Source organism: Ictalurus furcatus, chromosome 15 (genome assembly GCF_023375685.1).
Source record: "Ictalurus furcatus strain D&B chromosome 15, Billie_1.0, whole genome shotgun sequence".
NCBI classification, from domain to species: domain Eukaryota; kingdom Metazoa; phylum Chordata; class Actinopteri; order Siluriformes; family Ictaluridae; genus Ictalurus; species Ictalurus furcatus.
Window position 1 is genome coordinate 558,547 of NC_071269.1, and position 144,179 is coordinate 702,725.

Here is a 144,179-nt window from a genome sequence, read left to right on the forward strand (position 1 = left end):
GGGAAAGTAAATGTTACTAAAAAGTAACAGCTGGAGGAACATTTTGCAACTAATTAAAAAGAGTATTTTAGAGAGGCAGACTCTCTCAGAAGTAAAGATGGATGGAATCTGGATGGAAGCAGATGTTTCTCTAAAACCTGTATAAACCTTTCAGCATTGATGGTGCCTTTCCAGATGTGCAAGTGCATGTCCATAGGCACTAATGCACCCCATACCATCAGAGATGCAGGCTTTTGAACTGAGAGCTGATAAAAAGCCGGATGGTCCCTCTCCTCTTTAGTCCTCTTTAGTTTAGAGGACACAGCGTTCATGGTTTCCAAAAAGAATTTAAATTTGGATTCGTCTGACCACAGAACAGTTTTCCACTTTGCCTCAGTCCATTTTAAATGAGCTTTGGTCCAGAGAAGATGGTGATGCTTCTGGATCATGTTCACATATGGCTTCTTCTTTGCATGATAGAGCTTTAACCAGCGTTTGTGGATGGCACGACGAATTGTGTTCACAGACAATGAGTTCTGGAGGTGTTTCTGAGCCCATGCAGTGATTTCCATTACAGAATCAGGCCTGTTTTTAATGCAGTGCCGCCTGAGGGCCCAAAGATCACGGGCATGCATTGTTGATTTTCACCCTTACGCACAGAGATTTCTCCAGATTCTCAGAAACTTTTGATGATATTATGTCCTGTAGATGATGAGATATTCATAGTCTTTGTAATTTTACGTTAAAGAACATTATTCTGAAATTGTACCACAAATTGTAGACACAGTTTTTTGCAGATTGGTGAAGCTCCGCCCACCTTTACTTCTGAAAGACTCTGCCTCTCTAAGATACTCTTTATATACCCAGTCATGTAACTCACCTGTTCCCAATCAACCTCCAGCTGTTTCTTTTTACTAACACTTACTTTTCCAGCCTTTTGTTGCCCCGTCCCAACTTTTTTGAGACGTGTTGTGGCCATCAAATTAAAAATTACATTATTTTTTTTCTTAAAATGGTATGTTTACTCAGATTAAACATGTGATATGTTTTCTATGTTCTATTGTGAATAACAAATGGGTTTATGAAATTTGCAAATCATTGCATTCTGTTTTTATTTACATTTTACACAGCATCCCAACATTTTGTAGTTGGGGTGGTGTGTGTGTGTGTGTGTATACACACATACACACACACACACACACACACACACACACATACATGCTCACGCTGTAAACTCTCTACAACATTAAATATGTGCTGAAAAAGGAAAAGGAGGATGTTGCAGCAGAGCTGGCTACATACAGAAGTCTCAACATTACACTGCAGCAGAACATAAATGAAATGCTACAAAGTGCATTTCATTTATGTACAAAGCTTTCTCAAAAACAAGTATTATTTCAGATCGTTTACAGTGCATTCAGAAAGTATTCAGACCCCTTCATTTTTTGACATTTTGTTATGTTGCAGTCTTATGCTAAAATGCTTTTTTTCATGATAAATATGCACACGCACACACACACACACACACAGATATACAGTTGGGGAAATAAGTATTGAAGGCGTCAACAGTTCTTTCAGTAAATGTATTTCCAATGAGGTTATTCACATGACATTTCCACCAGACATCAGTATTAACTCAAGAAATCTGGAAATATGAATAATTCACAACATTAAAGTCCATAAATAAAGTTATGTGTAATAAAGTGGAATGTCACAGGAAAAAAGTATTGAACACGCTAAGAAAAAGCAGTTCTTCAAGGCAAGGTAAGACAATGGAACCAGCTGAAAGCCGTAAGTAATTATACCTCCTATCTGTGCAAATTAATATCAGCTGGGTTAGTAAATTGATGGTCTATAAAAAGGCTTTTCATTACCAAGGTGTCACACAAGAAACATCTCATGATGGGTAAAAGCAGAGAGCTCTCCCAAGACCTTCACAACCTTATTGTTGTGAAACATATTGATGGAATCGGATACAGATGTATTTCAAAACTTATGAATCTTCCAGTAAGCACCATCGGGGCCGTTATCCGCAAGTGGAAGCAACATCACTCCGTCTTCAACCGGCCACGCACAGGAGCTCCTCACAAGATTTCTGACCAGGGAGTCAGAAGAATAGTCAGAAGAGCAGCGCAAGAGCCAAGGACCACTCGGAAAGAGTTCCAGAAACACTTGGAGGCAGCAGGTGCCATCGTCACAGAGAAAACAATAGGCAATGCGCTCCACTGCTCACGCTCACCCCGCAAGACTCCATTACTAAAGAAAAGGCATGTCGAAGCTCGTTTAAAGTTTGCTACAACTCATCTGGACAAGCCTATGAAATACTGGGAGAGTGTAGTCTGGTCAGACGAGAGCAAAATTTAACTTTTTGGCTGTCATACTAAACACCATGTTTGGAGAAGAAATGTCACTGCACATCACCCTAAAAACACTTTACCAACAGTGAAGTTTGGAGGTGGAAGCATCATGGTGTGGAGCTGTTTTTCATCACATGGTACTGGCAGACTTCATATAATTGAAGGAACGATGAATGGAGCCCTTTACCGGGAGATTCTTGAGAAGAATCTGCTGCCATCCACCAGGATGATGAAGATGAGACGTGGATGGACTTCCAGCAGGACAACGATCCAAAGCATACAGCAAAGGAAACTCTCAATTGCTTTCAGAGAAAAAAAATCAAGGTGTTAGAATGGCCCAGCCAATCACCTGACTCGATTCCAACTGAACAAGATTTAAGACAATATGTTTAGAAGAACGGGCCAAAATCACACCTGAATACTGCGGAACATTAATTTCTTCATACAGGAAGTGTCTTGAAGCGTCATTACAAACAAAGGCTTCTCCACTAAGTATTAAATACATTTCAGTTAGCGTGTTCAATACTTTTTTCCTGTGTCATTCCTTTTTATTACACATAACTTCATTTATGGACTTTAATGTGTGGATTTCATGAGTTAATACCAAAGTGGTGAAAATTTCATGTGGATAACCTCGTTGAAAATATGTTTACTGAGAAGATTTTCGACCCGTTCAATACTTATTTCCCCCACTGTATGTGTGTGTGTGTATATATATATATATATATATATATATATATATATGTGTGTGTGTGTGTGTGTGTGTGTGTGTGTGTGTGTGATCATTGTCGTCTGTTTGGTTGCAGGTCCATGTTTTCTTAAAGTCAATGGAACCGCCACACCTGATGAGATGCCCAATACTAGTTCAGAGGGCAACAACCCACCTCTGAATAAAGAATCAAAAAACCTTCATGAAATAAAGGATGACAAGGTATATTAGTGTAACTGTCACACCTTTTTACACAACTTCTAGACTTCCCAGTCCATTTATTACAATACATGCATACATCAAAAAAGTTATTTTCCCCCTAATAAGATTAATATTAGTCCCTTATTAAAATCTACATAATGTCATATGTTTTACATGACCATTTCCCACTCTCTCTCTCTCGCTCACTCTCTCTGACCTTCAGAATTAAACAGACATTTTTGCTACTGCTCATTTAAAGAGATTTTGTCATCATTTACTCCCATGTGTAATCCAAGTAATGTAATATTTTGACTAATTGACTACTTTTTTTGAAAAAAAAAGTAATTAGATCACATTAACTAATTGATTTGAAACCATGTTGCACCTAACACTAGCTGTAAGAGACAAACATACAGGTTGTTGAATGTACTATTAAGCTGATGAAACATTAAAAACATTTCATGGCAAAAATTATTCCAGTAAAAAAAACAGAAAAAATGGGTTGTGACCATAGACCGACAAGATCTAGGACATTTAGATGGTAGAACCTTTTGAACTGACTGTACGCCTATTCCTCACAGCCTCGTTTTCAGTTGCAGTTGCAGTTGAAAGTGTGAAATGTAGTAATTCTAGGAGCCCACAGGTCCAGTGGGCCCACAACTACTTCCCCCACCCCTGGTCGACGGAGATCGTCATATCCTTTTACATTTTAGCTAATTTGTGGAACACAAAAGAATATATTTTGAAAAAATGTCTGAGCTGTTTTATTTTCATACAATCAACGAGGATCAGAAAAAACACTAAAATTATTAACATTTAAATGGCCCTTAATTTAAGATGTGCCTAAGGCAAGTCCTCATTTAACTTTTTCTGTCTTGAAGATCCACATAGGAGACAACATCTGGCTCAGAGAAGAGGTGTGGAAAAAAATTAATTCAGCTTCCAAACATTCTCTGTTTGTTAAAGAGAAAGGCTGTGACATTGTGGGGAACAACCACTTTAAAAAGTGTGTCAGGAAAGGCGTGTCCTACAAATAAAAATTATGAAAATCTCCCTTGACACCCTCCAAGCTGCACGTTTTGAGAGGTAATCGAATTTTTCTATGCATTCATGCATGTATGTAAACATAATCAATTTAGTTAAAGAGATTTACATTAGTTTAATGTTTGTAAAATCTTTTATGTTCAGAAATCCTTACTCACATTCATATTCATCCATTTATACTCACCTAATCACTTATTGATCAATAAAATATCTAGATATTTATATGAACAATAAATATGTTTATTTAAAAAAGGACAAATATACAAAAAAAAAAAAGACTACATCTGACACTATGGTTTGCCTTTCTAACTAGTTTTACTAACAAAAGAGACACATTAATAATATAAATTATTTGTCTTTTTATTTTCAAGTCTGCTTCAGTAACTGGCGCAAACCCAAGGAACCTGAAAAGAGCGAGAGAGAGAAGAGGGAGAAGCTAGTGGGGTATGACATATCCACAAAATACATGTTGATACAACGTGAACATTATAAAAAAGAAAGGAAACATGAAAACGAGTAATGTGTCTGTAAGTCTGTCTATTGTCATTGTTCATTGTTACAATTTAAATACAATTACAATTGTTGAAATAGTTTTAATTATGCTAATTAATTATTTTGTACATAGTTTTTAGAGCAAAGATCAGGGTTGCATGTTTTTGTTCTTTTTGAAGGGGCTGCAAGAACAAATAAAGAACAAATTGTTTGAATGGTTGCTTGTGTTCATGAAGATTATTTAAAGTATATTTCGCAACACCCAGTGACAGGAAAAATAGAATACGTCATGTGATCAGTTAATCAAACAGACTGTCAATCAGATCAATCAGTGATTCTTTAGCATTTTTTTTTTTTTTTTTTATAAAATGAACTAGTCAACATGTTACCCAGCCAACATCAGCAGTTAAGTCTAGTTAGCTATGACCAGCCTGACCAACAGTGACCAGCTAAGACCAGCCTGACCACCAACACTGTCTAGCTAAGACCAGCCTGACCAACACTGCCCAGCTAAGACCAGCCTCACCAACAGTGACCAGCTAAGACCAGCCTGACTACCAACACTGACCAGCTAAGACCAGCCTGACCACCAACACTGACCAGCTAAGACCAGCCTGACCAACAGTGACCAGCTAAGACCAGCCTGACCAGCTACAAAAAAAGTGGCCAAAACATCTCTAAAACCAGCCTGCTCTACCAGCTATGACCAAGCTGGGAGGCCAGCCAAGACCAGCCAACCAGCCTAGGCTGGTTTTAGCTGTTTTTTTTTCAGCAGGATGGGGCTGAGGTCAGGGCTCTGTGCAGCCCCCTCGCGTTTTCCCCACACCAACCTTGTCTTCATGGATCTCACTTTATGCACAGGGACACTGCTGGAACAGGTTTGGGTTAGGCCCCATAATTTCAGTGAAGCTAGACTATTGTGTGCTTCCACCTTTGTAGCAACAGTCTGGGGAAAGCCCAAATATGGTGTGCTGTTCAGGTGTCCACATACTTTTGGCCATATTGTGTAGATGCTTTCAGAGCATCTAGCAGCTTTTGAATGGAGTATTTAACAGTAATCTGCCAAAAACTCACCATTTGAGTCTAACATTATTTTTTTTTCTTTTTATTTGTTGGTGTGATTGACCACTCTTCCCACATTTCTCTGGAGATCCCGGATGCTCCACCTTTGACCTAATACACAATAAAATCTGTTGTTGTTTTTTTTTTTTTTTTGTGTGCTGCTACTGTTCTTTTTTTAGGTTTGCATTTAGGGTTAAAATTTCGAAATCAAAAGCAACAAATTCAAATCAAAGAAAAACCACTGAGTATATTAAGTATATTTATTAAGTACACTAAAGAAAAGACTGTTATTTAATGTGACGTGTATATAACTAAAATACACGAATGCTTCCGCCAGGCTTCCTCCATCAGCACATCCTACCCACTTGTAGCTCCGCCCACACGCAGCACATCACCACGCCCCCAATATGATCACAATTAAGAGAGAAAGGACCGGAGGAAGCAGACGGTAGAGAACCACAGTGGACCGAAAGTACGAGAAACTCAGATTCTACTTTAAGGGTCGCGTTGAACAACGTGTGAAAGGATATGAGATTTGTATAGGTTCTTGTAGTTGTACCAGCTGAGTAGGACGCCATTTGACCCGCCACCTTTGTTGAGAAGAAACGGACGAGTTTTCTTCGTTAGGTGGACTGACACCTCGAGTATCATGGGTTCCACAGAGCACCGCTCAACCCCGGAGGAAACTTTACTCCATATGTGCTGCTCACTCTTCATCGCGTACCTTCTCCCCTGGACCGGCGCGTTCAACTTAGACATAGAGAACCCGTCGGTATACACCGGACCCGCGGGCAGCTATTTTGGTTATTCTGTGGACTTTTATATGGCACAGTCGACCCGGTAAGTTTACTTTTCAGTTCAGTTTCTTCAGGTCACTTTTGTTTTAGTTTAATGCTTGTTAATGAGAACTTCATATTGATAACGTTTAGTATATAAGCTATACATCCATTAAAGCATGTATGTGTGTGTGTGTGTGTGTGTGTGTGTGTGTGTGTGTGTATGTATGTATGTATGTATGTATGTATATATATATATATATATATATATATATATGTGTGTGTGTATAATGTATAATTGTAAATTCAGTTTTGTAAATTCAATAATGTAAATTCAGTTCTCACCGTCCTAATCTTTGAAACGTCTGCAAAAATAAAATAGTTTACAAATGCCAGAACTTGACTAAACTGTGTGTGGGAGCCTCAGTGATCAGACCTCAGAGAGGGTATATATATCCTACACCACAGAAGAGTCCCCAATTGTTGTTTTGAATCCAAACTCAATATGTGAAAAGCCATATAGATGAAAGCCTGCCTTCACAGCTGGAGACGAGCAGTCTCTTAAAACTTTCCTGCACTGTTTGTTCAGGATGATACACAACACTGAATTGTGCATAGGCAGACCTTTTAAAAAACAACCCCGTTATTTCTGCCTGCCTAATAACGGCATATGTCAGTGTTTCAAGCCATATTTAGTACATGGAAAGGGGGAAGGTTTGACGTCAACGGCAGGAAAAATGATTCAGCTCTTGAGAAGGGAATTCGGAGTGCTTTGGTAATTGCCCCTGATTGTACTTACTTATTCATACTGAAGGAGAATATTGCCCACATTTCCACAAAAAGGCCTTGGATAAAGGATGGAGACACACATATTACTTGGAACTTCTTGTGTGTAAATGATAACTCGCACACGTCTCATTTCGATGTGGAATCTGATTTTTTAGAAGTGTTCTATCATACAGCTCAGTCACTGTCCTCCCTTGCAGGACAGACTGGGATGCCTTGGCGCCAGTGTGACTCATTGTTATAATGAGTAAGACCCCAAGCTCAGATCAGATTTTAATACGTCATGTTTTCTTTGGGTTTTTCCTATGAGACTCGGTGACACATTGCCTAGACATTTGCAATAACCGTTTGTCCTGTGAACTGGCTGTCGGTTTAGAATACAAAGTGAAGGTTATATGATGTAAATCTCCTTTTTTTTATTTTTTTTGTGGACCTCTGCTAATGTCATTTTACATGGGTTTTAAAACCCCTCACCCAACTCCTATATTTCAGGCCATGCAACCCCCACCCACACTCTCTCACTCTCATGAGCTATGAAATCACAGAAAGTAGCAGCTGCTCTCACTACCATTACTTCATCCCAACTATAAATTTTCAAAGGGCATTGTGCGCAAAAACAAACGTTTTCACCGGGGTTCACAAGAATATTCCATGTAACAGTTTTTTTTTTTTTTGTACATATGTTTGAAGCCTGTTTTCCAGACAGAAAGAATGATTGAATCTAGTCCACCGTATTCTATTCAATCACATCTTTGTCATATTTCTCATACATTTTTACACCGATGACAAACATTTCAGTGAAGTTGAGTGGATTAAACACTTTTTAGTTTTAAAATTTATTTTATTTTCATGTGTGAATCTGCTTCTGTGTGAACGGAGTTGTTTTTTTTTTGTGCCCGTGGCTTTTGGGACTCTTCTGTGTTGTGGTTGTTGGGAGTTTTCAAAAATACAGAAAGTTGGAATTGTTCCAATCATCCCTTAGCCAGCTGTTTGAAACCTCTGCCATGCAGAATCAGCTCTAGAATTTCCTAGTACTTTCTATTGCACTCTTTCACAACACTCCTTGCATACAAAGATAGTCCAAAGATACTCCTTTGTGATACAAAGGTACTCCAAAGATACTCCAGATACGCCATACGATACTCCATTTTAGCTGTATGATGCTACCTAACTAATTTTTAATTAAGCAGTGTGGTGACCGCTTAAGAAGACCGCTTGAGGGCAGGGTTCACACATTTGTAAACTTTGCAAACTGCACATTTCGACTCTTTTGTCATAGCAGAGCCTGTCTGTAAGGGTTCTTATGTTTCTGAAGAGTATACTGAATTGCAATGTATCTGCTTATTCTCTAGAGCTAAACATGTTTAGCTGTCTGTGTTGTCAAATATCTATGCTTTAAGGAAGAAATATTGGCTTGTTTAGAAAAAAACACTGGATTCTGAGTACAAATTCGTATCCCTAGTTAAAGGATTAGGGAAAAGTCATTCATTATGTGTAGGAGTAGCACATTCCACTCTGTCTACATAGCATGTAGATAAGGAGGGAGAGCTCTTTAGCAGGAGTAGGTCAGAGATCAGGGTCTAAACATCGTATTAAATTCTCACTGGGGTGGGAAAAGAATATTTTGCAATTGAAATATTTTTCATTTACATTTATTCCTTTAGAAGAAGCCCATTTGTTTGGCAGTAGCAACTTACAAAATGGGCATTGTATCAGAAGGCGCAGAGATAGAAAGTGCTGAGAGTCTTTATTATATCTTTTACATTTAAATAACAAGTGCTCTTTTGTAGCTTGAATCAAGACCATTTGGATCATGCCTAATGAAATGCTTTTTTCATTTGTAACCATGCATTCCTTCCCACTTTCTCCCTATTTATCATTAATTTAGGAGGGGTGTATTTTCCTGCTAATGTACTTGTCAGTCGAAGCAGGATTTCGAGTTTTTTTTTTGTGTGATAATTGCGGTCAAAATACTTGATTTTGCTGCAGCTTTTCAAAAAAAAAAAAAAAAACATTGCGATGCAGCATGCAGTTATTTGTTCTTTTTTTTTGTGGAAAATTATTTGAATTGGCAAAATTGTTCTGCACGGTCTTTTGCAGTGATGTTGGAAAATGAGACCTTTTAGCTGTACTCGTGTGTTGCATGTGAATCAAAGAGGGCGTTGGCTAAATCCACGTTGCGATGATATCACATGATGTGTCTTGGCCCAAATCTGCAGAGGTCATTTTGAAAAATTGTGAAATCCTGGAGGGGTTGACTTCGTTAAATGTGAACGTCACATGTGCGTATTTCATCGTGGATGATTTGGCCCTGACCCATGATACATTATGTAATCTGGTCATTGTCACACTCCTAGATTAAATGAGGAATCAATATTTCTTTAGGGTTCATGGTCAATATGTCCTCACTATACAGAGATGTGTCCCTTTTGTTTGTGTCTATCCTCTTCTACTAGTCTTGCCCAGGTTTGATTTTTAATATTCTGTTTAATATTATTGTTCATGTGTGTATTAAGCTGTTTATTTTCTGAAATTGAAGATCCTTTTGGATAAGGGTGTATGGGCTGCCAAGCTCTTAGCGTTTTAGTGTCTGTAAGTGTTACCTGTTTTAGGAAGCTCAAATTTTCCTTGTGATATTTTTATTTTGTGCACGATTGTACATTAGCATCCTGTGTCCAGTTGGAAGCTGGCTATACTCTGAAGGGAAGTTTTGTGAAAACACAAGAATTTGTTGTTTCAAGGGTTAATAGGGATAAGACTGTTCAGTGGCTGAAGCAATAGAGAGTAGGTTTCCCTGTACTATTGAGAGACTGTTTCACTGTCTGGAACAGCAGGTTTGAATAATGGGCCCCTGTCCTTATGAGTGTACACTCTCTTGTGGTAAAGGACACATGTGCTGAGTCACAGCAGGTCAAATTGGCCTTGTACAGTGCTCAGTCATATTCTTGGGCACAAACCTTGCCTGGTGCTCAGTTGTTCTGAAGCACACTTAGATACATGTTTGTTTGGAATACGTTTTTTTTTTTTTAACCCATTTATTGGAAAAAACAATGATCGTTTTCATTTGAACAGAGTTAAATTGGTTGTAAATGACATTCTAAGGAAACAAACATTTTCTGTATAACCTTGCCTCCTACTTTGCTCCTCAGGAATGTGCCTGGGATTTTTGACATCATGTTTCTACCTAATCACTTATTTGTTTTGATGATTAATAGGTGACCTGAGGTACACTGATCAAATGAAAAAAGCGTCGTAATTAAGCTTCACACGGCACTGAAATCTCGATTTGTAGGTGTCGTGCTGAGGTGCATATATCCTTTGGCAGGAAATGCTTTTGTGATTACATTAAATTCTGAAAGTGACGTGTTTCAGATCAACAGAAACGGCTCCACAATGTAGTATGTGATATAAATTGTTCTGACAAGGTTAAAATGGGGTAATTGTAATGTTTTAATTATTTTAAAAGCATTTTTTTCATACCCTATGTTGGAACCTGAACATGCTTAACCTGGTCATGGTTTCAGGAATCCCTTTAGCTTTAATGTCATTTTCTTCTGTTCTGCAATAATCCATGACTGTATATAGGGCTGGGCGATAAAACGGTATCGGTATTTACAGACGGTACACCTTTATCGGTAACGATAGGAAAAATGTTCGGTATAACGCTCGATAAAATGTAAACAGACATGAAGTTTGGTTGCATGAACAACCCTCAAGCGTGCGCCGTCCCTGGATCATAAACAGCCTATCATCTGCCTTGATAAAGGAGTGTGCTACGTGTGACAAGTAAACAGCCAATAATAAGTTGCGTATCTGTGGGGTTCGTTGCGTCATCACCATGTAACATCAGAACACACGCGAAAATGAGTGCAGTGCCTGTCGAGGAGATATTGAAAAAGGTCACCTCAGCTCGCCGGTGTGGCAGTTTTTCTGGTTTCTTTTCGTCTGACCAACATCAGAACACCTTTTTGTGTGTGTGTGTGTGTGTGTGTGTGTGTGTGTGTGTGTGAGAGAGCTTTGCAAAAAAAAAAAACGTCCCAGCCAAGTACGGAGTAACAAGCTGCGAGAGACTTGTAGTGCACACGCGCTCCACACATGTGCGACTCTGAACAGCGGGCAAGGAAGAAATGTGACATTTTGCCGCTTTTTGTGTTTTCTGTTTAAAATGTTGGCTCTGGGGAGGACAGCGAGTGTCCTCAGAGTAGGAGCTTGAGTCGTCAGATGCGGCCCTCAGCACAGCGTTATCCGGAAGTAAGCGTTAAAGTGGAAGTTTTATACGAAGCTAGGCTAACTGTGCTAACAGGCTGAGCACAAACCAGAGCACCAGGAGTCACATTCTGCGTTATAATGCAGCGATGATCTCCCTTAAAGTTTGCCTTTTACATTGCACACATTTTGTAACATTTTATTTATTAAGTTCAAGAGTTTCTTTAACACTTATTTGTTTAATCTTCATATAAGATATAAGAGAAGATATTTGTTTAAATTCTGTTTTGTTTTTGACTGCTAAAATTATTTGTTGTTTGCCTTAAAGCGTCATGAAACACTAAACTATATTTTCTGAGATTTTAACAGAGGTGTTCGTGTCACACATCATAAAAGACAATCTTAGCATCCGTTAATTATAATTGTAGTAGAAAGCTGGTTAATTTGAAACTTTTCCCCGCTATTTTCATCTTCCGGGTTTAAAATCTTGTCACATGTCACAGGCGGTGACGTGGCAATGTACTACAGTACGTCGAGGACGTGTCGGTGTCTCATAATTATTCATGAGACTGCGTGTTCTTACCCTATGAGAAGATGCTGTCTCTTAATTATTCATGACAGCACGTGGTGCTCTCCTACTCATGTAGTAGATGAGCGAGGCGTTCAAATGAGTTTGTTTCAGTGGTGTAAGAGTTCGTGTGTGTTTTCTCGGGAGAGAGAATTGGAGAAAGGTGGACTTCAGACTTGCTCATGAAAGCAGTTTGCGTCTACATAATGATGTGGTACTCAGTCCCGAGGACTTTTCCATCCCTTCAAATGAGGTATGTGTCACATTTTTAAACAAGATGGTTTTACTTGCATTTTGAGCTAATTAAACTGCTTAAAGCTCAACGGGGACCGACGGGCCATTGATTGCAAAACTATGCAACAAGAGTCCATGTAGAAGGGAAGAGCCTTCGCCTTTTTATTCGTGAAAAGCACGAGCATATTGGCTATCTACCATTCCGACACTTCCATCCGTGCTGCCTCCGGTTTTTTGTTTTCCTCCATAGTCACGCCAGTGGTTCAAATAGACAGGGCAGAGGACTTCATTTAGCCCTGTGGATTCAGGAGAGAAGACCTCTACCTCATCAAAGCTCTGCATACTGCTGGCACTGCAAACTTTGTCCCAATCCATCTTTATTGGGAGTGTTCTGAAGGTTCGCCCCCTCTTCCTCCCCTGCCTTTTCCTTCCCCCTCCCTTCTTCACACAGCCATCCACGCCCATTTAAGTTGCATTTTCCCAAAACATTTAGTAAAATGGGTAAATTAAAATACAGTTGTTAAAATCAAACTTTTTTTTTCCTAGTGGTCTTTGTTTAAAAAAAAAAAAAAAATCAATAATTATCGATACTGAATGATATGAAACATTATATCGTGATACATTTTGTAGCTGTAGCGCCCAGCCCTAACTGTATATATATATCTTTTCACAGTGGAAACAAAGCCAGCTGTTTAAGCAAGCTATGCAGTTCTCCAGTGCCAGTTTCCCAGTAGTAACTGCTTTCATCATCTTTTGGCCAGTGATTTCTGGACAGCAGCGTAGCTGCTCGGGATAGCAAATGGGGTTCTGGTAGGCCATTCAGACAGGGCTTAAAAAGTGGCTAGAGCAGCATCTGATATTTTTTTTTTTTTTAGCTGAATCTATTGTAATTGCATGGCTGTTGTCTGAATAAAGCATTGGGTAATATTGAGATGCACTGCCATCTTATTGTACTTTTGGGATTCAGAATTCAGGATCCACACTTAAATAACTGGATGAATGACTTGGGATGTGTCTTCTGCCTTATTTTAAATATCCATAAGAGTTAACGAAGGGAAATGTATTCACTAGAGGGGGAAAATTAAGCTTTCGTTATGCGGCATAGTTAAGTATCATTTCCCGCTGGAATTAAATGTCTGTCGCGGCACTCATGCTTGTGCTTGATAGACATTATATAGAGAAATAATGAACGTAAATACTGAATGGAAAAGCTTTATTGAATATCGGAATGTCAGCTCAGTATTTCAGCCTGTAGCCCTGCTGTAGCAGAGTAGGCTGTGGTGCCAGTTAAAATTCAAACCTTGTGAATGTTGTATCTAACAAATTTAGAAGTAAAACATCTCATTGGATTAACAGATGTTATGTGATCACAGCGGTAATGCATGTTTATAATAATCAGATGGTCAGTAGAGATATTTCTGCCAGTGAATTAAAATATATAAAATGTAATGCTCTGTGTGAGAGCTCATACTGTTATACAGTAAGTAACATGGAACCATAGCTAATGGAGCCAAGCTGGTAACTGCTTTGTCCCGGTCATGGTGAATCCCTGTCCTGGAAACTCTGGGCATGAGTAGGGGTTACAGCTTGAAAGAGATCCCAGTCCCTTGCAGGGTACCATGCATGCACACATTCACACCTAAGGGCAATTTACTTAGCCAGTGGGGATGAATGAAGAGGAACATGAAAACGTGTGAAACCCACTTAATTTTCCCCCTCTAGTGAATTCAATTTCCTTTCGTTAACTCTTATGGATATTTAAAATAAGGCAGAAGACACATCCCAAGTCATCCATACAGTTATTTAAGTGTGGCTTCTGAATCCAAAAAGTACAATAAGATGGCAGTGCACCTTAATATTACCCAATGCTTTATTCAGACTCCAGCCAGGCAATTACAGTAGAGATTCAGCAAAAAATCAGAGGATTCTTTGGCCAGTTTTTAAGCCCTGTCTGCTCAGTGGACCTGAACACCGTTTGCTCTATGCTGCTGCCCAGAAACATGTGAAACTCAGACCTGAACTGGGGACTCTGGAGTTGGTAACAGTGCTTTGCCACAGTGCTGCCCATTCCATAATTAGCTGCAGATGAGATCATTTTCTTAGGATGCTATGACCTCAACAATATCTGTTTGGTGTTAGATAACATATAACAAATCAGAATTTGCTGTCTTTTTTTCTTCTTCTCCATTTCATAGACTTGTATCATATACATCGTTAATAATTATAATTATTGTGATTTTAAAGCATATGACCAAAATGTTTAGTTAAAAATTCATAGTCGTGCCATAAGAAGCCTGTTTGTGTACATTTCAGGAATGACTGAGAGACGACTGCCTAAATGATAGCAAGAAATGGCTACAGGCTCAGAAATCAAATTACGTTCAAATTAACGTATCATCATAATGCTATCGTTTGGGCATTCATGTGTGTTTTGCGTGCACGTTTCTAGAAATAGCTTTTTCTATTCACTGCTGTTTCCCCATGAATTTACTTTGAGTATCATTTACACTTTATGGTGTATGTGGAGGCTGGTAACCTTTTTCTAAACATTATATAGTGACTGCTTTTTGCCAGCAGGTTTTGAGTAGTTTATGTGAAAAGTGCTCAAGTGACATAAGGTTCACACCTGGGCAGATGGTGATTGGGTATGGGTTGGGGAGTGTTTCTGGCTGGTTAATTTGGGGGTAAGAACCATTTGGCACTGGGTTTTCTTCCCAGTCTTTAAAAAGGAATGCTAGTGTCATGTCAGCAACTTTTTACCCAGCTTTTAATATGGCAATACCACACTATCATTTCATTTTGGTCTTATTAGCAAAGCCACACATGTGGATGTTTAGTGTTTTAGCTATAAACACTTTTCCGCCCGACTCTTGCTGCTGGCAGTTTTTAAAGCGTTCTGCTTGTGTTCGGGTGACTGGTGTTGAGACGTTTGTTTTCTGCGAAAGCGCTGGTGGTGTTTTCCTCACTTGTCGTCGAATTGTTCATGTTTTTCAACTAGTGTTGTCACGATACTGGAATTTCTAACTTGAATACAATACCTTGAACAATATAAATATTTGATCCCCATTATTGATAGCAGAGGGAAAAATTGGCACAACGTTTTGTTGAAAAGAGATCGTCACACATTCAAAAGGCAAATGTGCAACTAAAAAAAACAGTGCAATCATATGTATTTTCAAGTAAAAATGAGTGTCTTTCATCTTGCCATCTTACTAACAACATAACAAAACGTTATTCAACCAGCGTGAATGAGACGAGTGACGAGAAGACAGCACTGTGAGTGAGAGGAGGCGGGGCTATGTGGGCGTTGTTGACGGAGATGAGAGAGAGCAAGAAAGCGCAGCTGGTATCAGTGTATCGATACTGCGGAAAATGAATATCGAAACCGTTTAAAATATTCAGAATCGTTGTTTATTGAAAAAATCTATATTTTTGACAGTAGTCTCAACATTATTCAACAAGTGTCTCATTTATACTATATGGTTAAAGGTTTGTGGACACCTAGCCAAATCACACCCATGTGTTTTAAAAAAAAAAATATTTTTATTTGAAAAATTTTTTTTTTTTTTAAACATTTCCCGACACATTTTATAATTTTTAAAATCTTATCTAAACAGAGATGAGCATAATCTCTGATTGGCACTCCAAAATGGTCTGCAGTCAAAGTTTAAAAGTTGGTTATGATATTACTGTCGTGATTAAGTCCTCGAAGAGTGGACCACGGAGTTTGCATGTTCTCCCCGTGCTGCGGGGGTTTCCTCCGGGTATTCCGGTTTCCTCCCCCAGTCCAAAGACATGCATGGTAGGCTGATTGGTGCGTCTAAAGTGTCTGTAGTGTATGAATGGGTGTGTGAGTGTGTATGTGATTGTGCCCTGTGATGGATTGACACCCTGTCCAGGGTGGACCCCGCCTTGTCCCCGATGCTCCCTGGGATAGGCTCCAGGTTCCCCGTGACCCTGAAAAGGATAAAGCGGTAGAAGATGGATGGATGGATGGAAGAGTGGACCACTTAAGTAGGCTGCCAAAGTATTTAGAAGTCATTATTTTAATATATTAAGCCATTACCTTTCTGTATTTACTATACCTTATAGCTTCAATGCTTACACAAAGCTGTACTCTAAATATAAAGCAACTTAAATCAACAGTCATTGGTTCAGCCATGCAAACAAATCCATTTGTATGTTATTGTGTTTTTTTGCAACTTCTGTGAAGCATTTTTTTGCTCTAAAAGGACTGGCATTCCTTGACCCTAAACAATCAAGCTGTTATTACTATGCTAACATTAGCCTGGTGTTTAAGTTTAACTGGTAGAGAATGCAGTTTAGGCTAGACTGATTCTCAAGCTGATAAAAAGCCATTACATGCTAATTGGTGCTTGTTTGCACTTCTTTGAGATTGCTATCAACTTGTGTGTGTGTGTGTGTGTGTGTGTGTGTGTGTGTGTGTGGGGGAGAGAGATATGCAACACACAACAACTATTTTTGTTGCATTTCCTGTTTTGTTTCTTTAAAAGTGCCTCTAAAAGAGAGCCTCTGTTTCTACAATTTTCCATATACATTATTATGCCTGCTACATGTAGAGGGACATCAGTGTGCAATGGTAGCCAGGGGTCTGTTTCAGAATGAATATTTATGAGTAAGCCAAATAATAAAACTTGAGACAAACATCTGTATTTTTCTTTATTTAAATTCAAGATCAGTAACTTATATTGAACAGCTAAGGAAAAATAGTGTGGACATAAATTCCACTGTGTAATATCATTAAATTAGTATAATTCTGGTATGATTGATGGGCATGGAAGCATGCAAGTAACACGAAATATAAGAAGTTTTGTTGCAATTGCATCTACAGAAGTATAGATGGGTGTTCTTTATACAGTTATCAGCTTTCCTCTGGCAACTTTGTAGCATATTTTACAGGATTTTTTCCCCGTTGTATATTTGAAAGCTTTTTGTATTTTGTTGTTTTCCCCAGACCATTATTCAGTTATAATTAGACATTATTTAGAAAATAAAATACATGGTATTTGTCCAGGCATTTTATAAATACATTTTTGGAATTTCCGTTTGAATTTGATAAGTGAGGAATAATGCATGACAGACTGTGTGGAGATTAGGGTTGCCAGTTTCAAAGTCTGAAAATTTATGGTTATCATACCATGTACATTTGCTTATTTATGGTATGGGGGGTGGAGCAAACGCACAGAGAATCTCACCTGTGCTTCTCTTTTAGTCCTCGACTGCCTGTCAGATTAGTCAGTTTGCTCCACACACACACACACACACACAGTGTGGTGAAAATGTCAGAAAGAAGCAAGGCTGGTATCACCAATCTCCATCCCCCGCCGAAAAAGAAATTAAAATCGGCAACATGGAGATCCCAAAAACAAAAGGGTGGGTTGTCCTCGGGGATGGATATCCAGTTTGTTAAAACAATAAAACCGATCAAGGGATATGTTCCGTTAATAACTTTAATCCCTTAAGGGGAAAAAAAAGTGAATATTTAAACCTCAATCATAAAATGCACCATCGAAATAATTTCTCATATCCCAGTTCCCAGCTACATCTGCGTCGTCTGTCTGTTCGGTAACCTCTGACTTACAAACACACATACCAGCCATGTTTCCATCCAAGCTGTTCCAGTTTGGAATCTCGGAAAATTGGAATTTGGGAATAAAGCACCGTTTCATGTGTTCAAGAGAACAAAATAGTCACTTCGGGTGAAACTGGCTCAAAGTATCAATACAAATGGAAGTTGTTGAAACTGGTGAAGCCACTGTGGCTCTTTGTTCCAATACAATAAATAACTTGTGCTTCAGAGCACGCAGACGAAATGCTGTCACAAACCTCATGTTATCTTGCGATCGGAGGCGGATATTTGGGAAGGGAATCGTGTGAGATAGTTCTGGGAGGTTATTATACCAAATCATTTCGATGATGGACTTTAGCTCAACATTTCAGAATGACAAAAACAACATTTCAGATGCTATGCAACGGGATTGGTCCGCTGGTTAGTGCAGTTATGAGACCCAGCGCACCCCAGTTCCGACAGAAAAACGCATTGCCGTCGCACTGTATAAGTGGGGCACGTGCATTGACTGTCCAATCACATCAGCCAATTATCCAATCACATGATTTGTTGAGGCGCATTGAGAAATTAGGTGTGTTTGACTTCATGTGGCTGACCTTGAAGCAGTGCATGCTGGTTAGAATTTTTGTTCAACTTGAGACTGTGCCAACGCCTTGTCACTGTGGCGAATAGCATCAAAGTACCGCGATGGCGATACGAGAGCAGCCGGCTCCCTCAGCCAGCACAGCTTCTCCAGAGTGGCTGCACGAGCGCTGATCACCGCTATTTCATGATTGGCCAGACTCATCGATGACCAAGACATGGTTTTCATGTTTATTCTGACACCTTCAGTTCCGCTAAGGCTCACAAATCCGTATTTTTATAACAGTAAAAACTTTTTGTGTAATATTATATTGGGTCATGTTTATCAAAATGAAAAAGTCCCCACTTTATTGGTTTTTAAAAAATTCAGGCTTATGTTGAACTTTCTTCTTGTACATACAGGCACTGTATTAACCTAACCTATTCAGTGAAAAGTGTTTCGGGTTGCTACACGTAAAATTCAGACGTCTGTTTATCTGGGAAATATTATATCTTTAATCCACTTCATCTGTGATGAAGAAAGTAAACACCGCGTGAGCGTCATTCCGGGAAGCAGAAAGTGTCTGACTTGACTGCTCTGTTTTCAACTCCTCCCCCGACTGCAAGCAGCAACTCTCGCCGATCGGTTACATCCAGCCACAGCCGAAGTCGAGCACACCTATCCATCCATCTTCTATACCGCTTATCCTTTCCAGGGTCACAGGGAAACCAGGAGCTTATCCCAGGGATCATGGGGCGCAAGGCGGGGTACACCCTGGACAGGGTGCCAGTCGAACACGCCTATTTATTCTGTAAATGTGTTTCCAAAGTTTATGTGCATCTCCTCTTGTCGAGTAAAGAAATTATCCACGTCAATTGAGCACATATGTTTTTATGCGCATTTTGGAGATTTTATTTACATCTGGCATTTCCATCCAGCATTTTTATTTATTTATTTTTTTAAATGCGATATCCCAAAATTCTCACACAAATATGTGGATGAAACATGGTTACTCACCCCAATCTCTCTCTCTCTCTGTGTGTGTGTGTGTGTGCGTGTTAAAGGTACAGACAGTAGAAGTCTGACTGTGACGCACCTACAGTATATGTTCATAATCATAGGACATCATTTTAAAAGCTCACACAGCTGATGTTATATTTCATTTAGTAGTTAATTTTACATGCTATGCTAACACTCAGTATTGTCTGTTTTTGTTTTTTACCAACAAAAATTGTTGCACACAAATCCACAGCAGGTCTTGCTCCTTTTTTTTTCCTCCTAATTTCTTTTGTTCTAATGGGAGATTACTTATTTATTTTATTTATTGCATTTATTTTCGAAAGGGAGAAATATTTTACACACATTTCTGTTAAAAATATTTCAAGTTTCAATTATAAAAATGCATTTGTTCAACCAAAAAAAAATGCCTTCTGTTTTAATTCCTATAAGAGTCATTTTTGATGATGATGATGATGATGATGATGATGATAATAATGGCGTATACTATGAAACCATGGTTATTTTCTAAGATTATCATACCATGAAAATCTCATACCGTTGCAACCGTAGCTGCAATATAAAAAATCATGCACACCAGGGGGGTGTGTTGAGGTTTTGAAATGCTATCTGTACTGGTTGCATTTTGCAGCAGAAATTGAGATTCGTTCGACCAGGTGACATACTTTCCAACCATCAACAGTTCAGTTTCGGTGAACCAGTGCTCAGTGTAGTTTCGGATTCCTGTTCTTGGCTGACGGGCGTTGAACCTGATATGGTCTTCCACAAGGTTGTGCGTTCTGAGATGCTTTTTGCTGAACACGGTTGTCAACAGTGTTTATTTGGCTTACCATAAACTAGTAAGCCAAGTTACGTATGTGTATGAGGTCATGTGCCACTGACTGGGAAACAGCTCATACTTCAGATGATAAACAGACGATATTACCTTTCTAAAATTCACACACTAGACGGTAGAATACATAGTGCATCATGTAAGTGTATACTACGTCATTTGGGACACAACTTTAGTATTTACTCTCTGATGCGTGTTTTCCAGAACAGAAGTAACATAATGAGTAAATGTGCCGCATGCAGACCAACGAATCCATAATGAGATTCGCAGACAACGATTTTCATAATCGATGATTAGTTGTTGCAGCTCTACCATAGACTTCCTGTCAGCTTGAAGTAGGCTGGCCATTCTCCTCATCAGCAAGGCGTTTCCACCCACAGGACTGCTAAGTGGATTTTTTTTCTTTTTCTTTCTAACAACCATGCCACGGTCACCAAGATCATTGTTCTCCATTCTAGTGTCTACTGAAGGACTTATATCCACATGATTATATTTATTTAGTTTTTTTTGCATTTAACTTCATTGTACCATGTTATTGGCTGATTGGGGAATTGCATGAATGAGCAGAGGTACAGACATTCCTAATAAAGTGGCCAGTGAGTATATATTTCGGTGTATGAGGCAAACAATTTCTTTAGTCAAAAAGATATGACTGGTTAGATTTAGTTAATTTCTTCTCCAAATGACAATTATCCAGAGTTTCTAGAGATTAGGTACCTCTGGGATGTTTCATCCCCTAGCCGGAAGAAAGCAGTGTTTTGTTTCCCACTTTAGGAAGATAAAAGTAGTGTTCTGTCTGTCTTTTTTCCACAACTTTGTGTCTAACCATGGAGACCATCCTCTGTAGTAGTTTTAAACCCCTGGACACTAGATTCTCTTTTTCAGGACTTGCTTACCTTTTTTCTTACTTTCTTTTCTTTCTCTCTCTTTTTTTTTTCTCTCTTTCCATCTTTCTATCTCTCATGTAACCTGTTTTTCTTTCATAAAACCTCCATTGAGATCTGTTGCTATATTACTTGGTCAGTATAAGGTTTTTGAGGTTACCCCAGTCACGCCTCACTGAGACCAGCCCAGAGGGCAGGAAAGGGCGTTCTCTTCCTGTAGGCTTACCCCATCCCCCCTGAAGCCCACAGTACTCCAGACCCCTTTCCCATGCCTAAATGGACTGGACTTAATGATGTTTAAAAACAAGAGTAAGCTTGCAGACTGTGAGGACTTCTGTTCTCTAACTACCCATGATCTTTTGCAGAAAAGACTTTCAAGTTTCAAGGCATGGCATGCAGGTTTCCTCATTTTGTAGCTTTCTCTCTTAAAAGTGCATTTTAGCCACCACCATTTCCTTTGTCTTGTTGAAATTGTGTTTTTTTTTTTTTTTTTTTCTTTTTTTTTTTATATCGTTACATAGAGATGCATTTCCTATATTGAACTTTATCTACATTAATTACATTAGCTTCCTGTGTACAGTTATTATTTTAAAAAAATCTTTTTTTTTATTGTTACCGTTTATATTCCTTGATCTACTTAACTGTGAATCAAGCATGGTCATTTTAGGTTGTTAAAATTACGATCCAATTAACATGCATACTGACAGGGCTGCCCCCTAATAATCAACTAATCCTTAGTCGACTAGAAGAGGCTTGGTCGACTAAATGTTCATTGGTCAGTTAGTTCCAGGAAAAAAAAAAAAAAGTGGTGAATGTTTAACTTAACGTGCATTTCTCTCTAGGCTCATCCGCTATACTGCGGAGATGTCTCCGCACTATCAACTTCGCAGCCAACACTGTAATTAAATTAATGTTATAAATGTTTGATTAGTCAACTAATGGCCTTTATGAATGACTACTAGTCTAAGAAAATCTTTAGTCGGTGTTAGCCCTACATTCTGACTAGATATGATTGGTCATAGAGATATGCCAAAGATGAATTTGTTGGTAGAATTGGTTTAAGGTTGAATGTAATACATTCAACCTTAGGATCACGTGTAGCTAGAAATAATCTTTCTGATCACATGGTTACTCTGGATGGACTTTCTGTTTCAACATGTACAGCAGTTAAAGACCTTGGAGTGATTATTGACTCCAGCTCCAACTCCATTTGATGCTCATGTAGATAATATTACTAGGATAGTCTTCTTTCATCTCAGAAATATTTCTAAGATAAGAAATATATTGTCACTACATGATGCAGAAATAGTAGTTCATGCTTTCGTCACCTCTAGATTAGATTACTGTAATGCCTTACTGTCTGGATGTTCCAGTAGGAATATAAACAAACTCCAGTTAGTCCAGAATGCAGCTGCTAGAGTCCTAACTAGAACCAGAAGATACGACCATATCACACCAATATTATCAATACTGCATTGGCTCCCAGTAAAATCTCGCATTAACTATAAAATACTGTTATTAACTTATAAAGCACTAAACGGTCTCACGCCACAATATCTAAGCGACCTTTTGGTTTTCTATGATCCGCCATGCCTACTTGGATCAAAAGATGCAGGCTATTTGACGGTACCTCGAATAGTGAAGGCTACAGCAGGGGGAGAGTTTTCTCTTATAGAGCCCCACAGTTATGGAACAGTCTTCCGATTAGTGTTCGGGACTCAGACACAGTCTCAGTGTTTAAGTCTAGGCTGAAAACATATTTGTTTACTCAAGCCTAACCTGACTAGATTCTATTTTACTACTTCCCAGTCCTAATAATCTTTTCTCTCCCTCTCTCCTTCTCTCGAGCCACACATGATTTTATGGAGATACTAGAGATCCTGATCCTTTCTGCCTCTGGATGGAGCTCAAATCTTCTCCAATTCCAGACTGCTTAGACTATGGCTGCTCCTAAGGCCATACAGACTTCATATAAATCCATAATGAACTTTTTCACACTATCTGTTGTTACCCAGATGAGGATGGGTTCCCTTCTGAGTCGGGTTCCTCTCAAGGTTTCTTCCTCTTAAAACATCTCAGGGAGTTTTTCCTTGCCACCGTCGCCACTCAGTGGCTTGCTCAGTTGGGATAAATTCACACCTTTAATATCTGTATACCGTGTTGATATTTCTGTAAAGCTGCTTTGAGACAATGTCTATTGTAAAAAGCGCTATACAAATCAAATTGAATTGAATACATTCTATGTAATATATTTAGCTCTAGGTAACTCTGATAAATAAGGGTCTTTTAGGCTTTCCATTATTTTCCTAATACATGAAAGTGTGAAAAGCCTTAGCAATAACACATACGTTTACAAATGTGATGGATAAAGAGCACTCTTATTATTCTTAGTATTCATTCAAGAGTAGGTGTTTGTGTGTACATATTCATATGTATATTTTCTAGTGAAAAGCTGTTGTGTAATGCCAGCTAATTTAACAGCACTTGCACATGCTATGTTGTGTAGTCTATAAAGTACATTAGTAACTATACATTTTCCAGAATACTAGAAAATATTTACTCTTTTTTTTTTTTTTTTTTTTTTTTTTCTTGTTGTACTTAGTAAATGTAAAAGTTGAAGACAATTCTGAAATCGTCAAATATCTTCTTCTTATTGTTTTATTACCATATAAATTAAGCTTCTTAATTCTTTTTCAGAGATGCAAGTATCATAGTTGGAGCACCAAAAGCCAACACCAGCCAGCCGGACATCAAAGTTGGAGGCTCTGTGTTCTACTGCCCATGGGGCCGTAACCTGTTTGAGTGCCACAGCATAGAGTTTGACCGGCAGGGTAAGGCTCACATACCTCCACATTTCTTTAGAAATTTCTAATAGATGTATAATTGTGTGAATCTTGTACATCTAAGGCGATCAGTTATATCATAAATGCCCCAACCCTGCAGTCATCAGGGCATTCATTGATGAAGAATGTACCTTTTGTTCAGCCTCGGCTCTGCCTCAGGTGGTAGAGCGGGTTGTCCAGTAATCTCAGGGTTGGTGTTCGATCCCTGACCCACATGCCTCCATATGCCGAAGTGTCCTTGGGCAAGACACTGAACCTCAAGTTGCCCTCATTGGCAGGCTAGTACCTTGCATGAGTGTGTGTATGGATGGGTGAATGAGAAGCCGTGTAAAGTGCTTTGTAGAGCCGTTAAAATTATAAGGCGCTATATAAGTGCACACCATTTACCATTACTAATTGTTTACCAGGACTCTAGTTCAAGTGAATTTAGTATTTAGGAATCAGGTTCCACATCCTTTCCTTAACAATTCCTGTGTTGACAGATACTCACTCTTTACTTTAAGCGGTGAGCCTGTGGGGACCCAGGGTAGAATAGGTTGCTAGCACACCCTTGCTGATTGTAAGAGGCGACAGATGGGGTGACTTGTTAAGCCATGAGTTGTGACCTGGGTCAGAGGAGATCCTGGTATTTGATGAATGAGGCACGCTGCGGCTGCCCCTGCTCCAGCACAATACTTTGGCTTGTATTTCACTTAGATGGGAGGTTGGAAGGGGCCGCTCCAACCAATTGGCTAGTCAAGACTTGCCCTGGAAATACTATAACCGCATAGAACAACTGGCAGATTTCCAGTAGGTGTTGGCTGAGGGTCAGCTGGATAATGCATATCTCTGACGTTCTTACCCGAATATACAACTATTATATCTTTGGCGCATACCCGGTGGATGTCTGCGGCCCTATGCGTCCCCTTGTTGGGGTAAGAGGAAGAGTAGGTATGGCGAAACAAAGTATACATAACATGGCAAAGATACAAACTACAAAAAAACGATTGCTAGACCAAAACATAGACTGACTCGGGACAAAACTACAGTATTTTCTCTAAAAGTCATAACTGGCATTTATCCAGATTTATCCTACTAGAGTCCTTACTCCCTGATATGCCACTATCTAAGCTGTCTCCGTTTGCTATACAGAAAGGTATCTCAAGAGTAGCAGGGATGGTGAAAGATGTCAAGAAACTGAGGTCTGGCCAGATACTAGTAGAATGCTCCAAAAAAAGTACAAGCAGAAAACCTGCTACGAGCAATTACACTTGCTGGTGTAGATTTTCCATCATCCATCTCTAAATAATAGCAAAGGAATCATTCGTACTAGAGAACATGGAAGAAATGGAAATAACTGCTGAGTTGATGTCACAAGATGTAAGCGGATTACAGTCAAGAAGGAAGGCCACATTATTAAAACAGGAACCTACGTCGTAACTTTTAACAGACCCTACCATCCAGAAAAAATCCCAATACGATACCCACGTGTACCTGTCGGTATGTATATACCAATCCTGCTCAGATGTTTCAAACGTCAGAAGTTCGGACATGGATCTGCAAACTGCAAAAACAAGCCAACCTGTCATAACTGCGGAGAAGAAAGACATGGAGAAGACTTCAAAAGACCGTTGAGATGCAGTAACTGAGCAGGGGATCACCCAGCCTCCTCAACAACCTGCTCCCTTTGGCTTAAAGAGAAAGAAATACGAAAGATAAAGTGCACAAAAAAAAAGTGAATTACATGGAGGCCCGTAAACTAGTGGAAGGTCTTTGCACCTTTAACTTGGGGTAATTCTTTGTAGCGGTCATAAAACCCCACCTGCTAACTGTTGAGGTCCAAACTGACTTGATGTGGATTAGAAATGAACCTCAAATTATTGAAGACTCCAAACCTATAACTCCAAATAAGAGCAAGACCATAAATAATCAAAGCCAGACAACGCTACAACAGATCCAAGTAAACCAGAGCGAAAACCCGACAACCAAGCAGCAAGATCCATAAGAAGCCAACCCCACAAAAAGTGAAAAAATATGTCAAGAAAATAAAGAGAAGAAGACTGACTCCCCAAAAGATATAAAAATGACAGAGGATAAGCGCTTAAGTAGCAGGAGCCGTAGCCGAAGTCCCTCCCTAAAAGATAAAAACAAAGGGCTCCCCTTTGTTCTCTCCACTTAAAATGGATAAACACATAATACAGTGGAACTGTCGAGGTCTTAAAGCTAACTTCACGGAACTACAATGCTTAACTGTTGCTCTCAACCCGCTGGTCTTTGAAACAGTACACTTTCTTAAATACCTACGGACCAAATAAGATAAGATAATACTTTATTAATCCCCAGGTGGAGAAATGAGGGTGCTTATTTCTCAATGCCTCTCAGCTAGTGCCTCTATATTAATAAGACACGACATTTTCCACAGTCACATTACAATAAACACGAATCTCCAAGCAGTAGCAGCTCGACTCACTCTGCACAAAAACCCAAGGTTTGTCAATAAATGTAAAAGCCTCATCAGAGCATGGAAAAAAGCAGGAAGAGTGTTTGATAAACAACCAACAATCAAATCTTACCAAAGTAAAAATCTGTCAAGCACAGGTATGAAGGTACATAAATGAAGCCAAAAAACAGAGCTGGAGGAAGTTTGTATCCAGTATGACAGTTAAAACATCAACAAAGAAAGTATAGAATGTGAGCCAGAGAATGGAAGGCAAAGGAGATGGAACACAAAGTACATTAAGAATCAAGATGCCCTACTAACCCCAAAACACAAAATGGCAAACATACTGTTACCTGTTCATTATCAAAATAAATAGCATCAGCAATGTTATAGGACCAAAAATACTGTGTCTCTATGATGATGATTGCATATGTTACAGGGGGGGAAAAATGAATACAATCAAAAGACAAATGCAATTATGCATAAATAAAATAAACAAGTGGGCAATGGAAAATGGCGTCAAATTCTCCAAAACCAAGACAGTAATGATAATAATGATCGTTTTTATTGATCACATACATATGCACAGTTAAATTCTTTTATTCTCATACCCCAGCATGTCAGAAAGCAGGGGTCAGAGTGCAGGGTCAGCTGTAATGTCAGCCAGTATGCATCCATTTCTGTATATACACAGATGGATCAAAAACAGAAAACAAAGTGTCTGCAGTTGCAGTAACCAACTGCCATCACTATGGCATTTGTGTCCCGGACCAAAGTTCCACATTTACAGCTGAAGCCCGTGCCCTACTCCTTGCTTTGGAACATCTAGGAGATACATAGGGACAGAAATTCATAGTGTATACTGACTCACAATCATGCCTACAAGCATAGGAATTCCTGAAGTGCTTAATAGTGGACATCTAATCAAAAACGATCTAATCTAATCAAAACAAACCAGCTATGAAGACACAATTACAACATAGTCTTCTGCTGGATCCCAGGACACAGTAGTATCTTTGGTAATGACCGAGCGGGCATGGCGGGCATGGCTGCCAAAAAAGACCTTACAGAAATAATCAGAGACTGCCGAAACACACCTTCAGACATCAAACCTCTGATCAACCAGTACATAAGCCAATTGGCAAGTGGAATAGGAAAAATACCCAAATAACAAATTATATTAAATAAACCCTACAGTTGGGGAAATATGCACTTACTTTAAATCTAGACACGACCAAGTGATGTACACCAGATGCCACATGGGCCACACCAGACCTACGCATGGATACTTTTTGAAAGGTGAAGAACATCCAAAATGCCAATATTGCAACTCTCCCTTGACTATAAAGCATTTTATTTTAGCTTGCCTTATCTTTAATGTTATGAGAAAACATCTTTTAACTGGACAAACTTTAAAAGAACAGACGTGTTGCACAAACATTTAACCCCTTAAACCAGATTTGACCGTTTCCCTTCCCTTTTAATGTTTGACTAATAGTTTATTTATATATATATATATAATATATATATATATATATATATATATATATATATATATATATATATATATATATATATATATATATATAATACACACACACACACACACACACACACACACACACACACACACCATATGATAGCCACTGAAGCTGATCTGACAATAAATCAAAATACTATTACTTTAAATAGTCTAATGTTGTGCTTCCTCTAAAGCTAGTGCATATCATTCTCAGCACACCTTGCACCTCCATGCTGGAGGCATGCATTTCAAGAGATCTATAGAAAAAAATGTTTTAAAGACGTGGAGAAGAACAAGTGCTCGAACAGAGTTACTGGAAATGCACATACAGAAATACAGTAAGCGCTGGGGCATTTGAATATGGCCTAGAATGTGATACTCTTCTGCTCTGTTGCAGACTAGAAATAAGTAAAAACATTATTATTCACATTTTGGAAGTTGGTTACTAGTGGAACATAAACCACATAAAGATGCAGACAGTACATGTACACTTCTTTCACATGTCTGAAACAGCAGATCAGTTGAGGCCTTGAGTCTTGATGTCGCTTCTGAGGTAATTTGTCAGAGATGCACTGTAGTGGTCATGTCTGCAGTGTATTCGTAGGTACTGGAGATGTCTCTGTATCACTCTAAGCCTGATAATGGGTTCCATGGCATTAAAAAAAAAACAAAAGACTATTCTAGGTCTGCTAATAAAATGCACAACCTTTAAATTTGCGGCAGGAGTTGAACGAAAGGAAATTGATTTTAATTAATTACACATTCTAGGATTAAATTATAGACATTACAGTGAACATGTGCTTCATGGCTTGTATCAGTGTAGGCAGGAGACACAGGGTTGTACTGGGCCAAACTGTTGAGTTCATCTAACATGTGTAAGAGAACAGTGAAATGTGTGCTGTGCCAAGTGAGGCCTTCTGGCTTGTTTCCTGGGGTATTGGATATATTGTCTGTAACTCGGACCCAAGAGCCTGTGCTCAAAGAAATGGGGGGGATTTGGGGGGGAAGTGGGTAGGGGGGTTCTTAATGGGGTTTGGCCAGACATACATAACGCATGTTACGTTATGACGGCAGAAAAATATTGGAAGATGGTTCTGCGTTGGCTGTAGCTGCAATCACTAGCATTAGCATTTAGTCATTTTTTAATTTTTTATTTATTTTTTGGGGGCTAATCCCCTTTTAACAAGGCCAGGAATGCTTGCAAAACTGAGGTCGGAACTGTAAATAAATGTAACAAGCTAATGAGCTTGGGCTCATTATAAATTTGAAGGAACATTTTATAAAACTATACGTTCACGTGCTTTGTGGTGAATAGCAGCAGATACTTCTTGAATTCTTGTTTATCAGGCTGACCTCACTATACAATACGGTTTCATTTCACTTTATTTTTGTCAATTCTTAAAGTAGGAGACGCCACATTTTCCCACAGACATTTAAATCATCTGACTTGACAGCTATGGCAATAATTGGAATCCATAGCTGATTGTCAGTCGTTTCAAGCTTATTGGAGAAGATAAGGTATTGAGAGATTATCTTCAACTTGAATTTTGTATTAAATTTGGCAGTGACCTAGTGGTCATTAACCTAACTCATTTCTATCTGAGACTGCTCTTAAAATCCTCAAATCCTACATCTTTCATGATGTCATTAAAGATCATTAACCTAACTCATTTCTATCTGAGACTGCTCTTAAAATCCTCAAATCCTACATCTTTCAAATGAAAGGTGGTTTCACAAGCCATTTAATCGACATTGCAAATGACCAACTACAGACCTTTTGGTTTATTCATGTTGAATCTAATTTACCCACCACTAACTCTTTCAAACACAATTCTCTAAAACCTTTAAATAACACAGTTCTATGAAGAAGTTTTTTTTTTTTCTCCAATCTTATGACTGTCTTGCGGTGAAAGGCTACTTTAGTTTTCTGAAATCTGCATAAATTTGCAAATCTGCATAAGGAAATGCACTTAGTCCTGTCCGAAGCTATTGGAACAGCAAGGCAAATTCATTCGTTTGTTCTATACACGAAAGATATTTGGGCTTTCAATAACTGCATTAAGCCTGCAACTCATTAACATCACCAATTTGTTGGTTTCTTCTTTTGTGATGCTTTTCAAGGCTTTTACTGCAGCCTCTTTCAGTTGTTTGTTTCGGGGGTTTCTCTGTTCAGTTTCCTCTTCAGGAGGTGAAATGCATTCTCAACTGGGTTAAGGTCTGGTGGCCAGTCTAAAACCTTCCACTTTTTCTCCCTCAACATACTGTTGAGTTGGCAGTATGTTTTGGATCATTGTGTTGCTGCATCCTCTCAATTAATTTGGATGCGTTTCTCTGTAAATTGGAAGAAAAATGTTCCTGTGAACTTCTGATTTCATTCTGCTGCCTCCATCGTGAGTTACATCATCAGTATAAATTAGTGGGCCTATTTAAGATCCATTCTTTCTCATCCTTTCACCACACTTTAGCCTTTCCCTCACTTTGGATTCTCATATCTGTATTGAATCATGTTGCTCATGAGTGGTTTGCATCATGTGGTATGGCCTATATTTCTGCACTTGAAGTCTACTTCGAATGGTGTATTGGGACACTTTCACCCCTGCCCTGTGAAGGTTGTTGATGAAAGCTGAACTGATCTCACTCTGCTCTCCATCTCATCTCTTCTGTGCTCACTGTGCTTCAACATTTCAAATAGTTTTTGTCCAAAAACTGCCGTCGTGTTCTCCGGGCCAAAAAGGAAAAGGACCATCCAAGCTGTTATCAGAGTCGGGTCCAAAAGCCAGCATCTGTAGTGGTATAGGGGCGTGTCAGTGCCCATGGCATGGGTAACCTGCGCATGTGTGAGGGCATCATTAATGTAGAAAGATATGTACACATTTTGGAGCAACATATGCTGCCATTCAGTGCAGGACAATGCCAAACCACATTCTGCCCGGATTACAAGTGCATGGTTGTATAAGCAGAGAGTGCGAGTGCTAGCATGACTTGCCCTCAGTCCTGACCTGTCTCCCATTGAGAATGTATGGTGCATTATGAACTGCAAAATAAGGCAACAGAGGCGCAGTGCAGTTGTGCAGCTGAAGAAATGCGTAATGGATGAACGGGGGAAAATTCTGCTTGCTAAACTTAACCAACTAGTGTCTTCAATTCCCAAATGCCTAATAAGTGTTATAAAAAGAAAGGGCTTTGTTACACAGTGGTAAACATTTGACTGTCCCAACTTTTTTGGAGTGTGTTGCAACGAGTGCATATTTTCAAAAATAAATTAAATTCACAAAGTAAAACCTCAAAGTGTTAATAATGTGTTTTCAGTATATAGTACAATTGAATTTTCAAATGACACGTTTTGGTCATGATGGAATGATGGTGGAGGACTTAAAACATGTGGGAACAAGAAGTTGGTTGAGGGAGAGTTTTTAAAAATGGTGGTGAAGACTGGTGCTAGTGGGTTAACGCAGACTTTTAGCACATGGCCGGGGATGTTGTCCAGGCCGCATGCTTTTCTGGTATTAACTTTGTATAGCACCTTCCTCACATTTAGTTATGAAATGAACAGTCCTTCCTCTTCCCCAGCTAGATCTAATGGTTCATTTATCTGGTCTGTGCTGGTAGCCTCAAACCGTGAATAGAAGTCGTTGTTGGTTAAAGAGGCACTGCCATTGTTTATGGTGGAGGTCTTGGTTCTTTAACTATTCTTTGGTAGAACAAATTGTGTGCTTAGGGTTGTTGTCTTGCTGCATGACCCATCAATAATGGCAAACTGTCCAGGCTCAGATGTAGCAAAACAGGCCCAAACCATGGTACTACCACTACCATGGTTCACAGATGGGATAAGGCTCTTCTGCTGGAATGAAGCATTTTCCTTCCTCCATACTTGATGATTCTAATTTAAACCAAAAAGGTCTATTTTGTGCTCCTCCATCCACAAAACATTTTTCTATCAGCCTTCTGGACTATCCCCCTAACATACACAACTAATAACCCCCTCCAGAAAACAAGCTCAAACCCCCCCCCCCCCCAGCTTCCTGGCTAATGTGGGTTTCATGTACTATAGACAAATGTATCAAATGTATATTTATTTTGTTTTCCCAGAAGGCGTTGGCTAAGGGTCAGTCAAGCAATGTAATGACTTTACAGGGTTGCTTGAGTATACCACCCCTATATCCCTGATGCATATCTGCAGGACGTCCACAGCTCTGTGCATCCCCTTGTTGGGCTCTGAGGTGGATGGAGAGTAGGGATGATGAAACAAAATACACGTAGACATGGCTATTAAGCAAACCCACAAAAAAGGATGCTGGATCAGTATTTAGATCTTGATTCAATAAATAGGGATTCTGTTTATTTGTAATTTGATAACTGGCAGAGAGTCTAGGATTACAAACCTCTATCACCAGACTTGCCCTTTACCAAGCTATATCCTTTTGCTATACAAAAAGCATCTCAGGAATAGCAGGGACAGTCAAAGATGCAAAAAAGATGTCTGGCCAGATTTTGGTGGAGTGCTTGAAGAAGGTGGAAGCAGAGAATCTTTTATGTTCCACTGAATTGACTGGTACTTGTATGGCCTTTCCTCATCCATCTCTGAACCAGGGTTTCTGTTGACATCAAACAAATAATCAAAAAACAAGATTGAATTATTAAAACCAGCACCTATATCATGACTTTCGATAGGCCACAACCACCAGAAAAGATTCTAAAAGGCTACCAAAGAGTACACACTATGGTGCTTCAACTGCCAGAAATTTGGTCATGGACTAGAAATCTGTAAAAACAAAGCTATCTGCTGCCAAAAACCAACAAAATGTTGCAACTGTGTGGGTGAACATAGTGCCTCATCAAAATACTACCCTGTCTTGGTCAAAGAAAAAGAAATCCAGAGAATGAAATGTTTACCCTGATTTTACCCCAAATTGACCTTCCTTCCTTTAAAATACAGAGATCATTTGCATCCATAGTAAAATCTACATGAACAGTTGAAAGCCATACAGACTTGACCTAGATGAACAAAGGCAAACCATAACCATGTCGTCCCCCCCCCCCCCATCTGCAAAAAACAAGATAATAAGCACTCAGAATTCAACCATACACAACATGATCCAGACCAGCTAGAATGAAACCTCATCAAGAGAACTATCTATCTAATAGTAAGAGTACAATTAAATGAACCCTACAGCAACCCCATGGAAGCCAAGAAAATGGCCTGAGCAAAACTGAACACCCAAAAGATCTTGAAATGGCAGAGACTGTGGCCTCTTGCATACAAAGCCTCTCACCTAAAGGCGGGAATAAATTGCGAGTACGTGTACCGCCTACCTGATGCAGAGTAATATTATTCAGCAGAACTGTTGTGGTCTTAGAGCCATCTTCACAGAATTGCAGTGATTAGCTGCTGTTTTTTAACTCTCTTGCCTTTTGTCTTCAGGAGACCCATCTGGTACCAAATTGCTGCATTGCCTTGAAAATTTTTGCAACGTTCTGTGCTTTTGGCCCAAAAACACAACATCCCTCTGGTGGTACAGCCATCCCTATAAGATATAGTCCCATTGCAGTGGACACCAAACTACAGGCAATAGCAGAACAATTAACACTCCATAAACCCATCACACAGTGCTCCATGTATGTACCACCTGATGACTCTGTCAAGAACCTGAATTATTTCTCGATATCTCATGGCAAGTATGGGGCAACCTGTGTGGGAGGGATCACTTCACCCTGATTATTACCTTGTCTGATTATAACCAGACATGCAAAAAAAAGAATGCAATGATGGTAGCTTAAAAGAGTTTTAAGACAGATCCTCAATATATCCAGGACTCAATGATGTGAATCACAGACACTCTAATATCAGTTACAGATGAAGTTATCCCAAAGACACCAGGAAAACCAAATGAAGATGTGATCCATGGTTTGATTTAAAAACTGTAAATACGCTATTGAGGCCTGTGTGTGTGTGTGTGTGTATGTGTGTGTGTGTGTGTATGTATGTATATATATGTATATATGTATATGTATATATGTGTATGTATGTGTATATATATATATATATATATATATATAAAAAGCAGAAATGTTCTTTTAACTGACACCCAACAACAGAGAATCTAACTAAAGTTTAAAATATGTGGAGCACAGGGCCAAAGAGTTACCAATGCAACAGAGAAACCAAGTTGGATGCAATTTATATCAAGCCTATCACTAGGCTGTGGTTCAGATGGTAGAGCGGGTTGTCCACTAATCGTAGGGTTGGCGGTTCGATTCCCGGCCCACGTGACTGCACATACCGATGTGTCCTTGGGCAAGACACTGAACCCCAGGTTGCTCCCCCAAGTTAGCACCTTGCATGGCAGTTCTGCTACCATTGGTGTGTGGGTGAATGAGACACCGTGTAAAGCGCTTTGGATAAATGCGCTATATAAGTGCCGACCATTTACCAAATAGACCAGCAAAGAAGGTTTGGGGTATTTGAGTAAATTAGATGAAGAAAGCGTACCACAAATACAACATATCAAACATCTTACTTACCACAAAACATAAAATGGCACACCTAGCTTGCAGAGACAGCCAAAAAGAGATCCTCAATACAAAGTGCCTCCCTGAATTCAAAGCAATACATGTACAGGAAGAAAACGTACGACTTGAGTTCTACTCAGGCAATACAGAACAATATAACCAGCCCTTCTCAATGGAAGAACTCCTGAACTCTATAAAGGAGTCCCGTGATACTGCTGTTGGGCCGGACAAGAGTCACTGTCAGTTTATGAAACACCTCTAGCACTTCAAGCACAGACAGTACACCTAGGGTGGGTAATAATTGTCTTGTCTGAAAGTTAGAATCAGACAATAAAATAAGTAGAATCAAGTGTGGCTTTAGACAGTGCAGGAGTGCACTAGATCACCTTGTTACACTAGGATCTTATGTATGCGATGCCTTTATTAAAACAGAACATACTGCAGCTGTCTTTTTTGATCTAGAGAAAGCATATGACACAACATGGAAGTATTTCATTTTAAAAGACTTTTATCAAATGGGTTCTAATTTTTTATTTTATTTTTATCCAGTAGGCGTTTTAAAGTCGGTGGGCTCTACCCTCTCAATCTTGCACACACACGAACTGGGAGTACCTCAGGGAACCATTCTTTCTGCTACCCTTTTTATTATTAACCGTGTTGTAAAATCAACAGTATTGTTAATGTGATTGGGTCTAATATATTGTACAGTCTTTATGTTGATGATCTCTCTCTGTATTTGCTACAAGGGGAAAAATGTGAATACCATCGAGCAACAACTACAGTTATGCAGAAATAGAATCCATGTTTGGTCGGTCAATAATGGGTTAAAATATTTTTGAAAACAGAAACTCTGTACACACTTCTGTCTAATATGAGCACACGAGCCAGAGCTGTACAAACATGGAGATCACATTATGGCAGTAATGGAGGGTTTTAGGATGTCTTTTAAACAACAGACGGTCTTTTAACTCACATGTGAAATGCCTAAAGGACAGATGCCTTAAGGTTTTAGATATTATAGAGGTGCTGAAAAAAACAAAATGGGGTGCAGACTGTACATTTAATACTTTGCCTATACAGCCTATCATACATACAATTGCTGGACAATGTGCATGGTACTGTGACTTGCCTTGGGAGAATTTAGGACCTCTCCTGTTCAGAGCCTATATATTGAAGCCAAAGCACACTTGCTGAGTTACAGATGCTTGAAACTGGCTCTTCAGTATACAACCCAGCTTAAAACAAATCAGTAAAATCCAGTGTACCCTCCAGTTTTTCATCCCGAACAACTACGTTTGTATGAGGCCAGACGAAGTGCATTCTTCCGTTTGGGCTACGTGTAAGACCCTATTTAGAAAACCTGGACCTTAACGTAAATCTTAACCTGAACGCATTTCTGCTCTATATCTATCTTTTGATATGTCTTAATAAAAAGGCAATAACTCACCCAGTTATGTACCAGCAGCAGTTCCTCAACAGAAGAAGCAGATGTCTTCATCACATACCTATATACACTAACTGGTTCAAAGTAGACCATCGTGTATCTGTTGTACTAGTAGTTGGACAGCACCACCATGGCGTCCACATTTCAGGACAAAGTTCTGTCTTTACAGCTGAGGCCTGCACTTTGCTTTTATCCCTGGAATATGTTGAAAATGCACAACATAATGTTTTGTACCGATTCTAATCCTGCCTACAAGCCCTTGAATCCATGAAAACAGATCACCCCACAATAGTCTGTATCTTAACCAAAGTGTACCTTTTACAGAAACTGAACTCCAGCATTGTTTATTTATGGGCTCTCTGGCAATGAGCAGGTGTACTTATCCCACCATCAGACCTCAGACTGATCTTGAACTCCTATATTGTAAGAAATTGGCAGTTGAAATAGGATGAAAATGAGGATAACAAACTGTATGAAATCAGTCCTGTTATTGGCAGAAGACTTTCTTCCTTTAGACTGACTCTTGCACTCAGACTGTATACACAAAATGTTGCATAGGTCACTCAAGACTAACACGTTTTTATTAATGGGTGAAGCGGCACCATCCTGTCAGTCATGTAGAACTCTTCTGACTCGAAAGCACATTTTATTGTACTTTATTGAGACAAAGGTATTACTCAGTAAGGTCTTTTAAGATTTTTCACAAGGGAACACCAGAAAGGGTTTTCGAATTTTTATCCCAAATTAATTTGAAATGTTACATATAGATGCTTACCTTGCTCAGTGTGAAGTATTTTATATTTAAAATTTTTACTTTCTAAAATGTCTTCTATTTAATTGTTAATTTATTTGATTGCCTATTCATTTTGTGTACCTGTTCCTATGTATATCTACCCATATATTAATTTGTACATTTTTAGTCATTTAATATTTATAAACTTGCTCCTGCCATGAATATAGCACTTGATGCTGAGGTTTTCACTGGTGCATCAGAGCCCAAACACTTCTCTGTTTACACATGGTCTTCCTTAGGGCTTCTGTCCACAAAGTGAAAAGAGCAAACATACAGTCGCCTTGGTGGTTTCATTAGATTCAAAGCTTTTAACCAAAGCTGGAGTGCTTCTTCATATTTAGGAGGGGGCTGGAGGTCCTATGGCGTCTCATACCACATTCAGCTGTGGTGCACTGCTCTAGTTTGTGGTTAAAACATACCTGCCTAAGACTCATGAGCATCAACAAATCCTCAGAAATCTCCTTTGCTCATACCATGATACATTTCCACAAACATGTTGTTAAGATCAGACATTGCTCACTCACACCTGATTGCAGTCTCATTTATTGAAAATGCCTGATTCTAATTTCACCTTCAAATGAACTGCTAATTGTAGAGGTTCACATACTTTTGCCACTGATGGATATGTAATATTGGATCATTTTCCTCAATAAACAAATGACCAAGTGTAATAAGTCATTTGTTTAATTGGGTTCTATTTGTCTACTTTTAAGACTTCGAGTGAAAAGCTTGTTATACACTAAAGACATTTGTGTTTGAGATCAAAAGATGAAGATCAGAATTTCAGCATACATTTCCTGATATTTACATCTTGATGTGTTAAACAACTCAGAACATAGCAGCTTTTGTTTGAATACACCCATTTTTTCAAATGATCAGAAATATTGGAACACATTGTGGAGAGGTTCTTGTTAAACAGCAAGGGTGTCCTGGTAGGTTGATTGTTTAAACAATTAGTAGCTCCTAATGTTTACTTTTGGTTTAAGCCCTGGATTTTGCCTGTGAAGTCTGCATTTGTTGGGAAACAGGGTAACCCAATATAAAGACCAGAGAGCTGTCTATGGGAGAAAAGTAAGACAGTTTGAAGCTGCAAAAAGAGGGAAAATCATTCAGAGCCATTGCTCAAGCATTGGGCATAGCCAATACAACAATTTGGAATGTCCTGAAAAAGAACGAAACCAAGGGGAAAACAAAATAGGTCAGCCAAGATAAACAGCAGTTGATAACAGAAACCTTGAGAGCTGTGAAGAAAAACCCAAAAACAGTCAGTGATCTCAACAACCACCACCACAGGGCAGGGGTGCAAGTATCACAACCCACCATTCGAGAACGACTTCAAGAGCAGAAATATAGAGAAACTTTTGTGGATCATCTCTGTATTTCTTGTTTGGCCAAACACGATGCAAACCTCTCATCAGTGGTAAGAATCTGAAGGCCAGATTGGAATTCACAAAGAAATACAGAGATGATCTACAAAAGTACTTTGACCCAAGATTAACCTCTACCAAAGTTATGGAAAGGCCAAAGTGTGGAGACAGAAAGTACCTACTCATAATTCAAAACATATAAGCTCATCTGTCATGACGGAGGTAGAGTCATGGCTTTCGCTTGCATGGCTGCTTCTGGAACAGGCTCACTAACCTTTATTGATGCACCTCATGATGGTAGCAGCAGAATGAATTCAGAAGTCAAAGATGCATTCTGTCTACTAATTTAGAGAGAAATGCATCTAATTAGGAGGAATTTCATTATGCATCAAGACAGTGACCAAAAATACACTCCCAACATAGAAAAGGACTTCATCAGGGGAAAAAAGTGGAAGGTTCTAGACTGGCCTAGTTAATAACCAGATCAACCCAACTGAGCATGCATTTCACCTCCTGAAGAAGAGACTGAAGGGAGAATTGGTCATGTAGTTCTGATGCTTTTAGAGGGGAGTGTGTGTGTGTGTGTGGGGGGGGGGGGGGGTGTGTGTGTGTGTGTGTGTGTGTGTGTCCTATTAATCAGTCCCTGAGACTTTAACAGAGGCAGGCCCTTTTCCTTTCTACTTGGCAGTGAGAGAGACCTAATAAGTGACTATATATGGCCAACATATCCTGTGATGGCATTAAAAAGTGATCTAGATGGTTTAATAGAGTGGTAGAGGTTTTGATGGATGTAGAAGAAGAGGAATGTTTTAGAGAGATATAATAGGGGATTGAGAGAACGAGAGGGACAGAGACTAAGACAAGTTAAGGAGTGCAGAAGCATGTGATGAATACCATATTTTACTTGGACCAAGGTTCTTTTTTGTTCCGTTAGGTTGGGTCCAGGCCCCCATCACTTGAAGAGATGAAAATGGATGATATTGCTGCCGTATGCTCTTTCCCCTGTTCCCCTCTTTCTCACACTCATCTTTTCACAATACCACTGGTCCTGTTGCATCATGCTTGTCAAGTTATGGTGTAACTGGAGAAATATTTGTGGCAAATTGCAATATGAAAAGCTACAAAAAGGCAATTGTGTCTTTTGGCCAGTTATTTGCCATTGTATTTGCAACAAGCCTTTGGAAGTTTAATAGAATCTGTCTACTAAGCCCTTGTCAAATTCTCACACTGTGGTCAGGATAAATTTTATTATGGTTATCTCAGTTACAAGGTCATGCTCTTTGGCTTGTCAACACAATTTGGTCTTTTCCTTGAATAACATTTTGGGTAAATACATGCCCATATGTCTTCCTGTTCCTGTTCAGTCTATTTCTGCAGCATTAATCTCATATGGTCATCCATCAGGTGTCAAAAGAGTTTAAACCTGAACTGAATATACATGTACTTGTAATGTGAGGCAGAGTTTTAAATTGTGCTCCTTTCTCCCTCACAACCTTTATAGGTGATCTTAATGTGAGCATCAATAATGTTGAAACTCAAGCTGAGTTCAAGTCCCACCAGTGGTTTGGAGCAACTGTACGTGCACATGAAGACTCTGTCTTGGTAAGAAATTCTGTTGAATTTTGGCTCTTTTTTTCTCCTGCCATAATTTTAAAGTAACCGTTTCCTTGCTGATGAAATTATGCTGTTTAGAGTATTCTGGTATGCACAACAAGAAACTAATGCATTTTTTATGCTTCAATACTGTGTATTGTAACTTTCAGTCTGTTCAGTTCCTCATTTCTGTTCATCAAAATACAAAATTATTTTTTTAATAAGCTTCATTGATTTAAGATTTTATATATATATATATATATATATATATATATATATATATATATATATATATATATATATAAATATAAATAATATGCATGTATGGTCATTTTGTTATGGATTAAACAAACCTTGTGTTTTTTTTTTTTTTTTTTTTTTTTTTTGAAGCTTGTGAATAATGGTTCAGTTTGTTTATGACCATGAGAGACTTATGTGAACCATGACTTGGTTCCTATGTCATGGTTATTTTGCATCATTTGTCTGTTGCAATGACCTTTTTCAGGATTGTTCCCGGGCTCAGCTGTGTGTGGTTTTATGTAACGAAGCTCTAATCTCCATCCTTGTAACTTAGGCTTGTGCCCCTCTCTACTCTTGGAGAACCCAACAAGACATGCCTGAGTCAGATGTCACCGGCTCCTGCTACCTGTCCATTAAAAACTTCACCAAATTTGTGGAGTATGCTCCCTGCCGCACAGGTATATCACTTACTACATCTAAATATTACTACATTTATAGTTATGAGATTTTTTGCTTTTTAATTTTTTTTTTTGTTTTGTTTTGGCATATAGTTAGATGTAATGTTGTGTAATGTCTGAGAGACAAGCTAGTTCCTTTTAAATAAACTTTTAAATAGATGCTACAATATATTAACATCTGAGACGACTTCCATATATTACTCCTAAAAATAACTTCACCACATCAACTATTATTATTCTTGTTTCAAAAACACATTTTTAAAAATTCGCTTATTAGTCATGAATTATGTGCCGCATCCACCATAATCTGAGCCTTGCTGTTATATAAAACGAATCCACCACTTCTGACCAAGCAGGGAATTAAATCACTCTGTATTGTGATCTTAGTTTCAAACTTATATAATTGATGTGTTCCAGAATTCCATGGAATGAAGGGCCAGGGTTACTGTCAAGGTGGATTCAGTGCTGATTTCACCAAGGTCAGTAGTTTGAATCCATTTAACTGTTTGTGCTTTCAATACATCTTTGTTCAACTATTTTTTAACTACTGTTGAAATACAGGATGGGAAGGTAGTACTTGGAGGACCAGGCAGCTATTTTTGGCAAGGTAAGGCTAGCAGATACACAGATGTTAAGTGATAGTATCACCAAACTACTGATGCTTTTCTGAATAAAGCAACTTTTGAGAATTGAATGTGAAAGTCTGTTTCCTTCTCAGGACAACTTATCTCTGCTGTGAAGGAGGAAATCATCAAGGCCTACTACCCAGGCTATTTCCTCACATCAGTGGCAGGCCAGATTCAGACCAAGCAGAAAAAAGAGATCAACTTTGATGACAGCTACATGGGTAAGGTTTTCCAGACCTTCCCCCATACATGTATAATACACAAAAATGTCATGTGCATTTGTTAGTGTAGTAAAACAAAATGATCAATGAACACCTTGATCTACTTCTACTTGATCTACATGCTCTATAATGCTTTTAATGTGATGTGATTTTTAGGTTACTCTGTTGCAGTAGGAGAATTTAATGGAGATGATGATGAAGGTAAGGAATGTAACCATTCAGCTGATTTTCTAATGTGGCCGTTCATTGCCAAGGGCATGTGATTTTGTTTTCCATCACATATCACCACCCGTGAAAGTAGGAGGAGCTCTCTGGAGGTTATTAGGTGATGACTAGCCAAATCAAAGTCTTTTATCATTGTTGTGCCATGACTTCAATATGAAGATAAGAGAAGCAAAGTGTTGTAGAGTGAAGTAAAAAGAAGAATAAACTGGAATGAGGTAAAGCTTTGCCAGCAGCTAATATTAACATACCCTATGTTATCAAAATAGTTATACTTGGCATATATTGCAACTATTTATAAGCATCAAGTGATTAGAATCACTGCAGACAGCTATTCAATTCAATTTTATTTTATTTTATTTTATTTGTATAGCGCTTTTTTACAATAGACATTGTCTCAAAACAGCTTTACAGAAATATATATGAACACTTATTTTTATTTATATATATATATATATATATATATATATATATATATATATATATATATATATATATATATATATATATATATATATATATATATATATATATTACAGATATTAAAAGTGCGAATTTATCCCAATTATGTGAGACGGTGGTGACGGGGGCAAGGAAAGCTAGCTATTTGAGAACACAAAACGTTAGATGCACTTACCTCATTCTGGTTCTTTTACTCCACAGCTCTTCTCTGACTGTGATTAGCTAAGTGCTGAGTTCACCCTCAAAGCATCTACCTTCCTCTGGGAATCCCAGAGGATTCACCGTTCACATATATTACATTAAATCTGTATTTTTGGAATTTGAATTTTTGGGATTTGCATGAAGCGTTCTGAAAATTTTTTAATCTGAACTCTTACCCCTAGAAAGTTCAAAGAAAGAATAGATAAACATGAAGTGAGGAAGTGATTCAAGCTATAACAATTTTGTAGTGAGTTTTTAGGACCAGTGTATCCCAGTACAGGGGAAAGAAGGGTAACCAAATTCTGCACAGGTACCTGGGTAACGCCGTGACATGCAGGATCAAAGTTACTTTGCTAATCTATACACTGCTGTCTAGTGTACAAGTGTAAATTTCAAAGCTGTAATTTCAGAAATCTGGGTACTTTTCTTTTTAATGGTTGATGCTATTGAGCAAAACACTTTCAGAACAACTGCACAAGTTGTGCCATCAACATGCTGTCCTCTCATCTCAACTCCCCAAATTACAAAAGAATCACAATAAAAGCTCACAGTATTGAAATAACCAAAGGATAGCATACCAGGAACATATTTTTAGCTTTATAGTCTGCCCCAAAACCTCAATTTATGCTTATAAAATTGTGCATAAATGTAAAACATATCTGATTATGCAAGTCTCTTTGTCTCTTTATCTCAAGTCTCTTTGTCTTCATGATTAAATTTTTCCTTGTCCTCTTCTGTCTGCTCTCTGTTTCTCAGACTTTGTGACAGGGGTTCCCAGAGGTGTACTTCTGCATGGCCAGGTAACATGTCAGGATTGCTTTTTGATGGCTTGAATTTTTTACATGATGCCTTTTTGGTGAAAGTAACCCTGATTGTAGAACATAATCTCTGGACTAATTTAGGTCTTGTCAGTTATATAAAAAGTGCATATCATACTAAAATGAAGTGTTTTAAACGTTTGTTTTCTGCTCAGGTGTCTATCCTTAATGGCTCTTTGGAGACCATGAAAACCTTTATTGGTGAACAGGTAGGTCATAACTTGGTCACATCTTGACAGCTTTTACTATATGCTGACTATGACCAACTTTAATATATGTTTGTAATCATTAGATAATGACGTCTTGATGTTTGGGTTGTATTGGACTCAATACCTTTAGTAGTTCATTACTGTCATTTTCAGAAAATTGGGAATTTAAATAATCTTAAATTATTCTGGGTTGTTATTCTAGATTGTGAATAAAGTGTTGAAATTTTGGTAGGTGAACAGTTTGTGTGTGCATTAGTAATGTGCTCAAATCTCCTACAGATGGGCTCCTACTTTGGCTATGCTGTGGCTGCTACAGACATCAACAATGATGGGTTAGTGATTTTAACACTACACATGCCATATATGTTTGCTTGTATTTGCATTTTACTGTATGTGTATTAATGTGTGTATTGATTGCTCTTTATTTCCACTTTATCTTCTCACTTCCAGACTTACAGACTTGTTGGTTGGTGCTCCCATGTTCATGGTGCGTGACTCAGATGGGAGGTTGGAGGAATTAGGGCGAGTATACGTGTATCTACAGACGGGTCCACTGGAGCTTGCACCACGTCTACCTCACCTCACCGGAACGCAAATTTTTAGTCGGTTCGGCAGCTCGATCACACCGCTGGGAGATCTCAACCAGGATGGCTTTAATGGTAAGTAGCTTTGTTCTTTGTTCCTGTCGGTCGCCTGTCTTTTCTCCAACAATTCTTATAAATATGGAATGTCCTTCAACATTCCTACATTTCATTTGTAATATGTTCTCTACCTCTGATCCACTAGACATTGCTATCAGTAGTCCATTTGGTGGGAAAGATGAACAAGGATTGGTCTTCATCTATAACGGTTATGCTAAGGGACTCAGGGAAAAGCCCTCTCAAGTGATTGCTGGTCAGTGGTCATCAGCTGCCCCTCCTGCTCCTCCTGTCAGTTTTGGCTATACCATGAAAGGAGGAAAAGACTTGGATCACAATGGCTACCCAGGTGAGAGCTGGATTAATTACCATGTTTCACCTTGATGGTGATCTAAACTCAAACGATGCAAGTACATTCTGGAGTCTTGTCTTTTCAATATAGATCTCATTGTGGGAGCTTTTGGAGCTGACAAGGCCGTTCTTTACAGGTGAGCCAGGTATCATGTTTTGTTCAGTCATATTAAAGTCTGTGCACATTATAGACAAATAAAATGACGTTTTCCATTCTGCAGATCTCGCCCAATCGTTAACACGAGTGCCACCTTAATTGTGTACCCAACAATGATTAATCCTGAGGAGAAGACCTGCACCATCAGCAGTGGAAACCAAACCACACATGTTTCTTGGTATGTGTTACTTTTCTAATTGAACTTTTTACTACTATAAGAGTCATGTGAAATAATAAGTACACCCCATGGAAATTGTTGGCTTTTTTGACATGTTTGGACAAGCAAACATTTGATCGTCTTTGAAACAGTACCTATTAATAAAGTTCATATACATGAACAAACCCAGAAGGAAAATTTGCTTGATCAGTCATTTATTCAAAAATAACTTCTTGAAGGCGTTTTGCATAGTTGTCCATCAGGCTTACTGGAATTTTTGACCACTCTTCCATGCAATGTTCTTTCAGTTGCAAGAGGGTTTTCTTGCATGTACTGCCCTTTTCAAATCCCCCCCACAACATTTCAATGGAATTCCAATCCGGGCTTTGACTAGGCCATTCCATAACCCTCCATTTATTCTTTTTGAGCCATTCCTTGGTGTATTCCTTGCTAGTGTGCTTAGGATCATTATCCTGTTGAAAGGTCCACATTTTGTTCATTGTAGAAGCATGCACTTTGACACGAACAGTTACAAGATGCTGTCATTAAATTTTGGGGTTCTTGGAGACTTCTTTTTGCATCAGACGGTCTGCACTTGGACTGTATTTGCTGGGATGGCCAGCACTGGACAAATTGGCAGTCATTTGAAATCTGCACCATTTGTAGATTATTTTCCTTACAGTGGAATGATGTATTTCAAATAGTTTGGAGATTTTTTTAAATCCCTTGACAGACTCATAGACATCCACAACTTTTTTTTTTCTGAAGGCCTTACAGAGCTCTTTAGATCTTGGCATGATGACACCACACACCTCAATGACAAAGGGAAAACCAGACAGTAGATATGAGAGGGGTATAAATAAGACCGGTGCCACCTGCACCCCCTAACCAGGTTCTGATAACTGGCACCCAATCTTGAACACCTGACTCTAATTTTATGGATTTAAAGGTGTGATAAATGTAGGGGTGTACTTACTTGTTCCATGTGACTGATCTGTTTGTTTTTTGTTAATTTAAATTGTGAAAATTACTACAAAATGTAAATTTTGTCATTTGATAGTCACCTTTGTTAATAGGCACTGTTTCAAAGAGGATTAAATGTTTGCTTGTCCAAATATGTAAAATAAATAAATAAATTTCCATGGGGTGTACTTATTTTTTCACATGACTGGTATATGTGGTAAAAGGATTGGAACAGTGAGGCCAATTCTTTTGTTTTTGCTATACACTGTGAGATGATAGACCAGAATTTCAGCCTGCATTCCCTGATATTTACATCTAGATGTGTTAAACAACTTGGCACATGGCACCTTTGGTAGCAGACCACCCAGTCTTTAGGTGAGCAAAATTATTGGAACAGATAGTCTTAAATAACACTTAATATTTGGTTGAATATCTGTTGCTTGCAATACCTGCATCAAGTCGGTGTCCCACAAACATCACCAAACTGTTGCATTTTTCTTTTGTGATGCGTTTACAGGCTTCACTGCAGCTTCTTTCAGCTGTTGGTTTTGGGAGGGGGGGTTTCTCCCTTCAGTCTCCTCTTCAGGAGGTGAAATGCATGCTCAATTGGGTCTGGTGATTGACTTGGCCAGTCTAAAACCGTGTACCTTTTTCCCCTGATGAAGTCCTTTTTTGTGTGGCAGTGTGCTTGGGTCATTGTCTTGCTGCACAAAGAAGTTTCTCTAAATTAGATTGGATGCATTTCTCTGTAAATTGGCAGACCAAATATTTCCGTAGAGTTCTGTATTCGTCCTGCTGTTACGATCATGAGTTACATCATCAGATAAAGATTAATGAGACCATTTCGGAAGCAGCCATGCAAGCCCAAGCCATGACACTACCTCCACGCTGGACTGATGCGCTTGTATGTTTTTGATCATGTTCAGATCCTTTCTTTCTCTGCACTTTAGAAATTTGATCACTTTGGAAGAAGTTAGTCTTGATTCTAGGACCTTTGTGTCTCATCTCTCTATTTCTTTGCAAATTCCACTCTCACCTTCCAGTTCTTACTGCTGATGAGTGGTTTGCATCGTGTGGTATGGCCTCTATATTTCTGCTCTTGAAGTCTTCTTCGAATGGTGGCTTGTGATACCTTCACCCCTGCCCTGTGGAGGTTGTTGATGTCACTGACTTATTTATGTTTTTTCTTTAGTCAGTCTTGTGCAATGGCTCAGATAATTTTTTCCCTCTTTTCTCAATTTCAAAATGACTTGTTTTTCTCCCATAGACGGCTCTCTGTTCTTCATGTTGGTTTATCCTTTTAACAACAAATGCAGTCTTCACAGGTGAAACCTAGGGTTCAAACCAAGAGTAGACTTATCAATTAAGCAGCTTTTAGATTTAAAAAAAAATTTGAGGACGCTTAAGTACATTGTTTAATTTAATTTTTTGTAGAGAGTCGCTTCAAAAGGAGCAGGAAAAATCCCATTCTAATATACTTAACTTTTGCAGTACAGCAAAAAGAGAAATACTGCGGGAGTGACTGCTTTCTGGCGGCACTGTGCATCTCCTTCAGTCTTCTATGCTTTTATTTTTATTTTATTCATTCTCATATGTCACATACATGCCTTTTTACATTCATTTGCCTTAAGGTGCTCCGCAAAAACACTTACGCTCTGCACCTAAGCCTTTCTATGGTAGGGGAAATCCCCGTGTTGTGTTTTTATTGTTGTCACCTGAGGTTAGTTTTTTGTTTTGTTCGTAGATGTTGGTGAGGACCCCCCCAATTGTTACTTGGGCCCTGATAAATTAAATCATAGAAGATTGAAGGAGGGTGTACTTTCTTTTTCCCCATTACTGTACATATAGAGATATACACTTGAAGAACTACAGGCTTTCCTGAATGAAAATGTGTTTCTGTTTTGTATGAATCACAGACATTTTAACAGATTTTGTTATAGGCCGTTTTTTTTTTCTTTTCTCCATCGTAAAAACAAAGGTTTCTCATTGTGCCACACATAACTTATGTAAATTTAAAGTTTTCAAAAAGTATATATTCTGGTATGTATGTCTAGAAACTAAACCTGACACAGTATCAGTATTAATCCAGGCCAAAGAACAATAATGTTACTGTGGAGAACCATGAAGGTGGTGTATTTAAAGGCATTTAGAGGAACAGTCTGCCTTTGTAAGTGAGGGTGGACACGTTGTGGAATCATGGAAGCAGGATTGTTAAGCTGACACCATTAGCATTCGGCATAGATTTGACTTAAAGCAATGCCTCACGAGGCAGATGACGAGCAGGATGGTGTCGAAATGCACCAACCCCCCTTTTTCCATTTCCTGTGTCAGTATTTAGAAATGTGCATCCTGAATTTCCTTCATCAGCTGAAGGAGAGGAAACTGCTCTGGGGTACAAAGTTGCGTCTGTGCTCAGGTTTCTGCCCTTCCACTTGTCTGATTCATACAGGAAAAAGTGTGTATACACATGTCTTGATTACAGCTTGTTGCCTGGTAATGGTGAGGCTGTGGTGGGGGAGGAGTGGGGAACTGAAAGAGAGAGAGAGAGAGAGAGGAGAACTGACAGTGACTTTGAATGAAATATTGTTTAGTGGTGGAACACAGCTGGAAAACATCAGGGCACGCCAAGCTGCATATGGGTGTAAGAGCGCACATACGTACACACGTGATGCAAAGCGCAAACATGCTTAGGAGTACACATGGGAATGCACTCCTATTTATTGCAGCCCAGGTCAGGAGAGGTCTGGACTTTGCTGGGCATTTCTTACTGTTCTCTCACGTTTTAGCTCTCATTTATGGATTTGTCCTTTTTGGCCTCACTTTTTGCTCTCCTATGTTCAGTTCTTCAGACTTCTTTATAATTCCCTTTTTCTCTGTTTTTGTATTATTACCTTTTTTTTTTTTTTTTTTTTTTTTTTAAACTCATTCATGCCAAAGTTGATGTGGAAGTTACCTTATAATGCCCTTATAATATCATGCTAAAATACTCTCTCGGTCAAGAGACTCTCTTGTCTCTTGGCCTTCTGGAATTATTCACTGAAGAAAGAGATGTTTTTCTAGAAGAGAATTGTCTTGGCCCACTCCTACTTAATCACTCAGCAGCAGTGTTCTCTTTGCCAGATGTTGATTTATGAAACATTAAAACCTTAAGAACAGTCTCTGTACGATGAGAAAGTAAATGGGCAACACATTATACAATGTGACTTGATTAGTGCACGTAAATGTAAGGGTGTGTTGCCATCTACATGGCTCTCATGTCTTCATCTGCTTTTCTTCCTGCAGTGTCAACTTGAGCTTCTGCCTTTCAGCCAATGGGAAGCACCTTCCAGAAAATCTAGGTGAGCCAGCAGACCACATCTGCATCCTATTATTCACATGTAGCAGTGCTTTGCAAACGTAGCTATATATAAAATCTCTCTAGTTAGCACTTTGAAGGGATTTTTCCCTTTATTTTTCCACATCACACTTGACGGCAACTGACAGCCACGTTGCATCCTCACTTAATGTGTCCTGATTACCTGCTTATATTATTGCTTAACCCTGTTTCATAGTTTTCATTACATGATTTTATATTTGGTCATATTTGGTATATTTCACAGGTGGACAAATAATACTTTTATTAACTAGCCCACTGGGAAAGTGAGACCTCCAGTGTGCTGCCCAGACCCATGTTTTGGTTTCCCTGCAACCTAATTGATGAGGATGTAAAGTGGTAGATAACATAATATAACATATGGCCAACTCTAGTTAGTAAGGTAATTACATTAATACAGAGTAAGGGGAAGGAATGAGTATAGGATCATGTAAGACATGTTTACACGCGTAACAGAAAGTCCGTAAGATGTCCAACGTTTTGCCTACGAGATATGGTGTGCTGTCCTGATGTTCCTAGTAAAAGGTTATTCAGTCTGGCTAGCCTCTTTATTTTCTTTTGATATGTTTCATCGTGAGTTTAGTGCATGTACTAAGCAGGAGAGTTATAAGACGGCGTTGTACTCTATTTTATTTTGCCCAGTTTCATCAGTATTTCTATATAACTGCATTTTTCATCCATCTAGTAAATACAATACATAAATCATTCTACCATCAAACAGATTGCTCCTCGGCCATGTGTAGTGTAGTGTAGTGTCCCACCACCATGAAGCTCATTACGTTTAAGTAGGCACAACAAATGGAAAATTAGTTTTGAAAAAGTCAATGTCAATTTCCAATTGTTTTTTTGTCTGTCCACTCCTGCCTTTAAATGTCATTAACCTGTACTTCACTTCCACTTGTAATAGACAAGAAAAGGTTAATATCATGTGTAGAAATATCTCGCATACCATTGTGCTTCAGTACAAGTGTATGATATGACTTTAAAACTACTGAAAGCACTGGAAGTGTCGGTGAGACTTTGTCTCTCTGCATTTTTGGATGGAAACACTTTTTCCAAATGACCATGATTAATGTTTTACTGTGAAGCATCATTGTGTGTGTGTGTGTTGTAGTGTTTAATGTAGAAGTGCAGCTGGACCAGCAGAAGCAGAAGGGAGCTGTTCATAGGGCTTTGTTTTTGGACACCCAGCAGGCCAGCCTGCAGAGGAAACTAAAGGTGCCAAATGAAGCCAAGGTCTGCCACGAGACGAAAATCTACCTGAGGGTGAGTAAAAATATCAACAGAATTCTGTAAAAAAAAAAAAAAAAAAAAAAAAAAATTCAGATAAAGTGAAGTAAAGCCACTAGCTCATCATATATAATCTGGCTAAGCTTAAGAAATGCAGTCATTATCTTTCTTAGATCGGTTCTCATTTTTGAGATTATATCTACACCTGTTTGTTTTCCTCTGATTGGGCTCAGGATGAAAAGGAATTTCGGGATAAGCTCTCCTCCATCTTTATCGCTCTCAACTTCAGTCTGGATGCACAGGCTCCTGCAGACAGACACGGCCTCTGGCCGATCCTGAATTACCAGACGACTGAGCTAATTGAGCAGAAGGTATAAACATTAATTCAAACATTGTATGTTTGAAGAAGGGGTTTTTGCATTTGCTTGAAATGTTATACCATTAATTTTGTATTGTATAGATAATTTTAAAGATAATGGTGTCAAAGAAAGTGTGATGGTGCTACTGAAGGTGAAAAGCAATTCTCTTATGTTTATAGAAGTATTCCTAACCAAATAATCTAGTACTATCACTGCAGTTTTTCATATCACTGCTCCTCTAGTTTAAATATGGGTCTATACTGAATGAGTGGGCAGATCTTGCTTTTGGGTCTGCCCAGTTCTCCCCTTTTCCCTCTTTTACTCCATTTTTCCTATCGTCCAAATTTTCAAAACATACATCTGGGAAGTGCTCCAAAGAATCTGGAAAGAAAATGTAATGCATATTCACCAGGGAGAGATTTTCGTTATCCCAGCAGGAGTAGTTCACGGGAATGATGTGGACTGGTCCGTTAGTCATAGGTTTTTGGGTGTGGATATCGTAGCCCATTTGGCATCTGGTTGGATTTTGTATTTGTCCCTAGTCAGAACTATACCACTGTAAGCCCAAGCTTTCAGCTGTCTTGTACACCACTTGGACACCAGTCAGAGAAACATACTTACAGTTTCAAGAGCAAATTTCCTTTCTTGCTTTTCTTCCTTGCTGAAACTGGCTTTCATTAAAAGTGAAATGTGTTGTGTGCATTCTGTACTTGGCATTGAACTGGAAATTATATTCCCAGTATCTATTCCCAGTAAGATCATAAACCTTCTTTTACAAGTTGTTGCGTTCCATATGTGAATTTAGTGTTAAATAAATAGAAAGAGAATGAAGGCAATGTTAACAGGACTAGAGTGACTTTAGTGGGACCTGTGTGCAGGTGTAGCTATGTATTTAGGTCCATTCTGACCATATGCTTTAAGAGTGAGAGTGTTAGTGTGTCTCAAAACTCTCTTCCTGATAATTTGCTCCACATGGACCATAGTGGAGTAATGAATTCATGAAACTCTGCTCTCTACACAGGCAGTCCCCAGAGCCCATGAAGTATTCCTCTACTACAGTCACACGATGGCTCAAAATCTTATTTGCTTTGTTTGTTTAGAAAATCAGTTTGAGTCCTAGTAGATTATTCATCCCATGTTCCTGGTTATCCCTTGTGTGAATATATTGAAAATATTATAGCAGAGAGTTGTTTTCTTTTTCTTCTCAGTGTAAGCTGTGACCTTTGCATTCGCTCCTGCTTAATGTGTGAGTCTTTCTATTTCCACCTTATTACTTGTACATAGTTGAAATAGCTGAAACAGGAGAACCAAACGCTTGCTTTAATTGTGCCATTTGCTGTACATTGTAAAACTCATGCAAGGTTTTTGTTTGTTTGTTTGTTTTTGTTTTGGGCTGTAGGACTGTCATTTACACCCAACAGTAGTGTTGCTTATTGGTTAATTTGTTCCCATTGAATGTTGATCAGCTTTTTGTTGATTATATATTTTATAATGTTTGTTTGCCTTTTATTTGGTTGCATGTCATTGCAATCATTGTTTAGTGGCTGGATTAATGTTGTAACATTTTCCTTTTCCCCTTCCTTGAGAGGTTGAGCTCAGGCCAGCATACAGCTTTGAGTTGTGCAGCAAGCAGCCTCCCTCCATGGCTTTAATTAGAGCTCAGTGAGGTCTGATTACAGGGAGGGTGCTGCACTCTTTCTAATCTCCCTCTTCTATTTCTTATCCATATCGTCATCCACATACATGCAGGACTTGCAGCATCATGCTGAAGCAATTAGCCATCATAGGGCTCTCTCTCTCTTTACACACGTAGAGTCGATACAAAAGGTTAATTAATTACAAACCCCCACCCCCCCACCCCCTTTCTGCATATGAATAAGGCATGTATGTATGTGTGTGTGTGTCTGTGGTGCTTTTTATAGCAGCAGGCTCTGATGTGTTTTGTGTTGCTTGTATGATGGTGATTCTCTGTATGGTCCTGCAGGTGCTTGCCTCTTAAATCACACACTAGGCAGGAATACATGTGTCCTTTATATGCGGTAATGCACATCAGGTCCATAAGTATTTGGACAGTGAAACAATTTTCATAATTTTGCCTTTGTACACAACTACAAGGGATTTAAAGCGATCAAGATGTGATTGAATTTAGTCTTTCAGCTTTAATTCAAAGGGCTTACCAAAAATATTAACCATTTAGGAATTACAGCTGTTTGTTTAAAAAAAAAAAAAAAAAACCCATTTCCTATGCTCAAAAGTAATCGGACAAACTAACAATCATAAATATTACGATTATTTTTAATAATTGGATGCATATGCTTTGCAGTCAATGACTGCCTGAAATCTCGAACCCATGGACATCACTTGAGATGCTATCAGTTTTGCAGTATTTGACTGAATCTGAGTAGAAAGTACAGCTCTACACACTACAGAAGTCATCCTGCTACTTCAGCAGTCACATCATCAATAAACACCAGTGACTCAGTTCCATTGGCAGTCATATATGCCCAATGCCATAAATACTGCTTCACCATGTTTGACAGACGATGTGGTATGTATTGGAACATGAGCTGTTCCTTTCCTTCTCCATATTCTTCTCTTCCCATCATTCTGGTACAAGTTCTTCTTGCATCAGATCTGGTGAGGCATTTTGTAAGAGGTTCTTTTTTTATATACACACACACACACACACACACATATATTTCAAAAAAGTCTACTCTGGCCTTTCTGTTCTTAAGTGTTACTAGTGGTTTGAATCTTGAGGTAAACTGTCTGTATTTACATTCATGTAGGCGTCTTGTTGATTGTAGATTGCATACCTCTTCCAGCGTGTTCTTGACTTGGCTAGATGTTGCGAAGAGGTTTTTCTTCAACATCTTGATATTCCAGGCCTTTTGGTGTTGCTGAGCTCGCTAGTGCATTCCTTCTTTTTAAGAATATACCAAATTGTTGATTTGGCCACTCCTAAAGTTTGTCTGTTTTGTTTTTTCAGCCTAATGATGGCCTCCTTCGCTTACATTGACGCTTCTTTTGACAGCATATTGAGAGTTCTCATGAACACTACCAAATACAAATTCAACACTTGGAATCAACTTCAGACTTTTTATCTCCTTAATTTGTCATTTGTCAATAACGAGGAAATGGACAACACCTGACCATGAAACTGCTTCAGTCAATTGTGCAATTACTTTTGAGCCTGTGAAAATGGATGGACTCCATTTATTATTATTTCTTTTTAAATAAACAAAGATTGTAATTCCTAAATGGTTAATGCAATATTTTTGTTAAACCCCTTGAATTAAAGCTGAAAGTCACATCTTGATTGCTTCATTTCAGCTCCATTGTGGTGGTGTACATAGGCAAAATTACGAAAAGTGACATTGTGTCACTGTCCAAATACTTATGGACTTGACTGTATGTCTCCTCTCCATTTAAAACCTTCTGATTCCTACCATTATGAGTGCACACATGCCACATGGTTGCATACATACCAAATTTTCCTTTTGGTGATCAATAAAGCTCGCTCGCTCTCTCTCTCTCTCTCTCTCTCTCTCTATCTCTCTCTATGTATATATAATATACATTTATTCTTCATCTTTCTCTGTGTGATTTGTTGTGGTTAGGTATTAAGAATGCATAAGACTGTCATTGATATTATAACAGAACAGTTATAATGTTTTGATTTGAATATTCACACCTTATTATGCTAGAGTGCTGTAGCTTTCTTTAGCTCAGGACAAAAAGTTTATTACCAGTTTAAAGGTAATTAAAATTCTCCTGTCATATCTGCTTTAAAGACATTTTCCTCCAGAGGCAGTACTGCATCAGAATTATAATTTTTATTTTGTTATTTACACTTTTTGTTTGTCATTTTGATTTTCCAGGCCCAAATTTTACTGGACTGTGGAGAAGACAACGTCTGTGTCCCAGACCTGAAACTTTCTGTAAATGGGTAGGTCATTTAGCAAAGGAAGCACACATTCTGCATGCACTGTTGAATACTTGATTCAGTGCATGATTCAGACCTTGTATTTATGTAGTTGGTAAACAACTGTTAGCAGTATCTGGAAAACAATACCTTATTAAGCCTGCAAATGAGAAAATAAACATTTTGTTTGTAAGTACATTTGATGAATTTCAGAAAATTGGTTAATTGTTAATGGTTATACACACACACACACACACACACACACACACACACACACACACACACAAACATGCATGCGTGTGTGTGTGTGTGTGTGTGTGCACGCGTGTGTGTGTTCATTGTGAAAACAGGAAGGCGAGCTGTGCGTCACATTCCGGGATTGGCTGCCAGTAGCTTGTGAAAAAGAAAAAAACAGTTGGGTCTGGAAAATTCAGAGCTAGTTTTGACTCCCTCTGCTTCTATACTTTCAGTTCTATTTTGATTTTGTAGATATGTGGCGTTATTCTTTATAATATTTACTTTTATGTAAACAAGCTGTTTAATTTACTTGGAGTTTGTGATGATTATTATTTGTTTGATTGCTATTCCTGAACAGCTAATGCTATGATAAGGCATGGATTTGTCATATGATATTGCTTAAATTTGTACAGGTGACATTCTGAAAGCAGAGAAATTGAGCTATGAGTGGATCAACTCAAGATTATTTTAATTTTGGAACAGGAGACAATGTGTGTAGTGGGTTTCCTTTCAAGAACAAAGCCGATTTTTTGCCATGTCTGTAATCTTTGCCAAGGTACTTAACCTACACCAGTGCTGGCTCTCAGCACCAGGTTTAGGATATTCAGCCAAGCTTTATTTACTCATTTCATATGAAACTGTTTCCAGGTGTCTGTTTGCGAGTTATTTCCTGTCATTATCTTACAAAGGCCACATTAGCACAATAGGACACTATGATATATGGAAATTTATAATAACTGCCACTGTTAAATCAGTTGCCCTAAAGCATGACACTGAGCTGCCATGTATAGTCTTAAAGGTGATATTTTGAACCTGGTTATTGGAGCTCTCAACACTTACAGTCCCTCACATGTAAGGCACTTAAGTTTGAATTTTGCTCCAGCTTTACAAGGACAAGCAGTAATTGAAATCATCTGTGTGGCCCTTGTATGGAATTTCTCAGTTGTGTTTGGTGCTGTGGAGAAAAAGCAGGGGAATGGGCAGTGACAGAAGGAGGGGACTTGGGGGGGGGGGGGGATGAGGAGGTGGTGTGTTACAACCACAGCCTGTGTTCTGATGCTTGTATGGCTTTATTGCTACATAGGAAAATATTTTTCCCTTGTGGAAGCAGGACTTCCTTGAAGTTTGCGACTCAGCTGGGAATCTTTTTGACGAGAATTCAGGACATAGCAGTCTAGAAGCATTAGCTACTGTCTGGCTCAACCTTAGACCATCATTGTGGTCATCTTAATTTGTAATTAATATGCAGCATCCTGTGTTTTGCTGACAGTTGCATACCAACCAAGTCAACAGGTCACCTTTACGTTTTTCTTTTTGACATGGGCAGTACTGTAATGTTTTTTTTGTGTGTGCATTTTTTGTCTTTCTATAGTGACAGGAAAGAAGTGTACATGGGGGATGATAATGCACTAACCCTGACTTTCAATGCACGGAATGATGGAGGTGGCGCCTATGAAGCCGAGCTCTACGTCGTGCTTCCTTCGGAGGCGGACTACAGTGGAATTGCCCGCAATAATGAGGTAACTTAGGGACATGAGCGTGCGGGTGGGCGGCCGTGTGGGCGTGCATGTGTGCTTGGCTTACTTCTACTGTGTTTTGAATACGTGTGACACATGAATTATTTGTAGATATAGAAGTGTGAACGCTGTGATACATTATATGGCCAAAGGTTTTTGGACACCTGACATGTACACCCATATGTGGACCTTCCCTAAACTGTTGCCACAAACTTTGAAGCATAAAATTGTATAGGATGTCTTTGTATGCTGTATCATTATAGTTTCCCTTCCCTGGAACTTAGTGGCCTAGCCCAAACCTAGGCCAGGGGTGCTGCATGACAGCACCCCTGTGCGCAAAGAAAGTTCCTTGAAGACATGGCTTGCCAAGGTTCGAGTGGAAGAACTCATGTGGCCTGCACAGAGTCCTGAACTCAACCCTAGTGATCACCTTTGGGAGGACCTGGACCCTGGCCTCCTCGACCAACATCAATGTCTGACCTCACTAATGCTCTAATGCTATGGCTCTTTTTGCCATATAGTGTATTAATTGCAATACTGACTCTGTTTAATTTACAAAAGTCTAACAATTTGCAAAATATTTAGGAAAAAGTGTAATGTTTGCAGGGAAGATGACACTTCATAGTTAGTCACGGTTTCTCACTAGTTGTTACTTGTCCTTGTCTAGAGTCTAACTCAGCTGACGTGTAGCTACGAGACAGAGAACAAGACACGGTACCTCATCTGTGACCTTGGAAATCCCATGAAGTCTGGCACCAATGTAAGTTTTTCAGTCACAGATTGTATAGGCTACACACACACACACACACACACACACACACACAGAGACAGGGTTGGGAGGATTACTTTAAAATGTATTCCGTTACAGTTACAAATTACTTAAAATAAAAAAAAAATAAATAAAAATTAAGCAGTAACGTAATCAAAGTGTCACAATTTAAAAATAATAATAATAATAATAATAATAATAATAATAAAATATATATAAAATTGGTTTCACTCTGTCCACGTTTTAATTGTTCCCTACATTCTTTTGAATGTCCATAGAATAAAAATAAAATAGTGTACCTTGTGCCATCATTTACACATTTGAATGGCCATGTAATGCGAAGCAATGTGATGACAACATGAAATTGAAAATGATGTTCTTATATGTCCATGTGCATTGTTTATCTAAACAATGCACATGGACATATAAGAACATCATTTTCAATTTCATGTTGTCATCACATTGCTTCGCATTACATGGCCATTCAAATGTGTAAATGATGGCACAAGGTACACTATTTTATTTTTATTCTATGGACAACAGTCATTTGCTACTAATGTCAAGCAACTGTTTGATGCCATTCACAACAGCGCTTCACCTTCACTCTTTTGCTGAGAGTACGCTAATGGTGGAGAGGCAGGAATTTGGCCAATAGTTGCTGCAAACCTTTTATAACTGACCAAATGGTATGCAAGAAGGTGAGAATTACAGAAAGGGGTTAAAGCAATGCCAACATGCGCAAACATTGCAATATTAGAACATAAGCACCTCCATAATGAAACTAAAGCCAAATCACGGATATTTTCTCAAATTTAGAAGGTCGGAAAAAGAGGGGAAGAGGATGTATGCTAACAAAAGCATTTCAGAGAACAATTTGTGTTAATTTTTACCAAATTAACTTTGAGAACAATTTATTTGCGCATGTATCAGGAGGTTGTTCATGTGAGTTATGACTGGCAAGCGAGAACCAGAACTATAATCAAGCAGCTGTCTATATTGTGTTACGTCAAAAGATTAATTTCTTTTCTGTAATCCTAATAGTATTCCCCTTTTTTTTTTTTTTTTACAACATGTACCTGTAATGTGATTACTTTGTTTTTTGACGTAACTGTAACTGATTGCAATTGCAATCAAAATTATACTACCCCCATTGCAAATCAGGTTTATTGTCAAAATTTACTGACTTTCAGCTGTTTACCATGAACAGATCAAACACAATGAAATACAATGAATGCTTCAAGTGGTTTCCCCAAATTCAACTGAAAGCATCTTTAGTACTTTAGTAGAGCACCTTTTTGCTGTTATGAACTGCTGCAAATGAGATGCATATCTTTTGGCAGTGTTCCTGAGGAATCTTCTCCCGTTCCTCAAGAGCAATGGCCTCCAGTTCAGTAATATTCTTGGGTTTGCGTGCTGCAACCGCCTTCTTCAAATCCCACCAGAGATTTTCTGTGGGGTTCAAGACAGGTGACTGTGATGGCCCTGTAGAATCTTCTAGGATTTCTTCTGTAACCAAGCCTTGGTGGAATTTGAGGTATGCTTGGGATCATTGTCCTGTTGGAAGGTCCAATGATGTCCAAGCTTCAGCTTCCTCACAGACGGCGTGATGTTTAATTCTAGGATTTCCTGAAACTTCACTGAATCCATCTCGCCTTCCACACGCTGCAGGTTTCCAGTGCCAGAGGATGCAAAGCAGCCCCAGAGCATCACCGAGCCACCACCTTTGGACAGTGTTATTTCTCCATTCTTCTTCCTCCAGACATACCGCTGATCCATCGTGTCAAAAAAGTTCCAGTTTTGTTTCATCGCTCCACAGAACAGAGTCCCAAACCTTCTGTGGATTATTTATGATTTTGAGAGATTTTCTTGTGTTTTTGGGTCAGTAGTGGTGAACGTCTTGGAGTTCTGGCATGGAAACCTTCTGCATTTAGTATGTGCCTTACTGTGCTCACTGAAACCTCAGTGCCTGTTTCACCAAGTCTCGCTGCAGGTCTTTTACAGTCACTCGAGGGTTTTTCACAACCTGACTTCTCAGAGATATGGTTGCGGCCGTTGAGAGCTTCCTTTTTCTGCCCCGTCCAGGTATTTCATACATTTCTGTCCCTAGCCGGTTCAGGTATCTCATGTGTTCCAGGTAAAGCACACCTGGTGCAACTAATGAAGCTTGATTAGTTTAGTATCAGGTGTGCTTGAGACAACACCTGTTTTGCATATTTGTGCTGTTGTGAGGGATTCTGTTCACGGGGAGAATAATTTTGGTGAAATTACTGGAGAAATCATTATAAGTTGCATTTTCAGTTGACTTTTGGGAAATCACTTGAAGCATTCCTTGTGTTGAACTTTTTTAATTGCTTTTGTTTGATTTGTTCATTCCAAACAGCTGAAAGTCTGTAAATTTTGACAATAAACCTGATTTGCACGGGGGGTTGAATAATCTTGATCGCATCTGTATGGTTACGTTTTTTTGTATCCTTATTACGTAACGCCGTTACATGTATTCCGTTACTCCCCAAGCCTGTGTGCACGTGCACGAACGTGCTCACACACACGCATGCACGCACACACCCTCAACCACTTGAAAGGAGAACAGTACACAGTGGGGACAGGCAATGTATGAATCTACAGTCCCCTCTGAAACTATTGGAACAGCAAGGCCAGTTCATTTGTTTTTGCTGTGGACTGAAGACATTTGGGTTTGAGATCTAAAGATGAATGTAAGAAGAGGGTTTCGAATCAGACCACTCAATTTGTAGGCAAGCAAAAATATTGGAACATGTGACTGACAGGTGTTTCTTGTTACCCAGGTGTGTCCTGTTAGATTAATTGTTTAAACAATAAATAGCTCTGAACATCTACTCTTGGTTTTAGCCCTCAGTTTCACCTTTGAAGACTGCATTTGTTGTTAAAAAGGATAAGCTAACATGAAGATCAGATAGCAGTCTGTGGCAGAAGAGCAAGCTATTTTGAAGCTGAGAAAAGATGGAAAATCTGAGGCATTGCAAAACATTGGGCATTGCCAATACAACAATTTGGAATGTCCTGAAAAGGAAAGAAACCACTAGTGTACTGGGCAACAGACACCGAATAGGTTGGCCAAGGAAAACAGCAGCAGCTGATGACAAACATTTGAGAGAGTTGTGAAAAAATACACAAAAACAGTCAGTGACATCACCAACAACATTCACAGGGCAGGGTGAAGGTCTCACAATCCACCATTTGAAGAAGACTTTGAGAGCAGAAATATAGAGGCCATACCACAAGAAGCAAACCACTCATCAGCAGTAAGAACCAGAAAGTCAGATTGGAATTCGCAAAAAAAAAAGAGAGATGAGCCACAAAAGATCTGGAACCAAGATTAACCTCTACCAAAGTGTTGGAAAGGCCAAAGTGTGGAGAAAGAATTAATCTGCTTATGATCCAAAACATAAAAGCGAAACATAGTGGAGGTAGTGTCATGGCTTGGGCTTGCATGGCTGGAACAGGGTCACTAATTTTTATTGATTATGTAACTTATGAAGGTAGCAGCTGAATGAATTCAGAAGTTTACAGGAACATTTTTTTTCTGCCAATTTACAGAGAAATGCTTCCAAACTAATTGGGAGGAACGTTAGCATTCAGTAAGGCAATGATCCAAAACACACAGCCAACTCAACAAAGGACTTTATCAGGGTAAAGGTTTTGGACTGGCCAAGTCAATCACCAGACCTCAACCCAATTGACCATACATTTCACCTCCTACAGAGGAGACTGAAGGGAGAACCCATTCACAAGATTCATAGGATTTTATATATACAGTACTGTGCAAAAGTCTTGGGCACTTGTAAAGAAAACAAACCTTCAAAAATAATTAAATTAAATGTCTCTATATTTAAAAAATACTATAAAAAGCAGTAAACAGTAATAAATTAAAAGTAAATATTTGTTGTGACAATCCTTTGCTTAAAAAAAAAAAGTTGTCTCTGGTACAATGTGTGCAGTTTTATAAGGAAATGAGCTGTAGGTTTTACTGAGCATCTTTCAGTACCAGACACAGATTGGAGACTTTGACTGTCGCACACTTTTCTTATTTTTGCAGCAAAACCCAGCAACCTTCATTATGTTTTTTTCTGAAAAGTAGTCTCATACCTAATATGCGGCTTTCTTTACTGACATACAAAAATTTTTCTGTAACGTTTTATTTTGGGCTGGAAAACTAATGTTGAGAAACCTAAAACGTTTTTGTACTGAGTTGATAATGTAGAAGTCATAAAACAAAAAAAGTTGTAACTATACGTTTGTGCTGAAAAAAAATATGGTGCCTAAGACTTTACACACAGAAAGATGCCTAGGGTTCCTGCTCACCTGCGTGAACATACCATAAGCCTGCTGCACGGAGGCATGAGGACTGCAGATGTGTTCAGAGCAATAAACTGCAATGTCTGTAATGTAAGACACCTGAGGCAGTGCTACAGAGAGACAGGAAGGACAGCTGATCGTCCTCGCAGTGGAAAATTACATGTAACCATGTGTCCTCCTGAGATGTGTTCAAGAACTTGCAAATGCCTTGGTGGAAGAGTGGGGTAACATCTCACAGCAAGAACTGACCAATCTGGTGCAGTCCATGAGGATGAGATGTCCTGTAGGCCACCAGATACTGACTGTTACTTTTAATATTGACACCCCCCCCCCCCCCCTCCCGTTCAGGGACTCATTCCGTTTAAATGTCTGTCTCAATTAAAATTGTTCAGTTTTTGTCTCAGTTGTTAAATGTTTTTTTGTTAATACAAATGTATCAAACAACTGCCAACAAAACACCGGTTTATCAAAAAAAAATCTTTTGTGTGTAACAATAATTGGCACCCTTTTAGTCAACACTTCGTGCTACCTCACTTTGCCAAGATAACAGCCGAGTCTTCTCCTATAATGCCTGATGAGGTTGGAGAATACATGGTGCAGGATCTGAGACCGTTCCTCCATACAGAATCTCTCCAGATCCTTCACATTTCGAGGTCCACGCTGGTGGACTCTCCTCTTCAGTTCACCCCACAGGTTTTCTGTGGGTTCCAAATCAGGGGACTGGGATGGTCATGGCAGGACCTTGATTTTGTGGTCAGTAAACAATTTCTGTGTTGATGTCGATGTATGTTTTGGATCATCGTCCTGCTGGAAGATCCAACCACGGTCCATTTGAAGCTTTCTGGCAGAGGCAGTCAGGTTTTCATTTAATATCTGTTGATATTTGATTGAGTCCATGATGCCATGTATCCTAACAAAATGTCCAGGTCCTCTGGCAGAAAAACAGCCCCAAAACATTAAAGATCCACCGCCATGTTTAACCGTGGGCATGAGGTACTTTTCTATATGGCTACCTCTCTGTGTGCGCTCTGTGTGTCTGGCAAACTGAAGACGCTTGAGTTTGTTTTTGGATGAGAGTAGAGGAACAGCTTGTGGTGATGTAGGTGACTTCGGATTGTAGTTTTGGAGATTTTCTGACCCCAAGACACAACTATCTTCTGCAGTTCTCCAGCTGTGATCCTTGGAGATTTTTTGGCCACTCGTACAGTGTGTTGAGACAATACAGACACACTTCCAATTCCAGGTCGATTCATAACATTTCCAGTTGACTGGAACTTCTTAATTATTGTCCTGATGGTGGAAATGGGCATTTTCAATGCTTGTGCTATTTTCTTATAGCCATTTCTCATTTTGTGAAGCTCAACAACCTTTTGCCACACACCACAGCTGTATTCCTTGGTCTAACCCATTGTTGTGAATAACTAAGGGAATTTGGCCTATGTGTTACCTCCATATTTATACCCCTGTGAAACAGGAAGTCATGGTTGAACAATTTCCTGTTCCTAGACACTCGGGTGTACTAAAATAAAATGTAAATATCAATGGGAATATACTTCAAATATATTTTTCTCATATGAATTCATAGGGGTGCCAATAATTGTTACACACCTATATTTAACAAAGATTTTTTTTTATATAAACCTGTGTTGTGTTTGATATTCATGAGAGCAAAGTATTTTTGTGAATTTTTTTAAACAAAAGATCAAAAGGTTAAACAATAAAGACCATTTTTCACAGCTTTCTTTGCTCATATTTACCAAGGGTGCAAATATTAGTGGAGGGCACTGCATATATAAAACTTTAAGTGTGAAGAGAGTCTGTAGATGGCAAGGTGTACTGTGTCTTTACAAAAAGCAGTGAAATGGTGAAAAATAATTTCAGATTCTTATAGAATATAGCGATTTATTACGGTGACCTGAATTTTTCATTTGGATTATAGGATGAAGTAAGGAGACATTGCAAAGATACTTACATCAGGCTGTGCAGCTGTTTTAATTCCTGTAGAGGAGTAGAAAAATGTCCGCATTAAACGTAATCTTTTCCGTGTAGCTGTGGGCAGGTCTGCGTTTCACAGTTCCTCGGCTGCAGGATTCACAGAAGGTGGTACAGTTTGACCTGCAGATTCGCAGGTATGCAAGAAGAGACACACACACACACACACACACACACACACACACACACACCCCTTTAATGTTTTTATTGCCAACATGCTGAATGACCTATGTAGAGGCATTTAAATACTCTCCTTTCCCCCCCTCTTGTTCTCTCTCTTTTTGCAGTAAAAATGAGAATAACTCTCAGAGTGAGGTTGTCCCCTACAGGCTGGAGGTAGTGGTCAAGGCTGACGTTATTTTACAGGGGTGAGTTCAGAAATGGTGTGTAACTGGGTCTTTTTGACTGGAACTCACTGCACAGTTATTTCTGTTCCCTCCTCACTCGTTCACTCTCTCTTTCTCGTCCTCTTAAAGTGTGTCCCGACCAGATAAGGTCTTCTTCCCACCTCCAAACTGGAAAGTGACCAAGAACGTTGCAGTGGAGCAAGAAATTGGGCCTCCTGTGGAGCACATCTATGAGGTAAGGACTCTTGCTGTGTCTTATACCCAGGAAGCCGGTCATTATTCTTTATAAAGCAGATTCGTACAGTGCTGTGAAAAAGTATTTGCCTGATATTTCCTGATTTCTTCCGTTTTTGTGTATAAATAGTTTTAGATCTTCAAACAAAATACAACATAAAACAAAGGCAACCTGATTAAACACACAATACTGTTTTTATTTATTTATACATTTAAATGCATTAATAAATAAATTAAGCAAAAAAAAAAAAGTTATCCAACACCGATCACCAATGTGAAAAACTAATCGCCCCTTTCAACTTAAAATCTGGTTGTGCCACCTTTAGCAGCAATAACTGCAACCAAACACTCCCGATAACTGGAGATCAGTCTTTCACTTACTTCTAGGACTAGGACTTACTCCTATGCTTTGGATCGTTGTCTTGCGGCATAATCCAGTTGAGCTTGAGTTTCATTTTATGGACTGAAAACCAGACATTCTCCTTTAAGATTTTCTTAAAGAGAGCAGAATTCATGTTTCCCAGGCCCTGAAGCAGTAAAACATCCCCACTCTTTTGATATTTTTTCCTTAAAATGGTACATTTCCTCAGTTTAAACATTCGATATGTTTTCTGTGTTCTTTTGTGAATATGGGTTTATGAGATTTGCAAACAATTGCGTTCTGTTTTTATTTACGTTTTACACAACTTTTTTGAAATTGGGGTTGTACATTAAATATAATTTGGACTACATTTATGCCCATGTCAAGAGCAGCTTTTAGTGTAAACAGTACCAAAACATAAATAAGAATTTATTTATCCAGGGTTGGACAAATCTGTGGCTAGTGTTTCATTCACATTTGTAGATTCAGGAAGCTGTTCAAATAATGGTCACCAGTGGGGTGTTTATTTATTTATCTATTTACTTATTTATTTTTCTTCACTCGTCTATTAGCCAGAGATCTATTCCCTATTGACAAAAAAATTTATACAATTTTTTGTTATATAACGCTAATGCTACTACAAAATGGAGCAGCCATTTAAGCACTTAATTGAGTGAAAATAAACACACTAGCCAGACTCAAATAATATTTCTGTATGTGACGAGAGAACACCACAGCTTCTAACCAAAACATCAGGCAAAGACTTTCTGCTTTTTTTTTTGTGGAGGGAGCGAGCACAATATGCTTCATCACAAGAGACATTATCAGCAGAGGATAAAGTATTTGACTACATAAAGTTATCACTCCCAGGGATTCAAATACTTGCTTGTTTTTCTATATTAATACACATGAATTTAGTCTGTATTAATACACGATTAGCTCGTCACACGTGATTGAAATTATGTTGCCAGCTGTACATGCACAGTATATATGCAGATACAGTATTACAGTTGTGAAAGTAATTGTATTTAAAAGTGTTAAATGTTTTTTTTAATTTTATTTTATATAGATAATGTTTTTACTTGAACATTAGTCATTCTGGTTGATTTATCAGTAACTTATTATGTTGAATATAATGCTGTATTATGCTGTGTCACACCACTCACATGTTCTGGTTGGTATACAGGCATGTACTATTATGAGTGTCACTATTATTTTGTCTTTCATTATGCTTATGTCAAATATTGCAAAAATATTAACTCTCTTACGTTCTCTCTCTACTCTCCCCCTTCCAGTTGGTAAATAATGGTCCAAGCCATATTAGCCACACACTGCTTCAACTGAAATGTCCCATGAAGCTGCATGCCCAGAGGTTTATGTACCCTTTGGAGATCATCACTGAGGGGCCTGTAAACTGCACAACATACAATGTTGTGAACCCCATGAACATAAAGGTAAGGAATTTTGAGGAAAAATTCTTTTGTTTGACTAAATCACTGTGATAGAAATGACTGGGCTGTGCTGATGTGATGTATTATACTTTTGGAGAAGTGAGGTTGTTGCTTACATGGATGAAAAGGTCATCACAGATGCACACAGGAAACCACCCACTTTAGACTGAACATCATTCTACATCAACCACTTCTGTTTCTTTATGCTATTTCACTATTATGCCGTCCCCTCTGAAAGTATTGGAACAGCAAGGCCAATTCTGTTGTTTTGCTATACGTTGAAGTCATTTGGGTTTGAAATCAAAAGATGAATATGCAATGATGGGTCAGAATTTCAGATTTAATTTCCTGATGTTACATTTAGATGTGTTAAACAACTTAAAACATGGCACCTTTGTTGTCAGACCACCCAACTGTTAGGTGAGCAAAAGTAAAGCAATAGTTAGTGTTAAAGTAAATAACACTTAATATTGGTTGCATATCCCTTGCTTGCAATAACTGCATCAAGCTGGTGACCCACGGACATCACCAAACATTTTCTTCTGTGTTGCTTTTCCAGCCTTGTACTGCAGACTCTTCAGTCTCCTCTTCAGGAGGTGAACTGCATGCTCAACTGGGTTAAAGCTGCAATACTGAACTTTTTGTGGTTAAAAATGAACAAAAATCAGTTATTGAGCTAGTACATAAAAAAATTGTTCAAAGCCGTCTCCTTACCTTACCCCGAGTCACAACGGTAAATTTATAATATTTATAAATTATAAGATTAAAGATCTTTTATAAATTTTTATAAATTGAGCTATTCAGATTTCACAGGAAATGTGTGTTGAAGTCATTCAGTTTGCATGGTTACATCATCTCTGTAAACGAAAAGAAGTAGAGCTGGCTACTACATCACGTGTGGGGGCTGAATATGGTGGAGTGTTTGTAGCTTGCTTTTAAAACAGTTGCTTAGAATTTAAACTTATCATCTAGATTTAATCTTTAGTCAACCATTTTAATCTGGATAGTTTTAACGCAATCATTGTTGAGATCTGGGGAATAACTCGTTGTCAAAACCAAGAACCGTCAAACCACAGAGAGCCTGCAGTCAAAAAGGAAAGAATACATATTGGCATTGCTTGTGAGAGGTGGTGAAACTCGGAGATCTGAAGGGATTGAATACTGATGGAGAGTTGTTTTTTTGTTGTTTGTTTGTTTTTTTACTCCCCCCTGCTGAACAGGTAAGATATTTCAGTGGCTCAATCAGTGGCTAGCTAACATTAGCGTAATTGTTCACTTGATTCAGTTAGAAATAGAGTGTCCTGGTTTTTTTTGGTTTAGTTTGATTTTGTTTTGCTATGGTCAGTATGGTAAATTGCACTTATTTTCTGCTTGCTATGAGAGAGAGCAGCTCACCTTTACTCCAAGAAAACCGTATCCGCTGCCAAATATACGTTGTACAACACATACCAATACCTCAGTGTTGCCAACTCTCACGAAACAAATACACAACTGCAGCTTTAAAAACAAGTCTAAAATTATTATAGCCTGTTACGGACTCAACGAATGAGCTTGCAACATATTAAACTGAAACCACTCGCAGTTTGAAAATCAAAAATAGAATTTATTTCATATAAAAAAAAATCCGACAGCAACAAAGCTTATAGGCAGGACAGGCACTATCCACTCATCTCTGATCACCTGTGAGCAGAATATAATTGTAGAGATGGAAAAGATTACATTAGAACCATAACTACTATTAGTATGTATGTGTATGTTATGCTATATAATCTGTAATAATTGTGGGAGGGAAAAATACACTACAGCACTGAGATTGTGAGGCTCTGAGCAGACAGTGTCAATGCATTGGGGAAAATAGCAACCATGAATTTAACAAAAAAAAAAAAAAGTCACTTATCAGAGTTTCCTAACAAGTAACCATATTTTTTAAAACAAACCCCAAAAAATCACGACCTGTTATTTTTTTAAAAAAAATTTTTTTTCAGACAACTTTAGAAAAAAAGAAGCCCAGTGTTGCATATTATAAGCAGACCTGGCAACTTTGACAAGTATACCTCAAACCAATTCATCCACACAGAGAGGAGCACAACCCACAAAAAAAAAAAACTAACAATTAACAATTCAATGTTTCGAACAGAGATGGCGATAGAGAGGCAAAAGTTCAGGTCTGCTGATTGATTTTGTCCAATCTAAAACCTTCCACTTCTCCCCCTGATAAAGTCGTTTGTTGTGTTGGCAGTGTTTTTTGGGTCATTATCTTGCTGCATGATGAAGTTCCTCACAATTATAGTGTACGCATTTCTCTGTAAATTAGAAGACTGGTTTCTGACTTGTGAATTCATTATTCTGCTACCATCATGTGTTCTAGTACTGTGCAAAAGTTTTAGGCACATGCAAAGAAATACTGTAGAGCAAAGATGCCTTCAAAATAATGAAATTAAATGTTTCTACATGGGAAAAAATTGTAAAGAGTAGTAAACAGTAGTAAATGAAACAAAGTCAATATTTCGTGTGATAAAAATAAAAATAGTATTCTCCGGTACAACTTGTGCAGTTGTATAAGGAAATTAGCTGTAAGTTTTACCAGCCATAGTTCTTCTGAAGACTTTGACTGTTGCACTTGCTTTTATTCTTGCAGCAAATCCCAGTAGCATTCATTGTTTTGTTTTGTTTTTTTTCCTTTCTGAAAAGTGGTCTCTTGGGTCATTATGCAGTGATAATGTAAAAGTCATCAAATAAAAAATTTTAACAAAGTTTGTACTAAATAGGGTGACTAAAATTTTTGCACAGTACTGTACGTCATCAATAAAGATTAATGAACCCATTCCAGAAGCAGCCCTGCAAGCCCAAGCCATGTCATTACCTCCACCATACTTGACTGAGCTTCTATGTTTTGGATCCATTCTTTCTCTACACTTTGGCCTTTCCATCACTTTGGTAGAGATTAATCTTGGTTCCAGAACTTTTGTGGCTCCTCTCTGTATTTATTTGCAAATGCAATCTTGCCTTCTGATTCTTACTGTTGATGAGTGGTTGCGTCTTGTGGTATGGCCTCTATATTTCTGCTTTTTCAAATGGTGGATTGTGATACCTTTACTTCACCCCTGTGAAGGTTGTTGTTGATGTCACTAACTGTTGTTTTTGGGGTTTTTTTTCACAGCTCTCACAATATTTCTGTCGTCAACTTCTGTTATTTTCCTTGGCCGACCTGTTCCATGTCTGGTTGTACACCGGTGGCTTCTTTCTTTTTCAAGACATTCCAAAATGTTGTATCGGCTATGCCCAGTGCTTTGACTGATATGACTGGCTCTGACTGATTTTTCACCTTTTCTCAGCTTCAAAATGGCTTGCTTTTCTCCCATAGACAGCTCTCTGGTCTTCATGTTGGTTTATCCTTTTTAACAACAAATGCAGTCTACACAGGTGAAACCTAGGGCTCAAACCAAGAGTAGATATTCAGAGTTATTAATTGTTTGGAACAATCAATTTAACGGGGCATGCCTGGGCAGCAAGAAACACCTATCAGTCACATGTTCCAATATTTTTTGATCACTTGAAAAATGGGTGGGTTCAAACAAAAGGTGCCATGTTCGAAGTTGTTTAACACATGTTGATGCAAATATGAGGTAATGAAAGCTGAAATTCTGTTCTGTCGTCTTATATTCATCTTTTGATCTCAAACCCAAATGTCTTGTTTTCAATGTATAGAAAACAATAGCCTTGCTGTTCCAATACTTTTAGAGGTGTGTACACACACACACACACACACACATATGGTGCACAGGAACACACCATTATCAACACTCCTCTCTTACAGATACTCTCCCACAAGGCATACCCCTCAGAACCACCCAAGGACAATAACTTTGACTTTGATCATCCTGTGGAAGCTTCAATAGTATAACTTAGCCCATGGCCATATGTCGATTAGCTTAAGCCGCTTTTCCATCGAATTTATCCGGAACAATTAATCCCAGGAACTTTTTGGTTCCTCCAGATCTTTGTTGTCTGTGCTTCCATCGCAGTCTAAAGTACCGTGAACATTAGGCAAATTAGTCTGGTGACGTATGACTGCGTGCTACAAGCCCTTGGCGAGGATATGAAGCCTCAAAGTATGCTTCAATCAAACTGATTATTGACACAAAGTAAGCTGTTTTTTTAATAATGTAAAATGTTTGCTCAGCTCATGTGTTTTAAAAACGTGTTTGCTCGTGTTTTAAAAACGGACAGTCTATTTTCTGAAATCTGATGATAAGGGCACTGCACAGCAACAAGCATGGAGGAGATTCAAACTGTGCTGCTGTTGATTTATTGCTTTGCTACAGAGGTAATTAAGAAAACGCTGGAAAAGAGACGAGCCGTGGTAGTAAAGCGGATTCAGAATGCTCGTAATGATAGACTTAAAGTAAGCAAATGAATTTTATCAGCTATGGCTGAGATGACGGAGACGAACACGTGCGCACAAGTTTCTCTACGTGCGCACAAGTTTCTATGCTCAGCTCGGCATAAGCACTTAATAAGACCTGAACCTCGCCGTCTGTCCATCGGTCGTATTTAAGAAACTCCATTGTGCTGATTTGAATTTCAGTAAACAACTCTAACAATAGGCACCGCAATAGAATTTTAAAAATGGTGGTTGAAAAAAAATGCTGCATGCATTCAACCAATCAGCATGTTCAGTGCCCAAGTCCCACCCCCAAAGTTCCTGGTTTTTTAAAAAGTACCACCTCCTGTGTAGGGACTTTGCGAGGGCTAAATACTTTACCCTGGACTTAATTTAGACCCTGGTCTCTGAGGTGGGGAAACACCTAGTACTTGCTTCATGTATCACTTCTATACAGATAATAACACCCTCATCTTTTCAGTCCCTCTTTCATAAACCTCTTGAATTTGTTATTTCTCAGTGGCTCTGTTCACTTTCACTGGATGCAACTGTTGACTCCACAGTCATCACGTCCCTTGAAAGCCATCTGGAAACAAGTTTTCTTTCATGTAATGGAATTAATCTGTGGTGTAGTTTTTGTGCTTGTGTATTTGCTTGTGAGGAGTGCATTATGTGATTTCCCAGTGGTTTCCCATTGGACAAAACGACAGAGGTTTGGATATGTTTGGTAATGCAGCCACATGCAAAATTCTGAGTGGTGTCCATGTGAGTCAGTGGGTGGTTCAGATTCAGCAGTGAGCTCAGCATCTGGATTACACAAATGGGCGTCAAATTTCCACTAAATGTTTCTCTCCCTCTCTCCCTCCCTCTCTTCCTCTCACTCACTCTCTAGCTTCAGCAGTCCACAAAGCAGCCTCCATTATTGAACCACCACATTGAGAAGCGTGAAACACACAGGGGAGAGCTGGCTGAGTTGACAAACCTGGTAAGAGCACTGAAATCATACCAAATATTTGCTGAAACTGCATTTTCTCCCTCTGCCAATTCCTCATTTTCTCTATTGGGTATCTTAGCAGATGAGAATCTTGCCCTATTCATGAGGGGCCACCTCTCTTGGAACTCATAAAACCAGGCCATTAAGTCATATAATGAAGTGAATCAGGTTTGGTGAGGTTAAAGATAAGCCGGCTGGTCAGCCAGAGACTGAAAGGGTGTGTGTGTGAGCACACGCCACCTCTTATTGACGTGTACATTCACCTAGCACTTTATTAGGAACACTATACTAATACTGGGTAGGGCCTCGCTTTGCGCTCCAAAAAAACTAAATTCTTCATGGCATGGATTCCACAAGATGTTGGAAAAATTCTGAAACAAGATTCTGGTCCATGTTGACATGATTGCATCACACAGTTCTTGCTGATTTTTCAGGTGTACTTTCATTCTGTGAATCTCCGTTCTGCCAAAGGATTCAGATCCGGTGACTGGGAAGAACATTGTACTCAGTGTCATGTTCATGAAACCAGTTTGAGACGACTTTTGCTTTGTGACATGGTGTATTATCTTGCTGGAAGTAACCATTAGAATATGGATAATTTGTGGCCATGAAGGGATGCACATAGTCACACAAAATGTGCCAAGAAAATGTTCCCCACACCAGTTCATCACCTTCACCAGCCTGGACTGTTGACAGGCAGGTTGGGTTCATGGATTCATGCTGTTGTCACCAAATTCTGAACCTACCATCTGTGTACCTCAGCTGAAATCGAGATTCATCAGACCAGGCTACGTTTTTCCAGTCTTCAACTGTCCAGTTTTGGTCAGACTGTGCCCACTGCAACCTCAGCTTTCTGTTCTTGGCTGACAGTAGTAGAATCTGACGTGGTCTTCTGCTCTTGCAGCCCATCTACCTCAAGGAAAGCATCTCATCCATACCTGTCTGAGTTACTGTAGCCTCTTTGTTAGTTCAAACCAGTCTGGCCATTCTATGTTGACCTCTCATCAATAAGGCCTTTCTGACAATAGAACTGCTGCTCAGTAGAGTTTACTCAGAATGGTGCAACAAAGAAAAAACATCCAGAGACTGTTGTGCATGAAAAATCCCAGGGGGTCATCAATTTCAGAAATACTCAAATCAGCCAGGCTTGCACCAACAATGATGCCACATTCTGGCATCTGATGGTTGATGTGAACATTACTTGAAGCTGTTGGCCTGTATCTGCATTGCACTGCTGCCACACGATTGGCTGATTAAATAATTGCATGAATGAGTGGGTGTACGTGTGTTCCTAATAAAGTGCCAAGTGAGGTTAAAGTAGTCACTATGGGTATGATATATGACTTTTACCATCACTTGCTATACGCCACATTCTTCTTTTATTCTGTTTCTAACCAATTTAAACTGTCCGTTTTTCTTAGTTACATTCAACTCTGTGCCTCTGAGATGCACAATGGAAGTCATTAAGATGTCATCTAATGAAATAGTCTAGCATTTTCCTCCTGCCCTTTACTATTTAATATTTACTCTGCCTGACAGCGGCTAGGGCCACCAGCTCCCTACAGTCATTCAAATACAACTACACTAATTTCTTCCTCTTTTCAAGCTAACTTTGATTCTCAATTTTACATTATGGGGATCTAATGAAATGATTGTAAAACCAGGGAAATGGATTTCACAGATTGGTTCTTAATTTGGCTGGCTGCAGTCAGCATTTTAGTCTTGTGACATAGAATTAAAAAAAGCCTAACATTAGGCCTTTTGTTATATCTCTTGGCCTGTAATTCTGTGCCATTGCTATCTTGCACTAACTTTCCAACTGACTCCTCCTTGACCTATTTACTCTTTTATTTAATGGTTTTCAATGAATTTGGTTCACTGGAAAGTAGTATGATCTTTGTTATGCAACAAGCACCAATATTATGAACTTTACATATTACACTTTTTTTTTTCTTTCAAATAATCATGCAAATTGAATAACTATAATAGATATAAAATGATTTATCTTAATTTCTGTCTATCCCCGTGTTTTTTTTTGTCTGGGCTACATGTTCAGTCCTGTTCCAGCGTTGAGTGCTGGACCCTGCAGTGTAATGTGGGTGTATTGGAGAAAGGAACCAGTGCCATACTCCAGGTGCGTTCACGCATCTGGGGCGAGACGTTCAACATGGTAAGTTTCAGTAAGGACCTGGAAAAAAGTGTGTTCACATTACTATACATACTGCTGTACAAAGACATTCATCTGTCATACCTATAATTCAGGCTCTGTAACCTCAAATGAAAGGTTTTTCAAAACAGCTGACTGCTCAACATCAGCCTCATTATTACATCAACTAAATGTCAGTGTTAATCATGATCTGTTATGTTCCATTGGTAGCTTGTAGTCATTTGGCAAGTATGGAGGGAAAAAGCATATCACTAGGTAGCCACAGTAGCTTTACAATTTGCCAGTGTATGTGCATGTGCTCTTGAGAAAGTCACATGGTACCTCTAAATAGGGGCTCTGTTGAGAAAGACCTTACATGCTCAACACACAGGGTACTGAGCACAATGAAAATGCATTATCTGCAAACCCCAAGTTCTCATATGATTGGAATGTTGCAGGGATTCTTTGAGAGCAACTCAAATGAATGAATACTGCCACCTGCTGCCTACTAAACAAACTGCATATTTTAAAAAAGTAGCTTTTTTTCAATAGCGTTATTACATTTAATGCAGTGTATGGACAAAAGACAATGATCTATTATGATAAATGCATGTTTCTAATACTGTTTTTACATTTGCTTGCAGAAAAAGTATAAGAATTTTATTCTGGAGTGTGTAGCAAGTTACAGCGTGGAAAAGATGCCCTATGCCATTTTGCCCAAGGAGATTCCACGTGGCTCTAAAATTGTAATTAATAATGCAATTATTATACCCTTATGCATCTGCTATATTTATTATTTCAGTAATAAATTTAAACATTAATTTTAAGGTTTAAGGGTATTTTACATGAGTGATTGTTCTTTCAGATGACCACACCTGTGGTGTGGAATAAACCAGACAGTCCTTATGATGTGCCTTTGTGGATCATCATTCTGGCAGTACTGGCTGGTCTTTTGTTGCTGGCTCTCCTTATCTATGTTCTGTATAAAGTGAGTATGGCATGAATAGTGAATGTTTGTTTGTTTGTTTTAAATAATTTAATCATAATGATGGTTTTGTGTTATGGATGGAAGTTGGGTTAGAATGGGTTTAAAAGTAGGGTTTATATATTTAATATGTGGTAGGTGCACATAAAATATACTAAAACACTTATCATACTGAATCAATCATGCTGCTCAGAGCTGTATATTAATAGCAACAACTTAGCAAACAACTTAGAACATAGCACCTTTTGTTTGAACCCATGCATTTTTCAAGTGAAAAATATTGGAACATGTAACTGACAGGTGTTTCTTGTTGCCCAGGTGTGCATTGTTAAATAAATTGATTAAACAATGAATAGCTCTGAATGTCTGCCCTTGGTTTGAGCCCTGGGTTACCAGCTTCATGCAGTTATTGTAAGCAAGGGATATGCATCCAAATATTAAGTGTTATTTACATTAATTTACTATCTTGACTATCTGTCCCAATAATTTTGCTCACCAAAAATTGGGTGGTCTGCTGCCAAAGGTGCCATGTTCTAAGTTGTTTAACACCTCTAGATGTACATATTAGGAAGTAAAAGCTGAAATTCTGATCTTGCCGTTCCAATACTTTTGGAGGGGACTGCATAAATAATATTACAAATTGTGCTTTTCCTTTAGCTTGGTTTCTTTAAGAGAACTCCCTACGGCACTGCCATGGAAAAAGCACAGCTGAAACCTCAGGTTGCATCTGAAGCTTAAAGCAGGCCTGGAACTCTTCAGTAAGGATGAAAGACCACTGGATATCCATTGCACTGCACTGCACTGGACGGAAAGACTCCAAGGACTCAAAGCCAAATGAATGTTTTTTTTTGTTTGTTTTTTTAATGTTTAAATGCTTTTTGTTGCCTTGTTTTGCTGTGGGTTTGGATTACATTCACCAGTATTAGCCTCACACTCAGCTGAAGGATCTTCACTATGAAATCTTATTTTCCCTGCACTCATCTATGCAGTGTTCACCGTTTCCTTTTCAATTTAAAAAAAAAAAATGTTTAACATATTTTGGTGCTAGAAACGATGTGTTCACATTTTGCTCACTACTTTTTTTAAATGTCAACAGTAATTAGAAGATCCTCTGTTTTAGAATTTGATTTTTAGTGCTATATTTTAAATACAACCAGTGATTTTAAAATTTTTTTATATACATTTTTTTTTCAGAGAATAAGATCAGAAGATAAGACTATCAGTCTTCATCATTACAATCTTTACTTTCTGCTGTGTCCTTTTAATATCCAATTTAAAAATAATTGTCAGTCATCTTAGAAGGTAGGCTTGAAAAATATTAATGGGTTTCAGAGGAAAGTCTCTCTCCCCCCCCTTCCTTCTCTGTCGTCCACCTCTGTACCTCTACGAACTGGGGTTAGTGTATGTCTCAGGTGATAGTCGTACAGCAGTGCTCAGATCAGGTGTGCCACACTCAAATGGGCTTGGAAATCCATTGAGGATTATATTCCAAGTGCATCTCTTCCCTCCTGCTGACATAATTAACAAGAGTGTTGCCTTATAAAGTCATCTGGGACATGACTGGATGCACATCAAGCCTGTGAAACCTCATGAAATGCCTTGAAGCAGAGCTGTGCTTTGCCGATGTATAGGACAGAATTATAGCAGGAAGTAGCAAACAGTCAGTGAGGGCTCACTGTGTACATGGAGTCCTTCCTATCTGTGCAAAGTACAGAAAACCCACTGTATACAGTTGGAATGGGGTTGTCTCTAAGTGTGTAATATTCAATGCACCCATCAAATGAGTACTGTTAAGTGTCTATAGATGTTAAGGGATATGGTGAGAAAGCAAAAGACAATCCCAGTCCAAATCAGCAGTCTTAGCCAGGGACAGAATGTGGAAGAAACACCTTTTTCGTTTGTTTGTCTGTCTGGTGTGAGTATGTGGATGTGTGCATACATGTGTGTCTGTTATTGTTGTGAGAGAAAGAGGGGTTTCCCTAGTTGCAAAGTTTCTCGTTGTACTTCCATTTTTGGCCATCTTGATACTTAATAGCATATTAATGCTAATGCCGAGCCTGGTGGCAAAGTGGTCACTCATGGACAGAGATGCTGTATTCAACTGCATTAGACACTTATTAACTGCAAGAAGGAAAGAGAATAGGCATAGGGAAGTTTTAGGATCTGTATGTAAAGTGCAATACTGTTTTCTCCTTTTCATCTTATTGTATTTTTTGCCTTTTGTTACTACACCTATGTTTTGATACAGACTACAACCTGTTGAGTTGGAGTGGTTATGCAGAAGATTAATATTATTATTATTATTATTATTATTTTAATAATGAAGTGTATGAAAATGCCCCATGCATTTTTTTTTTTAAATCACAAAATAGATTAGTTTGAGCTATCAAGGATTTTCGTTTGATGATAACCTTTAACTATGAACACCACTCTTTCATCCTTTAACAATTTGTGCTATCCAAGAGAGAAAAATGGAAAACTGAGTTAAAATGATCTTTTTATTATGGTGTTTGTTGTTCCAATGTTATACTACGACAGCAAAAATGTACTGCGTGTTTTTAATTACACATTGTTTAGAAATGTAACGATCCCCGTTACAAATTGAAGCTCAAAAATGACATCATTTGCTTGTTCTCGATGTTTTGCTCAGTTTCAGAAATTTATTTATACTGCCAAAATGTAGATTTTGTTTAGATCCCCCCCACACACCCCCTCCATTTCTGCAGCAGGAAGCACTGGTTATATTTTGTCCCATCCCAACCTTTTGTTCTATCCACATAATTTCTTTTTGGTTTTATTACATTGTAAATATGATTCGGCAAGGAGATTTTGTAACTAAAACTCTTATCTGACATAAAATTACATCACCCCATATTGGGGATAATTGGAGGGATGTTAAAGTAATTATTTGTATGGTGTTTTACAATTTGCATTTTAAATAAATCTTTCAATTTTTATGACTTGGTTTCTTGTGGTTTGTTGATGTGTGTTGTTAACATTAAATGACCATTGATATAAACAATATTCCAATAATTTAGCAAAAATTTTATTTGCATATTTTACTTGAAATACATCTGAATAGTAATTGATAAATCCTGTACAAGCTATTGACCTCTAATGTCTTCTTCAATGAAGTTACTAAGGTTAACCTGTATGGCATTTCAGTATAATATTCCAACCTTACTGGTACAAAAGGTTTAAGAGTGCAGATATATAACTCATACACAATGAGTACAGCTGTCCAAAGAGGGCACTACTTGTAAGGCACAAGAGGACAGCTCTGCAGTGATGCCTTTATAAAGAGTCACTTCCAATCATCAATCCTTATTCAGGTCATCATGGATTCCTCTACAGGCCAAAAACTGAAAGTGATTTCCTCCTCCAGTATGGAGAATTTTGAAAAGAACAGCACATTGTGAGTGTTTTAATGCTCTATGGCTCTGGAAAGCTGTGTCAGTTTCTTCTGATTATCAATGACATTAAGGTTCTGGATGTAGTGTCTTGGGCTGGTGACACTACAGAAAGTCAGCGACTGCTCGGAATCTGAATGAGGGCAAAGACATAAAAGATAAAAAGGATAAACATAAAACATTGATGTATGCTCATATATATATAACCTCAGCACAGGATTTTACTGTAGATTAGCTTACATGTAGATACTCGTACAGCAGGAGACTCGAAGAACATTCTTTCTGTGAAGCCCTTCTGGGGGGATGAAGGCACTGTACAAACGTGACAAAAGTTTCTTATACATGTAAACTTCTACAGAATTTTTGTGCTCTGCAGTACCACAGAGGATTAATATTACCGTAAGGTTGGCTTCTACAATCCTGAACTATCTTCACTGTCTTGGCAATCATCCGCTGTGGATTTGAGGCAGACATATGAAAGTGTTTGGAAACAATAAATGCAATATATGTGTAAATTATGTGAAAATCCTGAGAAATCCCAGGAAGGCCTAGGGTCTCACCATTTTCTCAAAGTTAACCAGATTATCAGTGTAATTTCTGTTGCCCTCATGGATAAATGTCATGTCTGAAAGAGATGAATACAGTTGGATCAATGGTGTAATTCAGAGGTGTCAAATTTATTTTAGGTAATTGGCCACATTATATTTAGACTTATGGCAGTTGGGCCAGAAATATGTTCTGCATATTGCCAAAAGTTTGTGGGCGCTTGACCGTCATACTCCCGTTTGTTTTTTGAATAACCAGTCCAGATTTAGTCCCTCTTTGCTGTATAACAACTGGCACACTCTTTTGGGAAGGCTTTCCACTAGAATTTGGAACATGGTTGTGGGGATTTGTTCCCATTCAACCACAAGAGCATTAGTGAGGTCATGCACTGATATCAGGTGAGAAGGCCTTGGTTGTAGTTGGCATTCCAGTTCATCCCAAAAATTTTCAAATGGGGTTGAAGTCAGGGCTCTGTGCAGTCCACGCATCTTCTCCTACGCCAAAATTGGCCAATCATGTCTTCATGGAACTCACTTTGTGCACAGTGGCATTGTCATGCTCATTGTTTGGGCCCCTTAGTTCCAGTGAAGGGAAATGTTAATGCTGCAGCATATAAAGACATCCGTTACAATTGTGTGTTATCAAATTTGTGGCAACAGTTTGGGGACGGCCCATATATGGATGTGACGGTCAGGTGTCCAGAAACCTTTGGCTGAAATGGACTTGACTTGAAGTGAGTGGAAAATCAATATACAGTGAGGGAAAAAAGTATTTGATCCCCTGCTGATTTTGTATGTTTACCCACTGACAAAGAAATGATCAGTCTATAACTTTAATGGTAGATTTATTTGAACAGTGAGAGACAGAATAACAACAAAAAAATCCAGAAAAACGCACATAAAAAATGTTATAAATTGATTTGCATTTTAATGAGGGAAATAAGTATTTGACCCCTCTGCGAAACATGACTTAGTACTTGGTTTAAAAACCCTTGTTGGCAATCACAGAGGTCAGACGTTTCTTGTAGTTGGCCACCAGGTTTGCACACATCTCAGGAGGGATTTTTTCCCACTCCTCTTTGCAGATCTTCTCCAAGTCATTAAGGTTTCGAGGCTGACGTTTGGCAACTCGAACCTTCAGCTCTCTCCACAGATTTTCTATGGGATTAAGGTCTGGAGACTGCCTAGGTCACTCCAGGACCTTAATGTGCTTCTTCTTGAGCCACTCCTTTGTTGCCTTGGCCATGTGTTTTGGGTCATTGTCATGCTGGAATATCCATCCACGACCCATTTTCAATGCCCTGGCTGAGGGAAGGAGGTTTTCACCCAAGATTTGACGGTACATGGCCCCGTCCATCGTCCCTTTGATGCGGTGAAGTTGTCCTGTCCCCTTAGCAGAAAAAAAACCCCAAAACCATAATGTTTCCACCTCCATGTTTGACGGTGGGGATGGTCTTCCAGGGGTCATAGGTAGCATTCCTCCTCCTCCAAACACGGCGAGTTGAGTTGATGCCAAAGAGCTCCATTTTGGTATCATCTGACCTCAACGCTTTCACCCAGTTGTCCTCAGAATCATTCAAATGTTCATTGGCAAACTTCAGACGGGCATGTATATGTGTTTTCTTGAGCAGCGGACCTTGCGCGCGCTGCAGGATTTCAGTCCTTCACGGTGTAGTGTGTTACCAATTGTTTTCTTGGTGACTATGGTCCCAGCTGCCTTGAGATCATTGACAAGATCCTCCCGTGTAGTTCTGGGCCGATTCCTCACTGTTCTCATGATCAATGCAACTCCACGAGGTGAGATCTTGCATGGAGCCCCAGGCCGAGGGAGATTGACAGTTCTTTTGTGCTTCTTCCATTTGCGAATAATCGCACCAACTGTTGTCCCCTTCTAACCAAGCTGCTTGGCAATGGTCTTGTAGCCCATTCCAGACTTGTGTAGGTCTACAGTCTTGTCCCTGACATCCTTGGAGAGCTCTTTGGTCTTGGCCATGGTGGAGAGTTTGGAATATGACTGATTGATTGCTTCTGTGGACAGGTGTCTTTTATACAGGTAACAAACTGATATTAGGAGCACTCCCTTTAAGAGTGTGCTCCTAATCTCAGCTCGTTACCTGTATAAAAGACACCTGGGAGCCAGAAATCTTTCTGATTGAGAGGGGGTCAAATACTTTTTTCCCTCATTAAAATGCAAATTAATTTATAAAATTTTTGACATGCGTTTTTCTGGATTTTTTTGTTGTTATTCTGTCTCTCACTGTTCAAATACAACTACCATTAAAATTATAGACTGATCATTTCTTTGTCAGTGGGCAAACATACAAAATCAGCAGGGGATCAAATACTTTTTTCCCTCACTGTAGTCTGCAAAATTATTTACAAACAAAAAAATCGTAAAGGTTGCGATTCCATAAATATTCACCTCTGTTGCTGTGAAACCCCTAAATTAGTTGTTTTGCAAGAGATATGGTTATAGCATTACTTTTTTTAGCTTGCTGATGAAGAATTACATATCATTTGAAAATCTTGTTAGTAGATGTGTTTACCGTTTCATTTGGCCCCTAGTTCGAATAACAGATTACTTCAGTACAGAACACAGATTCTAAATAACTTGGTGAGCCAGAGTAGGCTGTATGTTTGATGCCCTTGGTGTAATTACTCTTTCATTAGCAATGAAATTATTAGGTGCCATTACCTTTCAGTAGCAGAGGCATGAAGGGAATGTATGGTGGGTTGAGTTTGGCCACAGCTAATCTGTATGCTCGGTGATTGTGGGATGGATCCTGCACACAGGAACAGCAGGAGTCAGAAAGAACCACTCAGCTCTCTACAGAGTATGATTTCTTCATACAGCGTTCTAGTGTTACACTTACCAATAACCTCTCATAAGCACAGTAGATCCTTTTGGTTTTGCTTGGCAATCTCTGTAAAAAAAAAAAATAAAAAAAAAATCAAGAATTAGTCTGTACTTCCTCAGAACATCTAATTCATCTGAATTCCACATAAACATTTTAATCACACTCATGTGGGAGAATGACTTGCATTATAATGAATTTCCTGGACCTAGGATGTTGGTAATCAACTAGGTGGTGTGATGACACTAAGCAGAGTTACTGTTACCATGCCAAAGTTTATTATTTTCCAATAATCGCACAGCCAATAATTTTACCCTTTTATACCACAGCACTTTGCCGCTAGAATTTTTAATTTATTAATGAAAAACAAAGTAGAGTTTTTAACTTTTGGTAGTTACATTTAATGTTGTGGAAAGATCCATGAGATAGGTTTATTCCTGTTATCACTTACACATATATAAACGGTCATCCGAAAGCAGATTGTAATGTTTCTGAGAAACTGCAAAAGTGCAAAGTCCTCTATCTTGAAGACTCTCGCATGGTGGAAAGCTTACTGACCATAATAAGGCTGACACCTGATACTTGCATAAAAGTTAAATAAACATCTCCATACAGTAGTCTTTACCATGATACAATGATTTGTTAATATTATGGAGTGTACATCATGTAAGTCTCAGTGAATGAGTTGTGACTATAGAAATGATAACATTAGAACAGGTGCATAAAGACCTGTGATTTGAATTACAGTATGCACTTAATCAATACCTACTGTCACGTAATGGAGGTGAGCATGGATGCAGATGCAGGTAAGACAGTTTATTAAAACACAGGCAAACAAATCCAAGCAAATGGGCAGGTTTAGAAGCAGCAAGCAGGCAACGGTCAAGCGATGTGCAAACAGACTGAATTAAAACGAGAAATGATAAACAATCAAGGTCAAACCAGAATAGCAAACGCAGAAAAACAGGATTGGTAACGTCAGGTGTACAGGGATTTCACAAACTGTGAGTGAATGAAAGTCTCTTTTTAACGGGTGAGAGTCTGTGATTTGCAACAGGTGAGTCTTCTTAGAAGTCTGGTGTTTGAATGCAGAAAAAATGCAGAAGTGTGTTTTGGGCTGACCGAGCCCTCCTCCAAAACGCTCACTCTGGGAGCACTAACTTTCCTGAGTCTCCCCCTTGGCCGCTGGCCTGGGCATTCAGAGTGCCTGTTGTAAAAGTCCTGACATAGGTTGGGTTCGAGGATGTCGTGCACTGGCACCCAGCAGTGCTCCTCTGGGCCATACCCCTACCATTCCATGAGATACTCAAGTTTACCATTTCTACGACGGGAGTTCAAGATGGAACATACCAGGTAAGCTGGTTAGCTTTCGATGTCAAGAGAAGCAGGTGGAGTTGATGGTGGAAATTCCATGGCTAGAGGACCATGGAAAACTGCTTTATTTGAGAGACATGGAAGGACAGAGCAATGTGGTTGTGATGAGGTAAATCCAATTTATAGGTAACTTCAGTGATTTGTTTCAGAATTTTGGGGATGTCTCAGGTCTCTTGTGGTGAGCCAGACCTGATCTCCTGGCTGATATTCAGGATTCTCCCCTCTCCATCTGTTAGCACCGGCTTTGTAGACTCAGGTGCGTGCTTTCCCAAATCTATTCACTTTTTCGAAACCAGTCATCCATTGCACACATTCCAGGGGAATAGTCTAGTTTAGTATCAAAGAATACACTGGAACGGGTTAGTCTTGTAGCTAAGAGCTGGAGGGATTTTTGGGCATGTTCTGCCCATGGCAGAAACTGGGCCCAGTCCTCTGGATTGGCAGCACAGAATGTTCGAAGGAACCACCCCACCTCTTGCTTAGCTCTTTCTACCTGGGCGTTGGCTTGCAGACAATATCCGGAAGTTAAGTTCACAGTTACCCCCAGCTACTCCATAAAACTAGCCCACACATGGGATGTAAATTGGGGGCCCCAGGCACTCAATATTTCCTCTGGGATTCCAAAATATCTAATCACATGACGTAACAGATTTGCAAATACAGAAGGTATGCTGGGGAGTGGGATTAACCATAGTGACTTTAAAATCGATTGATTACCACTAGGATGGCAGTGTTTGCCTGTGAATCTGGCAGGTCAGTGAGGAAGTCGATTGCTAAGTGGGACCAAGGCTGCTGTGGTGTGGGTAGGGGGAGGAATTTCCCAGCTGGCAGGGAGTTGGGCACTTTGGCTGTTGCACACACAGAGCAGGAGGACACCACCTGGTGTATGTCAGCAAACATACGTGGCCACCAATTTTTCTCTCTATGGAGATGATATCTATGATGAGTGCCTGGGTGACCAGTTGCCAGGGAGGTGTGGGCCCTGCCTCCTTGCCCTCTAAAGTCTGGTCAAACACATGGCAAAACTGCTCTGTGAAGCGTTGATACAAGGAGATGAATTCGCCGCCTTGTTCCCAAACTGCCGTTGTCCACTTCAACGCCTTGCCGGTGAGTAATCCCATGAAATGGCCGATTTTCTTCTGCTGTGACATCCCCTCATGGCTGACAAAATACAGGGAGAATTGAATCAGAAAGCCTTTACATTGGCTAACGTCACCCAATGTCACCAAGGCGGTGTGTAGGCTTGTGTCGTGGCAGCGAGGGCTTGGGAGAGAGAAGGTTAACTTTGGAGTCGAGATCTGCTAGTTGTCACTGATGTGCTCCTACCAGCTGCTTGTGAGCCGTGATGGCTTGTCACCAATCTGGCTCTCCTGCTGCATCCATATTGTGGTTAAGTATTCTGTCACATAATGGAGGAGAGCCATTTTCTTATAGACAGTTTATTAAAACACAGGCAAACAAATCCAAGAAGACGGACAGGTTCAGAATCAGAAAGCAGACAGTGGTCAGATGATGTGCAAACAGACTGAATTAGGCAAGGCAGAAAACAAGAAATTATAAACAACATTCAAGGTCAAACGAGAATAGGAAACAGAAAAACAGGCTTGGTATCGTCAGGTGTACAGGGAGAATACTGAGCGTATACTTTGTAAACTGTGAGTGAGTGAAACTCTCTTTTTAAAGAGTGTGTGTGTGATTAGCAACAGGTAAGTCTTATTAGAATTCTGGTGATTGAGGACACCAAAGTGTGTGCATGTTTTGGAAAGTGGAGTCTGTGAAGGCCATGTTTGTGGGCCACGGTGTCTGTTGGGAAATGGAGGGTATGGTTTGGGAATACCGGACACCAATAGGATTCAAAATTTAAAACAGTGCTGTGGTATAATTACTGTTAAATGATATGCATCTTTTAGTGTATGTGTAGGAGCTGAATAATCGCATGTTTTTGTAAAAGCAAATATATTCATGTTTTATTTGCTTTTCCAAAAACATGGTAAACAAGTTAAGAATAGTAAGGTATGGGTAAATTACACACACTCACTTCCCATGTTTTATAGAGCCTCTGCACTGCACTGTTACTCAGGCCAAACATCACTGCAAAGAATGAGTTCAGGTTTTTCTGCTCCTTCAACCTAGAAATAAAAATCACATGGCTTTTCACATGCACAAATAACAATCCTCCAGATTTGGCATGCTAATGATTATTAACCCCTTAATGTCTCTGCTTCATATTCAAGGAGTACTACAGTAACTATCATGAATTATGAATGAATGGTCATGTATTTTATTAATTACTGTATAACTAGTACATGTAAATAGTTGAATGTTAAGAGCGAGAATGAAAGCCTTGATCAGTATGATGGGTATGATGAGACTTTAATATGAGTCCCAGTTGTAGAATGTTCTTTGTGATTCGTCATTGCACACATACTGTACATCACATCAAAAGTATTGTGTAAACATTCTACTGAGTGTAAATGACTTCTTATCTGGGGACAGCTCTAACTTCCACCGCTCTAAAGTTTGTGTTTGGCCTTAAGTGTTTCAGGGTGAGACTGGATGATATTCAATGCTGTCAGACAGCAAAACTGGAAGGAAGGGATCAATTCTATATGCAAAATTGAGTATTTTATTTAATTGATAGGTATTTTCAGATCATCTTGGAAGAATGTCAGTACAAAAGAACAGAGGTGGGCAGTAACATACTATATTTACTTCGTTACATGTACTTGAGTACCTTTTTTTTTTTTAAATTACTTTTAAGAGTAGGTTTAACTGGCCATACTTATACTCTTACTCAAGTTAATTTTTGATCATAGAAATGTACTTTTACTTTGCTACATTCAGTGGCGTTCCTCCGTTACTGTTAAATGTCAGTGAGTATATGTAGTTTTAATAATTAGTTTATATCACGTATAATGAGTTTGTGAGTCTCGTGATACGCTGCAGTGGTCTTAATGTGGACGGAACAACTGCTCACTGTTTTAGCGGCTCAGACATGGAAGATAATGGCCGAAGAGAAAGCGAGCATGTCGACAGAGGCAGCACCCACACACACCCAAACCCACAACCACAAACACTCACTTTCTCTACACACACCTTCTCTTCTGTTCCATAGTCTGTTATTTTGTTTTCTGTTGTCTTATTTAAATGCAGATGCTGGCAAGTTTGTGTCGTTTACATGTTGTGAAAATAAAGACAGTCAACTGTTGGGAAAATGTGGGTTTTTTTGGGGGGAAGGGAGGGGAGATTTTGTGTTGAAAATGACAGGTTCTGTGTTACTGTACTCATCACAGGACTGGGATTTGCTGTTTCATCTTGAACCCAAGTTTAATAGCATACAAACAGAACAGACAGACTTTCAAAGAGAGGTGTGACTTACTGTTCTCCATGTAGTCTGAGAGTCAGGATTTTCCCTTCATTTTAATCAGATCCGAAGTAATTATTCACTTGTTACTCGAGTAGTCTTCTCATTGGATACTTTATTACTCGTACTCAAGTAATTATTAACATTGTTACTTTTACTGTTACTTGAGTAATTATTTTTATAAAGTAGTTTTACTTGAGTAAAATTTTTGGCTACTCTACCCACCTCTGTATGATACAATAATATACTTAGTGTAATAGTAAGGAATAAAAGACAATAAAGCAAGTTGTTATATTGAATAATCATTGATGTAATGCTACCACCAATAATTAATATAAATCTGTGATTTGAATGATAGTCGACACTAGTGTTGATTACTATATGATTACCATAATCCCTTATCACCAGATAGTGACTCTTGCAAATGTGCACTAAACGCAAACTTCTGTTACAGCAACACTCACACAATTGCTATTTTAATGAACTTCTTGAGCAGCATGGATCTTTTCATTAGGTCCTCACACAAGCAGAGTTCAGTCACTACCCAGTACTGCACTTCGTTGAAATGTCGCAGAAATCGCTCCAGATTAGCTGTGGTGGCTCCTGGGAATTTTTGCCGTCCAAAAATGTAGTAGATAAGCTCTGTCTATAGCACAACAGTGACAAGAAATTTATATCATTCAAATTGATAATACATGATATTGATAATTATGCACATAATTGATACTGTATGCCAGAAAAAAAAAAGTTTATTTTGCATGTCACACTTTAAGAAGAGCGAACTTGTTTTTTGTCCTTTTGTGCTGCTGAAAGACAAATTGCATATGTATAGCCTAAGACTTGTGCACCCATCAGATAAGCCTGAGTTGTTTTTCCATGAATGATGAAATCATACTCCAGTCACAGAAATGTGAACCACATAAATAATTTGAACAGCCATACAGAAACTGTATTGTTCTCTCTGATTCAGAAAGCTTGTGTCTTTAGACACTCTCTACCTTTTTGCTAGGGCTTCTTCTTTCTTCAAGCTAATCAAAGTCAAGCTGACCCTGTGATATAAAAGGGTTTGAATGCTCATGATTCAGGTAACATGCCAATATACAGTGAATGCTGAGAAGCCTTTACCTCATGCATGGACATGAAGAGTTCCCAGTCGTAGTTGCTGAGGTGGCTAGCAATGTCCTTAGAGCACATCTGTTCCAGGAAGTCAATAGTGCTCTGCTCTGGGCCAAGCTGCTCTTTCAGAGGGGTCTGTCAAAACACACATATGACAGAGAGCTTTTCTTACCATGGTGCTTCATAGCAAGAGCTATTAGAACATTAATTTACAATGACATGGCTCTGTATCTAGCACCACTAATAGACAAACTAATCAACACAGTACAACTTCTATGTAATATATATATATATATATATATATATAAAGAGAGAACTTCTGATTTCTACATCTGATGTATGACCACCAAACAAACAAAACTAAATACACCTACACTGACTAATGCTAATTAAGTTGAACATAGGGGCACATAAAGTTGAAAAAAAATATATTTAAGCATGTTCCTAAATACTGAACTCTGGTCGCCAAGTGTAGATTTTTGTACTTTTTATTCAGTCTCACTTTTGCTCAATTTGTCAAAATTTTGCCAGCCACCAGCTGCAAACATGTTGATTAATGTGTTGATATATACTGGCCAATGTGGGCTTAATTTGACTTAATTGTCTTATTGATGTTATGCTATTTGGTTAATTCAGATGTTTATTATTTGGCTTAAAAATAAATAAATAAATAAACCATCAGTTAATAGATGTTAGTTACCGATGGCATATTAATACTGAATTACATGTTTTGTTAATGTTAACTAATGCACTGTGTCAGTTAAGGATACCGTATTTATTTATTTATTTATTTATTGTTTTGTAATGCTTTATTATATAAAGCATTACAAAAATATTTATAGCAGCAATTTTCTTGGATGGAGTCAGTAGTTTTTCTTAAGTTAAGTTTTTCATTTAAGTGTTTCATAGGTGAGAGGCACTCACCAGCTGCTCCACCTGAGAGGCGGTGCACAAGAAGAGCCTCTCGTTCAACCCCAGTGATGTGAAAACGGCTGTAGCATCCAGCTTGAGCTGAACTCTCTCTAAGAGACATATAGCCAAGAAAGTTTATATTTCTCATCAAGAAAACCCTTCAGCTCATCTTCACAACTTATATTATACTTATTAGTCATATATATCCTTGTGTGGATGGTATTGCATCTGATAAAACAAGTTCTAGATCTTAATTAAATATTTCTGCAATCCTATGTCTTCACTGCACTCTTGTTTTATAGAGCTCTTCTGTGTAAAATCAAACTGTACATCAAAGTTTGGTCTAGAAATCTTGCAGTACAGAGTCTCATTTCATACCTCCTGAAGAGTTCATTTTGACCACCACATAGTCTTCACCTGGGTCCACCAAAACATCTATAATGTCCTGCACTGAGCAGTTCACAGGCAGCATCAGGGTCAGAGCATTGTGATCGGGTTTGAAAATCTCATACAATACTGTAAGCATGTTAAATAGATCAATTACTGAGACGTCCCAATAATTATACAATTTTATATAATGTTTACTATTTTATAATATGACTATTTTGGTGTTCTGACAAATTACATATGCAAAAATGTACTACAGAGATTGCTAAGAGAAAGCATGACAAATCATACAATAATCATCAACGAAATGCAGAGAAGTTTGACCTTTATCTTGAGCTCTGATTGGATGGCATTTCCCAAAAGGATCCTCAGAAGTGGCAAACCAATCAAATTTTTGATTCGACTGAAAAAAAGGAAAATCAAATCAAAGCAAAATATAAATATAAATAAATAAATAAATAAAAAGTTAACCACTTGTAATTATTAAATTCTCTAATATTCAAATTGTTATCCCTAAAGACATTTGACACCATGAATTATCACATCTGCCAATATTTTTCTTTTCTGCTGTTTGTGATTACAGTATAACCACAAGAAAAATAGGTTGCAAGAGGTTCAGAAGTGAGTGTATAGTGTTTTATGTAGCTGCTGTCCTTCTCATGCCTGGAATGTGATGAGTAAGAACTAGAACTTAAGAGTCAGGAACAGGTTGGCCACAACAGGCATGCCCAAAATATTTAACAGGATCTGCTCCAGGTCTTTGAGCATATTTATATTTAAATTTAAATTTCTATTGTGTAACTGGAAAGTTGTACTCAGTAATATATAACTGATGTTTACAGAACTGTGGCATAAATTATTAACCTGAACTATTTAGCAAGAGTGATTTTGCTAAATTTTATAAGAATGAAGTAGTCTACCTACCCCTAGCCATTACTTTTCCTGACAATCAAACAGTAAAATAATAAATTACACTTGCCAGTCATGTACTAAATATAATATGGTGTGACCGTTTTCCCCAAACACACTGTAATTTACCATGACATCCCTGTAGATAGTTACAAACCCCTTACATGGCAAATGCTAGGGATGCAAATGCCAGAGAGTGGGCAAAACATTTTGCCTTAGCCAATTAAGCATTCACATCAATATAAAACAATGTCTCCCATAACTTTCATTTATTGAAATTAAATTTATGTATTAAATGTATTTAATTTTATCTCTGTGGTTTTGTTAGAGAAGTAATTGAACTCACCTTCATAAGTGTTTGGCATCCGCTCTCTGACCTGAAAGGAGAATGGACATGACTAAGACTGTAAATGTACAAGGTTATTGAGTTTGTTTTATTATGAGTAGCTAATTCTATAGTGAAATAATATTTTGGTCAAAAGTCAAAAGACAGGACAAAAAGCCTGCCGGAAAGGCAAATAATAATAATAATAATAATAATAATAATAATAATAATGCAGTTTCATGAAGTGGTGCCAGCACTAAATACATAAACAAAGGCCCCTTTAATGTTAGTGTGTATGTTTCTTACGTACACTCGGGTTTTTCTCCTATCCTTCAGCTGTTCTTTGAGCATGCTTGAGAGTCTTGTGTTATCAGTCACCTCTTCTTTCAGTTTCTGGCCCAAAAACATAAACAATTATCTATCCTATCTTGAGTATTATATTTCAATACCAAAATAAAACCATGTACACCCTATAGAGATACCAAGGTGGAAAAACTAGAAAAGGTTTTTCCACACAATTGTGAGCAAGATGTGATTACAAACACAATCAGGTAATTTGATCATCCTCTTTGTTTATACTGAGGATGACTAGAATTACAATGCAGGCACGTATTTAAAATAACTTTTCTGAAAAAGAAGCTTTAACATAGAGTAAATGATCTCATGGTCTCAATCAATCTCAATGAATAAATAAGCTGATTGCAACTGAGATTGCCGAGTCTGAGATTTATTAAGATGGAACACTATTTGAAAACAAAAGATACTGTATCTCTTTGCCCTTTAGGCAGTTAAACTGAAATGCAGTGACTGACTAAACAAACCTGCAGGAAGTGGGAGGCCAAAGGATCTTCCTTCAGCTGTGAGCCACAAAGTGCCACCCACTGGCTCACTAGTCTGACAATTTTTTGTTTGGTGTTGAGAGCATAAGCCGCTTTTTCCAGCTCAGAGCCTTCAGATGACTCAGTGTGATAGGTACATTGAAGGTTAAAGAAAATTAAGCTTATTTATTCACACAAAAGTTGTACATCTGGTGTATCTAGAGTTACAGAAAAATGAACAGGCAGAAGGTTAAGACAAGACCAGCTGTGAATAAAAACTGCCCTGTTGTTACTAACTTTTCCCGACACTAGAGAATCAGTAGCAATATGTAGCACACAAATATAAGCATTAGATTTCATGAATCAAATGAATTTGTTCATAATATGGTACCAGTGAGAGGATATTGATGCTGAAGGGTAAGGCAGAGCTGTGCAGAGGGCATGAATACTTGGTGTGTGAGGAGAAAGTCACTAACGCATGGATCTGCAGAATCAGGTAACAAACACATATGAAAATACACACATACACGAGTATTCGAGATTTTTTAAACATATGAATACAGATTTCAATTCTTAAATGTTCCAGAGTGCTCCATTAAGGTCGCAGAGTAAAATCTTGATATATAAAAGTTTTATATCTAAGGAATATGATGGATGAAGGAAACATGATGGGATGTGTAATAGGAAAATAATCAACACCAGAGTGGTCCAATGAGACCCAAAAAGGAAGCTGATTATTTTCCTATAAAACGTCCCCTTATACTAGAGATGCACCGATACTAAATTTCTCAGCCGATACCGATAACCGATTATTCAGAGTGATATCAGCCGATACCAATAGTTCTGCCTTTTATGCCTTCTTATAAATTAATAATAATTAATTTAAAAGAATTCTGAAAGAACTGCTAATAAAAACTTTATTCTCTCCATTTCTACAAGTTGTTTGACAGTAACTGGTCTCATAAACAGAAAACACATTACTCTAATTAACATTAACACATGAACTCAATTCTCAAGATTAAAGTAAGATTATTAACTTATTGAATGTTATTAATTCATATTAACATTGACTGAATTGTAAAAATCCTCCTGTTAGTCTCACATTCACTCTCCATAAACACAAGCATTTCTACTTCATCACTGAATATCAAACTGGTAATATATAATATCCACTTTTTATATTAACATTGACTGGATATGAAATATACTACTCTACAAATACATTTTTCTGTGCAATATAGACTTTTTTTTGTCAACTTATCTTCATTTAAATCTTTCAACGGTGTACTGGCCCTTTAATTCAGTGCGAGGGCGAGTGGGCATGGGGGGGTTGGGGGTCATTGACTCGACGCCAAAATTTCTGCGTCGTAAAATTTACTTCTGGTGTAAAATGTTATCAGTGCAGAGATTACAGACATTAAAAACTGCAGTTTTGTCGTCATTTCACACAAGAGACATCATCTTTACACACAGCACGAAATCCATGTGTTTTCCCGCCCTCTTTTGATTGACAGGATACAAATCAACCCTGATCATCATGTTTTTAAACTATCAGCTGATGGCCCTTAGCAGGAAAAATAGAGTTTATCGTCCGATACATCGGTGCATCTCTACCATATACCATTACCATACCATTTTTTTAAAATAAATGTTAAGCACATCACAAACCTTCGCCATATCACTGATCAGATATTTTTTTTATTTCTGTTTATATTAGGCTTAAATTATGTGTAGCATTGGCCATATGATAATGTATTAGAACTTGTGCATTAATATACAGTGGGGGCAATAAGTATTGAACGTGTCAACATTATTTTCAGTAAATATATTTCCAATGAGGTTATTCACATGAAATTTTCACCAGACATCAGTATTAACTCAAGAAATCTGGAAATATAAATAATTCACAACATTAAAGTCCATAAATGAAGTTATGTGTAATAAAGAGGAATGACACAGGAAAAAGTATTGAACACGCTAACTGAAATGTATTTAATACTTAGTGGAGAAGCCTTTGTTTGTAATGACGCTTCAAGACACTTCCTGTATGAAGAAATTAATGTTCCGCAGTATTCAGGTGTGATTTTGGCCCGTTCTTCCTAACATATTGTCTTTACATCTTGTTCAATTGGATTCGAGTCAGGTGATTGACTGGACCATTCTAATACCTTGATTTTTTTCTAAGACCAATTGAGAGTTTCCTTTGCTGTATGCTTTGGATCGTTGTCCTGCTGGAAGGTCTACCCACATCTCATCATCATCGTGGCGGATTCTTCTCAAGAATCTCCGGGTAAAGGGCTCCATTCACTGTTCCTACAAATATATGAAGTCTGTCAGTACCATGTGATGAAAAACAGCCCCACACCATGATGCTTCCACCTCCAAACTTCACTGTTGGTGTAGTGTTTTTAGGATGATGTGCAGTGCCATTTCTTCTCCAAACATGGTGTGTAGTATGACAGCCGAAAAGTTCAATTTTGCTCTCGTCTGACCAGACTACACTCTCCCAGTATCTCATAGGCTTGTCCAAATGAGTTGTAGCAAACTTTAAACGAGCTTCAACATGCCTTTTCTTTAGTAATGGAGTCTTGCGGGGTGAGCGTGAGCAGTGGAGAGCATTGCTTATTGTTTTCTCTGTGACGATGGCACCTGCTGCCTCCAAGTGTTTCTGGAGCTCTTTCCGAGTGGTCCTTAGCTCTTGCGCTGCTCTTCTGACTACTCTTCTGACTCTCTGGTCAGAAATCTTGCGATGAGCTCCTGTGCGTGACCGGTTGATGACAGAGTGATGTTGCTTCCACTTGCGGATAATGGACCCGATGGTGCTTACTGGAAGATTCAGAAGTTTTGAAAGTTCTTTGCTTTTACCCGTCATGAGACGTTTCTTATGTGACACCTTGGTTATGAAAAGCCTTTTTATAGACCATCAATTTACTAACCCAGCTGATATTACTTTGCACAGATAAGGGGTGTAATTACTCACGGATTTCAGCTGGTTCCTTGCCTTACCTTGCCTTGGAGAATTGCTTTTTCTTAGCGTGTTCAATACTTTTTTCCCTTGTCATTCACTTTATTACACATAACTTTATTTATGGATGTTAATGTTGTGAATTCTTTATATTTGTGGATTTCTTGAGTTATTACTGATGTCACGTGAAAATTTCAAGTGAATAACCTCATTGGAAATATATTTACGAATTCAATACTTATTTTCCCCACTGTAAATCTGTGATTTGTATTACAGCTGGCACTACTGTCAGCTACAGTGCTGTTATAGAAAACTAATCAATACCACCTGACCAATCAGATTCGAGAATTCAACAGTGCTGTGGTGTAAAATATATTATACTACAATGAGTTGCAAGTTTATTATTTTACTAATAGTTCAGTTCAGTTGCTGATAACAGAAGTATAAATGTTATGAAAGAAATGCTGCACATGCAGGTGTCACACCTATGGGATCACAGCCATTGGTATCCAGTTTAATTGTCTCCAGGAGATGTTCAAGAATCTTCTCTGGTGTTCCTGACATCACTGTATATCTGAGAATATATATATGTAAATATGTATGTATGTATGTATGTATGTCCTCTCATAGTCAACTGCTTTTATTTGCAGCAAATTTTTTAACATGCGTAAATATTTGTATTAACATAAAAACATTCAACAACGGACATAAACTGAACAAGTTTCACAGACATTTGCCAAAAAGAAATGGAATAATGAGTTCCTGAACGGGGGGGTGGGTGGGTGGGGGGTGTTCCTATATCTGGTGTGGCCACCAGCTGCTTTAAGTATACAGAGCATCTCATCCTCATGGACTGCACCAGATTGGTCAGTTCTTGCTGTGAGATGTTACCCCACTCTTCCACCAAGGCATTTTCAAGTTCTCGATCACATCTGGGGGGACATGTTTGCATGTAATTTTCCACTGCAAGGACGATCAGCTGTCCTTCCTGTCTCCCTGTAGCACTGCCTCAGGCGTCTTACATTACAGACATTGCAGTTTATTGCTCTGGACACATCTGCAGTCCTCATGCCTCCCTGCAGCAGGTCTATGGTATGTTCACGCAGGTGAGCAGGAACCCTAGGCATCTTTCTTCTAGTGTTTTTCAGAGTCAGTAGAAAGGTCTCTTTAGTGTCCTAACTTACTGTAACTGTGACCTTAATTTCCTCCCACCTGTAAACTGTTAGTGACGTGTAATAATTGTTTATGGTTTGTTTTATATTTTTAATCTGGATTTCCTGGTTTTCACCTTAGTTCTCATCAGTTGATTCTGTATTGGATTGTGGATTGCTCTGTATTAAGCATGCCTGTCTGTGGTCTGACCTTTGCTATGGACAGTGATTACAGTTATTGGATTCACCCCAATTAAAGCACAGCACAACAAGAGGATTATGATTTTGCATCCTCCAACACTCTCTACACAACTAAGAGTGTGCCTATTCCTCTGTTCACAATTACTGCATTCATTTTAATTTGAAGAAAATTGAAAAACATCTACTGATTTCCTTGTTTTTTTTTTAAGAGCACCATTACAGGAGAACTAGTTTATTTTTCATTATTTTTACTTTTGATGTTTTCTTGTGTTTATGTCTGCTGTTAATGTCAGTATGAAATTTTCTGGAAATGCAGAACAATAGGTAAGGACAGAGTTATGTTTTACTTACTTGTTGCTGCTTCCTCCCTGACAGGGTGTCTCTTGGCCTGAACTTTTCTCAAGGACAAGGACAACTTTCCCATGTTCCTCCAAACGCACGGTATTTGCCTCCATGTCCTACAATAACATTAGCATTTTTATTTTCGAAACACTGCAAGACAAGCACCGAAAACATCTGTGCATGCACCTTTTCATCTAGTAATTTAACATTGCATGCACACACAAGTATGCAGTTTACCTTGAGGATTCGAATAAAATCTTGCTTGTCTACTCTGAGAAAGTGACAGTTGTCTTCCCTCAGTATGATGGTGGCAGCACGTGGAGCATCATTCACCAAGGCAAGCTGGCCAAAGTCATCTCCTTCATGCAGGGTGGTCACCAAGCCCTTTGTCACACACACACACACACACACACACACACACACAAAATATAAGTAAAGAGTTTTAGAACAAAGTGGTGACCTTTAATTGAATGGCCACCATACAAAGGAGTTTTGGGAAAAGTGTCACTGTAACAAAGGTGATTGAATGATGAATTTACCTTGCCATGTGTTATAACATTAACAGATCCCTTCCAGATGATGTACCAGGATGTGCCTTTGTCTCCCTGGCTGAACACTGAAATAGTAACACACTGAGTAACAGGAACATCAGTGGTATACTTACACAAACACACACCCTTGCTGTTAATTAGTTAAGAAAGTATGATCTTGTGATATCCGTGAAAACAAAAACAACTAAAAAATACACACAACTCAATCAATTATCAATATGAGTGACCAATCAAGTTAATACCCATTAATTTCCCAGTGAAAGACAGTATTGGTCTTACTCAAATAATATTTATGGTCTTCAGCTAATGAGGGTAGGCTCAGGATTAACAGCTTCTGCTGCATAATCAGCAGCAGCTTTATTAGCCTACACTTCCTGTTCAACATGCAGGGCCTAGCTCTATCAAATGCATAGTTGAATAATGTAATAGCATTAATCCACCATGTAACGTATACACATTATTCATCACTGTGGTTTGATGTTTTCTTGTATTTAAGCATAGCCTGCATCTCCTTAACACAGGCACTATCCTCTGCTCTTGCCCACTGCTGTTCAAATGTCCATCTGTATTTGCACTCACACACTGTGCCTGCCTTGGCATAGGACTCAAACACAAGCACTGCGGCCAGCTCTTTGCGCACCTGAAAGCATCAACAGAGGGAGATAAGGAAAAAGGGGTGAATGCATGGATGTGTTAAAGAGGAAACTGGACAGAAAGTGCTCACTCACAGAAGTAGACAGATGGGCGACAGCTTTGACATGCAGCAGCTCTTCATAGATGACTTCCACATCCTCAGCTGACCTTTGGCTTGGACTAACATACAAAAACGGTTATTACACAATCAAAATGTGCTATATGACAGTATGTCCAATGCAGTACCTAAGCAGCTGGGATTACATAATCATTGCTCGACCATTCAAAGCTTGATCTTTGCTTGTGCATGCTGACCATATAAATTATGTGCACCACATAATTGTATATATCCGTCATCTTTTTAATGTTTGTCTGCTAAACAGAGATTCATATGATACACAAGAATTTATAATTGCACTGAGTAACCTGTCTCACATTGCTTAATCACAATTTATCCATGAAAACACTCGGGAGTGAAATTGAGAGTTTTTATGATTGGGAAGGAGTGTAAATAGGTTTGGTCTGGCGGACTAGATCTGCTATGCTGCTACTGCTGAGCAAGTACAGATACTTGCTCCGATAGTCAAGTACAGACATATAAAGAAGAGAAGCATGCTACTGCTGCAAAGGGTATGGAAGGAGCAAGGAGCCCCCCCAAACCAAGCGGACAGCCCATGTCCCACCCCTCAATGATGTAGATCTGAACGCGGGACTTGTGCACTGCTGCTGCTCCGAGGAGCCATGACACCTGAATGTGTACGAGCTATGTATGCCTGGGCCTGCTTTGCCAAATGGCTTAATGCTACTGAACTAGTGATATGTGTTGGTATTGGGTCTAATGGCCTTGCTGGCTGTGTGACTGGACTGGGGAGCCAAGAACTGTGACTTAGAGGCTATATGTACCCGGCTGACACCTGGGTTTAAGCTAAATAGATAAGTGCATCATAATGTGAGTGCATTTTTTTTTTTAATAGATAGGCAGTAGAACGAATAATTGATTTGGATCATGATTGCTATAGGGCGATAGGGATTTGCACGGCATAGGTGGATAAGAAAGTGCATGCGCCTAAAGAACTAGCACCACCTGCAAATGTTTCATTTACATAATCGTGTGGAATTCTTTTTTTTTTTTTTTTTAAATGTCCATTGACTCGTTGATCAGCATGAATAAGCTATTGTCAGCTCTTACCAGCGTTTATCAGTGCTATTGTGTGCATCAGCAATTGTCAGCATTTATCAAATTATATCGATGTTGATGAACATTCTTGTCATTTTTCAGAAATTATCTTTTTTTTGGCCATTATCAGTGTTTATCAGCATTTATCACAATGATCAGCAACTATCAGCAATTATGAGCAGTTACCAGCATTTATCTGCAATTATCTACATTTATTGGCAGTCATCAGCAGTTATCAGCATTTATCGGGAATCAGTGCCACGGATTTCCTCCCTGAAGCACAAAGCACCCGCTTCCAGGTTTTCATTGACATTGACTTTGTTTACTTTTGACACGTGTGTTTTGTTTTGGTATCTGTCCTGTCTCCACCCTTGTTATGTTATTGGTTATTTCCTAATGTCTCAGCTGTTTTGTGTTATCCCCTTGATTATGTTTACTATTTAAACCCCTTGTGTGTCTTTGTTCAGGGCGAAGAATTGTGCGTTTCTGTGGTTTGCCGCCAGTGCATTACCAAGCTTTGTTCATTGTTCTCGTTTCATGGTTTGATCCTGTTTTGTCATCATGTTTCTGATTCTCATTTAAGCCCAGTTCAGGCCGGTTTGCCGATCGCCTGACCCCTCAACTATTTTGACACCACGTTCTTTGCCCATCGATCTGACTGTCTCTCTTTAATAAAAAGCTGAAACTGCACTTGCATCCATCTGATTATCCATTACATGACAGAATACTTTGCCTACAACATGAATGCAGCAGGAACGCAAAGGAGACATCACATCAGGGTAACCAAGAAAACCTTGCCAGCTTTTGACTTGATCCAGTTCCCCCAGTGGACTGCCATAGATCTCCCAGACCTGTATGATGAGTTCTTTGGTTATCCTGAATATTTTCTCATGGAATGCCAGTTATACTTTGCCAGCCTGAAGGACCCCAGACCCGATGAGAAGCAGTGGATGGGGTTCATGCTGGCCCAATGGTGCTTACTGGAAGATTCAGAAGTTTGAATATGCCTATATCCGATTCTATCAATATGTTTAGCAACAATAAGGTTGTGAAGGTCTTGGGAGAGCTCTTTGCTTTTACCCATCATGAGATGTTTCTTGTGTGACACCTTGGTAATGAAAAGCCTTTTTATAGACCATCAATGTACTAACCCAGCTTATATTACTTTGCACAGATAGGGGCTATAATTACTTACGGATTTCAGCTGGTTCCTTGTCTTACCTTGCCTTGAAGAACTGCTTTTTCTTAGCATGTTCAATACTTTTTTCCTGTGTCATTCCACTTCATTACACATAACTTTATTTATGGACTTTAATGTTGTGAATCCTTTATATTTCCGGATTTCTTGAGTTAATACTGATGTCTGGTGAAAATTTCAAGTGAATAGACTCATTGGAAATATTTTTACTGAAAGAAAATGTTGACGCGTTCAATATTTGTTTCCCCGACTGTGTATATGAGTCAAATATTCATAATTGTGAAAGGCTTAAATAAAAGTTAATTCATCACATGTTTATTTTTATTCTCACCATTTGCGGAGTTTCATATTCAGAAGAGCATCAGGGCCCATCTGCATCAAGAACGATAGACCTTCTTGTAGCTCATCTTCTTTTGAGTCATTTTCAGCGGGTGTGTTATTCAGATCAAACTCTGTCTCCATAAATCGGTAAAACTGTGTGTCTTTGTCATGGAAGTTCAACTCTTGCTTCACTAAATGGAGATATATGGCATTTTATGTTCAAAACAGACCAGCTCAGTGTTTGGCTGTTGTTGTTGTTTTTTTTTTTACCAACATGTAAATAAATAGGTACCATAACTTAGTTACCATTTACAATAATGCCCTCATCCACTAACACCTGCCACATGCCAACTGCCTGACTCCGGGACTGGGAACAGTCATTCAGCTTCATCAGCCAGTCAACAAGCTCCTTCCCACTGCAACACTGTCTGCATCACAGAAAGAATAGTAAGTGAAAAAGAGATATTGTAAATAATACTTATCATTTTATACATTCATGTGAAAAAATACGTACACCCCATGGAAACTGTTGGCTTTTTTGACATATTTGGACAAGCAAACATTTTATCCTCTTTGAAACAGTGCCTATTAGTAAAGTTGATATATTTGAACAAAACCACAAGGAAAATGATCTTTTTCAATCATTTATTCAACAGAAATATGAATAGATGTGATATTCTTCTGTGGAAAAAGTAAGTACACCCTTGGCCTCAGAAGCTATCATTGCGCCCTTTAGCAGAAATAATGTCTTGTAGGCGTTTTGCATAATTATACACCAGGCTTGCTGGAATTTTTGACCACTCTTCCCTGCAATATTTTTTCAGCTGTAAGATGTTGGAAGGTTTTCTTTCATGTACTGCCCATTTCAAATCCCCCCATAACATTTCAATGGGATTCAAATCCTGGCTTTGTCTAGGCCAGTGGTCTCAAACATGATGCCCACGGGTAACTGGTAACCCGCATGTAGTCTGTGAGTCACCCGTCAAGCACATTCTATAAATAGGCTCAATTTTCATTATTGATTTTAGTTTTTTTATTTTATTTATACCTACAAAAAATTAAAAAGTATTATGTTAACATTTCATACAACATTAAAACCTAAAATAAAATCATCATTTAAAAAATTCTAAATATTTAGAAGTTTTCGCATGTTATTGTTAACGTACTAGCATACGTTTTTCGTAGGCTATTCTGTGAGTTGAGGTGGTAGCGAGCTGACGGCATAAACAAGGTGAAATAAACTATATAAAAAAAAAATCAACAAAGGATCAATTATGGCAGATGGTGCACCAGGTCCTGCAAAAAAGAAAAAGACATTACTTTAATGAGGAGTTGGAGACAGAATTTCTCTTCAAAAATGTCGAAGGCAAAAGTGTCTGCTTCATCTGTGGGGCTAGCATCTCCGTATCCAAGAGGCATGGAAAGAGGAACGCGGAGGGACATTTCACCACAATCCACAAGACCTTCAATAACAGTTATCCACCAGGTACATCACATATAAAAGCAAAATTAACGAGTTAAAAGCAACATTAAGCAGGCAGTAAAGATTTTTATTTTTTATCAGACCTGCTAAGAAGTCACAGGCTGCAACCGAAGCTTTATTTAGGGTTGCTCATTTTTTGAAAGAACACAAAAAAAATCTTTTTCAGATGGTAAAATTGTCATGGGAGCAATGACTGATGGCGAACACACTGTTTAAAGATCACAAGAATGGAGATGAAATCATGTCTGCACTCTCTGATGTTCAACTCAAGGCGAACACAATCGCAAGATGAGTCACGGCCACATCAGCAAATGTAACGAAGCAACTGGAGAAAGACTTGGGTTCGTCAGTGTGATGCGTCTGTAGATTTTATCAGTACAGCGCAGCTGACGATCTTCATTAGAATGGTTTTCAGTGAATTTTCAGTGAAAAAGGAATTTGACATTACAGCCCCTTAAGACAACAACGAGAGGTGTTGATATTTATGATCAGGTTAAGAAGTACTCCATCGACAAAAACGTGCCATTAGAAAATTTGGTACAGTGACAACTGATGGAGCCCCTGCGGTGACTGGCCGCACACTGGATGCGTTGCGCTATGCAGAGGGGACCCGTATTTCCCAAAGCTTCTACATTACCACTGCATTATACACCAGCAGGCAATGTGTGCCAAAGTGATGGGATTTGATCACGTAATGACCCCTGTAGTTAAAATAATTAACAGCATCCAGTCAAAAGGGAAACAGCCCAGGTCATTCAAGGTACTTCTTGAGGAGCTCTCAGCTGAATATGGTGACCTGTTGCTTCACAATGAAATTTGCTGGCAGAGGAGAGGAAGGATTCTGCAGCATTTTTCTGCACTTTTGGGTGAAATCAAGGTGACAAATTCAATGACGTTGATAAGCTGCAACCATTCGTGTCATTCATTGCAAATCCTTTCATGCCAGTGGACATATTCTACATTTCTGAGAAACTAAGTGATTCGTTGAACCTGGATTCTAGTGAGGTTGAGATGGAGATTCTCAATCTGCAAAGTAACATTAACCTCAAAGCCCATCAGGGGACCACAGACTTTTGGAAAATTGTTGACCCAGAGAAATACATAAGCATTTGCACAGCAGCCATGAAAGTTGCTACATATATACATACAGATAGATAGAGCAAAAACAATAGAAATGGGCTTGCTGTTGTAATACTTTCAGAGGGGACTGTAAGCAGGCCAAATACTACAACCAAAGGAGGATCCAGCAAAAGTTCCAAGAAGGACTGAGTGTGAAAAATGTAAGGGTCCAGCTGAAATCCTCAAGCCCTTAAACAAACCCTTAAACCACTACATATCAAATTCTGTTTGGTGATGAACCTGATAAAACCGACACCATCCAAGTCAAGAACATATTAAACCTTATTTCAGCAAGTAGGGGTCTTTCTTTAAAGTTGGTAGTGTATAACCCTCATGGTCCCAAGAACCATGTTATTTTGGGGGTCAACTACACTGCATCCAGAAAGTATTCACAGCGCTTTACATTTTCCACATTTTGTTATGTTACAGTCTTGTTCCAAAATGGATTAAATTCATTATTTTCCTCAAAATTCTACCAACAATTCCCCATAATGACAGCATGAAAGAAGTTTGTTTGAAATCTCTGCAAATATATTAAAAATAGAAAACAAAAAAAAGCACATTTACATAAGTATTCACAGCCTTTGTCATGACACTCAAAATTGAGCTTGGGTGCATCCTGTTTCCACTGATCATCATTGAGATGTTTCTACAACTTGATTGGAGTCCACCTGTGGTAAATTCAGTTGATTAGACATGATTTAGAAAGGCACACACCTGTCTATATAAGGTCCCATAGTTAACAATGCATGTCAGAGCACAAACCAAGCCATGAAGTCCAAGGAACTGTCTGTAGACCTCCGAGACAGGATTGTATCGAGGCACAGATCTGGGGAAGGGTACAGAAACATTTCTGCAGCATTGAAGGTCCCAATGAGCACAGTGGCCTCCATCATCCGTAAATGGAAGAAGTCTGGAACCAGCAGGACTCTTCCTAGAGCTGGCCACCCGGCGATCGGGGGAGAAGGGCCTTAGTCAGGGAGGTGACCAAAAACCCGATGGTCACTCTGACAGAGCTCCAATGTGTCTCTGTGGAGAGAGGAGAACCTTCCAGAAGAACCATCATCTCTGGAGCACTCCATCAATCAGGCCTGTATGGTAGAGTGGCCAGACGGAAGCCACTCCTCAGTAAAAGGCACATGACAGCCCGCCTGGAGTTTGCCAAAAGGCACATGAAGGACTCTCAGACCATGAGAAACAAAATTCTCTGGTCTGATGGCCTGAATGGCAAGCGTCATGTCTGGAGGAAACCAGGCACCAGTCATCACCTGGCCAATACTATCCCTACAGTGAAGCATGGTGGTGGAAGCATCATGCTGTGGGGATGTTTTTCAGCGGCAGGAACTGGGAGACTAGTCAGGATCGAGGGAAAGATGAATGCAGCAATGTACAGAGACATCCTTGATGAAAAGCTGCTCCAGAGCGCTCTGGACCTCAGACTGGGGCGAAGGTTCATCTTCCAACAGGACAACGACCCTAAGCACACAGCCAAGATAACAAAGGAGTGGCTACAGGACAACTCTGTGAATGTCCTTGAGTGTCCCAGCCAGAGCCCAGACTTGAACCCGATTGAACATCTCTGGAGAGATCTGAAAATGGCTGTGCACCGATGCTCCCCATTCAACCTGATGGAACTTGAGAGGTCCTGCAAAGAAGAATGGGAGAAACTGCCCAAAAAATAGGTGTGCCAAGCTTGTAGCATCATACTGAAAAAGACTTGAGGCTGTAATTGGTGCCAAAGGTGCTTCAACACAGTATTGAGAAAAGGCTGTGAATACTTATATACATGTGCTTTTTTTGCTTTTTATTTTTAATAAATTTGCAAAGATTTCATACAAACTTCTTTCACATTGTCATTAGAATTTCGTAGAATTTTGAGGAAAATAATGAATTTAATTCATTTTGGAATAAGGCTGTAACTTAACAAAATGTGGAAAAAGTGAAGCGCTGTGAATACTTTCCGGATGCACTGTAGTTGAGCAGCATTTCCTGTTAAAAAGCTGAAGAGGGTGCTTGTTTTTATTCCAATGGAAGTTGGAGGTTACTACTAATATATATATATATATATATATATATATATATATATATATATATATATATATATATATATATATATATATATATATACACACACACACACAAAAAAACCACACACACACACACACACACACACACACACATTGGAATAAAAACAAGCATATACATATATCATGGCAAGAAGAAGAAGCAATTGTTGCTGCTCATCAATTTGGGAGGGGTTATATGGTCATCCAATCAGCATTCTACAGTGAGAAGGACAAATTGAGTGGTTACAAATTGAGAGCCTTCAAACAGTTGCCAATCTTCTCAGGAAACCACTCCCAACAAATCCAGTCCAAGGTCAGACCATTTAATGCTCAGAGAAATACCCAAGAGCTACATCACGTGATCTACAGACCCCTGTAAGCACAATAAATGTTTATGTTCATGACAGCACAATTAGAAAAAGACTGAACAAGTATGAATTTCATGGAAATTCATGGAAAAACTACAAAAAAGCCCTTTCTCTGTAAAAAAGACTATGGCAGCATGACAGGTTTGTAAAATTGCATCTGAACAAATCACAAAAATTTTGGAACAATATTCTTCAGACTGATGAGACCAAGGTGGAGATGTTTGATCATCATATACAGCGCCATCTTTGGTAAAAACCAAACACAGTGTATCACCATAAGCACCTCATAGCAACTGCATGGTGGTGGCAAGCAATCAAGCATGGTGGTGGAGAGGTGACGATTTGGGCTTGTTTCGCAGCCACAGGACCAGGGAAACTTGCCGCCATTAAGACAACAATGAACTCCACTTTATACCAGAATATTTTTGAGGCAAATGTGAGGCCATCTGTCCAGCAGCTTAAGCTGGGCTGAAATTGGGACATGCAATAAGACAATGATGCCACACATACCAGCAAATCAACATCTAAATAACTAAAAAAAGAAAATCAAGGTATTGTAATGGCCACATCAAAGTCCGCCTCTCAACCCCATTGAAATGTGTGGCTGGATCTTGTTGGTGAAAATGGAAGTTGGTGAGGACAACACAACCGTTATTTAGGTCCTGATTAATAAAAACAGAATTGAAGGAGGGTGTGCTTTCTTCTTCCCATGACTGTATATACAGTACTACGCAAAAGACTCAAGTACCTTATTTTTTGTAGTACAAATTTGTTCTAGATTTTTATTTTATGCATATTGAGTCAGTATACAGTTGGGGAAATAAGTATTGAAATTGATTAATTTGCATAGATAGGAGGTATAATTACTTACGGATTTCAGCTGGTTCCTTGCCTTGCCTTGGAGAACTGCTTTTTCTTAGAGTGTTCAATACTTTTTTCCCGTGTCATTCCACTTCATTACACATAACTTTATTTATGGACTTTAATGTTGTGAATTCTTTATATTTCCGGATTTCTTGAGTTAATACTGATGTTTGGTGAAAATTTGAAGTGAACAGACTCATTGGAAATATTTACTGAAAAAAATGTTGACGTGTTCAATACTTATTTCCCCCACTGTATGAAAATATATGAAATCCTATTAACAAGCAAAATGTTGCAGCACCCTGTATACACTACATGTCTGTAAAAGAAAAACAACTGGTTGATTTAAGGGCTTCTTATAATAATAGATAATCTGTACCTGTAGGTCTTAAGGTGATGTTTCCTGTCTCTGATTAGGCCTGGATTTCTTTCCATCAGTGTACTATACACCACCCGAGCTGCCTTTAAAATCCGACCAGACAAAAACTAAACAGCATGAAAGAGAGAAAAAGAAATTGGACTTTCATTACATATATATATATACACATATACTGTGAACTTTGTTTTGAAAGAAAGTTTCAAAATGGCACATTTCAAAGGATGTCTAGTTGAGCTATTCATCTGAAAGCTTTGGTGATAATAGATAATAGATACAGTGCTTAGCTTTTCCTTTTATTTTTAATTACGAGCTGGAGAAGCAGAGAACGAGATAGAGAATAGTCAAGACACGAGAATGAAATACTCCCCATCATGCATGCTGTGAGTGAGTGAGTGTGTGTGTGTGTGTGTGTGTGTGTGTGTGTGTGTGTGTGTTTCATGATTCATTTTCCCCCACACCTCCTCTGCAGAAGTTGATGAAAGTGTGGTTTATAGCACACTGTATGACTACTACCTTCCACCTCTGTCTGTGCTCCGGTGTGGTCTCTATCTCAAACTTTGTTACATCACAAGTGTTTTTTTTAATTCCTTTATACTGTAGTATAAAGGAAAAAAACTATTTGAAATGTCAACTCGTCGGACCACAAAACACAATTCCACTGTGCTACTGTCCATCTCAGATGAGACCGAGCCCAGAGAAGTCAGTGGCGTTTCTGGACAGTGTTGATGTACGGCTTCTGCTTTGCATAGTAAAGCCTTAATCTGTGGATGCAGTAACAAATGGTGTGGACTGACAAAGGTTTGCAAAAGTATTCCCGAGCCCATGTCAGGATCTCCATTACAGACTCATGACAGTTTTTAAGACAGTAACATCTAAGGGATCGGAGATCACACACATACAACAGAGGTTTTTGGCCTTGCCGAAAATTAGACCAGATTCCTTGAATCTTTTAATAATATTGTGCACTGTAGAAGGTGAAAAGCCCCAAATCATACCGATTTGTCTTTGGGAAATATTGTTCTTAAAGTGTAGGATTATTCGCTGACGCAACAGTTGGTAGATTGGCGAGCATCGACCCATCCTTGCTCTTGAAGGACTAGGCCTTTTTTAGAGGCTCCTTATATACTATGATTAGACAACTGCCTCACCTGTTTCACATCACCTTCTTATTTCAACTTGTCACATCACCATTTAGCTCTAAACTGCCCCTGTCCCAAATTTTTCGGAATGTGTTACATGCATCAATTTCAAAATAAACGTTTACCTTTAAAAAACTAAGCAATTGATTAGGTAAAACATCAAATACCTTGTCTTAATAACGTTTTTGTTTAAATACAAGTCAAAGTACATTTACAAACCATACCTCTTTGTTTTTATTAGCATTTTCCTAACTGTCCCATTTTTTTTGGAATTGGGATTGTAGCTAAATAATACAGTGGAATATAGTAAAATAATACCTAATATATATATATATATATATATATATATATATATAATATAATATAATTACATTGACTGAAAAACAGTAAACAAATCGAAACTACTTTTCCAAGGGTTTTGTAGAAATTCCACATTTATTCTGAGAGTATACTCAGCCTTATATTTTATTATAGTTTAATTACCATTACTGCCATAGACCAAATAAAATGAAACAGAACGTATATTTGTGGAACTGGTGGACGTAACTGCTCAATCTTAGGTTCTAATGGAACTCTGAATAAGTGCTTAAAGGGAGGCAAACATGGAGGATTAATTCCTCAAAGCTAATTAGCAGACAAGAAGAAAAACTCATACACAGTAATAATATTAACTGTTAAACATAAATACATTATGTGCTACAAGTATCTAATTAGAGGCAAATAGATGCAGACTTTTCTATTTAGATTAACCCTGGATCGCAATAAAATAAAGTCATTTTTAACATTTAATAATAAACATTTTCCAATTGACTTACACCTATTCCACCTATTCCTTAGTTAGTATTTAAAATGAGTCTGAATGTTTTGCTGACGGTGTGGATTTTATTTCCCAAGAAGGCTCCCTAGGGTGCCCTTGGGTATTTAGAGCCCCTGGAATCCACCCTTTGAACATATACACGCACACAGAGAACCTTAGTGAAATCTAATTACAATAGTAAATTGTAAATATAGCTGCAAGCAGCAACAGCAGATTCCTCCTCAAGATTGTGGACCATTTCAAAATTGACATGAAAATTGACATGAAATGGCTACTATGTGCATAAACACTACAAATAAAGTTTTGTCTTTCAAAGTGTACTTTGGCTCTATCCAAGACAAACAGCGCCATCTAACGCACAATAAAGATATTGTTAAACATAATATAACATATTGTTAATTCTTCTAATGTCTTTGTTTTTGGAGACATGAGGTTGCCATCACACATGGTAACATAATGTAGTGTCCTCTCTCTGTGTGGCACAGAACAAGTCCATAGGTTAAGGTTCCACTGATTTATGGACACAAGAATTATGTGCAATAGTTGTCAGTTGAGAATCTTGGAGAATTACTTCATACTGATACAGTGCAACTTTAACATTATTTTGAATTTATTTCTGCTGCTATAACATTAATTTGATTTACTCTGTGCTGCGATAACATTAATCTGAATGAAGAGCACGTTGGCTGATCCATGACAAACACCGCCATCTAGTGGAAGATAAATATATTGTTAAACATAATATAAACAGATATTATCAAAGGTAATATTCCCTTTAATCTCATTGTTTTTGGAGATATGAGGTTGCCATTGCAAGGTTAACAAATTGTAGTGTCCTCTTTGTGTGTGGCACAGATCAAGTCCATACGTTAATGTTCCATTGATTTATGGACACAAAAATACGTGCAACAGTTGTCAATTCACCAATATGTAAATAGTTTGGCCAATTTCTTTTTATTCCTTATTGCTTATCACCCTATAGAAAAACATGCATCCCACACATATGTACCACAGTTCAAGTAAATCTGACCTATGGTTCATGAGGAGAAGATTGTTGTAGTTTGGACAAACGTAGGGGGAAAATCTATCATGGTGGACATTATGGGTCCCAGAGGCTTTTTTTGTTCCCCATGAGAAAGAAGGCACGTATACCAATTTTCAGACATTTTGGACTTATGGGGCTCAGGGAAAATCATGTAGACTTTGGACATGGCCTGTAGCACCACCTATGGGCTCATGTGGGCCATTTGTGGTGTGTCAGTTATTCCTGGCCTCAATGTACCAAATAAACATAAATACTTAAAATAATAAATACTTATGTACATGTGCTTTTTTGTTTTTATTTTTAATAAATCTGCAAAGATTTCAAACAAACTTCTTTCACGTTGTCATTATGGGGTATTGTTTGTAGAATTTAGAGGAAAATAATTAATTTAATCCATTTTGAAATAAGGCTGTAACATAACAAAATGTGGAAAAAGTGAAGCGCTGTGAATACTTTCCGGATGCACTGTACAATGGCTACTGTGTGTGTATATATGGATCGTGGTACATCAACTGGCCTAATTCTTCTGTCAGAAAGAAGTGCAGCTACTCCAGAGTGAAATTTAGAATCCAAATACTTATTATGGAATGAAATAACACGATGCATAGATAGAGTTATTTGGCACTTAGTGAGATAAGGAGAATGATAATAATAAGAAGAAGATTATACTAATAATAACAACAACAACAATAGGTTTCCACCTGATGGAGGAATCCTAAATATTTTCCACATAGTCCACTAACCTTTCTTATTGTTTTCGTAAGGATTTTTTTTTGAAGGTTTTGGGGGCTTTTGGGGCCCTTCACATGCTCAAAAACTCATGCAATTCGGCACACACATCCGAGTCATTGGCCATTAGACCCAGGCAAAGAGTAGCACATGGGCGGTGTGGGGGGATCTTTAGCACCCCCTTTCACACGGTACAAAACCTTGGTGCAGAAATCATACATGCTTGTATGTATATGTACGAATCTCAGTAGACATATTGCTCGCATCGACCCGAACAACATTCACAATGATAATCATTAGCTCCGCCCAACAGGAAGTCAGCCATTTTGGATTTTTAGAAAATTGAAGGCTTTGCATTTTTAAAAATACTCCTCATAGGGGATTCATGTGATCGTCACCAAACATGAACAAAATTATGCCAAGCCATTGAAGATGCTACATTGCAAAAGGATTTTTGATATCTTGAATGGTTTCACCATGGCGAGGCAATAAATTTATGGCAACAAAGGGAAACAAGAAATGTCTATCTTCTGCATACAAGTAGTAATTTAGATCAAACTTTAGCTGTATGTTTGGTCACAGGGGCTGATCACATGGATGTGACTACTGTGAATCATGGTCATAGAATCACCAACTGACATCAGGACGTGTGTCACTTAAAACAGACTCTTAAATAGTCTTCTTATATTTACCCAAATCGCTTCAAACTTGGTCAAGACACAGCTGATTTAAAATTGCGAAAAGCATTAAACTTTAATACTCTTTTCTTTGTATATCTGCGTGTTTTACTCAGAACTCACTTCACTATGCAAAGTTTTCATACACCCATTGGGTGGCGATGGCACTGTAGTGCTTGGGCCCATCATCGCTGCTTGCAGCTATATTTTGACTTGTTCCATTACCTTGTTCTTAACTCAAGTTGCTCGTTTATTCCTTGTGGTACAGTTTGCCCAAGGAGGTGGTCTTAAGACTGAGTACAGCATGTTTCCAGCAAATGTTTCCTCATTATCCTTTCATTCTTTCTCATGCTATACATTTCATTTTTTTACATCATGAAGACAGCTCTGTCCCCTGTCTCACTCTAGAGACCTCTAGCTTGGTCAAACACTCATGATGATTTAATTGGTTTCTAACCTGTAAGGGATTGGTTGACCTGATCAGTCTAAAGGGAAGCTGTCTGCACAGCTTATTTCACATGCAGAAGTAACACCATGTAAAACAGACACAAACCTGTACAAGACAACAATTGCTTAATACTCTTACTACGCTTAACATGGAGAAAACCAGAACCACCTAGCTAAAGAAACTCTGAATATAACACGTCACACATCTCCATGAAAGTGGTATATTACAATAATTCAACAAAATGTGTCAACATTTATCATAAAAGCTATGAGCTATATTAATTAAATTGTTGACTCTGGGATATTAATTTTCCCTTTCCCACTTGCCATGTCTAGTTTGACTGGTATACAACTTTCCTCACAAGACTCTCAATCTACCAAATATTCTCACTGCCCATACAGTATGTAGACACTATGTCTACAGACCCGTGTAAATCTCAATTCTGTCCTCTGGACTCCATAGCCCAGTTCCCTAGAGGGCAAATATGGGATGATAAAGTTACACAGAAGGTCATGGTTATTCTAATCCATTTTCCCAGGACTCCAGATTACCTCAACTGAATACATTGCCTTCAATGTCATAGCTGAACTGTTATGCTGGAACTGAAATATGTTCAAATATTACTCTAATGCTGAGTGCGAAAACTCTTATTATAACATTGTGTAATTGTCCTTGTGTTTCTGTACTGCATGTGTACTTTGTCTTCTTGGCCCTAGAGAACTACAGGTTAAATTAGCTTCAGGTTAAATGCACCAGTGCAAGAAGACATTTTATGTCACAGCCCTACAAAACTAGTTGATATCTCCTGGTAGTAAAGGCAATTTCAATCATTTAGCCACATAGCCACTAACTTTTTTTTTTCTTTTTAATTTATGCTTACAACACTATTCACTTTTCTAGTGACCACGGAATGCTTGGATACAGCATGTATGGCTTATCCACATCTAAGTGTGGCTCCTTCTAATCGTTCAAAATGCCCACTTAAGCTATTGAATCCAAGCATATAGTTGCTATGTGACTCAGTAGCTGCGTTTACATGGACTACGTTTACATGGACAGTAATAATCTAATTATTGACCTTAATCTAAGTAAGGTAATATTGTGATTAAGGTGTTTACATGAGTCGCTTTTAGAATACTCCTGTCATGTACCCGTTTCACATGTTTTAGAACATAATTAGATTAACGGCACACGTCATTACGTCACCGCGCCACGCCGTCCGACGTCCCTCCAGAATTTCACGTATCAACATACAGTTGGTCTTCGTTATGGTACTGTATACAGTTTTGGGTGTTTTTATTTATTTTTTTACGAACGCTTTAAGTGCGGTTAATTATTTGTCATGCTATACGTGCTAATAGACAACTGCTTGAAGCGGTGGGTGTGTCCCAAATCGCGTACTTACCATCTATATAGTAGCTGAGATACATGTATTTTTCCCCACTACAGGCCTATAGTAGGAAAGTATGCGATTTGGGACGCAGCCGAACTCTCTTGTTCGCCGTAAAACTGCCGTGTGTGATCGTGTCCTGTCGCAAAATGCGGTGAAAACTCCCACACGACGTTCATAATGTGATTAAGGTGTTTACATGTCTGTAATACACGTCCATAATGCGACTAAGACAGGAGTACTCCACCTGTCTTAATTAGATTATTGCTTACTTCGATTATGACCTTAATTAGATTAAGGTAAGTAAAAATTGCTGTTTACATGCTAGTTTCTTAATTAGAGTATGGTCTTAATCGGATTAAGAGTGGATTATTGTTGTCCATGTAAACGCAGATATGGACAACAATAATCCACTCTTAACCCGATTAAGACCATACTTTGATTAAGAAACTACAATGTAAACAGCCATTTTTACTTACCTTAATCGGATTAAGGTCATACTCGAATTAAGCTCTAATCGAATTAAGACAGGTGGAGTACTCCTGTTTTAGTCGCATTATGGACGTGTATTACAGACATGTAAACACCTTAATCACATTATGAACGTCGTGTGAGAGTTTTCACCGCATTTTGCGACAGGACACAATCATACACGGCAGTTCTCAACATTTTACGGCGAACAAGAGAGTTCGGCTGAGTCCCAAATCGCATACTTACCTACTATGGGCCTGTAGTGGGGAAAAATACATGTATCTCGGCTACTATATAGACGGTAAGTACGGGGTTTGGGACGCAGCCCACGGCTTCGAGCAGTTGTCTATTAGCACATATAGCATGACAAATAATTAACCGCAATTAAAGCGTTCGTAAAAAAAAATATAAATAAAAACACCCAAAACTGTATACGGTACCATAACGAAGACCAACTGTATGTTGATACGTGAAATTCTGGAGGGACGTCGGACGGCGTGGCGCGGTGACGTAATGACGCGTGCTGTTAATCTAATTATGTTCTATAACATGTAAAACGGGTACATGAAAGGAATATTCTAAAAGCGACTCATGTAAACACCTTAATCACATTATTATCTTACTCAGAGTAAGGTCAATAATTAGATTACTGCTGTCCATGTAAAGGTAGTCAGTGAGATTCTTGAAACCTAGTTCTTCCTTTTCACTCTTTACTGATGGGACTAAAAACTGTACAAAACAATAAAGACATGGTCAAAGATAAGTGTGCTCCCTTGGCTCAATAGCTTCATCAACTACCAAAGCAGAAGTCCTTATTAAAGTGTTACCCAACCAAAGGAGAGCAACTGCTTAAGGCAATCACCCAATACATCTACAATGTTCTACATGGAAAACACATATGACACAACCACAGGCACAAAACAAATAAATAAATAAATAAATAAATAGAATCACCAACACAGCAACAACCAGTATCAACAAAATACCCCTTTCTTCTACTGGAAGGGTTCTTACACAACAGATGAATAAAATTGTGTAGGTGTGTAGTTACAGTATTAAACAGTTTGAGGTGTAATTTTTCCACCAATAAGACACTTCCACCTCTGCATGGAAGGGAGGAAACCCAGTAGCAGACTGCATTTTCCAGTTGTGGGTGACACTAGTAGTAACTCCATTACTGTACAGCACAGAGAAGGTGAGCAGTAATGGTGGGTAGCCAACTATACTTCCTAAGACATGCTTTTGTTCTCAAGATTCACTAACTTTGCAAATACCAAAAGAGAATGAAGAGGATAACAATATAGCTTAATTACCTTTAATCACAGTGAAACACACTGAAACATACAGTATGTGCCCCATCATTTCTAAACTAGACATGTGTCAGCTACTGTTAATGTTAGACATACAAAACTGAACACAATCAGACAGAAGTATTCCACTACTAATGTGTCTCTACCATACATCTAGTATGTGGCCAAGACAATTAAACAAATGCTAACAACACTCCAGTGGGAGCTTTTCATTTTCAATTTCATATTCTTCTTGTCATTGGGATGTATTAATTCCACCCAACTTGCCCCCCCCCCCAAAGCATGCATAGTTGCTGCTGCTGAGGATGGCCCCACAAGGTGCAGCCTAAAGATCACTGAGATTACTGAGGATGGTACCACTAACAAACCATAAAGATGGCTTTGGACCTCAATTCATATGAACAGTTATGGTATGATGACTAGGACTGCAATTGCTACAAACAGTTTTACACTCAGGTCTCCATCAATGAACAGTGGAGAAGTTCAACAAAACAGACTTCATGTAAAAACTGTAATGAATATTCCTGCTTACAGAAGTGCACTATTTGAGCATGTAGTATTAGCACATTTATAGAAAGGATTTATTTATAATCATACTATCCAGTGTCACCAGGATGAGGATGGGTTCCCTACTGTGTCTGGTTCAACTCAAGGTTTCTTCCTCATATCATCTGAGGGAGTTTTTCCATGCTACCGTCACCTCTGGCTTGCTCATTACGAATAAATTCATACATTTAAAATCTATATCCTGAATTTATATATTTCTGTAAAACTGTTTTGGGACAATGTCCATTGTTAAAAGTGCTATACAAATAAAACTGAATTGAATTGAATATATAATAGCAAGGATCTGATTTTTGTAGAATATCTACTGCAGAGAAATTCAGCTAGAAATCTGACCAATTTGACCATTAAAGAGTTGTGCTGTGGATGATGTACACAAAATATATGTAGTATAAAGAGCGTGTGTATGTGGACTTTAATCAGTCTTGTTGTAGAATTAAAGTAGAATAAGTCAGGGAAAAGAAGCTGAGCTCTACTCCTGCACTCTTATCAAGTTAGTGTTCTCCCTTTATGGCACCTCTTGAAGGGTCATAGATAAGACCAATAATGCATACAGCAGAGTCAGTGTGGGAAGAATTGGCAGGAAAGTTTTCTGGCTATGCATAATTTTTTTTTTTAGTTTAGACCATGCCAATACTAAAAACAAACACAAGTACTTCAGACAGGGTCAGGCAAGACCAAAATTCATATAAATTTGCTTGGGAACAGGAGCAGCCATGTATTATTTCATTTCTTAAAAGTTTGAAGATTTACAATAGGGTACAACAACTGACATTTTTAAGATCATGCTTTTGTGCTACTAATGCAATAGAAACATTTATTGATTTACTGCCATCTACTTTTTTGGTGCTCAGACAACACAATTCTTGCACTTCTTGCATCCTCAGCTTTCAGTCATTTACAGGATACAGTTGTGGAAGAGGTATCTTTGATCAAAGACATGGCATATCACTAGAATTTTAAAGGCATTAGGGAATACACTTTTAAAAAAAAAAAACAGGCTTAATCATTGCGGTTTTTTACATGGATTATTGCACTTAGACATTTTTCATAAGGAAGCAATCAATACAGAGGGTGTTCATGTGTAATAATAATAATGATACATTTTATTTCTATTGTACTATTTCTATACTCTACAAAGTGTCACGTGACTAAAAAACACATCACATGATTCAGACACATGCTCAAGTTCACCTGTTCCCATCCACCTGCTCCCCTTGATGTAACCTGGACATTCAAACACTCTCTGGAAAGTCTTGCTCCAAGCCAGTTCTAGTGACATTACTAAGCCTTTGTTCTAGTGTGTGTATTGCCGGTTCTGACGTTGTTTTCATGTTTGCCCTAGTCTAGCCTGATTGCTGATTGCCTGACCTTTGCTTGACTGCGCTTTTGGAATTGTGTTTTGTATTATCTGCCTGATTTTTATGAAATAGACCTTTACTTGCAACCTACACCATCAAAGTGACATCAAAAGGTAGGTAAAACTACTGCAGACCTCAAACAGTAAAGACTAACAATCTTGCACCATCACCCTCAACATTGGAACACCCCAGGGTTCTGTTCTAAGCCCCCTTTTATTCACCCCGTTCACACACAATTGTGTTATTAAACATAAGAGCAACCAGATCATTAAATTTGCAGATGACACCACAACTTTGGGACTCATCACAAATGATGAGGTGGCATACAGGGATGAGGTGCACAACTTGAGGACTGGTGCAAGAATAATAACTGCATCTTAAATGTCAGTAAAAAAGAGATGGTAATGGACTTTAGCAGGACACAATCTACACACCAACCTATACACATCAATAGAACACCTGTCCAGTGTAAAGTTCTTGGGTGTAAATATCACCAACGACCTCACATGGACTCTGAACTCGCCTTTACTTCTTGAGGAAGTTGAAAAAAGCAATGATCCTCAACACTTTCCACAAGGGGCATCATAGCGTCTGTCCTGGCCCACAGCATTACAGTCTGGTATGGTGTAATGTAATATACACACACACATACATATACATACATACATACATACATACATACAATATATATGTGTGTGTGTGTGTGTGTGTGTGTGTGATAATGCTTTAAATGCTTCCAGTGTACACTAAACTGCTTCTCTGTAGCTTAAATTGGCTAGACTCAGCATTCAAAATATGTGTCTAAATATGATATATCTCTCAATAAACACAGAACACACAGTTAATGCATGCAGGATTTCTGTAGGTATCAAAAATATAACATAAAAAAAAAATCAGTGGCTTATGGTTATGATGTGGATGTTAATTAAAAGCAGCTAGATCTATTAATTAAGGGCAAAAATATTATGAATGTATTGAAAAATAAATGTCTTATAAACATGTCTTGAAACATGGCAGAATATTCATGCCTTTTTTTTAGTCTAAATAATCCTTTATAATTAATAGATGCCTATTAAATAATGCCCATTAATTAATTAATATTAATTAATAGGCCTTAATGATTAATTAACACCTATACAAATTATTAATAGGCATGTGTGTGCATAGATAAGATCACTCAATACATGTATGTCAAAGTCTGGCCACACTACTTTTTCAAGACATTCATACCTGCTTCATAGCGTCCTGTGTGTCCAAGGCCTCAGGCAGTGGTGTCTGTGAAGAAATACAGAAATGATGTATATATGATGTGTATATATAGAGAACTGAACAGACAACCCATTAGTTGTAAATTTGTAATCTTAAACTTAATATTGTACTTAAGTGTAAAAAGCAAAACACACTATTTACCATGATCGTAAAAAGAACTTGGCTAGACAGGAAACAACAGACTTTTGATGATGGCTAGAAGAATGCCATCTACTGTGATTTTCTTAATGAACCTACAACTATGTGATTCATCATGTTTTAGCACCCTGTAATAGCACCCTGTCATGCTTCTGAGGCATGTGCAGATCATCACAAAAGAATTACGATTCATACCAAAAAGCGGAATGTTGTCTGTGTCGATCAACTGCTTCATACACATAGACAGAGGTAGACAGATATGAAAACTTTGAGTTGCTCTCTTACCAAATACCATTAGAACAGGTTTAACAAGTTGCCAAACCATTTGTGTTGGCTGCAATGTGTAACATACTTGAAAGTGTATTAGGTCACAAGCTGCATACACTTATGATGTGATCATCACTCAAGCAGCACTCAGAACCTCTCGTGCCGTATTCAGCAAGTGAATACAAAGTCTCATTTTCCTGCAATCAAAGCCTTGCCAAGCAAAATGAATCGCTTCCCATACTGCTTCAGTGTGGCATGATGAGCACAAATGGAGGGATTGAAAGAACTAATCAAGACGTTAACTGACGTGATTTAATAAAGCCATAAAAGTCATTATTACTTGGAATATACCATTGTCACAATGAAATCAATTGTGTTTTATCTGATTTATCCTAATCATCCTTCTTTGAAGTATTCGGTATATGGTATTAGTGGTATAGTACATGGTATAGTATTCTATATTACTACTGGTTTGCAACACAAACGGGCCTAATCTTTATCGATATCATTAGATCATTGTCAATAGTGCTTGCCACAATAAAATACAACAAACTTGCACTTGAAATGGGAAGACTGATATTGACTGTGGATGCTCCAATAATAATAATAATAATAATAATAATACATATATACATACTTTAGCCTCCCTGGTGGCTTTGAGGCAGTTCTCGTAAAACCCCTGCAGCCTGCAAACTCAGCTGGCAGGCAGGAAATGTCCTCACACTTTATCTAAGCTGTGTACATTCCCCCAAATACCTGTAAAAAACACTTCCACTTTTGCTGGCAGGACCTGTTTATAACCCTTCTTTTACAACACTCAGGTGAAGTGTTGCATGGTATCACAATATCTCACATGTGCAATGTTAAAGTGACAAAGGAGGCCCATACTGGTCTGTTCATGTAGCCTAACCTTTCTACTGTAATTTTCTGGGTCTTGTGAAAACTTGGCCCTGAGCTCAAGAGAATTTTTTTCTCCCGAACCTCAGGTGTGCTTTTTAAATTGAGTTCTGTAATCGAGAATGGTTACATGGAGCACTCTTTGTGCTGGAATGCATGTAGAGAAACAAAGTTCTGTCTCCACATCTTTAAATGCTGCCCCAAAACTGATATTTGTGTAGTGTGACACTGGCTTACTTTGAGCAACAATTAACGTAGTAAAGGCAATCTAAAGTTAACACTGACACTATTTTCTTAGCTGTCTCATCAACTGCAATTCAGTGCATAACATGACAATCAATGGTTTACCAGTATGGAGACCAGCCAAGACCAACTGGGATGTTTAGTTCATGTTTTCTATTGCCATATTTTAATGATCTCTGCTTTGAATGGTTGATATGAATCAAGTTATCTATTTTTTTTTTAATGTTGTATCATAATAAATAAATAAATAAATAAACAAATAAACAAATAAACAAACTGGATGTAATTGATAGTGAATAAAAAAATATATACTGATGTACATGGACTCAAGTCACTTGTTTGGAATTTATTAAATTCAATAGCATTCATGTAAAATATTCAAAATAAAGATTTTGTAAAATAGTATCAAATAAATTATAGTAAAATTACTGTAATATTATTATACTGTAAAAATAAGCTGCAGTAAAGGTACTGTACTGAAATGAAATGAAATGAAATTGCAGTAAAGGGCATCATATGTACAACATTCACAAGTAAGCTACTGTAAAGGGACAGTTACAGTAACTTACTGGCAATAGTGCTGCCAGCAAGTTACTGCAAAAATACAATAAATTGTCCAACAGTGTACATTTTAAACGCCTAAACCCTAATTAATCATTTCCATATAGGTGCATTATTTTTATAAGAAAATATTGCCCTAGTACATTTGCAATGAGTTCTTTATTTAGTCACAACAAATTTTGATCTCAGAATGGGTTGTAGAGAGAGACAAGCCATATTCTCAGTCTGTAAATTCCTCAGAGCGAATATCAGTGCAGTGTATTAACACACAGAACTGTCTGAGTTAGTAACTAATTCAAAAGAGTAAAAACAAACAAATCTTTCTGAATTTAAAGTCATAATATGCTAAATGTCAAATTTCAAGACAAAAAAAAAAAGTCATGAGTGCTGACAGTGCTGCAGATTAAAGTTAGCAGCAATATAGGTCTTTGTGTGCAAAATGTCTTGAACATTAATTTTCAAACATGACTGTGACAATAAACAATAAGCTATAAATAGGAGTTTCTTAATACTTTTGGCCAGGCAACACACACACACACACACACACACACACACACACACACACACACACCCTTGAAAGACAATGGAAAACAAAGTGTTTCCAACCGAGGCCTTGCTTTTTGTTTTTGGGTCGCACACAGTGTCTGGCGGATGTGTTGTAAACCACTAGTACACACACAACAACAACAAACAAACAAACAAACAAACAAACAAACAAACAAAAGTAAGGTCCCATAAAATGTAGTTAAATTTTACATTTAAGTCCATTCTTTGTGTACAGAAGCACTGTTTGAATACACAGTGAACTAATGTTTCATGACATGACATGAAATCAGACACACTCACCCAGCTGATGCCCCTGACAGCCGCGGTCTCCTCTGAACAGCGATCAGGAAACACTTGGTAATTGTAACTCCGAAAGAGATGCATTTTTGTAGACAGATTCGACATCAAACACCTGCCGCTGGATTACATGGTAAAGCGAGCTATTCCGACACAGCCCGATTCTCGCTCCCTCTCCCTGCTACCGAGCGCAGATTACACAGCGCGGAGACATTCATCCCGTGTCACCCCGCACAGGTTCTGCAGGACGCGGCCACTTGACGTTCCTCGCGCGGAGGTGTGTGCGTGTGCGTGCGCGCCTGCGTGCGTGCGCGAGCAAGTCAACGCTCTAACTGTGCAAATACCGAAGGGAACAGCCCACTCATTCCTAACCGCCTCTACAGGAACAGACACTCCCACATGTCCACTTGTATCGGTAACAACAACAACTGGGTGCGACGCAGGAATCCTAGACATGATAATAAAGACGTGGTACAGAAATTTCAACAGTTGAATGTTGCTAATTTAGCCCACTGGTTTTGTTATGAGGACAAGCAGAAGGGTTTGCAAGGCACGTGACCGTTTATGCCCAAGACTCACCTCTTCTACAGTGGATAATTTCTTTTTTTGACTTCTGCTGTAATCATAAAGATGCTCAGAATGAACATCCCTTCAGCATCCCTTCTCACTGCTCAATACTACTCATAGCACCTAATCCACTGTATGAATAAGTATGTTTTCTACTATATTTCAAGATATACACTGCCAGACAAACGTTTTTGTTTTTTTTAACACCTTATATTTTAGCAATTTTGTTTAAATGGGTTCATTTAAAATATGCCAAAAATTTGCAAATTGAACACAGCAACGGATATAAGTGAATTGAGAAATGTTTATTATTAAATCTTACATGAACTGAGAAATATTAGGAATTGCTTTATTTGATCTAATTAGACACTTGTAGTACACATCATATTTTTGTTTTTAATACTAGCACAGTCTATGAGCTTTTTAATCTATAGGCTTAATTAACTGTGTATTTACTCTACATATTATGTATGTACTGTATATATAATTAGCAAAATAGAGAATTTTACCTGCTATTTTGTTGATATTGCCATGAGTAGTTCCCATAACTGACAGTGAGCAACCTTAAGTGTGATAACAGTACTAAGCTAATTTTATTACCTACATCAGCTTCAGGAGGGACATACTGTAGAGCAGGGGTGTCCAATCTTATCTGGAAAGGACCGGTGTGGGTGCAGGTTTTCATTCAACCGAGCAGAAGCCAAACCCAAGTCTATTGAAAGCCAAGATCAACTGATTAAACAGGTGGAATCAGGTGTGGCTTCTGCTTGGTTGGAATGAAAACCTGCACCCACACTGGCCCTTTGCGGATAAGATTGGACACCCCTGGTGTAGAGACTTCCTTTCCCTGTCTGTACAAATAGATTCATTTGATACCAGTGTTGCTGGAACAGAGGTAGATTGGTTTTCATTTATTGAACACAGTCTGAACACTGAGTTCTCTATTTTTTCATGGCGTTCTCCATGTCGCATCATGGTTTGTGTATAGATGTCAAATCCATGTATGTTTCTTCACAGATAGATGGAGAGAACAGGTAATTCAGAGATGTGTGAAAAATGCATTCTTCACCAATCATCTGTTCAAATTAAAATAAACCAACATAAGCAACCTAGTTTATCCAAATAACAGACTATGAGCTGATTTGTAGATGCGCAGCAAAAGTTAAAACTAAATTAAAATGCAGTGAAAGTGCTTATGAACTATACACTCCTTTTTACTGAAGCATGCCTGCATTATATTACGTAGATACAGGATCCCTACACAATCACTAGGAGGGGGAAAATGATGACATCCCAACCAAATGTTATTGTATAATTTACACTCTGGTGTGCACTGTGATCTTTGTGATATTTTCTGAGTCTGCATTTCTCATAGGTTAGTACAGTTAACACAGAAAACATCCCAACAGACCCTGATAATCTGTTATGGCACTAAGTTTGGAACATAGCCATGGTGTAAGCATATAAAAAGCTAGAATTTGATAAAGCAACAGTCCATTTACAATGTATATTGTGGAGAATATTTTGGTATTATATGCAATGATATTTGGTCCTGCCCTTTTACTTCTCTCCATCTGGTATTTTGTCAAACTGTACATAAAGTCCTTTTTGGTTGGACTAATAACTATGTGTTAGTCTTTCAAAGGCCATTAAATTATGAGGCCATTTTGACCTTACTAGACCATATTTCACATCTCATTCTCAGTAATGTACCCCATCATCGCTGCTTGAAGCTATATATATATATATTTTTTTATTTGCATTGCACTGAATTCTTGTCTGTGAATGATAAACACTGCACAACACATTAATGGAGGAAGAAAGAGGGAAGACTTATAACTAGAAAATCTGAATCATGATAAGTACATATACATAAAAAGTTTTGTTTTATATTAAAGAGAATATTTTGAATGTTCTATATTTCTGCTTAAATATAACCTAAAACATTTTCGCACAAGTCCTAAAAGTAGACAAAGAGAATCCAATTAAACAAATGAGACAAAAATATTATTCTCTGGCATTTATTTATTGAGGAAAATGATTCAATATTACATATCTATGAGTGGCAAAAGTACTGTATGTAAACCTCTAGGATTAGCAGTTAAATTAAAGGTGAAATTAGAGTCAGGTGTTTTCAATCAATGGGGTGGCAATCAGGTGTGAGTGAGCATCCTGTTTTATTTAAAGAACAGGGATCTTTCAAAGTCTTCACAACACATGTTTATGGAAGTGTATAGTGGCATGAACAAATTAGAATTCTGAGGACCTCAGAAAAAGTTGTTGATGCTCATCAGGTTGAAAAAGGTTACAAATGCATCTTTAAAGAGTTTGGACTCCACCAACACAGAGTCAGAAGATTGTGCACAAATTGAGGAAATTCAAGACCATTGTTACCCTCTCCAGGAGAGGTCGACCAACAAAGAGAGCAAGATGTGTAATAGTCTGCGAGGTCACAAAGGAACCCATCGTAACTTCTAAGCAACTAAAGGCCTCTCTCTCACATTGGCTAATGTTACTGTTCATGAGTCCACCATCAGGAGAACACTGAACAACAACGGTGTGTATGGCAGGGTTGCAAGGTGAAAGCCATTGCTCTCCAAAAAGAACATTGCTGCCCATCTGCAGTTTGCTGAAGATCACATAGGCAAGCCAGAAGGCTATTTGAAAAATGTTTTGCGGACAGATAATAGCAAAAAATAATTTTATTTTTTATTTTTTTTAAATGAGAAGCGTTGTGCTTGGAGAAAGGAAAACACTGCATTGTAGCATAAGAACTTTATCCCATCTGTGAAACATAATGAGTGTAGTATCATGGTTTGGGCCTGTTCTGCTGCATCTGGGCCAGAACGACTTGGCATCATTGATGGAATAATGAATTCTGAATTATAACAGTGAATTCTAAAGGAAAATGTCAGGACATCTATCCGTTAACTGAATCTCAAGAGAAAGTTGGTCATGTAGCAAGACAATGACTCTAAGCACACAAGTCGTTCTAGCAAAGAATGGTTAAAGAAGAATAAAGTTAATGTTTTGGAATGGCCAAGTGATTGTCCTGATTTTAATCTAATAGAAATATTGTGGAAGGACCTGAAGCAAGCAGTTCATGTGAGGAAACCCTCCAACCTCCCAGAGTTGAAGCTGTTCTGTACTGACGAACGGCTAAAACTCCTCCAAGCCGATGTGCAGGGCTGATCAACAGTTACTAGAAATATTTAGTTGCAGTTACTGATGCATAAGGGGGGTCACTAGATACTGAAAGCAAAGGTGCACATACTTTTGCCACTCACAGATATGTAATATTGGATCATGTCCTCAATAAATAAATGACCAAGTATAATATTTTTGTCTCATTTGATTAATTGGGTTCTCTTTATCTACTTTTAGTGCGTGTAAAAATCTGATGATGTTTTAGGGCATTTATACAGAAATATAGAACATTCTAAAGGGTTCACAAACTTTTAAGCACCACTGTACTAGTTTCATGGTTAACTGAGTTGAATGTAAAAATGTAAAGAGTAAAAAGGACCCCCTATCTAAATACATCTAAATATTATACTATAAAAGCTTAGCTTTTATAAGGACATATTGTGGTTCTGCAGTCACTAGCTATTCAAGTTACATTAAATGCTCTTTAAATAGATTATCTTATTACATATATACAGTGCCCTCCACTAATATTGGCACCCTTGGTAAATATGAGCAAAGATGGCTATGAAAAATTGTCTATATTGTTTAACATTTTCATCTTTTGTTAAAAAAAAAAATCTCAAAAATACTCTGCACTTATAGATATTAAACAATTGCAAACACATCACAGGTTTATTAAAAAAAACACCTTTTGTCAATATTAGTGGAGGGCACTGTATATTGCAACAAAGCTTAGGTCTATATCTTAATGCAAATATTGATATTGATGCAGTGGATCTTATCCTTAAACTTGGAACACAACCAATAGTTAAATGTTAGTACTTTAAAGTGTTTAATACTTAAACCCTGACTATGGCTCTTTGAAGTTATGTAAAAATCTTATAAAAGTCTTATAAATTGAAGTCATTTTAATTAGCTTGCAAATGTAATAAGCTTTAGTGAGACAAAGAGTCACACAATTAAGTTCTATGCCTTGTTTTGCCTCTTCGAGCCTTCTCCCCCTCCCCCACACTTTTTTTTTTTTTTGCATGATCTCTTATCTGTACCTTGCAGCTGCCTGAACAAACCTCAGATAGGTTGGGGGAATGGGGCATGAGCATGTAAGAGGTTTGCCTGGATCTTTGTTTTCTCACTGAAATGTTTAAGTATGAAGGTAAGTGATGGAATAAATATGAAATCCTTTCCATATAAAAGACCACTGCCTACTCCTCACATCACAATTCTTTTTCTGCATGTGAAGAATTTGCCAAAGTACCATTCAGAAGAGTGACTTGCCAGTGAGAATGTTCAGCATATAAATTGTCAACGTCAAATTAGGGTGGTCTGTTTCATTCCTATGAGTCTGTATTGTAGGTCTTGTATAAGCTTACCTTGTCAGGTGTAGTCCTCCTGAACTGGGGCAGTGCAGGCATTATGAGTGTGTCCCCAGAAGACATGCCTGCAAAAGATGTTGGAATGGGGAGTAATAAAAAAGAAAGGAGAGAAATCCATTTTAAAAAATAGACCAATAAGTTCCCACTAACTGTGGCCATGTCAGCTTCACCCTACATGGCATTTTTTAATGTATGCTTTTTAGTGTATTCTCAGTAATCACTGAGGAAAAGTGATGATCACAGTATCAGTTTGACTGTAACTGTATCTTTACTAATGATAACTTCGGCGTGCAAGTCAGACTGAGGGAGGACTCTAGTTTTCTTCTCTCTCTTTCTTGCTTATATTCTTTTATTCAGCACATACATACAAAATATCTTTTTCTGTTTGAGAGATGAACTTGGCAAGTGCGCAGAAATTCTGTGCAAGGCAAGAGCTTTCCTGAGATAAGTGCAAGGTGATAAAACAAATGCATAAAATAAAATTAAACAAAAGGACTGTTAAAAAAACATTAAAAATGACAGTTGCTCATCTCACAGCAGGCTGCTGTAATCATATTTTACAGAATTAATTAATTAATTAATTAATTAATTAATTAATTATTAACAACAACAAAAACAGCAACAACAACAACAACAATAATAAATTGCAGGAATTCACATATTTAAAATAATTTTGGGAATTCACATATTTCATTTTTAACTCTGTTACAGAAGCAATAGAGAAAAGGATGAGCACATGCACAAATAAATAAAAAATAAATAAATGTAAACAAAAATCTTTAACACAATAAAATTGAACTGTACTCTAAGTATTTTATGGAAGAAGTGTTACAAATATTAGATATTAGCAACTGATATAGTACACATTATGAATTGTGGAACACATTTCCACAATATGGTCCAATGACTATTTATAATTGGACATCATGGTGAAACGCACTTCCACTGTGTGGTCTCAAAGCATTTTTTTTGTCAAATTGAAAGTCACCATCTTGTGAAAATTGGGGCTAGAGTCTGCACAGTAGAGATCTTAGAGCAAGTGCATGCACAGTAGATATGGCTGGTTGGACAGTTGGTACATCTCTTGCTGTGCTTGTTCATGTTGGGAGCAGGAAGTAACTCAGAGTAGTAAGTTTTTTTTTGTTTTTTTTTTTTTGTTTGTTTGTTTTTTTTTTTTATACCCCTGTCAGGAAAATATTGGTGCTTTGAGTTGTGAATTCCTGATGTATTAATGTCTGCTACCTAGCAGACATTAATCAAAGTTATGTACAGTAAGTACAAGTAACTAATGTAAGGTACCAACTGAAAATATACTGGTAAACAGCAGTCATCATTTACAGGCAAGGCAACCTGTTTTTGCAGAATAAAATTACTATCTCTCACACCTTCATTAAGTTACCTATTTGCCTATTTATCCTCCACTCATTCTGTCGGTAGAGTTTGTTTAAAAAGGAGTAACTAACCTTCCCAAGTGACTTTGAGTATTAGCTCAATAAATTGTCAACTAGATAGGTAAAGTTTGATGTTGGCTTGACAACACCAGTCTGAAAGTTTAAAATAGTTATCAGTTTGAAATGTGAAAGATAGATAGATAGATAGATAGATGGATGAAATGAGAGTCTCTATTACAGGTACAGGTGAGTTTTGACAGCTGGAGTTTTAAATCTTGAACATTCCAAACCAGGCTCTGAACATTCGCCCAATGTGAGTGTATGGGAGTGTTTGGAATATTTGATCATCTGTGACAGGAAAACCATAAGTCAGTATACAAAAATACAGTATAATCGGTCTGAACAGCCTGAAGGACTGTGCTGAGTTTGGTGGAAGTAGTTTGAAAGCTCAAGGAATTATAACAGTCTAATTTTTTAAAATGGAATTCTATCAGAATTTTGGCCAATTTCATCTTCTGTAATGGGAAAAACATAATTCCAATCTGTTAGAAAAGATATAGCAACTCGAGTCAGAAAAGGCTGAAGGTCTATACTGAGTTTGGTGCATGTAGCTTGAAAGTTCTGGGAGGAGTAGCATATAGAAATAAACGGTCTCAGAATAATAATAATGAATAGATAAAGTTTGAGGACAAACTTTGATATTGGCTTGACAAAGGTAGTCTGACAGTTTAAAATAGTTATCAGTTTTAAATTTCAAAGTAATGTGCAGTTTTAAGAAAGAAAGAGAGACAGATAGGTAGGGCCAATACTTCTAGAGTTGTATAGATAGTATGGTATCAATACTTGTAGAGTTAGACAGACAGGGTACCAATACTTGCAGAATTGGATAGATAGATAGATAGATAGATAGATAGATAGATAGATAGGGTCAGAAAACTTGTGTTAATTGGATAGATAGGGTGCCAATTCTTGTAGAGTTAGATATATAGCTAGGGTGCCGATACTTCTAAAGTTGGATAGAGAAATAGGGTGCCAATACTTATACAGTTGATTGGATAGATAGATAGATAGATAGATAGATAGATTGATTGATAGATTGATTAATTAATTGATAGGTTGCCAATATTTGCATAGTTGAACAGATATGGTGCCAGGACTTGTAGTGTTAGATATACAGATAGCATGCCAAAAGTTGTAGAGTTGAATAGCTATATAGACAGCATGTCAACACTTGTAGAGATGATTAAATTTATATGCTGTCAGGGCTTGTAGTGTTAGATAGATACATATGTTCCCATTACTTGAATAAATAGATAGAGAGCTGGAGATATAGATAGATAGGGTGTCAATACTTGTATGATTGGAGAGACAGGATGGCAATGCTTCTAGAGTTGGCTAGATTGATAGGGTGCCAATACTTGTAGAATTGATTAGATAGATAGATAGATAGATATATTGACAAACAGAGTGCCAACACATCTAGAGGTGGATAGATAGATAAGCTGCCAATACTTGTATAGTTGAATAGATAGGTAGATAGCTGCAATACTTGTTAAATAGATAGATAGATAGATAGATAGATAGATAGATAGATAGATAGATAGAGAGCCAATACTTTTAGAGTTGATTGATAGATAGGGTGCCAATACTTGTAGAGTTGATTGCGTAGATAGATTGGGTGCAAATAATTCTAGAGTTGTATATATAGTTAGGGCGCCAATACTCATAGAATTGGACAGATAGATAGAGTGTCAATACTTGTGGAATTGATTACATAGATAGGGTGCCAATACTTCTAGAGTTGATTGGATAGGTAGGGTGCCAGTACTTGTAGAGTTGATTAGATAGATCTTGATAGAATTGATATAATTAATATGGTGCCAGGACACTTGTATCACTTGTATCTAGTATCATCTACCTGCAGTTCATCCCTGGTTTCCCACTGAAGCTAAGCAGCATTAAGCCTGGGCAGTACCTGGCTGGGAGACCTCCTAGGGAAAATTAAGGCTGCTGCTGGAAGTGGAATTACTGAGACCAGTAGGGGGTGTGAGGCTTAATGCCCCAGTATAGTGAGGAGGATACTCCACTGTAAAAACAGCCCTGTCTTTTGACCTTAAACCCAGGTCCTGACTCTCTGTGGTCATTAAAAATCTCAGGACACTTATGGTAAAAGACAAAGGGTATACCCCGGTGTCCTGGCGAAAGTCCCCCATTGGCCCTTCTCTATCATGGCCCCCTAATAATCCTCATCTCTGAATTGGCCACATCACTCACTCCTCTACATTAATAGCTGGTGTGTGGTGGACGTTTTGGTGCACCATGGCTGCCGTTGCATCATCCAGGTGGATGCTACACACTAATGGTGGTTGAGTAGATCCCCCCTATACTATGTAAAGTGCTTTGAGTGTCTAGAAAAGCGCTATAATAAATGTATATTAGATAGATACATATGTTGTAAATACTTCTAGAGCTGGATAGATAGATAGGGTGCCAATACTTGTAGAGTTGATTAGATAAATGGTCTGCACTTATATAGCACTTTTATCCAAAGTGCTTTACACTGTGTCTCTCACACACACACACACACACACGGTAACAGAGCTGCCATGCAAGGTGCTAACTTGCCATCGGGAGCAGCTTGGGGTTAAGTATCTTGCCAGGGACACTTCGGCATGTGGAGTCACATGGGCCGGGAATCGAACCGCCAACCATACGATTAGTGGACAACCCACTCTACCACCTGAACCACAGCCGCCCGATTAGATACATTATTAGATACATTGAAAAGGTGCCGATACTTGAAGAGTTTATTGGATAGAAAGCATGCCAATACTTGTAGAAATAGACAGAAATAGACAAATCTATGGTGCCAGTATTTCTAGATTTGATAGATAGATGGGGTATCAATACTTATAAGGTTAGATAGATAGGGTGCCAATACTTGTAGAGTTGGATAGCTAGGTAGATATCAATACTTGTACAGTTAGATAGATAGATAGATAGATAGATAGATAGATAGGGGCCAATACTTGTAGAGTTGATTAGATAGATAGACAAGGTGCCAATACATGTAGAGTTGATTGGATAGGTAGGGTGCCAATACTTGTACAGTTGATTAGATAGATAGACAAGGTGCCAATACTTGTAGAGTTGATTAGATAGATAGACAGTGTGCCAATACTTGTAGAGTTGATTGGATAGGTAGGGTGCCAATACTTGTAGAGTTGATTAGATAGATAGATCCCACTGAGCAAAGATATGTCCAAAAGATATCTTTTGAAGGTCTTTGTCGCAGCTTGAAAAGACATCCACTGAGGAGCCAGAATGAAAGTTTTTATTATGTCTTTTTATGACGTCTTCTGAATGTCCAATGTTGACATCCACAGGACCTCTGTACAAGGTTAAAAATTAATTCAAATGTTGTCAGTGTGGATGTCTTTTCAACGTCTTATAACGTCTAAAATGAATCTGCAGTTGACATCATTTATACTGTTCTGGACCAAATAAACAGTCTCAGGATGCATTCAGTTAAAAGTCACTTTCATTTCAACGTAAATACCACTTGGACAAATACGTAGACCTGCAATAAAAGTTTGTTACAGTTATGATTACATTTGCTAATGATTATTTCAGATGGCGTGGTTGACTCTCGTAGCATATTAAAAAAAATTCAGTTCAAATGGGCTTTATTCGTCTGAAAGTGCAAGATGTGTAGGTCATGTCTATATTGCGTCGGTCGGTGCAGGACCATAGCTGTATGTGTGCTCAATGTACAAATCAGATTCAGTATCTGGACATCTGACTATGACGCCTCTTGGACGTAGATATGCAGTTCAATATTTGAATGTCTGTGCATGTGCAAGACAGGTGAAGAACTGAAGATCTTTGGACAAATTGTTTTGATGCTTTGGCAGTTGTTCCTGATCAAGAACAATTATGAAAGCATCAAAGAATTGGGCCAAATATTTTGACATCACATTGGATAGATAGATAGTGTGCCAATACTTCTAGAGTTGGATAGATAGTTAGGGTGCCAGTGCTATAGAAGAATTTCTTTGATCATACTATGATTTAAATGTTTATTGGACAGTTAGAAAGTGATGTAGAAAAGACTCTTAGTAAATGGCAAAAGTTTATTAAAGCACAGATCCCTGAGGTGCACATGACCAAATCTGAATTTCACTGTACAATTACATACAGTTGGGGAAATAAGTATTGAACACGTCAACATTTTTTCAGTAAATATATTTCCAATGAGGTTATTCACATAAAACTTTCACCAGACATCAGTATTAACTCAAGAAATCCACACACATAAAGAAATCCAAACATTAATGTCCATAAATAAAGTTATGTGTAATAAAAAAGAATGTCAGGGGAAAAAAGTATTGAACACATTAACTGAAATGTAGTTAATACTTAGTGGAGAAGCCTTTGTTTGTAATGACGCTTCAAGACGCTTCCTGTATGAAGAAATTAATGGACCGCAGTATTCAGGTGTGATTTTGGCCCGTTCTTCTAGACATATTGTCTTTAAATCTTGTTCAATTGGATTTGAGTCAGGTGATTGACTGGACCTTGATTTTTTTTCTCTGAAACCAATTGAGAGTTTCCTTTGCTGTATGCTTTGGATCGTTGTCCTGCTGGAAGTCCACCCACATCTCATCTTCATCATCCTGGTGGATGGTAGCAGATTCTTCTCAAGAATCTCCTGGTAAAGAACACCATTCATCGTTCCTTCAGTTATATGAAGTCTGCCAGTACCATGTGATGAAAAACAGCTCCACACCATGATGCTTCCACCTCCAAACTTCACTGTTGGTATAGTGTTTTTAGGGTGATGTGCAGTGCCATTTCTTCTCCAAACATGGTGTGTAGTATGACAGACAAAAAGTGTAATTGTGCTCTCGTCTGACCAGACTACACTCTCCCAGTATTTCATAGGCTTGTCCAGATGAGTTGTAGCAAACTTTAAACGAGCTTCGACATGCCTTTTCTTTAGTAATGGAGTCTTGCGGGGTGAGCGTGAGGGGTGGAGTGCATTGCCTATTGTTTTCTGTGTGACGATGGTATCTGCTGCTTCCAAGTGTTTCTGGAGCTCTTTCTGAGTGGTCCTTGGCTCTTGGGCTACTCTTCTGACTATTATTCTGAATCCCTGGTCAGAAATCTTGTGAGGAGCTCCTGTGCGTGGCCGGTTGATGACAGAGTGATGTTGCTTCCACTTGTGGATAATGGCCCCAATGGTGCTTACTGGAGGATTCAGAAATTTTGAAATAGGTCTGTATCCAATTCCATCAATATGTTTCGCAACAGTAAGGTTGTGAAGGTCTTGGGAGAGCTCTTTGCTTTTACCCATCATGAGATGTTTCTTGTGTGACATCTTGATAATGAAAGATTTTTTTAGACCATCAACTTACTAACCTAGCTGATATTAATTTGCACAGATAGGGATATAATTACTTATGGATTTCAGCTGGTTCCTTGTCTTACCTTGCCTTGGAGAACTGCTTTTTCTTAGCGTATTCAATACTTTTTTCCTGTGTCATTCCACTTTATTACACATAACTTTATTTATGGACTTTAATGTTGCGAATTCTTTATATTTCCAGATTTCTTGAGTTAAAACTGATGTCTGGTGAAAATTTGATGTGAATAACCTCATTGGAAATATATTTACTGAAAATAATGTTGACGCGTTCAATACTTATTTCCCCCACTGTATGATCCCAAACATGTCAGCGAACTTGAGAAAGAGTGGTTAAATGGTACCAGAGGACAAAAAGTTCTGCTGGTATCACAATACATGGTCACAGGGAACCAGGGAGCTGCTTTGCAAATTGATAACTATGATTTCATTGACAAATGGTTTCAGGTCCCATATTCAGTTCTACATGTAACCCTTTATGTGAAGAATGGATGGGAGCCAAATGACTTAGGACAGGTGATTAAAAAGCAGAAACAGGTGAGTAGAAGGCCACAGAACATCCTTTAGTTTTCCACTCAGCAGACAAAATGTACATTAAGATCCTGTGCGCCACTTTAATGACAGGAATTCCACAAGAAGTTGTGCTCAACCAGAAAAGACAAATGGACTTAACAGAAACACCAACAATCCAATCAAAAGCCGCTGAACTACTAAAAGAAGTGGAGACCAAGATACCAAGAGAATTATGGTCACAACATGATACTGATGTGGGCTTGGTTAAATCTGCAAGCCCAATTTGGATTAGAACTAACAAGGAGCTCAACTACCTAGGAAACAACAGTATCCATTGCATCCATTACACTGAACTATTGTAGGGTTGGTTTCAGCAGGACTGTTAATTGAAACCTCTGGCTATTGTAACACTCCCATATTACCTGTTGCTAAAACAGACAATTCAAAATGGCATTTAGGGCATGATTTGAGGGCAGTTAATGAGGTACTAGAGGATTGGCCTGCAGATGTTCCCAATCCACCCACATTGTTGACCAATGTTCCTCCTAATGCCAAATATTTTAATGCGATTGATCTTTGCTATGCATTTTTAGCATCCCTGTGGGTGAAGTAAACAGGCAAATATATCTTTGCCTTTACCAATGCAGGTAAACAATACACGTATAGCAGAATGCCACAAGACGTTAAACATTCACCACATGTGTTCAACCAAGTTCTTAGAGTCCTTAGAGGACCTCATACTAGAAAGCACATTGCTTTAATATGTTGATGACATTTTGATTTGTTCCTCTTCACTCTTACAATGCCATAGAAATTCTATGACAATACTAATTAAACTAGCTCAAGGAGGGCATGAAGTCTCAAAAACTAAGTTACAATACTGTCATCCACAGGTTGAGAACTTAGGAAGGCACACTGGACTAAGGCTATAGATTCAGCCCAACTAGAAGGTATAAGTAAAGTGTCCTTACCACAAATGATATATTATACAGGACAAATTATAACCTTTTTGGGTATGACAGGTTTTAATTCTGACTGGGTAGTTGACTATATGATAAAAACTGCCCCTTTGATAGCACTCATGCGATGTAGGACATCAAAATTTGTGGGCACCATTAATGTGGAATAGAGAAGCCTTGGTAGCCTTTGAATAACTAAAGGAGGAACATCAGGTTGCATCAGTACTAGCTACCCAGATTACATCAAATTGTTACACCTGTGTGTAGCCAGTAGGGCAGATGGCTTTGAATCTGCAGTACTGATGCAAGAGACCTGCAGTGTGTAGGAGAAAACAACCCACTGCATGTTATAGCACAAAGCTAGACAGTGTAGCACAAGGCTACCAACAAGGCTCTGTGCTACCAACAAGGCTTGCTGCCTTGCATTATGCCTATGAAAAAGCTTCCACACTGACAATGGGCTATCCAGTAATCATTTACACTCATCACAAAATAGTAGAGCTTTTAGACCAACAGAGATTTGCCTTGACTCAGGCTAAATGTTTAGCTTATGTATCTCAAACATGAATCCTCTAGAGCAAGAGGGACAGTCTCTTGATTGTGTAGCCAATTCATTGGCCTTTACCCATCTTCGTCCAGATTTGGAATCCACACCCATCCCAGAAGTGGATGCTGATTACTTTGTGGAGCGATCATGTTTCAGAGACCAATTAGGTTATCATGTGGGGTACTCTGTAGTGAAAAAACAGAATGAGGACTTTGTGACTGTAATTTCACAGCATTGTAAACAACTGTACTCTGCTCAATTAGCAGAATTGTAAGCACTCACCACATGCTGAGCAAATAGTTCAGCTAATTATTGCCATGATGCATGCCAATACAATGGTTGGTATAAGTGGACAATGTACATTGCAGAGAAATCAAGGATCAACAATTGTTTGTTGTGTACACCATCCCCCCTAAAATGACTCATAGTGGTACCTAACCAGTATGATTACAGACAATGTGCTGAGTTTAATCAACAATTTTGCCATATGAACTGTTGAACTGAAAGGCCTTACTGTCCTGCTGAATGTCTATCCTTCTTAGGACACTCAGAGTTTCATAAGTACTATAATTCGTCAGGATGGTGAAATTGGTGCCGACGCTTAGAAGTGCGAATAGAGATTATGAAAAAAGAGACTACTTCAGTGTATGAAATAGATTACATGCTTGAGTATGAATGTTTTAATAAGTCACAAGGTGAACATGATGTAGGCAGATTTAAGGGTAATTGGACTATAACATGGCATCTAGGTAATGACTCTTTCAGCCAGACAGATATGAAAGAGTCTGGCTTCTCTAATAGGAGCTGTATATCAGGCAACAGTGACAGTTGCAGACAATATGATGGTAATAACACCACAAAACTGCATGAACCAAACTTTGACATTCCCGTTAATACGCCCATATGAGGAGCAGACAGTAGCAGTAGCAGATTTCTTTTGGCACTGTGAAGGCAAGCATTTAAGGGCCACATTACCCAAAGGGTGGACAGGAAAATGTGCTAGGGTGCGAATGATTCAGGAAATCACTATGATGAACTAGTATCATGAACAACCTGCTGACATTGCAAAGAGAACTGAAAGAATGAAAAGAGCCTACACCCCAGATCCTCAAGTGCACATTGATGATATAGGGCAACCAAGGGGTATACCCAATGAGTTCAAGGATAGGGATGAAGTGAAGTCAGGCATTGAGTCTATACTGGTCTGGATAATGTCCAACAAGAATATGGAATAGATTAATTACATTTACTATAACCAGCAAAGGTTTATTAATTACACAGGTGATCTCTTGTCAGCTTTGGGAGAACAATTGAGTGCTACAAGTAAAATGGCATGGCAAAACCGACAGGCCTTGGACTGGTTACTAGTAGAAAAGGGAGGAGCCTGTGTGTTGTTTGGGGATCAGTGCTGCACATTTATTCCTAACAATACTGTGCCTAATGGAACATTCACTGAAGCCATGAACAAACCAAAAAAGCTATGGCATGAAGTTACTGAAAATGTAGGAAGAGACATGCATTCTTGGGACTGGTTTGGGTCTACTTTTGGAAAATGGGGAGCTTAGCTGCCAAAAATGGGAATAATACTGGTTATGGTAATAATTATTAGAGGACTACTGTTTTGTTGTGTTGTGCCTATCTTAAAATCTTTTGTGATTAACGCCACCATCAAACAGATGTCTCTTGTGAAGGGGACAACTATGGACAATCACATGAATAAGGACACTGAACTGGCAGGAGCTCCCTATGATCCTTACCCAGTCTGGCCCCCTCCCAGAACAAATACTGGAGGATACTGTTTCCAGCTGTTCAAGCAAGGACAAAGAATTAGAGTGATGAGGCATGTCCTGGGTGTAAGTGCTAGCCTTACCTCTCCCCAAGGGTGACAATCTACGATACGCAAAGTAGCTGGTTGAAGACTAACATCATTGTGAGAGAAAGAGACTTTATGTTACTACTTTTAAGTTTGATCATATTCTGATTTGACAATCACTGTTGTATTTGATTTTGATTGATATGTTTTAAGTTAATCATTGATGTACTCTACATAACTGTGACAGCCACAGGCAAGCACCAATCTAAATGCATGCACATGCTTGTGAAACAATATATTATTCTTCTGAGTGTAGGCATTAGGGAGACAGGATCTTTTACCGCTTCCTAGTCAAGTGTTGAGGGAGATGTTTGGTCCTGTACTCCATAGGAGAGCCGTTTCAGAATTTGGTTGTTGGTAAAAGGTTGGAGTGATTAGGAATTGACCACTAGTTAGTTTAAAATGACAGGACAGAATTGTGCGACCGCTCTCGTGAGGTACGTGGGACTTAGTAAGTCCCAGAGGAAGGAAATGTATAGAAGAATTTCTTTGATCAGCCTATGATTTAAATATGTTTATTATGTAATCCATCAGGTCCAATCAGAAGTTAAAATAATGAGTGATAAAAAAACGTTTTAATCCATCAAAGGCCTAATAATGACTTTGAAATGTATTTCAAACATGAAGAGAGAGTGGCTTAATGTTAAATCAGCATTTAAAATTATGTTATCATGAAGAGAGAGTGACTTAATGTTAAATCAGCATTTAAACATGGAATATTTCATTAATCAGAAAATAATAAGTGAATATGCTTGTATATGCCTGTATATGCTTTTGCTTGTATTTTTCTCATTTGTAAGTCGCTTTGGATAAAAGCATCTGCTAAGTGAATAAATGTAATGTAAATGTAATGAATATTCATGTAGGTGAAACTAGGACAAACTGTTGTATCTCCAGCTTGAGGGAAATCACTGAGCATACATTTCTCACACCTAGTTAGTATCTTTTTAAATACCACTGAGCCTGTCCTCTGTGTCTGTTTGATAGCTTGCAATTTGTTATTCCTTAGTGTGTATCCACTATTATTGCCAAGCTATATGAGTGGGATGTTGTTTAAATTGCAGAAGTTAGAAAAATACAGGACATGCATGTACTGATAGGGCCACTTGTGTTAGAGAAGATGCACCAATGTTCAAGGATGTGTGTGTGTTAGTTTGCAAAAAGACCTCCTTTATACTCTTTTCAAAACAGATGGATGAGCTGTAGAGAGTCTTTGTTTTGGAGGGGTATAAAATAGTGTGTCAAGATGGGGTCAAGGAGCTTTGCAAACCGACTTGGCTCTTGTTACTATTGTAATCAAAGTCTAATTTCTTTTTGCCATCAAAAACCTTGAGACTCAGAAGTTTTTATTTCTGCTAAAGAAGATTCCAAGACAGTACTTGTAAAGTTAGATAGATAGATAGGGTGCCAATACTTCTAGAGTTGGATAGTCTCTGTTAGAGATACATTGACAGAGTGATATATAAATAGATAGCATAGTATCGATACTAGCATATAGATAGATAACAGATAAATAACTACAGATAGGGTGCCAATACTTGTAGAGTTGAACAGATATATAGGTTGAAAATACTTCTAGAGTTAGCTAGATGGTAAATGGTCTGCACTTATATACTGCTTTTCTATTTTTATTTATTTTATTTTTTTTACCTTAGCGGCTCTACAAAGCTCTTTAGACTGTTTCTTATTCACCCATTCACACACACACTCACACACACACACACACACACACACACACACACACACACACACACACAGACACACACACCAATGGCTGCAGAACTGCCAAGCAAGGTGATTGCTTGCCATCGGGAGCAACTTGGGGTTCAGTGTCTTGCCCAAGGACACTTCGGGGTGTATCTAAAAGTGTCCATGCCCACTTCAAACCTTTTGATGTTCCCTTGCAAGGGTAAATATGTGTACGTCTGAAACATTGAATAATATACAATCATTTACACATTATTTACTAAGCCATATTCAAGTTTTTTTTTTTTTTTTTTTTTACTATTATAGTGCCACCAAGTGGCCAAACTCCTCCATTTTTGAAAATTGCCCACAGATGGAGACCACACATAAATATACCAAGGTTGGTGAAAATTTCTTATTCTCTTCAAGAGTTTTAGCCATTTAAGTAAAAGTGCCCATGCCCATTTCAAACCTTTTGATGTGGTCTTGTGAGGGTAAATCAATAAACTTTTTTTTGATAACTATTGATCTAACATGTCCAAAGTATTGTCCTGCAATAGTTTTATTTGACTTAAAAAAAAAAAACTATGACCAGTTTGCAAAAGTAGGTGTAAAACATTATCTGAAATATTTACCGAACGGTTTGACCAATGCTTCTTGAGGCAAATATGTTTAGGATGAGAAGCCCTATCATTTGATCTACATTAGTTGTGTTTGTTCAAAACACTGCGTTAAATACAACCGTTAACACCATCAAAAATGTTTTTTTTTTCAAACTTTGCACAAACTTCTTAGACCAAGAGTCAAATAGGTCCACCAAGTTTTGTCCCAATCGGCCATTGGTAACCATGTCTAATAGCTACTGAAATTTGATTGGCCGATGGTGGCCATGCTTTTTAACATACATGTATGTGCTCATAGACAGTGATGGCAACTGAGACAAAGACACTCTTTGCAAATTTTGAAGTCAGTCTGATCAATTGTTACATACTTACAGCCTATCTCCATTTTTTCCGGTATTATAGGGCCACCATGTGGCAAAACTGTGCCACCTTTACTGGCCGACCAAAGATTGTCCTCAAACATAAGCTTGCCAAATTTGGTGAAGATATTTCATTTCGTTCAAGAGTTATAGCCATTTACGTAAAAGTGGCCATGCCTACTTCCTGTGTTTTTATATCCCGCAGCTACCTCAAGTTAAAACTTCAAACTTTTTTTCATAACTTTTGATAATGACACTCCATAGAATCATTTGGCACTGGTTTGATCCCGATCGGACAAAAAACCTAGGACTACTTTGCAAAAGTATTTTTAACAGAAAATCTAAGTTGGCAGAACATTTTTTAGATGGAAATGAAAGTGTACGATTTATTCAGCTCATCCCAAGGATTCCATAGATATATGACACTTGAGACTATGACAAAGGGTCCAAAAGTTATGGCCATTTTACTAAACATGCTCACTATACCGCCACCATCTAGCCAATCGGGCAGAAACTTTGCAAGGCTATAGTACTCTGGGGTATAAAGTTTCAGCTCTATAGGCTTTATGGTTTGCTCTTCATGATCAGTTTTAGGGCAGAATAATAATAATAATAATAATAATAATAATCCTTACAATAGGGCATCAGCCCTTTGGGCTTGAAACCCTAAAATACAGCTGCAACCAGCAATTATTGGGGTTCAAGCCGCTTAGGGCCCTTAAAGACATTAAAAGATATTACTTAATATTGTGCAAGCCTATAAGCACCTAAATCAAAGAAAAACAAGCTAATTTTAAGAAATATCGGCCTTTAAAGCTTGTCTAATAGCTGCTGAACATTGCTCGACCAATGGCGTCCATGTTTTTCAATATTAACAATTGTCCTTGTATATGCTGATTGGACCTTGTACAAGAACATATATTAGAGATTAGAGTGCCATCTAGTGGTTATAATGGTGATTTTATGTCTTAGATATGTCTTAGATTCGGTAGGTAAGAAAATGGTAGGTAAGAAAATGCTTACTTTGGGTCTACCCAATGTAACATAATTTCCTGATTATGCTGTAATTATAATGTGATAATTGCAAACCCTGATACCTCAAATGAACAAATTAAGTGATAAACCTTTAGAAAATGTGATTGGTGCTGTTATTATAATGATTTTTATGATGTCTAAATATGAATTCCAAAAAAAAAACTTGTGAAAAGAACTATATTATTGAGCAGAATGAGCCAAAGAGTGGTCCTCTGCTGCCATCTAGTGGTTCTAATGGCAATTTCAGAAAATTTACCATAGGAATACAGTCACTTTTTCACCTTTTTTAAATAGAGATAACTATTGCTCGATCTACATAAAATTTTGTGTGCTTGTTCAGAGTCATATGTCATATGAGCTTACCTACTTTCCAGAATATCTAAGCATAAGATCTCCATAAAAGTTTGCATGCTTCTTTAGAATTATGTGCTGCACGTGCACCTGCATGAAGTTGGACCCCTACCCAATGCAAAACATCAGCAAAATAGTCTCAATCATTAAAAATTGTTGTTTGTGCTGCTTCTGTTTTTGAAATATTAAAAGAATATTTATAGGTCATTCTGAGGTCAGTCAGCCCCCCACCACACGCTCCAAATTCATCCCAAATAGTCTTGTTTTTGCTCCATTTGTGCTGGCTTGTGCCGCTAAAAGCTTCATTTTTGTGACTATTTTTTAATCAATACAGTTGAAATTACAAGGTAAAATCCAAACAGCAATCCAAATCACATTAAATAGTCGCATTCACTTAATTGTTACCTATCCACTGTGCCTTTTCAACTGTTAACAGACACAGCAGTTCACAGGAGGTGTGAAATGTAAAACGAGCTCCAAGGTAAGTCTTTTTACTTGTTACTGTATGTTGTTATGTGAATCGCAGAAGTAATATTAACATTAAGTCATAAATAAATACACGCACCATAATCTGTTTGCCGTAGCTCTGTGTTTATACATACATAGGCTGTGTGTGTGTGTATATATATATATATATATATATATACACATATATACATACATACATACATACACACACTTGAACTTGTGAAATTCAGTTTAAACAGTGCAATCACTACATAACATTTGCATGTATCCATTCTGTCAATCAATGTGTTATCGCATTAACATCATGTCTCTCTGACAGCATTTGCACCACTGGGACACTTGAACTCTCGTCCCCTGCCAGAACACCCTGATATAAGAAGATATGGCCAGACATGCCATTTGATCTCTGTAGTTTCATCAATACTGAGCCAGTTGCATCAAAACTCACAGTGGGGTTAGTTGACTTATTTGATAATGACTTGTACATAAACATGTGTGTTTGATTCCAGTAGTGACAGAAAAACTTGTCCAGTTCAGTGTCTTTAATGCTACCACTGTGAGGTGCACTATATTTTAACATCTGCAGTGACAAATTAGGATCCTTGTTGCCTAATTCTAAGTCATTTCTCTTTTGCTTTGCTTTGTGCAGGGTGGCCAAATTAGGCAGATGGCTTGGCTCAGGATCTTCAAAATCCATCAGCTTTGTTTCCTCTGATGTCCTCCATACATGGGGTTCCATTCTACCCTCACATTAGCTATTTAGCTATCTGCACACACAAGTTACCAGACATTGCATGCTTGGAACAGTCAGTGTGCAGGGAGTCATCGGTGTTTTTAATTAAACACTTGAGCACCATTAGGCTGTTCGTTTCAGGCTCTCTGTCACATTTTATGTGAATGTGGCCATGACATTCCTTACAGTTGCCTCTGATTTCTATGAATTTCTGTGTTACTGATTTATAGACCTTGGCTCTTTTAAAGACAAATGTGCGGGGGCTTTTCATTCTTCCCAAATGTGATGATTTATCACATGCGTCCAGATGCCAGGCTTCAAAATTGTGTTTTAGAGAACTTGTTTTTGTATTGAACTGTTTCAGGGATGAATTCAATCCATTTCTGAAATGGAACTTGAAGATCAAAACTCCAGCAATCTTTTGGTCTGGGGGAAAGGGACCCTGACTCAAAATCAGTGTCATCACTACTGCCAATTGTTTCATGATCACTTTCATAAATAAACCTTAAAGCAGTCCAGATGTTGTGTCTGTTCAATTTAACAAAAGTATTTAGAGCCTTTGCAGTGATCTTGTTTTCTAGCTGCTCACTAAGCTCTGTCCAGATGCTCTGATTAGGAGTAGCTATGTTGCCATTTTGGACGATGGCCTCATTTGATGAACAGAGGACTGTGAAAATGGAATCCCTGTCCACTGTACCATGTGCATCTGTAATTAGCATTTCATAGCTCCATTAGCCATATTAGTATTAGCAATGAGTTTTCTGTTCAATAGACATTGAGAATCTTAGCTCTCTTGAGTGTTGTACCATTATGCTTCAAGTTAACTAATAATATTGTAACTGACAGTGTTATAACATTGTACTTACACTGGCCAGAATTTTGATTTAGTAACTATATCGACTTTTCCTATACTAACTTAACACTAATTTCCACAAGAGCATCTTGAACAGAAGTGTCACTAACACCTAGTGGTGACAGTGAAGTGTAGCAGATGATACTCCTTGTAAATAAATGAAAAGTTCAATCATGAGAGACCAGTGAATGAAGTTAAGATAATTGTTTATTGAACAAATGATGAGATGATTACTCTTCACAAAGTCTTCAGCAATTTGCCTCTAAAAGAATGCTCACACCAAGGAGATTTGTGTCTAAAAGTCAGTGTCTAATATTTTAAAAACTGAAGCAGCACAAATGAAGCTTTTAGTGGCACAAATCAGCACAAACAAACGAGACTATTTGGGGTGAATTTGGAGGTGTGTGTGTGTGTGGGGGGGCCTGAGTGACCTCAGAATGACCTATAAATAGTCTTTTAATATCTCAAAAACCGAAGAAAATTTTTACAGCACAAATCAGCACAAATGGAGCACAAACGATTGAGACTATTTTGATGACTTTTGCGTTGGGTGTGGGGCCAACTTCACACAGGTTGCACGTGTTCAACGTGACTTTTGACTTTTCTTTTAGGATTTATAGCCTTTTGAGTATATTTTGCCACACCCATATTCTAAATTTCCCTATTATAGCTATCCAAAGAGTAAAGTTCAACAATTTTTAAAATAATTATTAACAAAGCATGTACAGAGAATTGTATGGCAGTGGTTTTATTAAGGTTGAGTGAAAAACCTAGGACTAGTTCGCAAAACTAGGTTTTTGAAATAATCTCAAATATTTAATGAACGACAATTCTTGCAAGATTTGTTTTTTCAAGTCTATTGGACCAATGGTTCCAAATTTACTCCCAATTTTACGTTTTGTTCTGCTATAGCGCCACCAACTGGTTACACTCAGTAATGTTTTCTTTTTACATCTATGCTCAAATTGAGCCCATACATATGTACCCCAAGTTTAATGAAAATATTTCAATCCTTTCAAGAGTTATAGTCATTAAAGTTAAAGTGGTCACGCCCACTCTAAACTTTTTGATGTGCACTTGTGAGGGTAAGTTAAAACTTTCATAAAAGTCATAAAATCATCAAAAAAAAAATAAAAATAAAAAAATCATCATAAAATCATCAACATTTTTTTTTTTATAATTATTGATCTAAGTAGTCCAAAGAATTGTCTTGCAATAGGATTACTACAGGTGAGCAAAAAACCCAGGACTAGTTCACAGAACTAGGTTTTTGAAATAATCTCAAATATTTAACAAATGATTTGATTGACAGCAGCATAATGGTGATTTTATGTCTTAGATATGTCTTAGATTCGATATTTAATATGAATGACAAGAAACAAAATGCTTATTCCAGGTGTCCCCTTTATAATACCATTTTCAGGTTTCACACATATTTTGTTGTGGAGATAGATACTTGGAATAAATGATAAGTAAGAAAATGCTTACTTCATGTCTCCCCTTTATAACATAATTTCCCGAACACACTCATATATATAATCATAATATAATCATATATAATCATAATGTGATATAATTGCAAACCCTGATACCGCAAATGAGCAAATGAAGTGATAAACCTTAACAAAATGTGATTAGTAATGTTACTATACTGATTTTATAATGTCTAAATATAATTTCAAAAGAAAAACTTGTGAAAAGAACTATATTATTGAACAGGATGAGCCAAAGAGTGGTCCTCTGCTGCCATCTAGTGGTTATAATGGCAATTTCTGTTAATTTACCATAAGAATAGTCATTTTAACTGTTATAGAGAGAACTATTTCCTTATCTACATAAAATTTTGTGTGCTTGTTCAGAGTCATATGTGTCACACAAGCTTACCTACTTTCCAGAAGATCTAAGCATTTCTGGAGGAGTTATATGCTTTTGGGTACACTTGCTCAAGTCCACATTTTAAGGCCTTTAAACTCATGTGTAAAAAGGTATTATGTATTCTTTAACTAGCCTGTAACCACCTAGATCAGAGATGGAAAAGACCATTTACAACCCATACAGGCAATTCACTAAATTCACTAAAAAAAATCTAAACAAAATATGTTGTTGTTAAAGCTTTTTAACAATTATTGCACCACTTATTGTTCGATAGCAATAGAAGTTTGCATGTTTCTTTAGAATTATAGATGAGCTGCACATGCAACTAGATTTTTGAAATAATCTCAAATATTTAATGAATGATTTGATTGACAGCAGTGGTCCTGAAGCAAAGTTGTTCAAAATTTGGAGATCTAATGTAAGATACAAAAATGTGTATGTCTGAAACAGTGAATAACACTGTTAATACACAATCATTTACACACCATATACACAGCGATTTTCAAGTTTTTTTTACTATTATAGGACCACCAAGTGGCCAAACGCCTCCATTTTTGACAAGTGCCCTCAGACGGAGATCTTACATAAGTACCCCACATTTGGTGAAAATGTCTCATTCCATTCAAGAGTTTTAGCCTTTTAATTAAAAGTCCATGCCCACTTCAAACCTTTTGATTTGCCCTTGCAAGGGAAACTTTTTTTGATAACTATTGATCTAAGACTTCCAAAGTATTGTCCTACAATAGGTTAATTTTTTTAGAATAAGAAGACGTATCATTTGATATATATTAGTTGGGTTTGTTCAAAACATTGCATTATATACAACCGTTAACACAGACAAAAATCGTAATAGTGGCCGATTTTTTTCAAACTTTGCACAAACCTCCTAGACCAAGATTCAAACAGGTCCACCAAGTTTCGTTCCACACTTGAGTCTGTGAAAAACGATTCATGGACATTTTTCTAAACATGCTCACTATAGCGTCACCATCTAGCTGATCAGGCTGAAATTTTGCAACACTGTAGTAGTCTGGGGAACTATCTTCCCTCAAAGTTTCAGCTCTATTGTGCAGTTTGGTCTGCACTATCAGTTTTATGGCTGAATAATAATAAAAAAAGAATCATAAAAATCCTTGTCCTGTACTTGTCCCAAAACTTTTTGAGTCCTTTCAGAACGTGGTGCCAAAGACATATACCGAGTTTCGTAATGATACGCCAAGTCGTTTGTAAAATACATCCTTTTATGA

General features: G+C 38.2%; 2 protein-coding genes and 1 long non-coding RNA gene across 3 annotated transcripts; 2 read left to right on the plus strand and 1 right to left on the minus strand.

The window, feature by feature from the left end:
* Positions 1 to 6,493: 6,493 nt before the first annotated feature.
* itga5 (integrin, alpha 5 (fibronectin receptor, alpha polypeptide)) lies at positions 6,494 to 77,112 on the plus strand. Its single transcript, XM_053643547.1, has 30 exons — positions 6,494 to 6,684; positions 23,997 to 24,130; positions 39,699 to 39,799; positions 40,365 to 40,488; positions 40,906 to 40,967; positions 41,050 to 41,095; positions 41,207 to 41,335; positions 41,492 to 41,536; positions 42,977 to 43,020; positions 43,194 to 43,247; positions 43,527 to 43,579; positions 43,698 to 43,906; positions 44,034 to 44,234; positions 44,328 to 44,373; positions 44,458 to 44,571; positions 48,796 to 48,851; positions 50,001 to 50,152; positions 50,350 to 50,487; positions 54,357 to 54,424; positions 56,010 to 56,157; positions 56,822 to 56,914; positions 63,308 to 63,387; positions 63,538 to 63,618; positions 63,727 to 63,832; positions 65,488 to 65,646; positions 70,920 to 71,012; positions 73,078 to 73,191; positions 73,812 to 73,913; positions 74,033 to 74,155; positions 74,810 to 77,112. Exons 1-30 carry the CDS (start codon positions 6,494 to 6,496, stop codon positions 74,888 to 74,890), a joined length of 3,147 nt encoding a protein of 1,048 aa, XP_053499522.1. The 3' UTR covers positions 74,891 to 77,112.
* A 70-nt stretch (positions 77,113 to 77,182) lies between these two features.
* Positions 77,183 to 119,937, minus strand: rapgef3 (Rap guanine nucleotide exchange factor (GEF) 3). Its single transcript, XM_053642742.1, has 27 exons — positions 119,158 to 119,937; positions 116,167 to 116,211; positions 104,986 to 105,092; positions 99,013 to 99,134; positions 98,717 to 98,897; positions 96,106 to 96,190; positions 95,957 to 96,017; positions 95,366 to 95,442; positions 95,064 to 95,210; positions 94,836 to 94,942; positions 93,618 to 93,706; positions 90,573 to 90,651; positions 90,171 to 90,321; positions 89,660 to 89,742; positions 89,371 to 89,401; positions 88,440 to 88,518; positions 88,107 to 88,244; positions 87,741 to 87,838; positions 86,826 to 86,951; positions 86,165 to 86,346; positions 84,375 to 84,465; positions 80,981 to 81,031; positions 80,803 to 80,890; positions 78,123 to 78,187; positions 77,961 to 78,015; positions 77,803 to 77,874; positions 77,183 to 77,695 (listed from the first exon to the last, which is right to left on the minus strand). The coding sequence occupies exons 1-27, from the start codon at positions 119,260 to 119,262 to the stop codon at positions 77,577 to 77,579; spliced, it is 2,634 nt and encodes an 877-aa protein (XP_053498717.1). The 5' UTR covers positions 119,263 to 119,937; the 3' UTR covers positions 77,183 to 77,576.
* A 15,777-nt stretch (positions 119,938 to 135,714) lies between these two features.
* LOC128618982 (uncharacterized) lies at positions 135,715 to 140,728 on the plus strand. Its single transcript, XR_008387855.1, has 3 exons — positions 135,715 to 137,035; positions 139,440 to 139,484; positions 139,791 to 140,728. It is a non-coding gene; the product is annotated as an uncharacterized LOC128618982 (long non-coding RNA).
* The last annotated feature ends 3,451 nt before the right edge of the window (positions 140,729 to 144,179 follow it).

What these genes read in the sequence shown, in the direction of transcription:
- itga5 (XM_053643547.1), top strand. Translation starts at nt 6,494, where the DNA reads ATGGGTTCCACAGAGCACCGCTCAACCCCGGAGGAAACTTTACTCCAT. An exon ending in TAATGGAGATGATGATGAAG is followed by an intron (nt 41,537 to 42,976) that starts GTAAGGAATGTA and finishes TCTGTTTCTCAG; the next exon opens with ACTTTGTGACAGGGGTTCCC. An exon ending in GGATCACAATGGCTACCCAG is followed by an intron (nt 44,235 to 44,327) that starts GTGAGAGCTGGA and finishes TTTTCAATATAG; the next exon opens with ATCTCATTGTGGGAGCTTTT.
- rapgef3 (XM_053642742.1), bottom strand. Translation starts at nt 119,262, where the DNA reads ATGTCGAATCTGTCTACAAAAATGCATCTCTTTCGGAGTTACAATTAC. An exon ending in CAAAATGAACTCTTCAGGAG is followed by an intron (nt 87,839 to 88,106) that starts GTATGAAATGAG and finishes TATGTCTCTTAG; the next exon opens with AGAGAGTTCAGCTCAAGCTG. An exon ending in TGCTGTACGAGTATCTACAT is followed by an intron (nt 77,696 to 77,802) that starts GTAAGCTAATCT and finishes GCCCTCATTCAG; the next exon opens with ATTCCGAGCAGTCGCTGACT.